We start from the raw sequence: 144179 nt of genomic DNA, 5'->3' as shown, positions 1-144179 counted from the left end.
AGTACTCAAGTGGCCATTATGGAAGGAAGAACACTACAGTTGAGTATACAGATTTTTTTTTTTTTAAATCTGCAGAACAAAGTGTTTTTGATCCTTTCAGGATTCTTTTGTACATTAGTGTCCATGAGTTTTAGGATATACACATAAGAGATAACTTGGAGTTAAAGCAACCATGTTCTTTTGTACCAGTCAAATAAATCGACTGACCCACTTCTTTATGGCCTCAGAGTGCTTCTTTACTTTTGTATACATTTACTGGGTAGAACGTCTGTCTTTCCTATCATCATTTTCTAAGAAGTCCAATAGTGCTAAAGAGTCAAGAGAAAGATTCTTTCACTATCTCTTTTTCTATTATTTTTTTTTTCTTATTAAATGTCTCCCTCCCTGGAAAAGTAGATTAGTGTTGTTATTGACTTTATCCGGGACTGTTTCCTGAAGCATCTAAGGCAGGGAATGGGAAAGTATATTCTAGTTTTGCTGATATTCTAGAGATGGAAAAATGTTCAATTCCCATAGGAGTCAAGTAGCATTTATTAAATGCTATTATGTCCTATGAACTGTTCTAAGTATTGGCAACATTTATTTAAAAAAAATAAATACTGAGTGGTATCTGGTCTTTTTTTGTTATTAACTGCTTCTAGGTACTCATGAACAATTCTACATGTTCTTCCTACATCAAGTAAAGTATGAAATTTACATCCTTCTTGCAACTTCCTAATCATTGCTATTCCTTATTGAAAAAGTGGCATTATCAAAACCTTTGCATTTCTATTTATAGTTTATGAAAATGGCATTGATTGTGATCTTAAACTCCAATTTTTCTCTAAAAGACTCCTGTTCTGCTGCTCCTCTAAAAATCATTTGAAACAGAAGAAAACATTTTTTTCTTTTTACTATATGGCTTGCCTTATATAAAAACTCCTAGGTTTTTTTAATTTTCTTCTCTTTTCTTGTTATTCTGATCAAATGAAAACCTCCTTAAACAAAAGGAACAAATATAGTGCTACCCTCTTTTATTTTTCCCAGTTTGATGACTATCTTGAATAATAAAGAGAAACACAAGTAAATATACAGACACAACTTCCCCAGATCACTTAATAAACATGTTTACATGGTTTCATTTTTGATGCTCCATGTTCATTGGAAAGCAATTTTATTTATACAATAATGTATTTTTAAAAAATGACTAGAATACGAACTTTCAGTTCTTTCTATTCCTATGTGTAGATTTTTGCTTCCTTTGTTTTTGGAACCATTTAAGCATATTTTTTTTTGGGGGGGGGGTGCAGGACAATGAGGATTAAGTGACTTGCCCAGGGTCACACAGCTAGTGTCAAGTGTCTGAAGCCAGATTTGAACTCAGGTACTCCTGAATCCAGGGCTGGTGCTTTATCCACTGTGCCACCTAGCTGCCCCCCCTCCCCATTCAAGCCTATTTTAAACAAAACAGAATAAAATAATTTTTAAGCACAGGCTTTGCTTACAAATTGACTGAAGAATGGTATTTGAAACCTATGAAAGGAAAACATTAACATCTGTCATGGAGATAAACTGTTTCATCACCACTGGCTAGTACTCTGTTGAAATTAGATCTACTATTAGCATAATGAAGAATACAAAGCAGCAGTTGAATGCAGTGGTGAAAGGGCACATGTTGGATTCAACAGAAGGTTTCTGGGTCCATTTCTCCCCTTTTAATGGTATAAGAAGCAGCCAGGTCAGGATGCTTTCTGATAACATAGATATTTCCCCTTCCCAAACCCATCATTACCTAAGACTCTAATAACTAGGAGGAAGGGACTAGGATTAATATTTTCTGAGACAATTAATATAATTCTAAAATTTACAAAAATATTTTGGAATATGCCCATTGAATGAGTGTATTAGGTCAATGAAGCTTACCATGAGTGCCATGGTTGAGAGATTGGAGGTTCCAAGTATATTTTTTTTGCGTATATGGGTATCATTTATGTGTGTATATGTATATATGTACATATATGCATATGTACATATATACAAACACATATACATAACACCCTTTTCCAAAGAGAAAACATATATATGTGTATACACACATATGTGTGTACATGTACATGTATGTATATACATACATATACACATCTGTGTATTCTCTTTGGGAGAAGGTGAAAGGGAAGTGAAAAAATTTGGAAAGAGATTGACAATTGTCATCTAATTTTATATTTAAAATAACCCTAGAATGGAGGTTTCATGCTTCTCTCCTTTTAAATATGAAGAAACTGAGGAAAGCTGATATAATGCAACTTCCCCATGGTCACAGCTTATAAGTGTCTCTCAGTGTAATTGAACTCAAGCCCTTCTCCATTGAACCACCTAGATGTTTTACTGACAAAATCACTACCCTAGTGTAAAATTCTCCTAATTAATGCTACTGTCTAATCACTCTTCCTCACAACCACTAAATAAGAGACCTAACTATATATATATATATATATATATATATATATATATATATATATATATATAGCAACAAACATTTATTTTATTTTCCAGTTACATGTAAGGGTAGTTTTCAACATTCATTTTCATAAGATTTAGAGTTCCAAATTTTTCTCCCTCCCTCCCTCCCTCCCTCCCTTTCCTCCCCCCTCCACAAGATCACAATCAGGTTATATATCCACAAGTGTTCTTTTTATCAGTTCTTTCTATAGGGGTGCATAGTAAGCTTCCTCATTAGTTCCTTGGGATTGTCTTGGATCATTGCACTGCTGAGTGTAGTTAAGTCATTCACAATTGCTCATTGAACAATACTGCTGTCACTATGAACAATGTCCTCTCAGCTCTGCTCACTTCACTATACATCAATGTTCATTAGTCTTTCAAGGTTTTTCAGGGATCATCCTGTTTTTCATTTCCTATAGCACAAGACCATTCCACTACAATCATATAACACAGCTTTTTCCATCATTCCTCAATTGATGGACATTCCCTTGATTCTCAATTCTTAGCCTGCACCAAGAGTTGCTATAAATATTTTTTGTACAATTTTTCCCCCTTTTCTCTTTTTCATGATTACTATTGTTAACTGTTTCCCTTCCATCTTACTCCCTTCCCCATGATATTTATTCTATTATCCATCTTCTTTCATACTATCACTCTTCAAAAGGGATTTGCTTCTCTCTGTCCCCTCCACTACTCTGCCCTTCCTTCTTTTGCCCCTCTCTCTTTATCCCCTTCCCCTCCTATTTTCCTGCAGGGTTAGAGAGATTACTCCACCCAATTGAGTGTGTACATTATTCCCTCCTTGAGCCAATTCTAATGAGATTGAGGTCTTTGAGCCAATTTTGATGAGTGTTAGGCTCATTTACTGCCCAAATTAAATAGAGTACTCCACCCAGTTGGGTGTGTCTGTTAATCCCTCCTTGAGGCAGCACTGAGGAGTTTAAGATGTTTGAGCCTTTTCTGATGAGTATAAAATTAATTTACTGCCCTGCTCCTCTCCCAACTCTTCCCCCACTCTATAAGCCTTTTCCTGTTACTTTCATGTAGGATTTCACTTCTACCTTTCCCCCTCCCCCAGTGAATTCTTTTCACCCCTCAATTTAACCCTAAAGATGTTATCATCTAGCTGGGTGACACAGTGGACAAAGCATCACCCCTGGACCCAGGGGTATCGCAACCAAAACCCGGCCTCAGACACAAGACAGTCGCCCACTGTACGACCCCAGGTATATCCCCCAACTCCAATTTTTTTATGGTTCTCTAGGGTCTTGTATTTGAAAGTCAAATTTGCATTCAGTTCAGGTCTTTTCATTACAAATATCTGAAAGTCTTCTTTTTTCATTAAAGTCCCATTTTTTCTGCTGAAAGATAATGCTGAGTTTTGCTGGCTAGGTGATTCTTGGTTATAATCCCATTTCCTTTGCCCTTTGGAATATCATATTCCATGCCCTCCTGTCCTTTAATATAGAAGCTGCTAGATCTTGTGCTATCCTGACTGGTGCTCCACAGTACTTGAATTCTTTCTTTTTGGCAGCTTGCAATATTTTCTCCTTGACCTGAGAACTCTGGAATTTGGCTATAATATTCCTAGGAGTTTTCTTTTTGGGATTGCTTTCTGGAAGTGATCGGTAGATTCTTTCAATTTCTATTTTAGCTTCTTCTTCTAAAATTTCAGGGCAATTTTCCCTGAGAATATCTTGGAAGATGATGTCTAACTCTTTCCTTGATCATGGTTTTCAGGTAGACCAATAATTTTCAAATTATCTCTCCTGGACGTATTTTCTAGGTTGGCAGTTTATCCCAGAAGATGTTTCACATTGCCCTCTATTTTTTCATTCATTTGGATTTGCTTTATTGTGTCTTGGTTTCTCATAAAGTCACTAGCTTCCATTTGTTCAATCCTAATTCTTAGGCAATTATTTTCATCAGAGAGCTTTTGTACCTCCTTTTCCATTTGGCCAATTTGACTTTTCAAGCTGTTGACTTTTTTCTCATGTCTTTCCTGCATCACCCTCATTTCTCTTTCCATTTTTTCCTCGACCTCTTTAACTTTATCTTCAAAGTCCTTTTTGAGCACCTCTATGGCCTGAGACCAATTCATATTTTTCTTGGAAGCTTTAGATATACGGACCCTGATGTTGATATCTTCCTCTGAGGGTGCCCCTTGGTCTTCCTTGTTACTGAAAAAAACTTTCTATGGTCCTCACCTTTCTCTGTCAGCTCATCCTGCCTTTCTTTTACTAGACTTTTAGCTCCTTAAAGTGGGACACTGTTTCCAGGCTGCAGTATCCCAAGATTAAGAAATCCCAGGTGGTATGATTTAAGGAGAATCAGTTTCTTCACTTGCCCGGCCAGTCCCCTGGTTTTAGATGACCCCAGAACAATTTGCTAATCAACCAGCTTTGTGTGTTTTGGTTGTTAGCTCTGTGGATCCTGTGCCCCAACCCGATCTGGGCCACTGCTACTGGAGCCTACCTCTTGGTTCTCAGCAGGAGTATAAAATCAAAGTTCTCCCTTAGCACCAGCATAGACCACTGTAGTCTCTCCCCTACCCAGGGCTCAGCCCACTCACCAGACTGTGAGCATAGTTCCAGATGACACTGGTGCTTCAGCTGATTCAGAGGCTCTGGGGGTCTGCTTCTCTGGTGAGGCCTTCCTGGGACTGGATCTGTGTCAGGGTGACCGTGGGGTTGAGTTCAATTCCTGTATCAGCACAGCAGCTCCCTCCTTCTGACCTTCCAAGCAGTTCTTGGTTAGAAGATGATTTCAGCATATTCTTCTGTGAGTTTTGCTGCTGAGACCAAACTACATTGCTCTTCTCTTTAAGAAAGCTCCAACATATCTTTATTGCCTTTTACTTAAAATGTGAATTCCCTTTTATTATTCTAACTCCTTCATAATCTGATTTCCATCAATCTTTCCAGACTCATTTCCCACTAATCCCCTTATGCATATAATGCCCCAGGGGATGGCAAAACGGGTAGAGGACTGGACTCAGTGTCATAAAATCCTGAATTCAAATTCAGCCTCAGAAACATTTTTACCTCTTACCATAGAAGTCACTTAATTTTTTTCAACTTTAGTATTCTCATCAATAAAAATGATAATAATAACACCTACTTTACTGGATTGTTGTGAAGATCAAAAAAAGATAATAAACATAAAGTTCTTTGGAAAATTTAAAATTCTTTTTAATTGCTGGCTATTTTTATTATGTATAGGAGAATGTATGAATGAAAACTTGTAAATATCATGAAAACTAACAAGTTGCTATAGGTATATGGTGATTTATTATTTTTAAAATTTAACATTTTATTTTTCCTACACATAAAAATAAATTTTAACATTTGGTTTTCTTTAAAAAATTTGAGTGCCAAATTCCCTCCCACCCTTCTTCCTCTCACCTCCCCCATTGAGGCCAGCAATTTAATATAGGTTATATATGTGCAATCATGCCTATTATATTTCCATGCTAGTCATGTTGCAAAAAAAAATACAGCCAAAAAAATAAAGAAAAAAGTATGCATATATCTGCATTTAGATTCCATCATTTCTTTCTTTGGAGATAGTATTTTTTATCATAAGTCTTTCAAAATTGTTTTGGATCACTGCACTGCTAAGAATAGTTGTTATTCATAGTTGGTCATTATAAAATATTGTTGGTACTATGTATACTGTTCTCCCAGTTCTGCTCATTTCACTCTGCATCAATTCATACAAATCTTTCCAGGTTTTTCTGAGAATATCCTGTTAGTCATTTCTTATAGCACAATAGTATTCTATTTTAATCATATACAATAATTTGTTCAGCCATTGCCCAGTTGATGAACATCTCTTCAATTTTCAATTCTTTGCCACCATTAAAAGAGTTGCTATAAATATTTTTGTACCTATAGGTTCTTTTCTTTCTTTAAAATTCTCCATAGGATATTGACAGTAATGGTATTGCTCATTCAAACTGTATGCATGGTTTTATAGCCCTTGGGTCATAGTTCCAAATTTTCCTACAGATTGGTTGAATCAGTAAACAAGTTAGCCAACAGTGAATTAGTGTATCAATTTGCCCACATCCCTTCCAAGTTTTTCATTTTCCTTTTCTGTCATGATAGCCAATTTGATAGAGTTGTTTTCAATTTGCATTTTTCTAATTAATAGTGATTTGGACTTTTTTATATGACGATAGATAGCTTTTTATTACTTCATCTAAAAACTGCTTGTTCATGTCCTTTGAATATCAATTGAGGAATGGCTCTTTCTTTTATAAATTTGACTCAGTTACCTATATATTTGAGAAATGAATTATTTCTTAGAGAAACTTTCTGTATTTTTTCATAGTTATGATTACTATTAAGAGAAATTATTGTTTCCCTCTTATGTTAATAATGATTATTAAATTAGGACTAAGGTTTTCCATTTGTTTTTCCTCATTTAGAAATCAGCCCCTTTAGGTTATTCATCGAACTTCTGAAAGACATATTTGATAGATGAGATAGCCCAAATAGCTGTTTTGCTGGGTAGGTGATTCTTGGATGTAATGCTAGCTACTTTGCCCTCAAAAATATATTCCAAGCCTTTAATGTAGAAGCTGCGAAATACTGTGTTATTATGACTGTGGATCCATGGTATTTGAATTGTCTCTTTTTGGCTGTGTGCAATGTTTGCTCCTTGACCTAGGAGCTCTGGAATTTGAATTTTTTAAAGGGAGTTTTCCTTTTGGAATCTCAGGAGTTTTTTGGTGGTTTCTTTCCATTTCTATTTTACCCACTGAGTTTCGAATATTAGGCAGTTTTTCTTGAAAATTTCTTGAAAGATGATGTCTAGGTTCCTTTTATTTTGAGCTGGTTTTCAGGTAGATAATTTTTAAATTGTCTCTTCAGAATCGATTTTCCAGGTCAGTTGTTTTGCCGAGAGATATTTCCCATTTCCTTCTATTTTTTCATTCTTTGGATTTTGTTTTATTGTTTTTGAAGGAATCATGTTCTTCAGTGAGCTTTTGTACATCATTTTGCAAATTCTGCTTTTTAAAGTGGTCTTCTCTTCAGTCAGATTTTGTATAGTTTTTTTTTTCTATTTCACAAATTTTGCTTTTCAAGGCATTTTTTTCTTTATTGGAATTTTGTGCCTCTTTTACAATTTGGCTTAGGATATTTTTTAAGGTGCTGTTTTCTTTTGTATTTTTGGTGCCTCCTGTACAGAGATGTTGACTTTCCCCCCCCTTATTTTCTTGAATCATCCTCATTTTTTTTCCACAATTTTTCTTGTACTTTACTTACTTGATTAAAAAAAAAAACCTTTTGGAGCTCTTCCATAATTGGAGACCAATTCATATTATTCTTTGAGGTTTTGGATGTAGGTGTTTTGACATTTTTGTCTTCTTCTGAGTTTGTGTTTTTGTCTTCCCTGTCACCATAGTAACTTTCTATTGTCAGGATCTTTTTTTTTTTTTGCCTCTTCGCTCATATTTCAATTTATTTCTTGATTTTTAACTCTATACAAAAGATGGATTCTGCTTCTGGGCTGTTGGAGGTACCATCCCAACCTTCCATCTTTTTGTGCAGTGTTTTCAGAAATATTTCTGTGAACCTTTAAGTTTTAGCTTGCCCCAAGTTGGTATGACCTAGAAAGAGGTGTGTTTACTATTCTCCTGTATTGTGAACTTGCTCATGAGTGACCAAAAAAATTCTCTTTCACCCTATAACTGTAGAGAGATCCCCTGTTCTACTGAAGTCTCAAGCTCTGGTATATTAGTGTTCCCTCTCACCATAGAACTAAAAATGAAGACTAGAGCCCAGATACAAATAGAGCCAATTCAAAAGAGTCATGTCTATGTTACAAGGAGTGAAACCTTATAATCTCCTTCTGACCAAATATCTGACCCCCTTACCATCTGTGGGCTGAGAGCTTTGGGAATTGTCACTGTCACCACTGATTCAGTGGCCCCCAAGACCTGCTCCTGATTTTCTGCAGCTTAGTCTGCAGTGGTAGAGCTTGCACTGGACTGCACTCCACTCTTATCCTGGCACACAAAAATATTTCCCATCAATCTTCTAGGTTGTTTTGGTCTCATAAATTGTTTTCCCCCATCCTTTTGTGACTTGTGCTCCAGAAATTATTTTGTTATATTATTTAAAGAGGTTCAGATGGATTTGGTGTGACCTCAAGTGGTTCTCTGCCTTTTCTCAACCATCTTGTCTCCACACCCATTAATTCTGTTTCCAGAGCAGTCTTCTTTACAAATATTCCTCACCTTCATGTCATTATATTGTTGTTTATTTTAGAAAATGTTATACTTTATTATTCTATATAGGAATTTGTTATATTTATTTTAATAATTATTATATTACATATATATTACAATTTATGTTAATAAACTGGCACATCTAGCAGTCTCAACTCTGTTTTCTTATGACAGTTTCTATTTATTTTTCTTTAATATATCTCTGGATTGAGAGTGACTCTATGGCACCAAAAAAAAGAAAGAAAGAAAGAAAGAAACTGATTCCCTATATATTACTAAAGCATGGACAGATTTGGTGTGGAGGTTATGAGCTTTCTGGAGCAGGCAAGACACACAAGAATGTCCTTGAGAAAATATTTCACTCATATGGTCAATTTTAAGATTAATTTTTGTTAACAAGCTCTAGATTAAAGGTACAAATATTAGCAATATAATATTGACTTGATATTATGATTCAACTTTTGAAGTTATTATAAACCTCTTAAATATGATATTATAATGGACTTGATAATTTAAATGGTACATTGTTAAATTATTTCAATTGATAGTCATGATAGCCTTGTGAGATAAATCATTAAAGGGTTATATTCTTCATTTTATAATTGAGGTTACTCAGGTCATATGGATTAAGTGACTGGTCAAGATCAAACTAATAAGTGATAGAGCCGAAATTTTAATTCAGCACTTATGATTCCACATCTAAAAAATTTTGACACTATGTTATTCTATCTGCCTTGATCTCTGATGAATATTTTGTCCTAGTCAAATCTTGGGACAACTGTGTGAGATGTGCTTGATATATTAAGCCTTCAGAAAATATCATAGGATTTCAAAGTTGTCACTACCATGATTAAGATAAGAAAGATGAATGGAATAGGTCTGGATTCTCATTCAGAAATGTTGTCCAGAGCCCTGTAATAGTTATTATTCCCCCTTAAAAAATTCCCTCCCATATCTTAGGTTATGGTAGTTATTTCAAAGACAAAGATGTAATAACTTTCTCCTCACCACTTCCCCCACCCCAATAGATCTTAGAGTCCAAATCAGGCAAGTTTTACTAAATGTTTAACAATTATCTCTCTAAGAAAAATAATGTTTAGATTTTTAAGTTTAATTTGAATTATTAACCTTTTTCTCTATCAGTTTCTTAAGTCTTGACAATCAACAACATAATAAATCAAGTCCTGATTTGTAGAAGTTACTGATTTCTGAGTTGGAAATGTTCAAACTGAAAATTTAACGATAGGTTTCACTGGAACTGACTCCAGTACACCAGTGCCCCAATTCATTCATTGAAGAAATATTTATTAAACACCTCTTGTGTACATAGCACTAAGCTCAAGTATACAGAATAAAAAGTTTAGGAAATACATCATCTCTATCATCATGCAAATAATTTTCTAATGAGAAAAACAATAATGATAGCTTATATTTATTTAAGGTTTGGAGAGCACTTTACAAATATTATCTCATTTTATCCTCACAACTATCTTTGGAAGTACTCATTTACTGATGAGGAAACTGAGGCAGATAAGGATTAAGTGGCTTTCACAGGATCACATGACTAATAAGAGTCTGAAGTTGGACTTGAATTCAGGACTTCCTGATACCAAATCCTGGGTTGTATCCACCGCACCACCCAGCTGCCCAGATATTAGAAACTGTGCTAATTACTTGGGATACAAATAGAGACATAACTTAGTAAGTATTTTTCTCAAGGAGGTTTGAGTATAATGGGAGGACAATGTACAAAAAACCCCAAAAAACAGAACTACTATGCTTATGTGAAATATAAACAGAAAAAATAGGTGATAATATCAGAAGTTAGGTACTAAGGATTCTGGCAAAAGTTGGAACTGTAGTAAAGTCTTTCAAAAGCCTGGATAAATAAGTAGAGATGAGAAACAAGAGAGTTTCAAGCACAGGGAATCCTCCAGTAAAAGAAATGTAGCCAATAGATCAAATATCCTCTTCTACAAAGAGCAAGGAGGCTATTGCCACTGGATTCCAGATTATCACAATAGTGTTAGTTGAGAGCAAACCTGGCACTGAAAAGAAAAATGAAGAAATGTATTAAATTGCAGAGGGGAGAAGCAGAGCTAAGATGGTGGAGGAAAAGCAGCAACTCACCTGAACTTTCCCGTAAACTACTCCAAATACCTTTAAATAATGCCATAAAATAACTCCTAGAGCAGCAGAAACCACAAAAGGACAGGGTGAAATAATATTTCAACCAAAGACAACTTATAAGGTCAGCAGAAAAGGTGTGTGGAAGCAGGGTGAGAGTAGAGCGTAGTTCAGTGCAGGACTCACCAGTCAAACATGGCACCAGGAAACTAGGAGCAGGCCTTGGGAGCTACTGAATCAGCTGGGTCAAGGACTACTTTTAGAACTCTTAGTCCACAGATGGTAAGTGGGTCAAACAAGTGGTCAGAAGGAGATTAAAGGGGTCTCTTTGCTGGCACTGGGTGCAGTACTCTGTTGCTTTGCCCATACTACAGGTTGCAGTACTGAGTGGCAGCTCCAGGGCTGGGAGGAGTACTAGCACACTAGAGCTTGAGGCTGTAGTGGGAGCAGGGACTGTCCTCACAGTTCCAGGGTAGAAAAGAATACTTGTACTCATAGATCAGAGCACAGGCCAAAAGAGTAGTGAACATACCTCTCCTTAGATCATACCACCTTGGAAGTAAAGAAAACTTACAGGTCCCTAGAAATCTTTTGCCATAATTTAAATTTGAGGTAATAAAAGTCTTTACCAGTGTGGTAGCAGTGTCAGAGGAAAGCAGGGTCTGTGTTTGACAGATGTTAAAAAGGTAGAAATGATAGGATGTGACCACTTATTGGACATGGTTAGCTGAAAGAATGTGAGATATTGGGATTGACACCTAAGTTATTAGCCTGAGTGACTTGGAGGATGTTAGTACCCTTAACAACAATCAAAAGGTTAAAAAAAGGGAAGGGCTTGGAATTTTAAAAAATAGTTCAGTTTTGGAGTCTTTTGAGTGCCATGATTCTGTTTCTTGCTAGGTGATATGTTACTTCTCCAAGTTATTCAGTTTCTATTAGTCTTCTTTCTTGGTCTCACATTTATGTCTTTTAACAATTTTTTTTTTCATCTGTTATCTGCTGATCTTTATCAATTCAGCCTCTTTAGACCATCTGCTATGTGGCATCTGTTGGGTTGTAGCTGCTGACAAACGTCTCCATTGTATTCTAGTCCAATGAGATGTATGATATACCCAAGAGGATATGGCAGCTATGCCCATCCAGGAAGCTAGATAAACCTCTGAAATTAAAATTATTGATTATTTTGTCTCACTCTTCTGATTCATATTGAATTCTTTGCCCTTATTTAACTGACTTTGGATTAGCAGTTTGTTTTTTTGTTTTGTTTTGTTTTGTTTTTTAATTCCTTTACTTGATTTAAATTCTTGTCAAAGCCCTGATTGTTAGTATCTATTCTTTCAAATGAGTTTGAATACTCAAAAGCAAAAAACACAAAACTATGTAGGACTTGAGTAAGGAGATTCTCCTTTGTCCCCACAGTATTAATGGTGCCCATCATGCAAAGCAAGTTGAGGGCATGAACAACAAAAAATCTAGTTGTGATTGCTACAGTTATGAGTCACTGGTTTATGTCCTTTGTTTCTAACCAACTGACTTTATTATGCATATCTATCATAAAAAATAACTCATTCCTACTAATACTAGATCTCACTGATGTTCCTACAAATATTGTCTTTAAATATCGTAACTTGAGTTTTCAGGCAGTTTGAACATTGTGAAGTCAGAATGTAAAGCTATAAAGCTTTTATACTCTGCCCAATGCCTTGTCCACATAAAGATGATAATTCATTTGTTTTAGAAAATAAATATTAATCAAACACAAAAAATTGCTATGACAACTTAAAATAATTTCCAAATCAAGGGCAGTAGTGATTAAAAATTCCTAAGGAGAAATTATTACATTCTTTTAATAAAAATCAAACATAATACAGAGATCAAAAGGGAGGAAACTGTATCTTCTTATTGATAGATTTATCAAGCTGTGCTTGTCTATGACTTAATTAAAACACTATAAAACTCAATGAAAAACTAGTCAATAAATAACTCATTACCAGGGAAAGAAGACTACAGATAATTTATTAGCATTGACATTGAAGATTATATTGAGAATAATGGATAAAAAGATCTACTAAGAAACAGTTTATGAGAAATACACAGACATCTCTTAAAACAGAGGGAAAAAGGCATGTAACATAGAAATAAAAGCCTTCATGAACAAATAATTAGAATGAAAATGGGGAGGGGGGGTCAAGATTGTTTAAAACAACCCAGTCAAAATAACATGTTCAGAAATTATTTTCAAAATGTATCCAATAGCTACATGTGTTAGTATATTTGCAACCCATTTTTTCAAGATGTTTTGTTTGGTTCCAAACAAATACAGAAATAGAATTTATTAAAGTGGTCTCATGGACATAATTGTTTTCATAAAGAAAAAGTTAGATGTAATTGTTTTATTAGCACAAAGAGTTCAACAATGAGCTTCAATTCAATAACTTTAAAACCATGAGATCTTCTATAAAAAGAAGTCTTTCCTAAAATGAATAGAATGAAATAATTAGAAAGGATATATTGGAAGTATATACTACAGTATAAAGCCCCAAACAAGAATTATTCATGCAATGATATTTTCTTCAGAAATACTAGCATCTATCTCATCCTGCTATTTTTTTTTCAAAACCATTCCCTTTAAGTGAACTTGGGACTCCTTTGTAACAAAAATTCATACCTCTTCCCGATTTTAAATTTTAAAGGATAGAACTGTACTTAGTGAGAAATTCTATTATCTAATGCTGGTTTATATTCCTATGTACTGGTCACATCAGATTACTGATGTTGTTAAGTATATAGAGAGCTAGATTATCAGAAGTCCAAAGTGAGCAAAGCCATGATAAAAGTAGAGCTGGGGCTTTGTCCTTGTTAGAAATATAGCTTACTTTCTCTTTATTGATTTCAGAAAATAGACATCATAAATTTCAAACTGTGCTAGGTGCTACAACAGTTTTGCCCCCCAAAGATTTGGGACAGAATGTGGTATTGGAAAAAAAGATGAATGATTACTAACAGTGAAAGTTTGGGGAAGAGAAAGAATGGAAAGGTCACCTAAATACCTGGTAAGAATGTATCTTCCAGTAACACTTGACCTACTCCCCCATTTTAGAACATCTCCTACCACATATCTATCTAGCACATCCCGTTGTTATGTCATATCTGACTCTTCATGACCCCATGAACCATAGCATGCTAATACAATCCATGGGTTTTTTTTTTTTTAACAAAGATACTAAATTGGTTTGACATTTCTTTCTTCAGTGGCTTAAGGCAAACAAAGGTTAAACAACTTGCCCAGGGTCACACATCTAGTAGATAGCTGAGGCTGGATTTGAACTCAGTGCTCTATCCACTGAGACAGTTAGCTGCCCATATCCCTAGACTTCTCCAATCCACCATAACCTACTCTGAATTTCTCTTATTATATTAATCCCATTATCTCACACTGTTTCCATGCTTTAGCATTCACTGAAATTTTGATTTCTTCTGAAGACAGCACATATCCTGGAACCCATTAAAAGACTGGTTGCTCTTTTTCTGACATTGCCTGATCACAGAGCCCAGAGGAAAAGTTGGCATGATACATGCTTCATTCTTTTACTGTAAATCATTTTGTAATCATTTATTACCCTTCCTTCTTTAAAGTTCATTCCATAATATCCAGCTACTACATTCAGCCATCAAGAGAGTCCCAAGTAACTTTACTTTACCTACATTATACTTAATATCAACTTCACAGTCTTTCCCAACCGAAATTCTTACTAATTCAAACAGTATGGTCTCAAAATTTCTCAGTTTCCTCAAGTTTCCAATTTGTATCAAGCATGCAGATTAGGGATTGATCACACATTAGGCACATCTCCCCCATTCCAGTATACAATGAAGTTGCTTAAATTACAGGTGTTATAATTTCTGGATAAATGCTTGAGATAGAGGAAAACTGTGGAGCTTAAACTTGACATCTACTGTTTTTGTGACCTGAGACAATAATAGTCCAATTCATGGTTGCATTATCAGTCAATCACTACTTTTTTCCTATATTTTCTAGTTCCATTTTTGCTTCCTGTATCCTACATTAAAGTTCCATTTATTATTGATTTTATTGCTTCTTTTTCATTCATCATTTGAATACTTAAATGATGCAAGTTATTAAAATACATACATAAGGAATACTACTTTCTATCATGTAGAGGGTGAAAGCTTGTGCTGAGCTTTTCTTTTTTTTGGATAGTTATCTAATTGTCCTAGATAGTTTTCTGAAGAACAAGAGATAGTCACTATTAATATCAATCCCTGGACTCTGTTGTATTCAGAATTATTTCTATATCTTGGCCTTTGTTGTTGTCAGTCATTTTCACATATATACACATATGTATAGACACACATGTGTATCTATAATGCAAATCTATATGCATACATGAATACACATATTAATTTGTAACATACAACAATTGTCATATATCAATTGTTTAATAATCTTTCATTCATCATTAATGCTATGCCCAGGGCCCAGTTATTAAGAGTTAACTCACTAATGGAACCAACTATATGTCCAAAGAATCAATGAATGAAAAAATGCATTTATCAGGTGCTTACTATGTGGAAAGCATTTTGCTAATCACTGGAATGAAAGAGAAATGCGAGAGTTATAAAGTTTCACCTGCAAGGCAGATGAGAAGGTCTCATTGTTTTTAGAGAAAAGCAGCAAAGCAGATGGTAATGCTTTTTAAATGTCATTTGCACTGATAAAATTATATAAATTTCTCATGTTGAATAATTTGAAAGTGCCAAGCTCTTGGTGACAAGAACTTTTTTCCCCTTAGGTTTTTAGTAACAAACACTAAAGAACTTGCAAAAGCAATTTCTAGGCTGCATGACCACAGAGGTTGCTTTCCAGGATGATACTTACAAACACTGGGATGGAAACATTACTATTCCCAAAGCTTTTGAGTTCAGGGTGTTAGAATATCTCCATTACTTCTGAAGGTATGTGGCTTTCTTTTTTGCCTTGGTTGCTGATTGTTTGACTTGCCTTGCATATGCTGCCTTCTATCTGTTACCAAGGATATTCTTTCTCCCTCTCAAACCATGATGATTTGCTTGTCCAGTGGGTGGAAGGTATTTGGAAGTTGTTGAGAATAGCTGGCCCATTCTCCAGAAGATTTAGGTGATGGTGTTGAGGGTTGACCTAGAGAGAAGAATGGTTTTATGTGTGTGCGTGTGCATGTGTGCGTGTGTGTGTGCGTGTGCGTGTGCGTGTGTGTGTGTGTGTGTGTGTGTGTGTGTGTGTGTGTGTGTGTGTGAGAGAGAGAGAGAGAGAGTATATGTGTATGCCCACTGTCACTTCCAGGTCATCTTACTACTGGTGGAAGGTGGTCAGCAATTGTTGTCTGATGAGGTAAAGAAGATGAGCCCCTTCTCCACTATGATTTCTCCCTTTCAGTGATGGCTTTGGAGACTGGATGGAAAACGCATCTAGTAATTTGGAAGTTGCTGCTATTTCCAAGTTTCTTGGTGTGATGAGTAAAATCTAATGTGTGTCACCTTATTCGTGTCCCAAGTGTAGGGTTTACTTATAAATTAGAACCTTTAGCACCAGTTGGTTGGGTATTAAACATTTCTTAGAAAAAAAGAGAACACCTGGTTCATAAAATTAAGAAAAGGCCTATCTAGCTTAGCTTTCCAGCCTCACCTGGTTCTTCCTCAATTTCTCCACCAGCAGCCTGTTTAAGAGATAAACTGAGCATTGAAACTTCCTCTGCATCCCAAGGAGAAGTGGTGCTTCCACACTGCTTCAAGCTAATTGGCTAGCATCACCCAAATCCATTGGTTCACTGGACTTCAAGGTGGTCCTGTGTTGAAGTCAAAGTCCACAGTCTCTGAGAACACACCCTCCTGAGGGCCAGGCAGGTGTGGCTTCAATTGAATTAACTCTAAGTGAGGTAATCAGCAAAGTCAGTCAATCTCAGTCAATCCAATCAGTCCAAATCAATCCCCTTGAGCTAGGGTCTTTGGATGTTGGCAAGGCCCATTATTTTCTTACATTGGGTTCTAGGAATTATTTTGTGGGAATGCTCTCTTTGACATTCTTGGGTCTTTTGCTCTTTTCAATAATGAGATCCCATACAATTTGAAAACAGGAAGTTGGAGGGAGTCTGATTTTTTGGTGTTAAAGGTTTCTACAATGCCTGCAGTTGGAGGCAGGAAGAAAACTGACAGAAAGCAGGACAGATTGGGAAGAAGTTAGAAGTACATTTTGACAGTAATTAAAATGAAATAAAAGAGTAGGGAAAGTCCCCTCCCAACATACACACACACACACACACACACACACACACACACACATGCACACCACATATACACACACTAATAAATCCATCTGAAGTAATAACTGATAAATTGACTGAACCTGTCACCTTAGTAGCCTATATTATATACCTTCACAAGAGTGACTTAGTCTGATTTCCTTCCTATCATATTATGCAGGTTTCTCAGTCATATCACTAGAAGGGTAGGTATTGCAAACAGAAGAAACCCTAGAATTGTGCTACAAAAAAATTAATTTCTCCTCAGAAAGAAGGTGGGACATGAAGTCAGTTGTAATTCTCCCCTTCCCCCAGTTTCTCTCATCCACAACCCTTCACAAACACACATCACACAAACACAAACACACACACATACACACAAACACACACACACACACAGAGGCATTAAGATTGTCCAGACAGAAGGAAATATTAACAAGTTTTGATGGCTAACACAAACAGTTTAGGAGCCTGATACAATATTAAATAATTAGAAAAAATGGGATAGATGGTTAAAAAACATTTGAAGATAAACCCAGAAACTAAATTACAAACAACAAATCAAAAGAATGTCATTTTGACAAAGAAGTCAAGGAGAAAAAATGAGGAAGCAAAGTAAAAAATAAAGCTAAAACACAATGAAAAAAAAATGTATGACATAATGTGAGAGTACCTGCTAATTCTTTTTTTTTCCCCCTGAGGCAATTGGGGTTAAGTGATTGGCCCAGGGTCACACAGCTAATAAGTGTTAAGTGTCTGAGGCTGGATTTGAACTCAGGTACTCCTGACTCCAGGAATGGTGCTCTATCCACTGTGCCACCTAACTGCCCCACCTGTTAATTCTAATGAAAAACACAGCAAGAAATGAAATTCCACAGAATCAAAAGGGGGAAAAATACAGTATTATTTAGGCATTCTATGATATAATTCCCTTTTTAGAAGGACTGTCGGGGAAAAAAATGGAAAATAGTTTTCAGGAAATTAGTATCAGACCAATAGTTAAATCATACACTTAATAAATTTCAAGTGAATTTCTCTGAATATTAAAGAATATAACATTTTAAACATAGAGAAAAATGGAAAGAAGCATCTTGAATAACTTGTTAAAAGGAAATTCTTAAGAAAACAGGGGACATTGTAAAAGAAAATAAATTAAAATATTTTGTATGAACAAAATTATATTTATAATATAAATAGAAGTTGTGATTTGGAAAAATCTTATCAAATAGTTATTAAAAGTTTACTGTACATTATATATATATAAATAAATACATATAATAATTGATAAAATAGTTTATTTCCTATTCCTTATTTAATTTTATATACTTGAATATATAGTTATTTAAATAAAAAAGTGAATAAACAAAAGTACCTGAAATCCAAATGTTGCTAATTACTTCTAAATTTTAAAGCAATCAAAATTATACCTAAGCAGACACAATACATATACATATATACACATGCACGTATAAACATACTTCACACATGTACAAACACACATAGTATATTTATATATGTGTGTATATGCATATATTTGCATGTACATATGTACGTGCATCTATCTATGTTATTCCATAGAAAAATAGGATGGGAAGGGGATAATAAATATTTTAGGGATGAAAAAAATTATAAAAGGGAGGGTAGAATAAGGGAGGTAGTGTTGAGAAGTAAAACAGACTTTTGAGAAAAGACTGGCTGAGAAGAAAGAGAGAGGGGAGGAAAGAGAGATAGAGAGAGAGGGAGAGAGGGAGAGAGAGAGAGAGAGAGAGAGAGAGAGAGAGAGAGAGAGAGAGAGAGAGCTTAAAAAAATAGGATGGAGGGAAATGCACAGTTAGTAATCATAATTGAATGTGAATGGGATGAGTTCATGCATAAAATGGAAGTGGATAGCAAAAGGGATTAGAAATCAGAATCCAACAATGTGTTGCTTTACAAGAGTTACACCTGAAAAAGAAAGACACAGTGTTAAATTAAAAGGCTGGAGCTGAAGTTTAAAAAAAAAGGCAGGAGTAGCAATTATGATATCAGACAAGGCAAAAGCAAAAATTGATCTAATTAAGATATTTGTATGGAAACTGCATTTTGCTAAAAAGTACCATAGACAATGAAGTAATATTGTTTAAATGTTAAGAGTATATTTCTCTGACAAAGGCCTCATTTCTCAAATATATATGGAGCTGATTCAAATTTATTTTTAAAAAATCATTCCTCAATTGACTAATGGTCAAAAGATATGACTAGGTAGTATACATAAGAAGAAATCAAAGCTATCTATAGTCTTATGAAATTAAAGCAACTTTGAGGTACCAATCAAACCTATCAGAAATGACAAATGCTAGAGGAAATGTGAGAAAATAGGAAGACTAATAAATTATAGGTTGAGTTGTAAACTAGAGCAACCGTTATGGAAAATAACTTAAATCTATGCCCAAATACCTATAAAACTGTCCATTCCCTTTGACCTAGCAATACCACTACTGGGCCTGTACCCTAAAGATATCAAAGAAAAAGGGAAAGAACCTATATGTACAAAATATTCATAGAAGAACTTTTTTGTGCTGGCAAAAATTGGAAATTGAGGGGATGCTCATCAATTAAGGAATGGCTTGTCAAGTTGTACTATATAATTGTGATGGCATACTATTCTGCTCTAAGAAATGAAAAAGGATGTGGTTTGAGAAAACAAAACAAGACAAAATAAAACAAAAACTAAAACCATGGAAACACCTATCTGAAATAATACAAGGTAAAGTGAGCAGAACCAAGAGATCATTGTTCGCAGTAAAAGCAATGTTGTAATTATAATCAATTTTGAAACACTCGGCTGTTCTTGTAAATTTTAGCTAGCTAGCTAGCTAGCTGTCTGTGGGGCCTTTTTAAAAATCCCCCAACTGCTTCTCCCAGACTGATAAGAAAAAAGCTTCTTTCAACTTAACAAGACAGGGTTTATTGATGAGAATAAACTTAGAGATAAGGATAAAGAAAAGTAAGACCTGACTGCATTTAACTTTCTCCCTGCTGCTGTGAAATCTCCTCCCCCTGCAGCCATGCGTCATTCAACCATTCACCTCTCCCTCTCTAGCTAGCCACTTGTGCTTTTTCTTCTCCTCAGTCTCTTGGTCGCACCCCCCTTTCTCTGTGGCATCTCCCTGCGTCTCCTTTCTCCATCATCCTTTTCACTGTCCACCCCTCTCCTTCACCTCAGTACTTGCTCTCCTTTCTCAGTCCTTTTTTTTTTCCTATCAGCCACCCCCCAGGCTATATAACCCTTCTCTCTCATATGAACCTCAGCTAACTGCACCCATGCACACCAAGCTAATTTGTTGGCAGTTCTAGGGCTATGGGGGTGTGGGTGGGGATTGAGGGAGCTGTGCCCCTCTCTGCGTGCCTGGGGCCTCCTTATAGGGCACACTGCACCACACCCGGGTCCAAGGTTTTCATCCCTGCTGTTTTGCATGGCTCCAAGGCCCCTACAAATGAAATGGTGGGGGAGCAGTGGCTCCAGCCCAGCTCACACAGAGAAAAACCATGAGGGCTTAAGGATTTCTAATCTTAGCCAAAGGTGGGGTGTCCCCAAATCACAGTATATTCCCACATTCTGATGAATACAATGATTCAACACAATTCCAAAGAAGTCATGATAAAAAATGCTATCCCCCTCCAGAGAGAGAGAGAGAGAGAGAATCGATTCACTTTGAGTGCAAATTGAAATAGAATTTTCTCAATTTATTATTTTTGCTATTTTGTGATATGACAAATATGGAAATATGTTTTTGCATGATTTCATATATATGATTGGTATTGTTTTGCTTAACTTCTCAGTGGGTAGGAGATGGATACTAAATAGGGAGGGAGACAATTTATAACTCCAAATTTAAAAAGAAAACATAATATAAATATTTTTAAAAACTAGAAAATAAAAATATATTTGGCAGGTGTAATTATATTTTTCATAACTACCTGTAGCTGAATTTGTGTATGTTGCTATGTCTTACTTTGCTTGAGACATGAGGGTAAAACAGGAGACAAAATAGAGAGAGGGATTTTCCCTAGCACAGTGCTGGGCAAACAAACCATTTTTAGAATATATTGGTCTCTATATGGGGATGGAAGCAGTAGTCATATCATAAAGATCCTTCTAATTTCAAAATCACTGTCAATAAGGTCCAGATTTTTAAAATTTGCCTCAAAGTTGTGAGACAGGTTTACATAGAGACACAAAACACAGATATGCACATATATATGCATGCATGTATGTATATGTGTGTATGTGTGTGGATTCACATTCACATACTGAAAAGTATTAAAAATTCAGAGGAACACAACTAGCTAATATGGGAATTTTTCCATGACTACTCATGTAGGACTAATTTTGAATAGTTGAATTCTTGTGGGTGGGAGATGGTAATGGAGGGGCGAAGAGAAATTGGAACACAAAGTTTTAAAAAAAATTGATGTTATAATTTTGTTTTTACATATATTTTGAAAAATAAAATTCTACTCAAATAAAAAAAATAATTAAAAATACATCAAAAAAAAAAAGAAAAAAGATTATCATGATGAAATTGGAATTGTGTTTCATCAGCCCAGTTTGAACTTTGGTTCATAACAAGATTTAATAAAATATAGAAACAACAAGATGTAATAAAAAAAAATTCAGAGGAAGCAAAAGGTTCAGAAGAAGGGGAATAGGAAGATATGAGTGAATATTTAAAGGAATAAAATCAAAGTTCCCTTATACATGAATTAATTTTTATTTTGTTGTAGGATTGGGGCAAGAAAGCAAGAAAGAGATGGTTTGAGATATATCTACCTAGTTTGGTTTTTGCAAGAAAAGAATATCATGGTTTATTTAATCTAATGGGGGAATGAGAGACTGTAGGACAATAGAGGTGGTGGGCACCTGATAATTCTCTCCTTCCTCAAACTACCTTACATGGACACACACACACAGAATCACACACCCTAAATACTATATATATATATAGTATATTTAGGGTGTGTGTGTGTGTGTGTGTGTGTGTATGTATATATGTATATATATGTATATATATATATATATATATGTGTGTGTGTGTGTGTGTGTGTGTGTGTGTGTCACATAAATATGTATACACATACATATACACAACACACATGTTGCTTTCTTATTAGAATATAAGCTTCTTAAAAACAGAAAATTTTTGTTCCTTTGTCTCTCTAACCTTGTAATTTATCCAGTAGCTTTCACATCATAAGTATTTAATAAATACTTTTTGATTTATTGATTTTGTCTTTTAACACTTCGATCATCATCATCCTGCACAGTGGTACAGTTTTTATTTCTTTAATGGGTCTGTGATGTCAATGGTAGAGTGAATTCTCATTAAGGATATTCAATCTACCAGTGCAGATCAATACCTGTTCTACAATTTAGTATCTTAGTATGTCATCTGAGGGCATGCAGAGGATATGTGACTTGCCCATATACAAATAGCAAACAATGTTAGAAGTAAGAGGAGGGCAAGTCTTTCCAACTAAAAGGTCAACTCTATTCACTGTATGACAAAGTACTTAGTAGGTACTTAATAAATATTTGCCAAATCAATTTGAATGTTCTCATTCACTTTTTAATGTTGGACATGTTATATGCCTCAATTTCTTCAGATTTATCTCACTTGGGTATTTCAGTGCTATTTCTATGATAAATATTGTGGTTCTTTCCAAAATCAAATCACAAAAGTCCTATGAGTTTAAAGGTTCTGGTGACTCTTCTCTTTTCTTCACTTCTTTTCTCCCCCACACTAAATTATCCTTAGTTTCTATTTTCTTTTCTTTTCCAAACCCTTTCATTCTTTTCTTTTTTCTTTTCTTTTTTTCTGTTTATTATGTTTTTGTTCTTTTCATTTCTTCATTTTCCTCTTACACTGATTTCAAAAAGGGCTATTAAATTCATTACATTTAAGAGACCAAGAGACAAGGGAATTTTTCTTCTATTATTAGTTTCAGAGTATTTTACACAGTACCACATGCATGTAGTAACTCAGTATCACTATATTTCATTGTAATTAAAATATAATCACACCCTGTTACACTAATTCAAGCTCAAGGGTTTACAGTACAGTTTTGTTTGGTTGTGCTTTTTAATGTCTATACTTCCAATGATCTTAGATAAAAACCAACTAAATTTTAATATCTACATATATGTTTTCACACTTATAGCTAAATTTATATATACATACATGTATTATGTATATAGAGAGATTCAGATTATATACTTATACCTATGTACATATGTACATGCATATATGCATGCATACACATATGCATATATACATATACATATACACACATAGACATACACACAAATATATGTGCATGGGAGGTGGGTATATTATACACCTAAATTCATCTCCCCCCAAATTCAACATAGTTCTTTAGTATAAACACACACTGGAGATAATTGGCCCTTAATACTGGGCAAGGGTGATTTTTATAAATGTCCTCTTAATATATTCTTTTCAACACTGAAAAGCATAGTTTTTCCATGGCTGACAAATTAATGAGCTCAATTCTACCATCTGTGTATCTCAATGTCAACGGGAGCATCATGTGCAGAGAGAGATATGCAGATGGAAAAGTCTGGCCAGCTATGATTATCAAGAGGGTCAAATAAATGTTAATTTTTACAAATCAAAACCCTTTTAGTTACAGAGGCTTACATCAGGATTGGTAAGTTACTGCCTCCTTTTCCCCCTACAATATAGAAAGAATATTTGTCAGCTAAGATGTAAGATTAAAAAGAGAAGAAAAAAGTTAAAAGCATAGAATGAAATCAGACCTCCTCCCCACCTATGCAGATGGTATTCTCTATTCTGTGGAGTTAATCTGACAAAACTTACTGGGCGGTTATTTAACGTCATAAAAATCAGTACATACCTGGTTTACTTGCATTTTCTTTCCCTCTTTAGAAAAATATTCATTATTGGGGTGGGGACAGGTACATGGATTATGTGGGATTCTCTGCAACTAAAGACCTTGTTAAATATGACCATTTTTAGAGGAAAACCCCTGCCAAATTCCTATACCATTATTTCTACATGGTAAGACTATAACCCAGGGTTCTCAAAACTCTATTTAGCAGGGGAAAAACATTTCAAAGTTCTGCCTTGGAATATTTTCAAGAAGAAAAAAAATCAGATGGATAGACTGCTGTGCTAGTACCATCCTATCTCAGTGCAAAACTATTTCATAGAAAGTTCAGTAATTGATTATGGTTTTAGCTCTGCAACCTATAATAAAATATAATAATAGTACTGTATCCATGATTTCATTGTACTGGTGTATTCTCAGATAACCAATACTGCTTAAAAACTTCGTTGCATTTTATTATCTCAGAGATTTGTCTAGATCACTGAACGATTAAATAACATCACATCTCATAAAAAGAAAGCAAATATGTAAAATTCTCCTCATTCTTCTGAAGGCCCCTTTTGGTTACTCAAGAATGATAGAAATGTAGGAGAGACAGTAACAGGTGTACTAAAAATTACTGATTTAGGCTATTAACAAATATTAATTATACCCTTGATACTATAGTTTGGATATCTTTGTCCAAAATCTAATAAGTTTATATACTTCTGGAATAATTATATCATATAAATATTATTACACTTAATGAAACTGTAAGAATTGAAGACATTATTGGTAAATTAAAGGTTGTCTTAGAAGAGGTAAAAAATAGTCTTGATTGCATCAGCATTATGTGTGCCCAAATACAAGAAATATTGTTTTATGGAGCATAGTCTTCTTACTTTTTATAGCTCATGATGTATACAAGCAAAAAGTCTTTCTTGTAAGAAAGATAAAATTGATTTCTAGGGTAGAGACAAGATAGTTAAATAGAGAAAGCATTAGTTCAAAGAGGGAAGAGAGAAGAAAGAGAAAGAAAGAAAGAAAGAAAGAGAGAGAGAGAAAGAAAGAGAGAGAAGGAGGGAGGGAAGAGAGGGAAGAAAGGATGAAGGAAGAGAGGAAAGAAGGATTAAAGGGAAAGAAAGTTAGATACATCCTATATATACATATGTGTATATATGTATATATATTTACATATATATATATACATACACATTCACATACATATACATTAAATTTGGTATAAAAATCTATCTTACACAATGGGTAAGAAAGAGGGCAAGGGGATAAAGGGAGGGTGGATAAGGTAGGCAGTGATGAAAACCAATGATCATAACTGTGAATATAAATGAGATTAATTTATTAGAACAGTATATCAGGAAGAGATAAATTTCACTTGAAATATCTGCAGACAATATAGAATTCTTGGAAACATACCTACTGAGACAAACGCAAGGAATACATGGATACTATTACAAAATAGTTTTCACGCAAATGAAGATACATCTAAACAATTGGAGAAATATTAATTGTTCATGAGTAGACTGAATGAATAAAGTAAAAACGACAATTTAACTTAAATTAATACAATTATCCAGGACCCTACTAATCACACCAAAAACAAATTATTTTTATAGAGTTAGAAAATATAATAAAATGAATCATGTTTTTAAATGTGAAGGATGGTAGCCTAGCAATACCAGATTTAAAGTTATGTTACTAAGTGGTAATCATCCGAAAAATTGGGCAATAGCTATGAAATAGAGTGCTGGATCATTGGAATAGATTAGGTGCACAATACATAAGGGAAAAAAATGACGTTAGGTATTTAGTGTTTCATAAACCCAAATAGCCAAGCCTTTGATGCAAGGTCTCAAAAATAAAATTTCTGGGGAATCTATAAAGCAATATGGCAGCAAATAGTCAGAAACAAACATCTCAAAACATATATCAAGATAAGTTCAAAATGTTTAAATGATTTATACATAAGTGGCGATATAATAAACAAAATTTATAGCATGAAAAGTATTATCCATCAGATGTATGGGTAACAGAAATATCTGTGAACAAACAAGAGATAGAGGTGATGACTAGAGGTGAAATGCATAATTTTTTACATAATATTTTAAAGGTTTCTTTTTCCCTTTTTGCAAGAAACAAAAACAATTAAGGAAAACAGGGAACAGCAAACATTACAACAAGTTTCTCTGATAAAAGTCTTATTCCTCAAGTATTTAGGGAACTGAGTCATATTTATTAAAAAAAAATAAGAGACACTTCCCCATTGAAATAAAAAAAAGTAAAAGAATCCAAATGCACAAATATATTCATCTCTTTTTCAGGTCATGAACAACTGTAAACACAGTTGATACTCATCAATTGGGGAATGGATTTAAAAGTTACATATGTTTGTGATGTAATATGTTTCTGTTATAAGAAATCATGAAAGATATGATTTTTAAAAACCTAGACTTATATGAGTTGATGCAAAGTAAACTAAGCAAAATCATGAGATTATTTGACATAGTATAGCAATATTTTTATCCAATACAAAAGGCTTAGCTACCCTGATCAATATAAAGATCTATGATAATTTCAAAATGAAAAGTGCTATCTACCTGTAGAGAGAAAACTGGTAAATTCTCAGTCTACATCAAAACACTTTTTCACCTCCATCATTTTGTTTTGTTTTGTTTTCCTTGCAACATTGCTGATGTGGAAATATGTTTTATATTATGGCATATGTATAGCAGTTTTCATCTTTCTTGCCTCAATGAGTGGGGAAGGGTGGAGTGAGGAAGGAAGACAATTTGGAACTGAAAATAAAAAAAAATTAAGAAGAACTTTTCATCAATTGTTTCCAAGTCTATTTGAAGAAACAATGAATGGTGTGTGAAAAATGGTAAAGGGATAACCGTAAAGACAATGACTTTTATAATCATCATTTCTTAGAAAAGATTGAATAATAAAAATAGTCATCACAATGGGGGGGAGAATTGTGCATAAATCACTTTTTGAACTTTTGAACTCTTTATCTATCCTTCAAGTATAAACAGGGATGGATCTAAATTTATATTTGAAGAAAAAGAAATAGTATGTAAATGCAATGAAGTCAGAAAAATGGCTGGATATAACCAAATAAGTACAGTAGATTTAAGTGCTAGATACATTACATTTTAAAATCCCTAAGGGATAAACTTTTAAGATGTCAAAGAGATGATGACTACAAAAGAATGAAAAAAAATAAAGCATGATGGCATAACCAACAACAAAATATTTGAGTTGACATCAGTAACCATGAAACCATATGATTTTATTCTCATCTTTATAAAGTCATTGTGAAAATGTTCTTTTTTACACATCCTAGATTATATGTGTATATATTTATATGTATTTATGTATATGTGTATGTATGCATATATGAATATACAGTACACACATACACATAGAGACACAAATATACACATATATGGATAATTGACTGTAAAAAATTTTACAGTCTATATATGTATGTGTATATGTATATATACACACATATATGATATCTACATATTCGTCTATATTATAAAACTATAGTTATATCTGGAACAAAGAGTATCCTATGCCTGAATTAAAAATCATACAAAATGTCTTGATAAAGGCCAATGCAAACATAGAGACTATTCAACAAACTTTAATTGTCTATTTGGTATTTAGAACATTATTTTACCATCATTATAACATTATCATAAAGGACATCTTACTGATAGTTAAAATGAAAGAAGGATTTCTTGTGGATACTGAGACACTATGGATGTTCCTCTTTTTGGATTCCCTATGGCTTGGAGCATAGAGACTTAATAGACATTTATTGGTCTATTGATTGTTTCTTGGTTGTTTCCAATTATTCAATACAAGATGTCCTCTGAGGATTCAGAAGAGATTATTCTAAGTATTCACACAGAGGGAAAAAGAAAAACAAATAATAAAATAGTTAGCTAATGATTGCGAATTATGGAATTTATGACATATGCTTATTTTGGATAGAGATACATTGTTAAAATAAAGTTAGTGGGAGTAAAGTTGTATGGATTTGGAAAAAAAATTATTCAAGACTTTTAATGATTGCAAAGTATTCCTTACCAGAAATTTTCAACTATTCAGCATCAAGGTTTTTCTTGCGATGCTATATAACTATGAATCTTGAAACACCAAAAGGTCATAAGAATCAAAATTTCAATCAACCTTCAAAAGCAGTAAAAAGGTGGATCTATATAGACTATTAACATATAATGTCTGGTGGTTTGTATACTAGAAGTCATGTAAGGCATTTGTGATCAAGTTAAAAAACATTTGCTGAGTATCAAAAAAAAGAGAGCTATGAAATGAATAGACCAAGTACTTCATGTCTACAAAATAAATTCTAATGTGTTACTGTGAAATAGGGATTGGTTCAATTGAACTGGTATTATTGAGAATTATTAAATGCTTGTCAACTGCTTTACTACTAGACAAAATTATTTCATTGTTGTATTTTTTCTCTGACATGGAAGAAGATAGGCTACATAAATTGGAGTTTATTCTTAGATAAATTTGTTTTCCCTTATCTTTGTAGTAAAAAATATTTAAGATGCATCACTCTTTGCTGATCTATAAAAGAAAACCTATAGGCTCTTTTGATTTTAGGTGAAAGTATAGCAGATTAGAAGTGAGAAGAGCTTAGTAGACATTAATGATGCCCTTGGAACTAAAGTATATATCACTTTCATGCTTTCACCTGTATAGCCTGAGAGGAGAATTGTTGGTCTAAGTCTCATTGCATAGATTTGACAACTGCAAAGAGGAGAGGAAGGAATAATGAGGGCTCAGGATTATCTCTACAAGGTCAAATTTCAATAGTTCTGGAATCTACCTTTCTAGTTAGAGAAGTAACCTCTGGACTACACAAACCTGAACATTTAGTCATGTGTAAATGAATGGGATTTTCTCTGCAACATTATCCTTGCTAGAACCCTCCCATGTGAATCCAAGTATGGGAATTGAGGAAGATGGTCTTTGATTGAAGGAAAGCTTATTTCCTGATAACAATACCTCTTAGCAAGCAATACCATGAAATATAGAATGATGGAACTGAGCTTTAGACTCTATCATTATAATGTGCTATTTAAGTGGTTGAGCTTTAAAGAGAAGAAGCATGTTTCACAACCCCAAGTGTTTTTCCCTTTAGCTCTAGTTTGAGTCCCCCAAAGGACTCTATTGTTAGAAAGTGGAATTCACTGAAATGTCAGGTTGCCTATGTCATAGTTGTTAGTAAATTTTCTTGACTAAGGGAGCAAAAAAAAAAAAAGGATGTTGATTCTGGAAGACCATAGTACATTGTGAAAGGTAACACCTATTCAGGACTGTTTCTGTATTCTTGTAAATGCTTAATATGTTGTCTGCATTTCTTCATGTATACCTGAATGGCATTCGAACTTCTGAATTTTCTGGGGGATTCATATTAAACAGGTTCCTTGAATGATAGATAGCTAGCTAGCTAGATAGCTAGATAGCTAGCTAGCTAGCTAGCTAGCTAGCTAGCTAGCTAGCTAGATAGATAGATAGATAGATAGATAGATAGATGGATAGATGATAGATAGTTATGTGGTGTATACACACATATACCTATATACAAATATATCTCTAGCTAGCTAGCTATCTGACTATCTAATATCAGCATGCCCTTATTGACATTTCTAATAATTGCTTGCCATACCCAAACTTTGAAGAAACAATTAGATATAGAAGACATACACAGCTTGTGAAGTCATTACTTGGGCAAGTTCTATCAATCTGTGCCCTTTAGATTAATTTTTATGTCAGTGTATAAAATGGAATTGAAGAGAAAATAATAAATTATTTTTTGCATAAGAGTTATTTAGATCCTACTTTGTTAAATTTACTTTGTCACTTCTAGGGGGCAGGGATAGAAAAAGATAAAAAATGGATTCATGTTTTTGAGTAGTTCAGTCTATCAGAGGGAGATTAAATACTTACATATCCATGTAACACAAATTAGAATATAAGTAAAAAGGAGAAGTATGTATAATGTGTTCTGAAGATTATATAAGAGAAAGAATAACTTCTAGCTATGAGGATCAAAGGGAGGTTGTGGCATTCAACTGAGATTTTAAAGATAAAGCATAATTTTACCAGCAGATATCTGAAAATAAAAGCATTGTGGGTGGGCATGGGAAACAATAAAAGCTAAAGTAGGATAGAAGGAAGAAATGTGAAATGTTTCAGAGTATATTAAAATTCCAGCTTGTCTGAAACATAGATTATGTATAAAGAGATAGAATAAGGAGGAACCATAGTTTCACAATTGGAAATGACCATAGGTCTTTCAAGCTCATAGCTAAAGAAAGAATCTACAGCATCATTGACCTTCAGCTTGAAAATTTCTAGAGAAGGAAGATGAACTATCTTGTAGGTAAATTTGTTAAGTATTTCATAGCCATAATTTTTGAGAATTTTTTTCCCTACTACATTAAGTTGAAATTTTGGTCTTTGTAATTTCCACCTTTTGCTTCCAGCTCTGGAATTTGAGGTTAACTAGGAAAATATTAATCCCTCTTAAAATTGCAGACCTTGCTTCAGAAATTTGAAGATGGAAGCATTTTAAAACCTTTTCAATCTAAATATTCACATACAACACTCCGCAAAATTGTTGGTTCCTTTTTTATGAAATGATTTTGACTTGCTTCAACATCCTGTTGGCTCTTTTGTGTAAGTCAAAGTACTTCCTAAACTGTGGCTCCCATAACTGAACTGATTACCCAAATATGGTGTAACCAGGTCAAAGTGGGTAACCATATCTTTTTTATTGTGTACATCATATATCTATTAAAGTAATTTATAATTCCATTATGCTTCTGAATTCTATATAACATAGTTGAGTTATACTGCACTTGCAGTTCACTAAAACCCCAAGTTATTTTTCATGATGTTTGGATCATAAATCAGAGTATAGCCACATCTCTCCTCTTAGGTTTTCCATGCCTGACTTTGTTTTTATTGAGTGTAAGTTTTTCCATCTAACCCTACTAAATTCAATCCTATTAGAATAGGTCCATCATTTCAGGCTGCTACAATCTCTATATACAGCATGTTAGCCACAACACCAAGTTTTGTATACTTTAAAAAACATTTATTCCATTTATAACTTAAATCAAGATTTTTACTATGTTGAAGAAATCAGTCAATTATAAAACTCAGATGCAGTTCAATGGAGACCTCCACAAGTTTGACATAAATCTATTAATTTTATTTTTTGGGTCTACTTATTCTGTTTTCTCTACCTATCTAATGAATATATATTTGTGTGTGTGTGTGTGTGTGTATGTATATGGATATTGTGACAAACTTTGAGAAATGCCTCACAGATAATGTAATCCAATCTAATCTAATCTGACCTAATTTAAACAAATCTGATAAGCATTTCTTCAAGTACTCACTTGATGCAATATATTGTTCTTGGCAATGGGGAAATCATAAGATGGAGGAAAAAGACTCTGAAAACATTGACATTCTATTGGTGGGGAATCTAATTCATTCCCCACCTAGATTCAATCTGTTGTCATGTCCTGATGTTGAGTATATTTTCACACCTCCATGTCAGCTTTTCACACTCCGTTGTCAACCTCTATGGACACATAAGTCTTGGCACTCAAACATCATTTATACCCTATGCTCCCTGAGATAGGGATACCCTATGCTCCCTCCTCCTCTCTAAATGGAGGGTGGTGAGCTCCTCCCAAAACCTCCATTTAAGGAATGTGCCTGAGCCAGCTTTCTCTTCTCCCAAAGGCTCCACTCATTTGAACTTCTCCATCATGTCTCTAAGCTGAGTAGTTTCCCCATCTTTTCTCAATCCTTTTCTCAATTGTCTTCTCCATTAAACTGTAAGTTCTGAACCAGAATTCATGTTTCTTTCTTTGTTTTTCTTATTTGTGCCCTTACCACTTAGGTGCAGTGCCTGGCTCACAATAAGTGTTTAATCAATGTTTATTATGTGTGGGTGACACATGCTGATCTACCAATATAGTAATCTTGTTCATGAAAAAATATAAATGAATAAATAAGAAATGAGATTAGTTTGGTGTTACTCGTATTTAATGCACCCATACTGGCTTATGGTGATTATTGTATCCTAGTCTAATTTCTCGAATGCCATTCAATAATGCAATTTAGAATATTTATTAGGAATCAGAATAAAGCTTACTACCTATACTATAAAGAATAGATCTACTTTTTGTTGTTGTTGTTGTTATTTGCCTATCTCTAGTATTGTGGAACTTATTTTTTTCTATGATTTTTTTTCAAATATTAATTCACAAAAGTTCAGCAATAATATTTTCAATTTAATTGTTGTTTTTCAATCATGTCTGATTTTTTGTGACTCCACTTAATATTTTCTTGGTAAAGATACTGGAATAGTTTGACATTTTGTTCTCCACCTCATCTTACAGGTGAGGAAACTGAGTGTCTGGGTCCACATAACTAGGAAATATCTGATTCCAGGTTTTACCTTAGATCTTCCTGAATTTGGCTGGACACTTTTATCTACTGTGTAACCTAGTTTCCCAGGCAATAATTAGCCTGGTGGAAATAAGAAAGGTGAAGGGGACACAAAGAAAAGAGAAAGTGTAGAGCTACAATCATCAGGATGTGCAGAATAAACAAGATGAAGTCATCACGTATCTCCATGAAGGTATAAGTGACCAAGGCACTACAAAATTTTCTCCAACTTTCTCTCAGGCATCCTATCAAAGTAACAGATTTCAACATGCACAGGAAAAGGGATAAGAATGAAAAAAGTTCATTCTACATGTTTTTGGTTTTGACAATGTGGAAGGAAAGGGTCAATGGTGGAAAATAGAAGAAATTTGGCAGTGTAACGAAAGAATGAGTATCATTGTTCAATCTGCTTTCTGTGGCTTTAGTGGGGCATTATGGGCAATAAAGCTTATGAAGGTGCATACATAAAGACTGAAATCTCTTCATTACTCTATAAACACCGCTCTATGAGATCTGAAAGAGGGAAACTTTGGCTAGAATATGGGCTCAAGGGTTATATATTCAACTGGAAAAATAGTTGTGCCATTAACTGAAATAATTAATTTAGGGAAAAAGTATAATTTGAATGAAAGTGAAGAGTTTTGTTATAAAAATTCTGAGCTTGAGGGGCTAATGCTATTAAATGATTTTTCTCTGTCTGCAGAAATTCCCTCAAAAATCAATATTTATTTTTTTGCAAACTGTTATTTTTTAATTTTTCTTTAATGTTTATTAGTTTCATCTTTGTTTCTACACTTGAACCAACCTCTTCCATAATTCTTGAATCCATCAAAAAGGTTTTTAATTAGAATTTCATCTAAATTCAAGTCAATTATAAACTGTCATTTGTGGATTGTATGATCCACATATATGCGTATGTGTATATATACATATACATGCATGTGTATCCAGAAACATAAATACACATAAACATCTATGTGTACATAGATGTATATGTGTATCTATATGTATATATAATGAAAAAATATCAAGAATAGAGGTAAAAAAGTTTAAAAGTTTCTGGACAAAATAAGTACTGAGGAATATCACAAAAATAAATCAAATATATGTTAATATAGAGAAAATAATTCTTTATCAATATGGGAACAATTCTCAAATCATTTGTCTCATTGTAACACTATTGATTTCTTAGAATAAAGGTCAAAATCAATAAAAACAGATAAAATAATTTTTAAAAAAGATTATCATCATAAGAACACATTGTGGGTGATAATAGCAGCTTCAATGTGAACTTTTCATATACTACTGAAGTCAAAAATGACAAATTGACAGCATGAAAAAGAAAAGGCCATAGTTGGCAAGGATTACTATTTCCTACAGAAGTTTAACCAAAGGAAAACAATCAACATCTGAAGACAAAAGGGAATCTGAAAACTATCCAGCTCACTTGCGACAGTCAAAATTCAGGAACATTTGCAAAATATTGTGGAGATGATGGTGAAAGGTTTTGATTGGCACCTTACAAAATAACAAGAAGTAAAATCGCAGATAATTTGCAAGAAAATCCATGATACTACCACTTGGAATAAGCACTGGTTTCAAAATATATTCCAAATATTGTTACAAGCCTAGATCCAGCGAAGCAATCATAGAAAAAATAGAGGGTCTTTTCTAGTTCCAAATCTATTACTTACAACACATCTCCCATTGGTATGTGTGGTGTATAAAAAATAGGTTCTCATGATGAATTCACAACTAGCAAATCACTGAGCAACTTGTGAGCAGTTTATTATGTTTCAAAGTAAAGATAGATAGTTTCTAATCTGACCATATCATCTTGAATGCTGGAATTGGAGGTGGGGGTGTGAATGTTAGGAAGATACATAGAATTCATACTCTCCTTGTTCTTTGACCTTGTATTACATTTGGAAGGGTAAATGGAATCAAAACATAAGATTAGGTGGCATTACTCATTTCCATTGAAATGGAGTCTTATTCTAAAAGGGCATTTCCCATGTAAGTAGGGGAAAATAAGATGAACCTCTTTCTCTGTGATAGCTAAACTAGATGACTCCAAGAATATATTCAGATAAAACTGGGAGGGAACATGCATGAAAATGGAAAAATATGCCAGAATTTTTATGATTGGCTTCATTTTATCATTGTTAAAATTAAAAACACCAATTTGGATTCCTTGGAGTATATAAGAAGTAGAAATCACACTTATAAAGATGAAATCTGGAAGAAAATCAAGAGTCCAAATAGACCCAGAAAAGATTTTCCTTAAAAGTCATGAAAGTTTTAAAATTCTGAACAATCAATTTTTAAGTTGCTTGAAAATGAATATAAGCTATTAGGGAAAAAAACCCACAAATATCATTTAAAAGTTGATTTTTAAAAATAACTAGCCACCACTGTACTTCTTAATCTCTATAGAAAAAAAACTTTTTGACAACTACACACAAACACACACACATATACACACACACACACATGCGAACACACAGATTTCAGCACAATTAACCACCCCATTTACAATATTTGACAAATAGATATGATATTCCACTGGCATAATCCCTAACCTCCTTTAAAAGGAAGGGGGTTTTTATGCATGTATGTATGCATGCATTATGTATTTTATATGTACATTAATGTAGGTGTATAATACACATGTGCATGTGCACATGCATATGTATGTGTGCATATGTGAGCTTATGCACACACATATATGCATACACACAGATACACAACTACATGCATTTGTTTGTGTGTATATCTGTGTATGTAAAATCATGTGTACATGCACATGTGTGTGCACATACATGTGTGTATATAATTATGTGTGCATGCATAAACACATGCATATATTTCCCTCCACTCTCTTCTGGAGCAAAGCTCCAACATTGTCATTATGCCATGTTCAATTTTGTTTTATTGATCTTTTCATAGTCATTAATGTATTGAGTGTGTGTGTGTGTTTCTGATTGTTCTTCCTTTCCTGTATCAGTTCATGTTGGTCTCATAGAATCCAACAGTTTCTGAAGACTCAAACATTAAGTGACCCAAAATTAAGATGCATGGTAGATTAAAGTAATTAATTATATTTTACCAGTGATGATTAAATCAACATAAATGTGGTAAAAGTTGCTATCTAGTAAATGTATAATGGAAAAAGGAGATGGATTTGTCACATAGTGGGATCATGATTTAACTTAATTTCAATGGACAATTTATAGGTTCACATAGACAAAAATAATAAAAAGTACACAAGTAAGGATGATCTGTAATCTGTACCATTTAAGGGAGGGAAAACTTGGTTGAGATCGTGTATCATTAAAGGATCTAAGAAAATGGTACTTCTGAATTATCAGAATAGGAGTGGTGAGATTTTGCCCCTTCTTATATAAATGATGAAAATATGGTCATACTTAGGGAAAAGATGATGTCCTTTTATTTTAAGCAAATGATAGAGGCACTTACAGTGCCTGCAGAAGTTACTCAACAATTGATAGCTATTTTTATTCAAATGTTTCTTTGAACAAAATTAAATGTATAAAAATGTTTTTTGTTTGTTTTACAGTGGGAAGGCACATCATAAAGGAAAGTGTTAGGAAATTTTATCACAATTCCAATTCAAATTATCATTTTTCCCTTTATTTGATTAAGTAATGTGCTTTTTTTTACTAGTTTTTAGTTTTTACTAGTTATTATGATTATGATTATCTTTTCCTCTTTATTGTGTTTTCTCCTATAACACAAGAAATAGCAATCAATTCATATTGTTTATTCGTGGCTCTAATAAAATGGTAGTAACTAGGACCTAATCATGGCCAATCTTGATTTTATATATTTATCAATTCACACTTCTTTAAATAGAAAGTTAAGCAAATAACTTCTTGCTTTATTCAATTTTAGCGCTTCATTTTAGCATACTCTTTTTCAATATTAACCAATGCTATTAGTAAATATAATGTATATATTTCACCTTTCAATCAAAACATCAATAGTTCTCACAGACCATGTCACTTGTCTAGAAGTTTGTTTTTCAAACCTAAAGATACTGAAAATTCCTGCTTTTAGCAGACCTTGTCAATAGGATTAAAATGGTTTCCTATACTTGTACTGAAAATAAATAGTCATGGTTTTATTAATTATATTATATTTACACTGAAAACAAACATTTTATTGGATGTCACTAATGAAGGGATTGTAAATAGGGTGTTTATATTTTCACCTATTATGCTCTAACAGCTAATCATGTTAATTAAAATTTAAGCATTATACACAAGTAATTTTGGATGGAAATTCTTAGCACAATGAATAAAAATTTTCATGGAGATAGTTAAATGCATTTCACTATTACCATAACTACCTAATTTTGAAAATCAATTTTAGTTTACTTAACTATATAGGCAAGGAAATTTCATCATTTCAGAAGCCAGGCGTATTCCCGGAAAAAATCTCTGACCTCCATAGAATGTATGAGTCTTACATTTTTGTTCCTAGATCTTTTATTTGATTGGTCAAAAAAGAAACTTATTTAATTTGGAATAGGATTTTATCCTTTAACCACTAGATTGCGGGTTTCATTAAAAATGTATAAGAAGAGTTACATGATTTTGTTCTATTCTCAAGGAAACAGTGGTGAAGAATGCTGTTCCTCTCTGAGAAAATGTTATGTTCCATGATTTTAGGATTTATTTCACTTTTGCCTTTAAAGCCCCAATTTTTAGCACATTGAGTGACAATATCATCATCATCAGTGTACTTATAATAATAATAGTAATAATAATCACCAGTAATTATATAATTAGTATATGTTAGGCACTGTGCTAAGCATTTTATAAATATTTCATTTGATCACCACAATGACCCTGGGAGATAGATGTTATTACTATCCCCATTTGTATGGGATATTTAGGGAGGACTAATACCTCTGCTGTGAGGATTTTCTGAGCCCTCTTCAAGGCTGCCCATCTCCCTTTGGTATCTACCTTTCACCCAATTCTCACCTGTGGCTCCAAGGAGCTGTAGCATGTGCAGTGGTCACACCCTAGTAAAATTGTCTTGGCAGACAGGATAAACCAGGTTGAGAGTAATGGACAGGCCTCAAACTCATTAGTGAATTAGGGGGATTTCTACTCCAAGCATGTGAAGACTCACCTCTCTAAAATCAACAGATGAGAACAATTTCTTCCAGTGGTGATAAAGGCAGTTAAAGCGGGTATTGTGGAGCAGTCAGAACTTAGTCAGACATTGAAGACATCAAGGTCAGTGGCTGCATCCTGGGCCATTGCCAGTTATGTTTAGTTTGGTCTTGCCATTGGACTTTGATGATGCTGGGAGAGAGTGAGAGTGATGACTTTGTGCAACTCTGCCTCATTCAAATAAAATCCATGAGCAAATCAACTCTCCATGATGTCATTGGTCTCCTTAGAAAATGAAAAACACCATTCCCATTTTACAGGTGAAATAACTGAGGTAAACAAAGGTTAAGTGCATTTCTCAGGATCACACTAGTATATATCTGAGAGCAGGGTTTTGTTTGTTTGTTTGTTTTTTGTTTTGTTTTTTTTTGGGTTTTTTTGTGGGGCAATGAGGGTTAAGTGACTTGCCCAGGGTAATGCAGCTAGTAAGTGTCAAGTGTCTGAGGCCGGATTTGAACTGAGGTCCTCCTGAGTTCAGGGCTGATGCTTTATCCACTGTACCACCTAGCTGCCCCTGAGAGCAGTTTTGAACTCAGGTTCTTTTTTTTTTGCTTTTTTCCTGACTCCAGGCCATGGCTCTGATTCAGAAATATGTTACTTGATTGACTGATGTTGGGTAATTATAAATAATAGAGTTTATATGATGCCTTAAGATTTGTGTTTTATAAATGTTATTTCATTTAATCCCCATATTAACCCTATGAGGTAGATGCTTCTGTTTAAAAGAAACTATTTAGTGTCTGAGCTGGATTTGAACTGAAGTTTCCCTTCCTCTAGGTTCAATAGCTCTGTCCACTGTGCCATCTGTCTATAGGAAACATCCCTTTGGAAGAGGAAGACAGAGCACTCACTACATATTAGGGCTCATCTAGTATAAAAGGGCCCTTTATATTTGCAAAGATGTCTTGGAAAACTTTTCCCACAGTAATATTTGTTATTACATATTCTAGTTTTTAGATTCTAGTAGAGAATAATTGGTACTTTTTTCTCTTTGTTTTATACTGTAATTGTATAGTTATATTTTTTTAGTGTGTTTCTCTTTAAAGTAATGTAAGAAGTATGGATTTTTTATCACTAAATCTCTTCTGTCTAATTGAGAAATATTCTTGTTTTTTGTTTTTGATGTCTTGCATTTAAGCAAATCTAGTCTGCTCATTTTACCATAAATTCTTATACATTGCCAATTCATAGGATAAATATTGTTCCCTTGCATTTTAGAATCTGCAAATAATCAATCCTTATCTTTAATCTATGTCTTGGCTGTTTTCAAAGGGTTTGGGACTTATTTGATCTAACATAGCCTACCTATGGGCAGCTATATTGTTCAGTGGGTAGAGCACTGGGCTATAGAGTCAAAAATTCAAACTTCTGTTTGAAGATGTCTTCTCCCTGGTCCCTGACTTCCTCATTTATTGTTTTTCTTTTTTAAACCCCTGCTCGCCTCAAATAGTCACAAATTTGAGCAGTTGAGAACTTTGTTTCACTGCTGCAGCTTTCAAGCTTCTTAGCAGTCAATAAATGCTGCTATAATCTTTGTAAACTGTGATTGGACTCTGGCCCATTCAAGATTCCTCTTTTGGACCTGGGGTTATTTCCATTTTAGCAGCTAAAAAAGGTCTTTGTTTTATCAACACAATCACATAAACTAGAAAATCAGAACTTTCTCTCTCCCTCCCACCCGCCCTCTCTCAGTGGAGATAGAAATAAAAAGACAGAGACAGAGACAGATAGATATATAGATATGTACATATGTACACATACAGAGAGGATATATCTATATCTATAACTATATCTATATCTATAAAGAGTATTCTGCTTTTCTAGTTTATATGTGTGTATTGAAATGACATTTATGATAGAATATATATTAATGTGTTATGTATGTATATATAGAGAGAGAAAGAGAGAGTGTGTTATGCTTTTCTATTTTATTTTTACCCCTTCACTAGCTCTGCATTTGTACTTATGGTTTGGGTCCCCAGAACCTTAACAACATAGCTCACAAGCTGTTGCACAAGTATATTAAAGTGAGGAGGCTATCAGGTATGGGGTGCCACAATCTCTATTGATGTGTCCATAGAAAGCTCAAAATTAACATCAGAAGATGTTAAGCTGATATTAAACTGATTATAGAAAGGATTCTGTGCCCTAATTATTTTATGAAGTGTAAACACCTCTATAAGTCATGAAAGGAATAGAGTTAATGGCAGAGGAAAAGAAGAGCTATGCTTCTGGGAGTTCAAAATAGTTTTGCTGTTCAGTCTTACCTGACTCTTTTTGAGCCCACTTGAAGTTTTCTTGGCAAAATTACTGGAAGAATTCTTTGCCATTTCCTTCTCTAGCTCATTTTACAAATGAGGAAACTGAGAAAAACAAGGGTAAGTGACTTGCATAGGGTCACACAGCTAGTAACTGTCTTAAGTCAGATTTGAACTCAGGAAGATGAATATTCCTGACTCCAGACTAAGCACTCTATCTTCTGAGCCACCTGGATGCCCCTAAACCCTGGACAAATTTCAGTAGCTCAACATTGCAAACTGTGACTTGCATATGGAAAAGACTACCTGTGAAAGGATTGGGGGAGATTCCTCTCTTCCTGGATGGGCCAAATATGGTGAACTACTGGAACATGAATAGATACACATTCCCTACAGTCGCATATACAGAAAGTGTGTCATGCTAGGAAATATACATCTTCAGGAGCATGACTACTGGCAGTGATGAAGAGAGTAGGACTGTGGAGAGAAACCATTGGAATAACTTGCCCTGTGGGATTCTGTATCCAAAAGGAACTTCAAGAACTTGCTATAAAGAGATAAAGGGCTCCCAAGTCCTGCTATGCCAGGATTTATGAGTTGCTTTTTATCACATGTGTATTATTAACATTTTTCTCTGAGTTTTCATTCATTCCATGGACACCTCATCATTTTTTTTACGTGTGTGTGTGTATGTTTGTGGTTTTTTTTTTTTGGGGGGGGGTTAAGTGACTTGCCTAGGGTCACACAGCTAGAAAGTGTCAAGTGTTTTAGGCCAGATTTATAACTCAGGTCCTCCTGAATCCAGGGCCAGGGCTTTATCCACAACACTTCATAATTTTAAGCAAGTATGTCCTGGATTTGTGGGTGGCAAAAATGGAAACCCATCCTTTAAATTTTCTTATAAATCTTGTTTGATACCAAAAATAATTTCTTGGGCCAGATAGAGCACCGGTCCTGGATTCAGGAGGACCTGAGTTCAAATCTGGCTTCAGACACTTGACACTTACTAGCTGTGTGATCCTGGGCAAGTCACTTAACCCCAATTGCGTCACAAAAAAAATTCTTGCTGTTTATTTTTAAAATGATTTCTCCATTGTTCTATTACAATGTAAAGGAGTTGGGAAAGGCTTATAGTTCCAGTTGTCACTAAGTCCATGGGTCACCTTGTGGAAGTCACTTACCCATTTCAATTAACTTTCCTGAGTTGCAATTCAATTCAGTTTAATTCAATAAACATTTGTTAAGTGCCCTTTTATGAACAAGTCATCATGCTAGGTACAAAATTAGGCAGTACTAGATGATTTCCAAGGTTACTTTTATCCTCTAGTTCTGTTTCCATGATCACCTTGAATTCAAAGGAAGGTTACAAAAATAAAGTTTTCATGGTGGGAATAATCTTCTGAGAGAAATTCTCTCACAGCAGGAGAGTAGGGCAATTTTGATTAACTAAAATGGCTTTACCTCAGAAATGTTAGCCATGGAACATTATGCTAATAGGGAAAGTAATTTTAAATTAACCAGTTCACTTTTCTGGGACGATTTGAAATCCAACATTACCTCTCATTTTTTAGCCAAAAAAAGGGATAGAAACAAACAAACAAACAAAAAAGTATCTATTGGGGATGGGAAGAGGAAAGGCGACACTTTACCTGGCTTAAAGCAGGTCATGAATGCTTTAGATATATTATGATATAGTTTATCAGAAGTTGTTTCATTCTTTTCAATCTGTACAAAGTATGACATACTGATTTAATGATCATATATCATATGATATAAATAGATCTATTAAACAGATTAAATTAAATTATTCCACATAAAAATGTAGGCTCACTTTTATACATGAAGTAGAGCTTCCCCTGCCTGATATTTTAGTTGCTGGTAATGAGTGGGGAGAGTCTTACTCCCAAAAAACAGCTAGGCAAATTTTTTTTTAAATACCTAAGAATAGTTTAAATACAATTTGATTCAAGGATTATTTCTTTGAAACTGAAAGTATATACTTCCATGCACACCAAGGTATAAAAAATTTTTTCAAGGTGTCATATGGATGGTGATAGAGCAGAAGATAGTGAAAAAGAGCCCAAAGGCAGATGAGTAGAACATTAAAAAAACAAAAAAGGGAAGAATGTATTCAAAAGGAGAAAGAGTTATCAAACAGTATCAAATGATGCAGAGAGGTCTACTAGGATGGAGATTCAGAGAAGGCCATCATATTTGACAATTAAGAGATTGATGACAAATTTGGAGAACTTTCAGTTGAGTGGGAAGTCTTATTTTAAAGTATTGAAAGGATAGGTTAGGAATTTGAAGCAGTGGAAGAAGTGGAGACAATGAATGTAGACATCTTTTCCTAGAAGCACGGGTGAGGAAAAAAAAAATATGAGAATTGGGACAAAACTTTAAGGAGATTATCTGATCTGATTAAGGTTGTATCACCCTCCCTTTTCCTTGATAGAGTAGGTGTGCAAGTTTGTAGGGCATAGGAGAAGGAACTAGTACACAGGGAATGATATTAGTTTCAACTTGCTTAAAAATATGGCTTGGGATGGCATCAAGGGTTCATGTTGACCTAGGGGAAGAAAACCAATTTCGCCAAACACTGGAGTAAAAGAGGGTTTGTGAATGAGAGGAAGAGAAAAAAGGGAATTCAAATCTATTAGACTTAATTTTTTTTTTTTTTAGTGAGGCAATTGGGGTTAAGTGACTTGCCCAGGGTCACACAGCTAGTAAGTGTTATGTGTCTGAGGTCAGATTTGAACTCAGGTACTCCTGACTCCAGAGCCAGTGCTCTGTCCACTGTGCCACCTACCTGCCCCCTTTTGTTGATTTAGAGTCTTTTTTTTTTTAATGAGGCAGTTGGGGTTAAGTGACTTGCCCAGTGTCACACAGCTAGTAAGTGTCAAGCATCTGAGGCCAGATTTTAACTCAGGTACTCCTGAATCCAGGGACAGTGCTTTATCTACTGTGCCACCTAGCTGCCCCCTAGCCTTAATTTTTTTTCAGTAGAGAGTTGAGGTCCTTAGCTGTGAGGATAAGGAAGGAATATGTCAAAGACTTTCAGGAAATAAGAATTTTTGAATAATCACTGTGGTGAGTGAAAAAGACAAGCAAAACCTGAGAAGTAAAATGATTTGCTGTTGCATTAAGGACTCAGTTGAGATGAAGGAACATAAATTTGCAATGGACCCAATCTTCACTATTGAGTGATTTCCTTTAATTGTCCTCAGTAAGAGAATTGAAGGGAATAGGACAGAATATGGTTAATTGTGCAGATTAAGAGAACCACACTGACTCCTCCTTGTGACTAAATTCTGGAGCTAGACTAGTTATGGGTCTTGTCCAATTTCTGTCTTGTAAAAAAAGTTTATTCAATTGTGGGTATTGGGAGAAAACTTTGTTATATTGTTTTAACCTAGGCCTTTGTGTCTGAGAAACTGGACTACCTCTCCCTGCTACATAATGATCCTTAACAGATGACCTAGGATTTTATGAACAGAAACCCAGTCAGGCCCAAAGACTGATGCAAGGTTTTTTCTCACAATTGTACATTTCAAGAACACACAAATTATTTTTCTGAAAACTAGACCTCTACTGATCAATCAACTATTGTTTCCATGTCCCTTTGATTGTTTACAGAAACTTGGCAGGGGTAGGGAGAGAATGGGATACTTCTTTTTCTGAATTCACAGAATTGCGCTTATTTACTTTCCCTCTCCCAACTTGGAAAGGCCCCAAATTTCATCCAACTGGAAATCAATATTACCTAATGTTCTATTTTATTTTAATTAATTGGCTTTATTTAATTAATTGTTTTTAATGTATAAAATTCTGTCTCTCCCTCTGTTCAGGATCCAAGCCTAAGATGAGGAAGTCTAACCTGGTTTCTTTGGCAATTGGCATTCATTTCCTAATAAATCAATATGCTCAGAAGACTGAACCTTTGCTTCTTCAGTCATTTCAACTTCCACCCACTACATCAGCAATTCATGAGAAGTAGAAGGGCCAGATGATGAAAAGTGCCACATGGTAAGTGTATGGCAAAGTATGAGTGGTAAAAGGCATTCCCACAAAGGATTATGGGTCAGGGAGCGTAGAGTGTTGACCTAATTAACTAAAAGATGTGATTGAAAAAGGAGGAAAATGGAGCCAGATTTGGAAGTATGACCAGGAAAATTTCTAAGAAGTATAGTGACTAGAGGTCATGTTGAGGATGTAGACTCGGATTAGTAGGAGGAAAATATAGGGAGAAATTGAATGACAGGACTTTATGATGAGACAAAGGAATTTCACAGTTCTTAATCCAAAGTAAAAGAGTTGTGACATTTTGGACAATTAAATGCATGTTCACACAATTCATATTACTGAGGAAGACTGGAGAAGTAGGTCATGGAAGTGGATTAGGATAAAGTAATGGGAGGTTAAGGTGTTTTAGTGAACATCACCATGTATATTGAAATATTTTAGTATGAGGTCAGGAGTTATAGAGGGGAAGTCTGTGAACCACATACTGAACTCATAAAAGGAACAAGAATGGCATGGAGGACTAATAGGCAATGGCAACCAAGACCTGGGTGAGGTGATAATTTTAATAAGATAGAACAATTAATTAGGACTATTTGCTAAGGGATAGATATTGAAGGGGAGAATGGCAAAGAAGAGCACAGAGTATTTTTACAAGACCTTCAGGACCAGTATGTAAAGGCTTAAAAGAGTATGTGCAAACTTCTATTCATGGAAGGGAAAGCCATATGTGCAGTATTGTAGAAGGAGACAGGACTCTGTTAGTGCCATAAAATAGTACATACACGAGAATAAACCATGTAATATAAAGGTAAATTTATTAAATGTGCGACAATTTGAATTGTTCAATCAGAAAGAATTTATTAATGCCACTTATGTCAAGGAGTGTTTTAGGCTTAGGGGATTAAGAGAAAAAAATAACAATTGGAAACAATTGCAGCTAGGTGATGCAGTGGTTAAGGTGCTGACCCTGGATTCAGGAGAACCTGAGTTCAAATTCAGCCTCAGACATTTGGTACTTACTATCTATGTGACCCTGGGCAAGTCACTTAACCCCAGTTGCCTCACCAAAAAAAAAAAAAAAGTAGATAGATCTGAAGTAGAAGACTAGAGGGATCAAATTAAAGTAGATGAGGATGATTTAACAGAAAGGAGTTTGGGAAAGAAAGTATTTTTTCTTAGGCAGCAGAAGATTCGTTATTACTAGAATTGGGAGAATTTGAGGAGGGGAGGCATAGAGATTGAAGTTTGTTTACCATATTGTAATACTATAGGCTCATATGAGTAACTCCATTTATGGTTAATAGATAATTGGAACATACTCAATCTTTTAACTTGCTTAGAATCTCAGCCTGATTCCAGTCCCATGATATTTCAGCCACATGAACACACAAAGATCTCTTTTTGGTGTTCCACTCATGGCTGGCTGGTTTGTTCCTATACAAGAGATTCTGTCAGGCATGGGTTGACTGACATCCTCCTCCATGTATTCATGAGGTATTAATTTGTAGGTGGCTTTGAATTAAAAGCCATATGAAAAAGGGCACAGGAACTACTCACCTTTGGGGTTTATAAATTAACATATTCACAAGGCCAGTGGGATAGAGTGGAAAGATTCTTCAGAAAACCAGTTAGTCAGGACACATGTTTCTTGACTCAATCACTACCACCTATCTCTGTGACACTGAGAAAATTATTTAACAACTCTGAGTTTCTTTCTTCTCTTGTAAAATAAAAGTAAATGCTGTATTTGGTTTGAAGAAAGATTCCTTACACTCATCCACTCACTAGCTGGTGATTACTAGCTATAAAAAGTCACTTTGAATTCTCAGAGACCCAGTTTACTCATTTGTAAAGCTGGTGTAATAAGATTGTACTACTTGCACATAGGATTGTTTCACAAAAGGCATTTGAATAACATTCCAGGGCTGTGTTCATATTAGATGCAGCTGTTGTTGTTCCTGCTGCTGCTGCTACTGTAGGTGCTGAGGATAGGATCCCTTCAAGTTCAGAGATTTCAGGAACATCCATTTGCATGCTGCTCCTTGAATAAATATTTTGAAAGATTATTGTATGATTTCTTAACTACTCAATCAATGCCACTCCAAGGAAAAGAGGTTTCCCTCACTTTGGACCTATAAGATTAGCATTGCTTTGTTAATGTTTATATATTTATGCATGTATATTTTTCCACCAAAAGGAAAATATAAATTTTTATCTCTTTCTAGTACTTACATTTTCTTCCACATGGGTTCTACTTTTAAGATTCAGTTACTCTTCCTGGTAAGAGGAAGATATGCAGAATGGGAATTGTGGAAATATTTCTAAACCTGTAAAATTGAATAGTAGATGTTGCAGCAACACCAGAGTTGTTGCCTCAATGCTGAGTCTTTTTTATTAGCACCTTCTAGAATGGCATGACATACATAATTTAAGTGACTTCAGACAGAAGAACATTCAATGAAGAAGAATCATGAACAATACGAATGTTTGTAGTATCACAGACACATAAAAATATACTCTCTCCTGAGTTCCAATTTTCCATCTCCATCTCCATCTGCATATGGTTTATATTCAACTATATGCTCTAGAATCACAGATTATAAGGAATGAATGGGACCTCAGCGTCCATCTATTCCAACCAATATCTTAAGAAAAGAATCTTCTATATATTTTACATGAGAAATAGTTATTAGCAAATTTCCACTGTAATATTAGGCTTAAGTATTTTTTTTTCTAATTCTTCTTTAGAGCCAAACCAAGCAGTTCTAATCCATCATCCATATGGTATCTCTTCAATTACTTCAAAATCGCTATCTTAGTCCCATTAACTCTCTTTTCCTTTAGATTAAATGTTCCCAGTTTTTCAAATGATCATTGGGTGAAAAGAAGCTGACAACACTTAAAATCGTCTTTAAAACAAACTGTCCTGAATGTCTTCCCCCTCTTCCAGACTCCAATATAAAGTGCTCTTATTCCTTTCAATTGTTGTATATGCTCCCAGTAATTCAAGTTGGAAAACTCAACAAAATCAGTGTATCTGTGTTTAATCCTTCCCTCTCTGACTCTTACTTAAAAATCAGCTAGCATGTCTGGTTAATTCTATATACAAATCACAGCTGTCTCTTTTTTTCTTCCTTCACTTTGCTTCCATTAGAGTTTGGTCTGTCATCATATATCACATGAAATATTGTAATAGTCTCCCTGACTCTATTTTTCCCCTTCTCTAATACTTCCTCCATACAGTTGCACAAATAATAATGTAAAATATATCTAATCATGTCACACTTAAGAAAACAACAAGTAGCAACAATAAACAAATAAATAAACAGTCTGCCCTCATACTGGGAATGAGATAATATACAAAATATTTACCCCAATAATTAAGGCTTTCCACCATCTGGCTCCAACCTTTCTTTCCTTATTTAATATTACTACGTTTCCCTGAGGTTATTTATTTTGTCTAAACTTTTAGCAGATCTCACTCTTCATTTTATTATCCTTGCATATTATCAAAAACTATCTACTAACCTTAGATAATTTCATTCTTTTTAGTTTCTTAAAATGATCTTCCTTCAAGACAAAGTTCAGGTATTGCTTTCTTCATCAAGATTTTCCTAATATTCCCACCTATCCTCCCAACTGTCAATGTTCACAAACTGCTTATATTTTCCCAAAATTTTATTAATTTCTTTTGCCTTGATGTTTTAAGCCATTGCTAAACTATAAACTTGTTGATAGTAAATATTTGGTATTTTCCCTTGTATCCCTTTTATCTAGTGATACAGCCATGTACATATTTCAATAAAGATGTAACCTACTCCAGGTATACATTCTGTTCAGTGGCACATATTGCTCTTCATTCACACTTTCTCATTCTATATTACATATGTATACATGTATTATGTATCTACATGTCCTTCTACCATCCATGTGATTGTGCCTTGAATCTCTTAAAATAGAGGAGATAACAAATGAACTGGCCAGTGAAGTATATCCATCCATCCAATTTACAATTTCCAACAATATATTTCTTTGAAAAATAATTTATGGCATTTGTTTCAAATAATTCTTTAGGATAGTGTGTTGCATTCCACTTATGTCAACCATGAACCTTTACCTCTTATTCTGCATCTTGTAGCCACATAGTCAGGCTGAAAGAACAATTTTGCGGAGGAAAAATATTCCTTTGTTTCTAGATAAGCTTGATGTTTTTGAAAGTACTGCATGATTTCCCAAAGGCAATCAATTCAGCACACTATCCTCCTCCTATTCATTTCCAGGAATAGTTCTTTATTCATCCTCTGTGTTCAATATATAAGCATTGTTTTACACTTTTACAAACTTTGTGTTTTAGACTGAAAGACTCTTTCAATCACACCATGCAAAAAAGATGGCAATTTGAAGTCCATTTCCATCTACCCCATTCCATTTAGATCATGTGGCCATAAGAATCAGGTCTGGTCTTAAACTTTTTCATCCATTATTGTCTGTTCTAAGTAAAGGGATTGAAATATCTGTTCTAACCCAGAATCCCTAGCTTGGAAAGTCCATGAATGAAGGTCAATTGGAAACAGTTCAACATTAGTCTATTAAGAGGACTCCAGACACTAACACACATTGTTGGTAGAGCTAACTGATCCAGCCATTCTGGAGAGCAATGTGAAATCATGCCCAAAAGGTTTTAAAATGTGCATACCCATTAACCCAGTAATACCACTACTAGGGCTATATCTCAAAGAGATCATAAAAAAGAAAGGACACACATGTACAAAAATATTCATAGGTGCTCTATTTGTGGTGGCAAAAAAATTGGAAATTCAGGGGATGCCCATCGATTGGCAAATGGCTAAACAAGTTGTAGTATATGAATGTATTGGAATATTATTGTGTTTTAAGAAATGATAAGCAGATGGATTTCATAAAAACCTGGAAAGACTTTCATGAATTGATGCTGAGTGAAATGAGCTGAAACAAGAAAACATTATACACAGTATCAACAACATTGTGGCTTGATCAACTGTGATAGACTTAATTCTTTTTAGCAATACAAGACAATGTCAAAAGACTTATGGAGGAAAATTCACTCCACATCCAGAAAAAGAACTGTGGAATCTGAATGCAGATTGAAGCATACTATTTTCACTTTTGTTGCTGCTTTTTTCTTGTTTTTGTTTATTCTTTCTTGTGTGTTTTTTCTTTTTGTTCTGATCCTTCTCTTACAACATTACTAATGTAAAACTATGTTTAACATGAGTATAATGTATAACTCATATCAAATTGCTTGCTGGCCTCAGGAATGGGGAGGGAAGGGAGGGTAGGAGAAAAATTTGGAACTCAAAAAAAATATTTACATGTAATTGGAAAGAAAATTTAAAATAATTTTTAAAAAATTTAAAAAGGACTCCAGGCTAACAAAAGTCATGAATAAAGCATTTACATTTGAATTTGATGGGACTAATGCTATGTAGGAACTGAGTTAAACTGTGAACCTAACTTTCCTCTCCTCCCCAGAGACTGAGGAAATCTGGCACACTGGTAAATGGGATCCTTCCTATGAAGTATTGGAGAGAAAAATATCTTCCATGTTTTTATGCTGTATCTTTTAAATAAACATATCTTTGTAAATGCAGGGTGAAACAAAGCAAGGGAGTGAAGTAGAGAAAGAGAGATGGAGACTGACAGACAGACAGAGACAGAGGTACAAAGAATATTAATAGACTACCACTGTGGGCTGCTGCACAATATACTCAGTACAAGGTATATTTTAATCCAGTTTATTTTTCCTATGTTGATATTTTGGCTGCAGTCTTTGAATATCTCATTCCAGGAAAATATGATCAGCATGACATGTACAAATAGCAATATCCAGAGGACTCAAACCTATATGAAGAATCTATTTTCAATGTGTACTCTATGCCAGACAATCTCCATGGCAGTGTCAAACTTTTTAATGAAGTACTACTTTCACTGTTTTATACCTTACTTGATATTAATAGGAAGGGTTTATCAATCCAAGTAATCACCATGATGTCATCTTTGAAGGAATTTTGTGTGATTTTTACATATTCATTGTGAAACATTTTGGAAGGAAAACATTTAAAGTGACATGTTGGCTTACTAAACCAAGAATCTCGGTGGTATGTTGTTATTGAAATTTTCGTCTTTTTTTTCATTTTCATGTGTTTCTTTCTTCCTAAAAATTCCGTCTGTGAATTCTCATGGAATAACCAGACTTATTTTTATCTATTGGGAAGCATTCTGTAAATTATTTTCCCTTTATTCTTTCTTGTTATTTTATGAAGTGATAATATTCCACAAATTTATTTGCAAGGTTTTACAAATGCTATTATATTCTAAATCTATGTTATCCTTAGATTTCATATTATTCCTCTTTTCAATGCTAATCTTTTGCTTTCCAAGGAGGCAACTTGGCTGTCATTCTTAACATCTTGTTATTCCTTTGCAACAACTCTGCTGCCATAATTACAGAAGTAGAAATGGGCTGATGTGATAGGATTGACATCCATAGTGGTTCTGTTCTTGTCTACCTCATAATAAGAAAGAAAAAAGAGAAGAAAGCAGGGAATTGATTAATACTAAGGTAGGGCAAGGTTCATTCTGTCTCTACCTTGACAAAACTTTTTGCTGTCTTCTGTTTGCATTGAAATGGTCACATAACCTGGCTCCCAAAGAATATTAAAAATTCTCATCCATGTAGATTTGGAGCCTTTTGGGGGGAATATATGAAATCTGTGAATCACAACACAATGAAGAGAGGAGGTAGTTCTAAAGAAGCTAAGGGACTCTGTATCCTAATACCTCTTTTTTTCCTATACTTTGCTTTAATGCCTCCCAAATGATAAGCTATCTGTGGCAGTGTGTGCATCAACCTCAACATCTATGTGCACATGCCTGGAAAGTATACTGCCAAGGTTAGAGATCTTACTAAGGTATTCAAAAGGTCCCCATTTGCTGTAACCAATGGTTCCACATATGGATGGTGTGTCACTAGCTGGGAGAGAACCTGTATTTTCTTGGTATTGATCTTTAGGACAAAATTAGCACAAGAAGCAGAGGAACAATCCATACTTTGTTGCATCTCAGCTTCAGAGAATTCACAGAGTGTGCAATCATCTGCAAACAAAACATCTTACACCAACTGTCCCTCCAGTTTCTCCTTGGCTTATAAAGCCTTTTCAAGTTAAATAGTTTACCATAATTTTAGTATCTGACCTTAATACCATTTTCATCCTTGTCAAAAACAACACTATTATTTCAATCATGGAGGCTTGCATCCTAGGTGCCTTTCTCTTTTAACTTGGGACCAGTCCCATTACATCTGTTGTGAAGTCCCTATTAACTCTACATTTACGACACATCTTTGGTATCCCAGAGTCATATCTCTGCCAGGGTAAAATAGTAGGACTTTTAGAGGCCCATGTATATAGTCTATATTTAATATAAATTTGTAAATTGAATAGAAATCTATTAAGTTCATTTCAAATGACATAAAAGAGAAAATAGTCAATATATGTCTGAAAATGTCATTACATTTATAAATTAATAGTGCTATAAAGGATTTTTAGAGATCACAGAGCACAGCTATTTCATTTTGCACCTGGGAAATTGAGGTCCAGAGAGGTTGACTGGTTTTTCCAAAGACACGTAAGGCAGTAGAAAATTTAAGGCTCCTGATTTTCAGCAAAATATTCTTTTGAATACATAATTTCTTCATTGCAGAAATATAAAGTGAGTATTAATAGCCACTGAGGAAACTACTTGTTTAAAAGAACGAAAGCCCTCAGGGATAATAGGAACTTTGAGATTTAATAAAGTGAATCTTTAAACCACTTTATGTTATGCTCCTAATTATATATTCTTTGAATTATACCTAATGAAATGAACTTTTATAATCATAACTCCTTTTTTAGATGACTTTTTGTTTGATTGTTACTGAGCTCAATTATTTTAAATCTTTCAATATTAAATAACAAACCTCATTTTACACCTTTCCAACTAACATATTTTGGATTTGATAAATGCTCATGTTTGATGAGGCTACACTGTGACCCTCATCATTTTGTAGATTGTAAAACATTTTTACTACTAAAACCACACATTTAATCATCATGGTGACCTTGACTGTTGACCTTGAAAGTTGGAAAGAATTGTGGGTTTAAGGCTACAACAAAAATACTAAAAGTAATGTCATATTAACTAGATCCAGACAGTAGACATTAATAATTTAAATCTATTTTAAATGAATGTAAAAATACAAAATGTATATTTTGTTCTAACATTCCTTCACAAAATAACTTGTGACTCTTGACCTCTTTAAAAGCATAATTTTTATACCTGGATATATGGTCATTTGAGGTGAAAAAATATAATCCCTAAAAATTAGAGAAAACATAGGGAATTACCATTGCCCTAAAATGAATTTGAACCTTCATCTATACTTGTCTATTTATGTAGAAAATTTTCCCTTTTTTGTTTCTTTGTCCATACAGATTCCATCTGGCCCATGTAGTAAGTCTCAAAATACTACATAGTTTATACTGATATTTACAAAACCAGAAAAGATTTTGCTGGTAGTTAGCACCACTATCCTAAAGATTAGAAGTGTACAATATTGGTTCACAAAAAGAGACCTTATTTTGTACAACTATACAATAGGAAATATAAGTGAGACAACATCAAGACTATCTATATTTCCAAAATATGGGTAACACCTAAAGCATCTTAAATAATTAATAGTGTCCATAACTGCATATTGTCTGGAGTAATACCAATTAGCTTATTTTCTCAAAACTACAAGTTTTTTAATGAGGCTATAATCCCAATTAGACATATTCCCCAAAACATTCAAATAATGGAACACTAAAATTTCAAAAGTAAGAATTCAATATTTTTGTCCTTTATAGCAAAAATAGTGCATAGAATAGAAAATCGGGAATATATAATGCCAAGCTTCTCTAAAGAAAAAAAGAGGAATGACAGATTTGGCTTTACAATTCACAGAAATGAGGAGAAACCTAGAAGAGAAGCCAAAAACAATGGCATCAAAAGACCATATGCTCATTATAGAAGCAAAGCAGACTGATCTCAAGGAAAGGATGCATAAAGACAATACAAGGATCATAGGTGTCCTAGAAGAACATAATAGGACAAAAAACATTTAACAAGAGGGAATGGAATACTGTGGTATGGAGCTCTGGATTCATCCTAGGGTGACAAATTCTGAAAATCTGAGCTTAAACATACAGGTCAAAAATAGACTTCAGAAAGAAAAAAAAAAGAGTTAGAAAAAAATTTAGAAAGATAACCAGAACTGAAAAGCTTATGTATTTATTGAATATAATAAAGAACAGAAATGCAGGAAGAGAGAATAGATACAATAGATGTAGAAGGCAAGGATAGAAACAGCAATAGAGAAGCCAATACAAAAAAAAAAAACTTTAAATATCCACAAGGAAATAGGGGATAGGGGCTAGAAAAGTTAGTGACATGCCACGTTAAAAGCAAGGATTAGCAATGAGGAGAAAGCAATTTCTCTGGTTTTAGAAAGAAAAGGGTCTGCAGAGGAGTGACAGAGGAAGGAGAAAAGCCTTAAAAGAAGGAAAAAGGGGGCAGCTAGGTGGCACAGTGGATAAAGCAACAGCCCTGGATTCAGGAGGACCTGAGTCCAAATCTGACCTCAGACCCATGACACTTACTAGCTGTGTGACCCTGGGCAAGTCACTTAACCCCAATTGCATCACCAAAAAACAAAAAAAAAAAGAAGAAGGAAAAGGAAGGAGGCCTTACTTTGGATACAATATGGAGTTCCACTAATGAATTTCCACAATTAAAGAGAGATGGTTGGTGAAGGCATATGAGGACCATATACTGGATGAGACCTGGGAGATTTGGTGCTGGAAAAATCTACTTTTTATGGGGTCATGAGTCAGAAAATGAAGGCCTAGTGTAAATAGGAAGAGAAGATAATGAAGAGAGGAAGAGAACGTTTTTAAAATAGGACAAAAATGAAGTTTTTAAAAATCTAAGGAACATTGATGAAGGGGTGGAGAATAAGACAAAAGCTACTTGGTTAAGAGGAAAAAGGAGAGGGCAGAAACCATATAAAACAAGGAGAGGTGAAATAAATATATTAAAGGGAAAGGAGTAACAAATGACAAAAAGGGGACCAGGATTAAGGAGAAGAGTGACAGTGAAAAAACAATCACTTAAATTTTGAAAAATTAATTTAAATAATATAAGGAAGCTATAACAGAAGTAGGGAAAAGATCTATGTTTACAACAGAAAAGAGAAAAGATCATAACCTGAAAAAAAAATGTATAGACAGCTGGAGGAAAATACAAACCTAACATACTTTTAAATGTAAAAGGATTAAATAATCCAATAAAATGAAAAAGAGTGGCAGATTGTATAATAAAACTAAGCTGTGCAATGAGTTGATTAAAATAAACACTTTTAAAAACCAAAGACATGGGGCAGCTAGATGGCGCAGTGGATAGAGCACCGGCCCAGGAGTCAGGAGTACCTGAGTTCAAATCCGGCCTCAGACACTTAACACTTGCTGGCTGTGTGACCCTGGGCAAGTCACTTAACCCCAATTGCCTCACTAAAAAAAACAAAAACAAAAACAAAAACAAAAACAAAGACATGGGGGCTGCTAGGTGGTGCAGTGGATAAAGCACTGGCCCTGGATTTAGGAGGACCTGAGTTCAAATCCGAATTCAGATACTTGACATTTAATAGCTGTATGACCCTAGACAAATCACTTAACCCTCATTGTTCTGCAAGAAATTTTTTTAAAAAGACATACAACTTTGAAATGTCACCTATAACTTGTAAATCAAGAAAAAATGAACAAATATTGTCAATACTCAATCTCAAAAGAGTGGTGGACAGATACACTAATATCATTTTTGGTTGAATAACAAAATGGTACAACTATTTTGGAAAGCAATGTGTTATTGTTCAGTTGTGACCAACTCTTTGTGACCCCTTTTGGGGTTTTCTTGGCAAAAATATTGGAGTGGTTTGCCATTTGCTTCTCTAGGTCTTTTTACAAATGAGTGAATGGAGACAAGCAGCGTTAAGTGACTTGCTCACGGCCACATAGCTAGTAAGTGTTTGAGTCTAGATTTGAACCCAGGTCTTCCTGACCAGAGCTCTTCTAAGCCCAGAGCTCTATGTACTGTGCCACATAGCTTTTCCAAATTTCAAAGGAATTGAAATTATGTGAGATTGGGGAATAGTTATACAAACTGTGGTAAACAAATGTAATGGAATATTACTGTACTAAAAGAAATTATTTGTGTGATGAAATCAAAGAAGCATAAAAATATTTATATAAATTGACAGAACAAAATAAGAAGACAAAATACATACACATATATGCTATAACTATGTAAATGGCAAGAACATACCCCAAAAAAAATCAAAAGTAAATATAACAAAATTTTAAATTTCAAACTGTACTTGAAAAAATAGACATGAGAATATTCCCTAAATCTTTCACTTTATGAAAATGGAAGATCCACACGTATTACAAATTGCATATGGCTTCATAATTTTAAAATTTATTAATAATTAATGTAATTTTTTTTCCTTTATAAAACACTATTTTTCATGTGAGATAGCTCTCTGGGAAAACAAGGGATAAGTGGGATACAATGGCAAAGTAAGAAACAAAAAAAAGTCAATAAAAATTTTATTTTGAAAAGGTATTGTCAGTTAACTAAAGGACGTTGAAATAAACAAAGTGGGTGTTGTGTATGGGTAGGGGCTCTAGGGTATAATGCCTTCATTTCCCCAAGATGGAAAGTTGATATCAAAGAAAACCAGGCCTCTCCAGGGTGAAAGAGATAGAATTGATTTAAAGGAGACTTACATGCAGGGAGTCAATGTCTGGGACAGCCAATGGATGTGATATGAATCCCCTTCAAATCTCCCCCTGACTTTCCCTGATATTTATACATATAAGCATCTTTGGAAGAAATCCTTTTTTGTCTGTGCAAGCATGGATCAGAAATATAGGGTCATGTGCACAGAAAATTGATTGATTAAAAGTTTGTATGATTTCCCCACGGTTGGTTAGCTCATATTGGATATACTTTAAGGACAGCACGTAGGGCTCCTCCACATTTTGATATTTTGTTCTGCATGTCTTGGATCCCACACTCCAACTATACTTCCCTGGGAAACTATTGATAAGAAAGTCCGAAGACTGTCAAGGACAGGCTAACAATACAACAGTGTGCCTGAAAGATGCGCACGCACACATACCTCCCCTTATGTAATGGGGTGAATGGGAGGACAGATTTTTTTCCTTGTGAGACCTTGTCATACAGCCAAAGCTATGGTACCCTACAGTGGGAGTAACTTATCTATAGGATTTTATCAATAGTCCCTTTTCATAAGATATAGTGATTAAAGTATCATTAAGTGTGATGAGAGAAAAGCATACAAAAGGGATTACAAGGGTTTATAAAGAGGTAACACATCAGCAACCTGAGTATTGTATTTGTACCCAAGAAATGTGAAAAGATCTTATTAAAGATCTGTAGAGTGTTGAACGGAAGACTATGAATAGATTGCCCACAATAAGAAAAGATTAGGAGGCACATCAGAGGCCATTGGCTACACCACATCCCTCATTTTACAAGTGAAGAAACTGAGGACCAGAAACTTTAGGTGGCTTGCCCACGGTTATATAGATAGTAATTCAGCATCCTAAATTGGATATTGAACCAGATATTCTAATTCTAGAGTCAGCACTTTCTCCACTAAATCATCCTTCTTTCCAGTTTGTGATACATTTGTTAGGGTCTCCATCTGTTGTAACTCATTTTTTCTCTATAGGTCATTATTTTTATGTCACTCCTATATGTGTTCCTTCTGTTTCATATTTTGTCTGTCTCTCACCATTTTTCTGACTTTTTATTTTCTCTATCAAATTTTTTTTCTTCTCCATTTATGCTCTTCCATTATTAGAAGTTTTATGAACCACCTGAGCTTAAGAGTTAAGGGTCAAAATTGGAGGTGTATAATTTTTAAAAATCATTAATTCTCTTTGTTACAATATACTCAAATAAAAATTGTTGTACCTATGTAACACCATTAAAAAGTATTATCTATGCTTAATGTCTCAACATGACTTTAACTCAAGAATTCAACAAATAATTATTAAGTATTTACATTGTAAAATATTGTATTACATTCCAGGGAAAAAAGAAAACCAAGGGTTCTTCCCTCAGAGAAGTTTAACTCGTACTTTTGTACATAAAGTATGAACGATATAGACTGAAATTTATCCTGGCATATCCAAGTAAATTCTTCCCTAATAAGGGAAGAAATTCTAGGGCAGGCATCCTTAAAACTTGCAACAGAAAGAAGATGAGGCAAAGACAAAAGGAAAACATATAAAACAATGATTCCCCCTTTATGTGTATAAGAAGTCAGATCTAGGCAAACAAGGGTGTCCCAAAAGCCGATTACTATAGCTTCCATTAACCTCTTAAGCATAAAACAGAATCAGCATAAGATAAGAAGTCACAGTTTCAAACCCTTCCTCTAATGCATACTGCTGTGTCATCCTGTGCAAGTCTTACATTTTGAGTGTCCCCTAACAACTGTATATGACTACATTTCCAAACCATTACCAATCTTCATTTTTATTAGTTATAAAGTAGTTGCTTATCTACATTGACTTAAGGCCTTCTTACCTGGGAGTTCCTTAAACTAATGAATTCACACATATGTGCCCCCACCAAAATAAATAAATAAATAAAATAATCAAGGACATATTTTGCAAAGGAAATTTCTCTGGTGCAAAGCCAAGATGGCTAAGAAAAGGCAGAAACTCACCTGGACTGTCCCTAAAACCCCTCTGAATACCATTAAGTAAATCCATAAAAAGATGGGGTGAAATAATTTTCCAAAGACAACTTAGGAAGGTTTGCTGCACCTAGGTGAGAGTGGAGCACAATTCAATGCTGGCTGAGCCAGCTTAAACCAGCCCCCAGCAAACCAGGAGCAGGTCTTGAGAACCACTGAATCAGCAGCAGGAACAGGAGCAGATACTTCCAGGGCTCTCAGCCTACAGATGGTAAGGGGCTTGAACAACTGGTTAAAAGAGATTACAGGAGTCTCTTGGCTACTACTGAAGCAGGACTCTGTAGCTTTGCTCATACTCAGGTTTGTGTCATGGTCCCAGGGCAAGGAGGAACACTAGAGCTTGTGTCTCTCTTCCAGGATAAAAGAGTGTTTGTGGTCACTCACAGACCAGAGCATAGTCCAAAAGTGTAGTAAATACACCTCTTCTTAGATCATACCCCCTTAGAAAAACTGAAAAGTTGCAAGTTTCCAGAAGTAGCTCTGAAAACAGGAACACAAAAACTTGAATCAGTGTGTCCTCCACCCTGGAAGCAGAGCCCTACTTAAACAAAGAAATAAAAGTCAAGAAATAGGCTGGGAAAATGAACAAACAACAGAAATAATATTCTAGCCATAGAAAGTTACTATAATGACAAGGAAGATCAAAACACACGGTCAAAAGAAGATAACAAAATAAAAGCTCCTATATCCAAAACCTCTAAGAAAAAATATTAATTGATGTCAGATCAAGGAAGAATTCAAATAGGATTTTGAAAATCAGATAAGAGTAGTAAAGGAAAAAAATAGAGGAGAAATAAGAATGATTTTGAAAATCATGAAAAAAAGTCAATAGCTTGGTAAAGAAGACAAAATACTGAAGAAAATTACACCTTAAAAACAGACTAGGGCAAATGTTAAAAGACTACAAAACACCAATAAAGGGAATAATGCCTTGAATATCAGAATTGTCCAAACAGAAAAAAGAACCACAAACATTCACTGAAGAAAAGAACTTAAAGAGTAGAATTGGTCAAATGGAAAAGGAGGTACAAAATCCCACTGAAGAAAATAATACTTTTAAAAATTAGAATAGAGCAAATGGAAGCTAATGACTTTATGGGAAATCAAGAAATAATAAAACAAAACCAAAATAATAAAAAAATAGAAGACAATGTAAAATATCTCATTGGAAAAAGAACTAAGCTGGAAAATAGATCCAGAAGAGATAATTTTAAAATTATGTGATGAACTGAAACCAATGATCAAAAAGCCATGAGACTAAATATCATTGTTTTAGAAATTATCAAGGAGAACTGCCCTGATATTCTGGATCAGAAGGTAAAATAGAAATTGAGAGAACCCACCAATCACCTCCTAAAAGAGATCCCTAAAGGAAAATTCCCAGGAATAGTATAGCCAAATTTCAGAGCTCCTAGGTCAAGGAGAAAATAATGCAAGCAGCCAGAAAGAAACAATTCAGGTATCATGGAGACATAGTCACAGCAACACAAAATTTAGCAGCTTCTATATTAAGGGATTAGAGGGCTTGGAATATACTTCAGAGGGTAAAGGAGCTAGGACAATAACCAAGTATCACTTACCCAGAAAAACTGTGTATGACCCTTCAGGAGAAAAAATAAATATTCAATAAAATAGAGGACTTTCTGGGGCAGCTAGGTGGCACAGTGGATAGAGCATGGGCCCTGGATTCAGGAGGACCTAAGTTCAAATCCAGCCTCAGACACTTGATACTTACTAGCTGTGTGACCCTGAGCAAGTCACTTAACCCTCATTGCCTGCAAAAAAATAAAATAAAATAGAGAACTTTTAATCATTCTTGATGAAAAGACCAGAGCTGAATAGAAAATTTGACTTTCAAATATAAGACTCAAGAGAAGAGAATTATAAAAAAAGTAAACAGAAAAGGTAAATCATAAAGAACTTAAGAAGGGTAAACTGTTTACATTATTAAATGGGAAGATGATAATTGTAAACCATAAGAACTTTCTCATTATTAGAGCAGTTGGAAGGAGTATATACAGACAGAGAGCACAGGTGTGAGGTGAATATGAAGAGATGATGTCTAAAAAATGAAAATAATAGGAGAGATAGGAATGCAATGACAGAAAAGGAAGGGGAGTGGTAGAATGGGGTAAAGTATCTCACAGAAAAGGGACAAGAAAGAAATTTTGCAGTAGAGGGGAAGATGGTGGAGATGAAGGAGAGTGACTGAATCTTACTTTCATGAGACCCCTCCAAGAGGAATCTAGATTATTGCACAATAAAGTAAGAGGGGGAGGAGATAAGGGAATGGATGGGTGATAGAAGGGATGACAGATTGGGGGAGGTTGTTTTCAGGAGCAAAACACTTAAGGAGGGACAGGGTGAGAGGAGAGAGATAATAGAATACATATATGAAATAGTTGGAGGCAAATAAAGTTAGCAATATTAACTGTCAAAAAACAATTAAAGGGGGCGGCTAGGTGGTGCAGTGGATAAAGCACCAGCCCTGGATTCAGGAGTACCTGAGTTCAAATCCGGCCTCAGACATTTGACACTTACTAGCTGTGTGACCCTGGGCAAGTCACTTAACCCCCATTGCCCTGCAAAAAAAAACAAAAAACAAAAAACAAAACAAAACAAAAAACAATTAAAGCAAGTTTCTCTGATAAAGGCCTTATTTCTCATATGTATAGAGAACTGAGTCAAATTTATAAAAAATTGGAGCCAGTACCCAATTGATAAATGATCAAAAGTTAGGAAGTTTTCAACTGAAGTAATCAAAGCTATCTATAGCCATATAAAGAAATTTTCTAACTCACTATTGATTGGAGAGATGAAAATTAAAACAGTTCTTAGATACTGCCTCTTATCTATTAGATTGGCTATTAGGATAGAAAAGGAAAATGAAAAATGTTGGATGGGATGTAGGAAAAATGAAACATTAGTGGCGGAATTGTGAACTGATTCAACCATCCTGTTGAACAGTTTGGAACTGTGCCCAAAGGGCTATAAAACCATGCATACTTTTTGACATAGCAATACCACTACTAATCCTCTATCCTAAAAAAGAGATGAAAAATGGAAATGTATTTACATATAGAAAAAATGTTGAGGGCATGCCAATTAATTAGGAAATGGCTGAACAAATTGTGATATGTAATTATGATGGAATGTTATTGAACTATAAGAAATCATTAAAAAAAAGAAAGAAATCATGATCAGGATGCTCTGAGGAAAACCTGAACAAACTTACCTGAACTAATACAAAGTGAAATGTACTATGTACAAAATAACAACAATATTGTAAGATATTCAGTTGTAAATGACTTGGCCATTCTTGGCAATAACAATGATCCAAGACAACTCTGAAGGACTTATGATGAAAAATGCAATCCATCCCCAGAGGAAAAAAAAAAACTGATTGTGTCTTAATGCATATTAAAGCATGCATTTTTTTTTACTTTATTTTTTTTGAGGGTTTTTTTGGGGGGTGTCTAAATTTTCTTTCTCATAACTAATATGGAAATGTTTTGCATGCCTACACATGCATGACCTATATTTAATAGCTTGTCTTCCCATGGGGGTGTCGATACAAGAGAGAGGAAGGGAGAGAATTTGGAACTTAAAAATGAATGTTAAAATTTTTTTGCATGTAATTGGAGAAAATAAAATACAAAACAAAAAAAAAAGAGGAAATAAAAAAGAATGAGCTTTTCTCTCTGAGTTCAGTCATTTCCCAAGAGACAAAACTATCCATGAGCTGAAAGGAGAAAAAAGCTTTGAGCTATTCTGTCTTTTATCTGAAAATGAAGGGAAATACATGTCCCTCTGGCTACTCTACATTCTCTCCAATATTATCTCACCATTTCTGGGCCAAGTAGAAAGAGCACTCTTCAATTTCTGATTCATATTAACAGTTTATTGTGTCTTGGAGAAAGGGGAAAGGTGTGACGGCACCCACTTCATCTTACGGCGTTTCTTCCCATGTGTTGGGTTACAGGAAGATAGAAGTTGGAACAAGGTAGTAGAGGGCTTTGAATGTCATGCTAATTGGTTTAAATGAGGAGCTAGTCAAGAATTTTGTACAGGGGGATAACATGATCAAATATGTGTTAGTTTCTCCTGGGATACAATTCCAAACATGATTAATTGCTGTTTCCTAAGTATTTTATTTAACTATGATAATTATGAATTCTTTTTATTTCTGGCATAGCACCCCTATTACAATTTTTTTATCTTTATTGTTTGCTTCACTATGGCTGAGTCCTAAAGTGTTTGACATTTCCTGAGCTATCCTTTTCTTTTGGATCACTTGCTGTCTGGAGTCCAGCAAAGATATCTCTTTGTATCACTATTTCTTATAAATTCCATGCTTCTTATGAGGTAGTTTGTGCTGCTGTTGCACTAAGTTTTTCCAACATAATACTAGTGAACCCTCACTTCAAGCTAATGCATCAAAATTTTATCACTTCCTCACAGCATGCTTGAAAAATAAAAGATCTGTAGAAACATGAGGTAGGAAGTTTTAAAGAATTGTTTTTGTCTAACCTCTTCATTTTTCAAAAGAAGAAACTGAGGCACAAAGAAGTGAACCATCTTGCTTAAGTCCTCACAGAGAATACATTTCAGAGATGTGATTGAAATGCAGATCCTCTGGTTCATTGTTGCTTCTATAGAGGCAGTATGGAATAGATAAAAGATTATTGGATTTGGAGTAAAAAGACATCTGGTTTTGAATCTCGTTTTCATATTTACATTTTGTGTGATCCAGTGCAAATAATTTAATCCTTCTGGTTATATGCAATGTGCTGATTTGTTTTACTGTACTTTGTTATGAGGATGGATTCTATTATGAGGAGGGAAGGAGAGTCACTGGAAAGTGATGTCAGTGATTTAAAAAATTACATTATATAACAAGAAAAAAAAGAACTTTCTGATTTTTATGTATGTGAAAGGAAAATTTCAGATATTTCAGCTACATTTTTTACAAAATAATTCAGCTTATGTCAATAACCAAGACTTTGTTGATCTGTGTGTTTTATAAAATAGATTGCAAGCCTTCTGCAATATCAAATACAATCTTTGTGAGTTACTGAGACCCAAAAATTCATGACACCAATATGGTGATGAGCCTCTTTGGCCTTAAGTAGGGTGACCTTCAAATAATAGACATACCTGCCACCAGGGACACACAAATATTTTTCAGCTTGCAAGAATTGCCAAAGTTTGGATGGGCAGAAAGAGTCTTTAAGAATTCAGGTTTACTTGCATAATATGATGAGGAATCAGAATAGAAATGGAGCAGAGATATGGATAATGTCATTTCTCCTAGTGCCATCTTCATATTCCTTCCTTAAATGAAAAGGTAGTATGGTTAAAAGAATGACCTTGTGTTATCATTGGTATAGACCAAAGTATAATAAACTGTAAATTGCAACCCCATATGGTATTGTGTAATTGAATGTGGGTCACAAAAAATGGGAGTATTTTATTTTTATAACTATTTTATATACCTATATACCTAGGGTCATGTAAAAATTCCTTGGGCAAAAAGTTGCCATGGGTGGAAAAATTTAAGAAGCCCTGGTATAGAACACATGATCAAACAGTTATCTGTGGGCTACATATACTCCCCAGTGCTGCCAGAACCAGACGAAAATGTCATTGAGAAATATTTACCAAACAAAAAAATACAATGGAACACAGATAATATCGATATGTATATTTTTTTTTGTTTTGTTCTGTTTGGTTTTTGTTGGTTGTGGTTTTTTTTGCTTTTTTTTTTTTGGCCAGGCAATGACTTGCCCAAGGTCACACAGCTAGTAAGTGTCAAGTGTCTGAGGCTGGATTTGAACTCAGGAACTCCTGAATCCAGGGCCGGTGCTTTATCCACCGTGCCACCTAGCCGCCCCCAATATGTATTTTGTAAAATCAATATGCAGGTCATAGGAATCCTTATGGATGGTTTAGTGGCCTCCCTATTTTTTTCTTTTTTTAATAATAAACATTTTTATTTATAGTTTTGGGTCCCATTTTTTATCCCTCTTTCTGTCCCTCCTCTCCCCCCCTCCCCAGGGTGGCAAACAATCATATATGGATTATACATGTATGATTATGTAAAACAATAACATATTTGTCATTCTGTACAAGAAAACTTGGTTAAAAGAAAAAAATGAAATAAAGTGAAAAAAATACCATGCTTCAGTCTGTTCCATCAATATCAGTTCTTTCTTTGGAGGTAGATAAATTTCATCAATAGTCCTTTGGGATTTTCTTGCATCATTGAATTGTTGAGAATAGTCAAGTCATTCACAAGTCTTCATCAAAAAGTATTGCTGCTCTTGGTTCTGTTTACTTCACAATACATCATTTCATACATGTCTTTCCAGGTCTTTCTGAAGTGGCCTCTCTATTTCTGAGCTTGAAAGTACTAGTATAGAGAATTCTTGGATAAAGGAACTCTTATTATTTATAAACCCAAATACCCCAGCCTTTGGGATCAGAATTAATCAGTCCTCTCTCTGGCTACAAATCGAATTTTTCTTTGTGAGGCCTTTGAAATTGTCATGGATCATTGTATTGACTAGAGTAGTGAAATTATCTTTTAACTGTTAGTGTTTATAGTGCACCAGGGTTATTAAGGATAAATGCATACATATGAGCCCCTGTACATACCCAGTCCCCTTGAGTTTCTACACACTAACTTTAATTTTAAGGAAATATAAGGCACAAAAAGCGAATGAGGATTCCAGATACTTGACTGCTTTGAAAATCTATGAAAACCTACTTGGTTTATTAAAATAAAGTAAAAGAAAATTCATGTTTGATTTACAAAAAAAAAAAATTCTATACAGATTTTTTTAAATACCCACTTTGCCACATAGTTTAGGAAGAAAAGTGTAATATCATAAAAAACTGCCTCTTCAATAAAGGATTGAAGAATATATGGGGCGAGAGTACAAGCATGCACATGTGGGACTACAAATTTGATATCTGAGTGTCACTCAGGTTTAATTTTTCCCTTTCTTCCTCCCTTCCTTTCTCCCTTTATTCCTTCCTTCTTCCTTCCTCCCTTCTTTCCTTCTTTTCTTCCTTCCTTCCTTCCCTCCTTTCTTCTTTTTTGAAAAGAATTTGATGTTGTAAATTGTGATTTGGGTGATTTTCCAAGTAGCAACAACATCAATCAAGATTAAGGGAGAAAAGAATAAAGGGAACAGAGCATGAAGACATCTTGGGGTCATCTGTGGGTTATTAGTACCATGGTAATTAGAGAAATGATGTAGCACTCTGGCCTGGTGATCTTACAGCAACACAAAACCCCATTAGTATTTCTAAATATCACTATTACATTTGTATTTATGATTTCAATTTGAAATCCTACCAAGAGTTCTATTTTTTTTAATTTTACATTTTTTTCCAGAAAATTATTACATTCAGGTAGTCACACAATTACCCAATATCATTGAACAAATTCCGTTTAATATGGCTACTAAATGATACTCCCAGACCCAAGTCTGCATGCACAATTTGGAAGTGCAGTAGTGTGAGAAGGGTAAACAGCCTGTGTTTCCCAGAGCTTTTTTCCATATCCCATAAAGGTACTTGCATATATAAGAAAACTCTCAGGGACTCTTTTTTGCCCAGTCTTCTCTCATTATCCAAATTGGCATCTAACTAATCACTTTAATCTAGATAATTATGCAACAAAATCTTGAAATCCTTTTTTCCCTTTCATTCATGCTTCTTCTTAGAACATGTATTCACTGTATTTTTTATATTCCCTTATCTTGCCAACCAACACAAAGGTATTTTTAGAAATAAAAAAAAGAGGCATTACACTATTCTTAATATTACTCATTATGTCTCTAGCTCCACAAAGGAAACTTATTTTATCTCTAAAAAGTCTATGTTGTTTGCATGACAATAATGAATGCATTTGTATATTCACTTTTCACAGGGAGTATAAAGTTCAGGAAATAGTTCATACCCTCAATGTTTAAATACAGTTATAGTTCAGCAGCTAAAAACACTAAGAAAAATTGGAATGCTAGTGCCATGTTGGGGCATTTTAAAATATCACATTTATAAGAATAACAGCTGTTATTAATCTCTGATTTCCCATTTGCACTGGGAAGGCATTAGCAGTGTCTCTTCTGGTCATGAAGTAGGGAAGAGCCCCTTCCAGACATTTTGGCTCAGTTTTCTTTTAAGAATGTCCCAAAGGCTTCTCCCATGGGCCTACTTAAATACATTCCAGGTGAAAATCAGATTGCTAAGCATACACTAATTTTCACTGGATGCTTAAAAAGAATTTAAAGATACTTTTCATTCCATCCTTCTCTGGGCCCTATGGTAAAGGCAAGGTTTTCCCATCAAGTAGAACCAGGTAGAACTTTCTGTCCTACACAGACAAGAACCACCTCTGGAGCAAACTTTAACAATGAGATTTGGATACAGTGGAATAAGTGTTAAATTCCATGTCAGAAGATCTGGGTTCAGATTACAAATCTGCCACTTCTAATACATGTGATCTTGTCTAAGAAACTGAATCTTCCTGGGCCTCAGCTTAAATATATGCAATCAATTAATTAATTAATAAACATTTGTTAAGTGACTATTGAATGCCAAGCTGTGTGCTAAATGCTCAGGATTAAAAAAAAAAAAGACAAAAGACAGTCTTTGCCCTCAAGGAGCTTCTGCTCCAATGTGGGAAAACATGCAAATAAACATATACAAAGCAAACTACATATAGGATACATAAGAGATAATTAAAGAGGGGCAGCTAGGTGGCACAGTGGATAGAGCACCAGCCCTGGAGTCAGGAGTACCTGAGTTCGAATCTGGCCTCAGACACTTAACACTTACTAGCTGTGTGTGACCCTGGGCAAGTCACTTAACCCCAATTGCCTCACTAAAAAAGAGAGAGAGAGAGAGAGAGAGAGAGAGAGAGAGAGAGAGAGAGAGAGAGAGAGAGAGAGAGAGAGAAATAATTAAAGGAGGGAAGGCACTGGAATTAGGAGGGGTTGGGGAAGTCTTCCTGTAGAAGGTGAGATTACTGTTGTTTATCCTGCATTCTTGAAGAGAGGACCAGGACAGCAGGATAATGTCATGATTTGCAGTGAAATGGATTTAAGTGAGTTGGGGCTATGCAAGGTCACTAAACTCATTCTTTCTTACGGAGACATCTTGTTCCAGTGACAAAATATATATCAGATTGACTAGAGATGGCCCTGGATGCATAAGGCTTTTGGGGTTAAATGATTTGCTTTGGGTCATGCAGCTAAGACCCATCTGAAGTGAGATTTGAACCCAGTCCTCCCAATTTTAGGGCCAGTGCTCTATCCACTGCACTGCCTAGCTGCCCCAGAAGGGGAGATTATAGTGGGAAATTAAAGGAGCCATGGAAGTAATTAATCAGAGTGGAAGATGGGGGGAAAACCAGATAAAATGTCTGGACCTGAGAGCAGCAGTGTCTTCTGCATGGAACAACCAGGAAGCAAATATTACAATGCATCCATTTTGAACCAGCAATACTACTATTGGGTCTATAAAGAAAAAAGGTAAATGAATAAGGAAGGAAAAAATATTTACAGTAACTTACTTTTTGTGGTAGCAAAGAACTAGAAATTGAGGTGATGCAAGTGAATGGTGATGCAGTGAATGGCTTGATTAAGTTGTCATCCATGATTTTGGTGAAATACTATTTTGCTATAAGAAATTACAAGCAGAATGGTTTCAGAAACAAAATGAAAATTTATATTAACAGATGCAAAGTGAGCAGAATTAGAACATTACACATAGTGACAGGAATATTGTAACATTGATCAATTGTGAAATACTTAGCTATTCTACTTATTATAGCTATCCAACTTTCATATATACCACCAGAGAGAACTGATGTAAATTGAAATGTCATTTTCATTTTCTTTTTCTTACTTTTCTTTTTTGCAACGTGACTATTACATAAATATCTTTTTCATGATTTCACGTGTATAATTGATATATTCCTTGACTTCTCTTCTTCGCCTTGGTGGGGGAAACATGCAAGGTAGAGCATTGAGAATGAAAACAAAATTAATGTTAAAAATAAATAAATTAGAAATTTGTTTTTAAAAACAAGTGTAAAAATGTGCCTAGGAAATTGTAGAGTATCACAAAAGAATTTGAAAACTCATTAACAGTCTAAGTTGGGTTATTTGGGGGGTTTGAATTTCTTTTGAGGTCAAATTGTTTTTAGCCAAAATCATCAAAAGATTTGGTTTCTAGATATTTCCAGACAAATATCTAGATATTTCCAGATAAATATATTGATATCAGATACCTTTCCCTAAGTGATCCTTTAGGACCAGCAGAACAAAACTTATAAATAATTCTCAAGTTCTTATTGTTGTGACAAGAATAGTAAAACTACTAATGATATTCAAAAACATACCTCAGTAATAGTTAAATAACACATCTCTAATGATCATATGGAAATTATATGTATATTCACATGTATTATATAATTGTGTTTGGGCAAGAGGCCATGAACAGATATTTCTGGGATCTTTCCCACTATACTCAAAAGGAGCCTGATTTCTTTCTAAAGGTCAGCAATTGAAAGGTCAAGAAGTTATGGGAAAGAGAAAAAGGGAATAAGTCAATATATAGTGAATGTTGGGGGTTTTTTTGTGTTTTTTTGTTTTTTTTTTTTAGGGAGGCAATTGGGATTAAGTGACTTGCCCAGGGTCACACAGCTTGTAAGTGTCTGAGGCCGGATTTGAACTCAGGTACTCCTGACTCCAGGGCCGGTGCTCTATCCACTGTGCCACCTAGCTGCCCCTATAGTGACTGTTTTGTGGCAGGCACAGTGCTAATTGATTTTACAAATACTAACTCATTTGATTTTTTTTTTTTTTGGTGAGGAAATGAGGGTTAAGTGACTTGCCCAGGGTCACACAACTAGTGCGTGTCAAGTGTCTGAGGTCAGATTGAACTCATGTCCTCCTGAATCCAGGGACAGTGCTTTATCCACTGCGAGACCTAGCTGTGCCCCGCCTCCCCCCATTTGATCTTGACAACAACCTTATGAGGTAGGTACTATTTTTATCCCTATTTTACACTTGAGGAAACTGAAGCAAATAGAAATTAAGTGACTTCCCCAAAGTCACAGTGTAAGTGTCTGAGGCTCTATTTAATGTCAATCTTTCTAACTTCAGGCCTAGTGTTCTATCCATTGTACCACCTAATTGCTGATACCTTGGTACCACTCTTACAATGAGGTATACTTTGATAGAGTTACATCTAACTCCCAAAATTATTAGTGAATGGACATTTTTTTATTTTTTCTAGAATTATGCCATTTTTTGCTTCTTTGTTCTTTAAAGGGCAGTGGTCCTCAAGGTTTACATCAGGAGGCTTGACTTCTAGCCATGAAAGGTTAGTTATACAAAACATCATTACAAATAGTGAGTGGCATAATTTATCCAACTATAGAATTCTTGCATCAACTCTGCCTTTCCCACAGGCTCACAACAGGGAGTCATCATTCTCTTGACCAACAAGTCTTATAGCTGGTGCTCCCGAATTAAAAACTGGCTCACATTTCCCCACCATCTTTAGGAGGAAATATGTTCTTTTACCTTTGAAATTGAACTATTTTCAGTTCCAAACTGTAAATTGAACAATATTTGGGAAAAGCTGCCCTTTCCTATATAGGAATCGTATCCTTGCAAATTAGAGAAGCAATGTTGACAAGGGAAAAAAAAAAAGTATATCGCAGAAAGTTTCTCCATCTCATTCTAGATTCAAGAAAACTCTGTGGAAGATGAAATTTCAAATCCTTATATTGAATTCTCACATTCAACTAAATTACACTGACAAAGACATTTTAAGCTATTTATTATTAGTTTTATCAACATTTTTAAAAGTAGGAAATTCTGTCATGTCAAATAATTTGTCCAAAGTCACATAGTTATTTCTACTTCTTGCTTTCCAGAATTCACCACCATACCGAAGCTCCTTCTCATACTCAAACTTTACTCAGCTTTTCCTAGGTTATCCTCAACCTAGAGAGTCTCACTGCCATGCTGGGTCTCTTCTCTTATTGGTAAAGCCAGCCCTTCTGGAGCATCTAACTGGGGTAAGGAACCACGTCAGAAAAAACATCTGTTTCTTACTTCCCATACTTTGAAAACAATGCCCCTGCCACTGAAAAGGTACAACCCCAATACAAAACTCCCATTTTCAGCTTCTTTTTGTTTATCTTCCCCCAATAGAATGTAAGCTTCTTGAAGATGAGGACTATCTTTTTTTTTCCACTTCTATTTGTACCCCTGATGCTTAGCACAGTACTGCTACATAGTATGTTAAGATAATAGAATTTGGTTTATAAGATTTATCAGATACTCAGGGGCCCACCTGGAGATTGATTAAAACTGATTGAATTGGGTGAGAGCGACTGACTGCTTACTTCCAGTTAACTAGATTGTAAGCACATCTGGCCGGTACTTAAAAGGGTACTTAAGAAGGTATTGTTCTCAGAAGTTAAAAACTTTGAACTTTACCTCGAGACTAACTTCAGGTCCAGTGAACCAATGAATTTGAATGATGCTAGCCAATCAGCTTAAAGAACCTCCCATTTCTGGGAGGGGAACATGAAGGAGGAAGTGGATGCTGGTGAAAGGGTTCTTCCACTTTTGGTGGGAGACATTGGCTTGGTGGCAGAGGACTTCAGAAGTAGGAGGTTTAGGAAGGCTAGGATTGCCAGGTTAAAAGAAATATGTTCTCAATATTTCTCTTTCTTTTACTGTCTTTTAATAAACCCTTAAAAAACCCAAATTCGTTTATCAGTGATTTTAGTCAGTTTCCCCCCCAAACTGGGGGGACAGATTAGAACGCACATTTAGAATTTTAAATTACACAATAGTAAGCATTCAACAAAGGCTCTTGTCTACCTGCTTATTAAGGATGACATTTTTAATTGCAGCTGAGGTCTCAACTCCAATTCCAGCATACTCATTGCTATACTACATAGCAAGTCCCTTTCTCCTTATGGTTGTCCTAGATCAAGGAAAATAACACTGCCAAAAAAGAATAATAACAAAAATCAGGCAATCTTGAAAAAAGTTGCTAAATTACATGATTTACCATATAAAGAATTTTTAGAAACCAATTTATAAAACTGTATATATTCCAAATGACACAAGTATGTATGTGCATATATAGGTATTATATTGCATGTGAGCAAAGGTTGTTGTTTGTCCTTCTGTTGTGAAGAGGACTATGACATCAGAGTGATGTCATGACTTACAGTGAATTGAGTTTAAGTGAGGGAGGGCTGTGCAAGGTCACCAACCTCATTCTCTCCTCCAGAGCCATCTGAGTCCAGTGGCAAGGTACATATCAGGGCAATTGGAGATGCCCCCATGTGTTTAAAGCAATTGGATTTAAGAGATTTATCTAGGATCATATAGCTAGTAAGTGTCTGAGGTGAAATTTGAAGTCAGATCCTCCCAACTCAAGGCCAGTGCTTAATACACTTTACCATCCAGCCAACATCCCATCAACATAGGTATATAGGTAGATAGTAGGGAAAAATAGAAAGAGAAAGAATGAATATACACACAGAGAGATAAAGAGAGGAGAGACTGACAGAGACAGGTAGATTCAGGTAGAGAGACAGAAAAGGAAAGGAAAAGGCAATCAGAAGAAGAAATGGAGACAGAGAGAGATTGAAAGAGAGAGAGAGAGAGAGAGAGAGAGAGAGAGAGAGAGAGAGAGAGAGAGATGCTCTAGTTAATGGAAAATTTGAGATAAACAGATTTACAAGTACATAATTATAAAGAACAAGTTACATTACATAATATTTGTTAGAATTGAGGGTGGATGTATGGAAAATAGGGAAAATTTTCTAAGGTGACCCCGTTTCCCTAAATAAAGGTATAGAGACATGTGCCCTTTTCTTTAATAAATAGCCATGTTCCTGACCACAGTCAAGCTATTAATTAAGCTATTATTTAACTAATGTCGCTTTTTGTGTAACAAAACACCTATATTAATGTTAGTTTAAATCACTGTTCAAAATCCTTTAAACAACCTTATTCAAAATGTTCTGTCATGTTTAACGAAATAGGATTTTACAAAGGAAATCTTTTTTTTTCTTTTAAGAAATGTTTTATTGATATTGCTTTTACATGATCATTACTTCCCCCAATGACTTTCTCCCCTCCTCCATAGAAACCTCTTTTGTAAAAAATAAGTACAGTCAAGAAAACGAATAAACACATTAACAATGTCTGAAAATATATGCCCAATTTAACACCTATGGTCCACTGTAGATGAGAGTTCTGAAGTCTTTCAACATTGTTTTCCTTTACATTATATGGTCACATTGTAAATTGTTAACATGGAGAAAACTCTCAGGTTGTGGAATTTTCTAGTTCCTAAGTGTTGCTTTATTTATTAACTAGTTTTATACCATTTTCATTAGATCGATTGAAATAATTTAATTCCAGTTATAGTCCATAAAAGTGGCAGCTGTCTTGCTATTTTTCAGTGAAAAAAATATTTTACTATTTTCTCTTGTATTTATAACATAAACTCCCAAAATTAAATGGCTCTTTATAATCAAATAGGAATAAAAACAAGGAAAAAATCAATTGAACAATATCTGACAGTACATTCCACATTCTCCCTCCATAATCCCTACCTCCCAACTGAAAAAAGGAACTTATATGTACTAAATAGTATTCTATACTAGAAACCATTCATTACAATTCATCAGACTATTACTACTTTGAAGTGCTTTCATTTATAGTATAATAGTCATTCATTTTGTAATGTTTAAAATCTAGTGTGTGGTTGCCTGACCTGACCCCAGTGTGGGGGAGAAATTATCTAAAATTTACTGATAAATTCAGCAAGAGTTTAGGCTTTTAAGTATTTATTAAAGAGTAAAGAAGGGCAGCTAGGTGGCATAGTGCACCGGCCCTGGAGCCAGGAGTACCTGAGTTCAAACACGGGCCTAACACACTTAACACTTACTAGCTATGTGACCCTGGGAAAATCACTTAACCCCAATTGCCTCACTAAAAAAAAAAAAAGTAAAGACAACACATGGAGTACAGAAACCCAAGAAAAACCTATCTACTTTCCTCTCTTTTCTGCCACCAACCTGAAGTCCTGGCACAAAAAGGCAGATCCAGGGAGCCAGCCTCAACTTCCTACTTCCTATCTCCCTCCCTGAAAGGGGAGGCCCTTCAAGCTGATTGGTTGAAGGTGATCTCCTGTTGATGTTGTAGTCCACAGCCTCTGAGAACAACAGCCCACTCAGGGCCAGCCAGGTGTGGTCTTGATTTAATCAATCTTAAGTAGGTTCTCAGTCAGTCTTTCAGTCTCACCCAATGCAATCAATTCTAAATCAATCTTCAGGTGGGGGTCCTTGGGTATCTGCCAAATCCTATTATTTTATCACAACTGTGTACATTGTTCTTTTTTCTCCACACTTAGTTGGTATAATGGAATGATATTCTAATATAAAAAAAGACATGAGTTCAAGTCTGGATGCAGGCTTTTACTAGCTGTGTGACCTTGGGCAAATTAATCTGTTTGCCTCAGTTTCCTCGTCTGTAAAATGGGAATAATAATACTATCTACTTCCCAGGGTCGTTGCAAGGATGAAATGAGATGACATTTGTAAAGTTTCCAGCCCATAGAAGTCACTATAAAATTCCTTACTCCTTTTCCTCCCATTCACCTACTCCAAATTCAACACTTTCTTCTATACTTTACCCCATATTATGAATATCCTTCTTTTGATTCTATAATTCTCCATTACATTGTTAACTGAATACTACCATGTTATTTTCCTCAAAAAGCTATACCACTAGAACAACTTTGCATAAATCAAGTTCCAGAGCATTGATTTTAAATGTTTTATTTATTATACTTTGCCTTTTTACAAAGCAATTTACAACTGTATCCAAATGGAGAGGCACAAATAAAAATACCAAAGGGTCTAACTACAATATTCACTAATAATGAAGTGAAAAAAAGGTTAATCCAATGAGGAATTAATTTATTTCAATGTCAGAAGTTCAGTGATCATAAGTACTCCAAATACAAAAGCCAATGAGATATTTCAAGATAAAAATGCTGAATGCAGTGGATTATTAATACTTCTTAGCAATCATGTTTGCAAGATTTTTAATATCATTTGGCTATTCCTCTTAAATATAAATTGTTTTAATTTGCTATTTCTTTAAATCCCACAAATCTCTGAGAAACCTTTGGAGTTATTATCTATCAAAGTCCTTCTTCCCAAAAGCCAATTGTCATTTCAGTAAACTTAAAAATTGGCATTAGCAAGTCATAAACAAACTGAGAGAATATAGATGATCTTTAAAATAGTCTTTATACTTTCCTAGAATTAATTCTGACTAATTAGGATATCCACAAATGTCCAATTGATTTCTATATATCAAATTGTCTTTTTGTTTGCTGTGCCTGACACAATATTCCATCTTTCATTTACATACCTTTACACAATCTGTCTCCCTACCCATGCCTTGAATGAATTCTCTCTTGATTTTTGTCTTTTAGAATCTCTAGTTTTCTCAAAGTTCAACTGAAGTTCCATCCCCTAGATGTTAATGTTCTTGATTTTCCATAGAGCCTCCCTATGTAAATTTCCATGTATATCTTTTTTTTTAATTAACTTTGCTCTTCCTGCCACTAGACTGTAACCTTATTGAGGGCAGGAAGTGACTCATTTGTATCCCCAATGTTTTGTATAGTGCTTGATTCATAGAATGTTACTTAATACTTATTTAACTTGTAAAAATGTATAACTATTATTTTATTATTTATTAACAACTTGACATTATTCAACAATCTCATATTTCTCTTAGGCTCCAAGAAGGCTTGTTCCCAAACAGTTTAAATTCACTCCAGTGGCCACAGCGAGCAATCTTCATAAAACTTAGTTATTTCTAATCTTGCTGTTTGTTTATCACAGACTGCAAAGAATGGTATTCTTGAGATGAAGAAAAGAATTACCTAAGCTTCTGATGATCAAATACTTCATCAACATGATTATTTCAGGCACTTGAATCTAAACAATGAATGAGCATGCACATGAGTTCTTTTAATAATCTATTAGATGATAGAAACATGAATGATCCATACACTGATACAGGTCTTAAATTCTCCCTGTCTTAGTAAATGGTTTCACAATTTCTGGTACCAAAATACCACAAGTTGGACAAGCTGTTATACATTAAACCAACCTTTCTTTGCTGGATATATCTTAGAACACCCAAACAGTCCATTGTTAATATTCTGTGATGGAAACCTATCTAGGTTTGTGTGTGTGTGTGTGTGTGTGTGTGTGTGTGTGTGTGCATGCACACATGCCCTCTGAAAGGTGGAGAGCACTAATAGTACATGCACTTCACTGGCTTAACCTCTAGTCAACAACATTTATTAAACTGACTACCAACCTGTCACTATGCTGTGTTTTGGGACACAAAAAGTAACAAAAGAAAGACAATGCTCTCAATCAACATGCAAACATACAAAATAGCATGCAAACAAATATAACAATGCAAGCTATATATATGGTCAATCAGAAATAATTAACAGAAGGAACACATAAGAATTAAGAAGATTTAGGGACGATTTCCTGTAGAAAGTAGGATTTTAGTTGGGACTTAAAGGAATCCAGGGAAGCCAGTAGTCAGAGTGGAGTTCTTCCACTGTCCCAAAATGAGACTTTAATGGAAATCTACTTTAGAGTTTAGATATGAATATTCACAGTTGTATGCAAAACAATTACAATAAAATTAATTTTCCCTCCTAGATACAATAATTGTGTTCATGCTGTGTTCACCTATAGTCTGGGAGACACCTAACACTTACTAGCTGTGTGACCCTGGGTAAGTCACTTAACCCCAATTGCCTCACCAAAAAAAAAAAAAAAACAAGCAAAAACTATATAACATAATGTACCAGATCTCGAGGAAGGCAAGATAAAAAACACATAATAATTAATCCAGTATCTTTCTTTTTTATTCTGAAATATAGAATATGTAAAGGAAAATGTCATGTGATAAGCCTGGAGAGGTAAATTCAAGAATTCAAAACAAACTGTGGAAGGTTTGGAATTCCAGGATAAGACTGTTGTTTTTGATTAAGCAAATAATATAACTAGATAAGACTTTGAGGAATAATATTATTTGAGCAATGGTGCCATCATTTAATTTCAGAGGGAGGAGGCTGAAGTCTACAATACTTGTTAAAAGGCTATTTTAATGTTCAGATAAAAGGTTAAGATATGAAGTCTGAACTAAGACAGTTGTGATAGGATTGTAAATGTCAGAGATATTTCAGAGGTGAAATACAATTTAGCAACTAATTCTTTGCAGGGATAAGAGATGGGAAAGAGTAAAAGATTAGCCTCTGGTTGTAAGGCTGTGGAACTAGAATTATGATCGTCATTGACAGAAAGAGAAATTTTGCAGAAAGAGATAAGATAATGAATATACTTTGGGGGATGTTCAGCTTAAAATGTTGATGAGGCCTCTAGCATGAAGTTAGAAGTTGGGGAGAGAAGTTGTGGGAAGGAGGAGATATGAATTTATTTATATTTTGAATAGAGATTAGATTTGAAGCCATGAGAATAGATGTGCTTTTCAAGTATTACCAAGGATAATCAAAGATTATCAAAGCATAAAGAAAGGGACCTAACAAACGTATGGACAGGCCGTGAGGGCAATTGAAGAAGGATAAATCCATACTTGAGGAGCCAGATGATGATGAGAGTGAAGATGCCTATAACTTATTCAATATCTCTAAAACCTTTCTATATTGATTCCCTTTCAACAAGGAAGTATTTATTTATACTATACAAATCTGATTATTTCCCCACTGTTTAAATAGCAACTGAAGAATAGAGCATATCATGGGGAAAAGATCATACATCATGGCTGGCAAACTGAGGTTTGAATGAATTTAGATGAGATCCTTATAAACTTTCTCTAAAAGAAAACGGAAAAGTCAGAAGCAGTAGAAGCTATTTTTTCCCCTTAGGCAAATATATTAATCCACTAAAAATTATGTGAACCAAACCATTACTGAGGAATAATACACAGCTTTAAAGAGCTCCATCAGAATTTTATGTGACCATTTGTCTCAAAGCCTGGCATCAGGGGGCAGCTAGGTGGCACAGTGGATAAAGCACTGGCCTTGGATTCAGGAGGGCCTGAATTCAAATCCAACCTCAGACACTTGACACTTAACTAGCTGTGTGACCCTGGGCAAGTCACTTAACCCTCATTGCCCTGCAAAAACAAAACAAACAAACAAAAACAACAACAACAACAACAACAACAAACAAAGCCTGGCATCAGAGTGAAGATCAGGGTTCAAGTACTCCTTCTAACACAGAGTGGATATGTGATCACAGATGAAGCAAAAATACTAAATCTTTAACATCATAATTACCGACAGGTTGTCTTTTTGTCAAAATAGTCTACATATATTTAATTCTCAAGAATTCATCACTATAAAATTGAATGTCTCGATCTTCTCCTCAATCCCCCCACCCAAAAAAATTAAAATAAAAACAAAATAAAGGATTGTATAAAGAAGCCCTTCTGGTGACGAACTAATCTAAAATCCAAAGAGAAGAAAGATATATTAGCCTTAAATCCAGAAAGAAATAAAGTCACTAAATGAAGAAAGAAACATTGATTTCAACTCATAGTTCAGTTCTAATAAAAGTACATGCATTTCCATTTGTATTTACTTGGATATTCTGTGTAACTACAAATAAAACAGTTTTAAATCTGAACCCATAATCTTTTTGACCAAAATTATTATTTTTCTTGACCACCCTCTCTTTAGTAAATACCACCATTATTCTAGTGATTCAAAATAAACATGTGAAAGGGTCCTTTGACTCCTTGGATTTTACCTCCTAGTATAAGAAAACATATCAGTCACAGTGTTTTAATTTGTTTTGTTTGGGGTTTTTTTGTTTTGTTTTCTTTCCAATATAGCTTATATCAATCCCTTGTCTTTTTTCTTCCCACTGCTACCACCCTACTTTCTGTTCCTTTATTGCTGATATTCATATAATGTTACAGCTGGAAAAGACACTAAAGTTATCTGTTCCAAATTCAATTTTCAGAAGAGGTAAACTGAGAACCAGAGATTTCTAAGAGTTTTTCAAGTGTCCCACAGTTTTAGAACCAAGATTAAAAGCCCAGTCTCTTGATTTCTAATCCACTGTTTTTCAAAAATACCAGAAATTATAAGCATAATAATTCCTTGGCAAGTAAACTTTGAGGTTTAACAGGAAGTTCCCCTCCATTCTACTAGATTGTGAGAAAATAATGGGTTTTGGGGGGACCCAGGGACCCCCCCTCCAGGGTTTAACTATGGAGCCTTGCCTGATCTCTTTCAGAGCTATCCCAGAGCCAGTAGAAATTACAAAGCAATGTAGATTGACTTTCCTGACTACCTAAAGGAAGTTAACTTCCTTTGGAGATCCCACAAAATGATGTCAATCAATTGACTTGAATGTGACTGGCTAATTAGCTTGGATCAATGTGCAGTGACCTGCCTCTACCTGAGAGAGGATAAAAATCCTTGGGGAAAGGATTTGCTTTGCCTCTCCTGGATACGGATTTACCTTACCCCGGGGCTCGCAGCCCAGACCCCCTTCCTAGGATTCTATGCTTGGTTTAGATGCAGTAAAATTTATAATAAATGCTAAATGTCAAAGATTGGTGCAGTAGCCTCTAATTTATAAATAGCAATATATTAGAAACCCCAGTTAAGTTCCCCAATATCTTAGGTCAGGGATAGGCACACCTAATATATTTCAAACAACACAAGATCCAAGGATTGTTAACCAAGGCTGAGAATAGAACACTCCACAGCTGCAATGATATTTTGATGAGCATGGTACTGTCTCGTACTTATGCCTCAGGATTTGGGAATTCCTCTCCCCTTAGACTTAGGAGATCTTTTTAATTTTTTCCATTTTTTATTTAATATTTTATTTTTCCCCAAATACATGTAAAAACAGAGTAACTTTGAGTTCCAAATTCTCTCCCTCCCTGCCACTTTAAGAAGAAAATCAATTAGATATAGGTTATATGTGCAGTAATACACAGCATTTCCATATTAGTAATGTTGTGAAAGAAAAGACAAAAAAAAAACCCTCAAGAAAAATAGAGTTAAAAAATTATGTTTCAATCTATATTCAGACACCATCAGTTCTTTCTCTGGGGGTGGATATCATAAGAACTTGAGTTGTCTTGTATTGCTGAGAATAGTGAAATCATTCACAGCTGATCATTCCACAATATTGCTGTTACTTTGTACACAGTACATTTCACCTTGCATAAGTTCATGTCAGTCTTTCTAGTGGTTTTTTTTTTTTTTGTTGTTGTTGTTGTTGTTTTTTCTGCTTGGGAGTATCCCACTCAGGATTTCTTATAGCAGAATAGTATTCCATTATAATCACATACCACATTTTTTTCAGCTACTCTCCTCTACTGATAGGCATCCCCTCAATTTCCAATTCTTTCTCACCAAAAAACGAGGCAATATAAATATTTTTGTACTTACAGGTCCATTTCAATTTTGTTTTTTATCTCTTTTTGGGATAGAGATCTAGCAGAGGTATTTCTAAATTTTGTTTTGTTTTGTTTTGTTTTGTTTTGTTTTGTTTTGTTTTGTTTAGTGAGGCAATTAGGGGTTAAGTGACTTGCCCAGGGTCACACAGCTAGTAAGTGTTAAGTGTCTGAGGCCGTATTTGAACTCAGGTACTCCTGACTCCAGGGCTCTATCCACTGCACCACCTAGCTGCCCCCTAGCAGAGGTATTTCTATGTCAAAGAGTATGCACGGTTGTATAGCCCTTTGGGCATAGGTCCAAACTGCTCAACAGAATGGTTGAATCAGTTTACAATGCCACCAACAGTGAATTCTGGTAACCTGTAAATTAAGGAAACAATCAATATAGGAGAAAATAAGGTTTCTAAGGGGGGAGAAGAACTACAGCTCCTGGTATCCCAAAGCAACAAGCTAAGAGAACCCAAGATGGGAACCGAGGACAGGGTTTTTATGGGGTAACAGAACAAAAGGGAACCAAAAGACTGCTCCAGTAAAGAACAAACTAACTACTTAATGTAAATGAAACTTTAACGAAAGGATGTATAAGACTGCTCCTGAGTTAAGTATAGAACTACTTAACTCTAAATAGAAAATACTTAATGTCCGTGGATCCTTTTACATAATAACATAAAGACCAGGAAGTAAAGTGGGGAATCATTGGGAGGGAATAGTTTTCCTAGGGGAGATCCATAAGTCAATCAAGAGTCCAGAATTGACAAAGATCAGTTAGCCTCACGCAATTTACCTGTCTGGGTAGGGAATGAGTCAGTTCTCAGTAAATTTGTAGTTATCAATTCATGACTCATTTTCCCCACATTCCCTCAAATATTTATCATTTTTCTCTTCTGTTCAATTAGCTAATCTAATAGGTATTAGGCAGTACCCTGAAATTGTTTGATTTGCATCTCTCAATCAATAGTGAGGAAGGGCTTTTTTTTTTTTTCCTGGCCAATGGGGTTTAAGTGACTTGCCCAGGATCACATAGCTAGTAAGTGTCAAGTGTCTGAGGCTGGATTTGAATTCAGATAGTCCTGAATCCAGGGCCAGTGCTTTATCTACTTTGCCACCTAGCTGCCCCCGAGGAAGGGCATTTAAAAGTATTAAGTTCGTCTAAGGTCAACAAAATCTAATGAACACAGCCTATAGAGGGCAAGTGCTTCTTCCCTTGAAGTATTAAGAAACTTGATTTAATATGGCACATTCTTTCGGGTTCCATTTTTTTTCCCACATGGCATCATAAATATGGGATCTATACATAGTCCATCTACATTTTTTTTTTTGGTGAGGCAATTGGGGTTAAGTGATTTTCCCAGGGTCACAGAGCTAGTAAGTGTCAAGTGTCTGAGGCCAGATTTGAACTCAGGTCCTCCTGAATCCAGGGTCGGTGCTGTATCCACTGTGCCACCTAGCTATCCCCATCTACATCTTTTAAATGGATGTTTCAATTATTAAACTAAATCTATTCTTTGCCAAACTTTATTGCTCTACATTGAAAAAGCTCTACTCAGAAACTAGGTCGACTCTATCACTATCTGAGTAGTGTATGCTGACACATAATCCAAGTTCATTGTTTATATTTAAATTTTCATTACTTTTAATTTTTCCTTTAAAGTTTTATGGGTAGTTTTGTTTTTATGTCACAGTAATTCATTTATTCCCCCTTCCCCTCAAAAGACACACCCACATAAATATTTGTGTACCCATTAACCCAACATATATGGCATATGCATATATACACATATAAACATACACATACACATACATACACATATATTCATGCATATACATATATAATCTGATACATATGTATATATGTATGTTAGGAAAGGGAGAAAATCTTCAAGAAAGCAACAATAACACATAACCCAGCGAAATGTTCATTTTTTTAGGGCATGTTCCAGATCTTCTTTCTCTTATTCTTCTATTCATATTGTTAATGATTGAATAGGTAACCATTAAATGCTTGCTGAATAGTGTAGTATTCAGTTTTGCATCATAATCATGTGAAATGTTAAAATATTTTGGTTGCTTCTTCACAATGTTAGAGTAATGTTATTATAAAGAATATAAGGCAACCGATATAATGAAGAACCATTTGACTTCTGAACAATTAAAGAATTAATTTTTAAACTTCCCTTTTATCTGTAGGATGACTTGGCACCTATATAAATTCATAAACCGAAATTGTTCTGCTACAATGCACAGTATCCTATTTGTCATTCAGGGTCGTTTTCCATTTTCTAGTGCCCTGTATGACTTTGTTCATGGAATAGGAAGCAGTGTGATGCATCATTTATGTTCGTTTCTACTTTATTGACTGATGGCCACCTTTGCTGTCAATCATTCCATTGCATTCTGTCAAAAGTAATATGTAATATTTAGTTATAGCTATGACTAAAGTGCATTCACCTGTACACATTCAAACTAAAATCAGAAGTAATCATTAGCTTAGGTCATATGGTGGATTTTGAGGGCCAAATATCACCCAATACCATGGGCTGTCTAAGTAACTTAAAGCAGTACATGCAACCCACCTGTATGTCATTCCTTCTGAGTAGTCAGACTATGCTTTCTAATCCTTTTTATTCCCTCTTTCACAACCATGAACATGTTCACTATGAATGTGTGGAAAAGAAAACTGAGTTTACACTCAGAAGATATAGTTTTGAATGAGGACTCTTGTGTCTGTGACTGTTTCTTCAACACTTTTGGCCAAGTTTCCTCATTTGCATAAGGACAAGATTGGACTCAATGACCCCCTAAAGTTCCTTTTTTTCTCAAAATCAACTACCCTGTTTCGCTAGCACTAATAGGAATTTGCAAACACCTTTCTTTTCTTTTATAATTATTAATGTAGTTATAGAAACTTCAAGGATTTCAAGAAAAAACATATCAATAACAAATGACCATGCAAGTCTCCTGGAAATGGATGACTTGCCCTTTAGTGTGAACTACTTTGCTATATGGTAAAGACTACTTAAGCAGGCATTTGCTATTTCTTAGGAGAGTAGGCCTTTTCGTGGGAGATCTTTATGATAGTAGATTGCTTTCTGTTTATGAGATAAAATCAGTGTTAAGTAAACTTGACCTTTTAGGCAGACACCCTTCCAGTAGAGATGACAGGCTATACTGCACTTTCATTATCTTTTTGGTATAAATAAATTCTTATGTGACAAGTCTAAATAATTTACCCACAGTCATTGATTTTGAGGTTATAATAGGGTTTTGTGTCCTGAAGGAGTTACTACATCAACTCACAAATTAAGACTATTGGAATATGGCTAGACCTGCCTTTGAATACTCATAGCCAGTATATTGGAATGAAATAGGAAGGGGGGGTGGTGGTGGTGGTGATGGAACATGATAGTATTTGGAAGACAATATACTAACCTTGAAAGTTGGTGAAATAAACTGATAGAATTTGACAATGCTTGCTCAAATCAGGTGCTATGTATACTAACTCAATATTTCTTTTTTCTTAGGTAAGAAAGCACCATTTAGATGGTAATTAAGAGGACCTAGTGAAGGTTTTCTATAGCAGGTGGGACTCAAAATGGAATTTAAAGGAAAGTCAGTAGTCAGAGCAGAGTAAGAAAAATATTTCAGGCATGAGGTGAACCAAAGGCATGCTGGGAGTCAAGAGATAGTGTCAGAGAGACAAAGAAGATAGAAGGATTGGTCTAAAGGAAAATCCAGGAAAGGAAACAGAGAAAGAGCAGTGTGATAAGTAGGAGAGAAGCCAGAAGAGAATAGTATCTCAAAAACTTATTAAAGAGCAAGCAGCAAGCATGAAAACATGATGAATAGTTTCAAAGACTTCAGTGAGGTCAAGGAGAATGAGAATTGAGAAATGGAAATTTGATTTGGCAACTAAAAAGAAACAAATTTTACTTTTATCTGAAATAACAAGTATTTACAGAAGAAATAGGGAGTTTCAACTTTTATTGCACAAATACTTCTCCACTTCATTTTGTATGGGAAAAGGCTTGTGATTTCATAACACATAACAAAATTTAGTTAGGGTTAAATTTCCCCATTTTGTAGTTGTAATTGTGTAGGCTATTCCTCCTGATTTCTAAAGAAATACACTTAAAATTTTAGAGAACTTTAAGGATTTTGAAAATAAAAGGCAAAAAAAAATGATCCTTGAATATATTTGCACAATGGAAATCATCCAAATGAGAACCTTAAATTTCAGGGAAATAACTGAATTGTTATTGCCTAGTAAAACAGTCCTTTACAAATACTATAGGTTGAATATTTTCTTATTTAATAGGGCTATTTACCAAGGCATTTCTAATACACAGTTCTCTAGAACATATAAAATGATCTTTTTAGAGATGCAAGATGACATAATAGAGGGGGAAAAGAAGCTGATTATTTGAATTCAAGTCCTAACTCAATTATATGAGCTTGATCAAGTAAAATAAATGATAGCAGATTCAGTTTCCCCATCTGAAAGAATTAGAATAATAATGCCTGTCCTATATACATAATGAAAGAGCTGTAAAAATCAAATGATTTATTGCATAAAGAAGTGTTTTCGGGCATCAAACATTATAGTTGCCCCCAATATGAGGCTCCTCCTAGGGGGAGAATAAAAGAGGAGGAGAAGAGTTGGAACGCATGGATGAGGGTTATTCAAAGAAAAGCTCAGGTGATGGGTAACAAACAATGTGACAGCAAACTGAACCATATATATCCAAAAGGGACAAAGGAAGAGACAGAGTTATTTTCTTTTAGAATTCCCACAGTATTTGAGCACCATTAAGAAAATAAAGAAGGGGGCAGCTAGGTGGCATAGTGGAAAAAGCACTGGCCCTGGATTCAGGAGGACCTGAGTTCAAGTCCGGCCTCAGATACTTGACACTAGCTGTGTGACCCTGGGCAAGTCACTTAGCCCTCATTGCCCCACAAAAAAAAAAAATTAATTTAATTTTAAATTTTTTTAAAAAAATCTTCTATGTATAATAACCAACAAATGGTTTAAAAGAATAAAGAATATAAAGAAGGGGCATTTAGGAGTGGAATCCATAAAGGTAGAATGGGAAATATCATAAAAGGGAAAATGAATGGTGACAAGTGAAGAAGTCAATAGCATCAACAAAATCAAAGACTTGGAGAACTTAGATCCCCTTTCTCTGATGGGGAAGATATAGCTGTAAGGAGATGAAGTGGAATATCATTGCCAGGGCATTAAGAATTCTTCCTACTGTCAATGAGTATTGAAAATAGATTTTTTTCCTGTGTCAATAATTCTAAATGTTTTCCAAGTTTATGTATTTCATACTAGGGATCCTTCAATGATCTAAGAAAGGGATAATCTGCATAATTTTACCAATAAACAGGAACAGATATAGAACTGATCTATTGGGATTATCTCTTTAAGTTTTACTGTTTTTGTGTCTTCTCCATGAGAGTAAGAAAGACCTTTAGTGAATATCAAGCTTTCTGCATATTTTATTTCTCAGCATATAGAAATGATCAGAGATTTCTTATAAAGATATTCCTGTTGTTATTTTTCAATGATCTTGTAAAATTTTTAATATTTACAGGAGATATACCTTCTTAAAGTAAAATAAAACATTTAAGAAAGAATTTTGCTCTACCAAAACAAATGCTTAAAAATAATAAACTGGTTTTGTTCTACCTTTCTATATAAATTATAGAATAGATTGCTTTGGAGACCCAAAGTTTAAATATGTTTTGTGCCTAAAAGTAATGAAGCTGCCTTTCTTTAAAAAAAAAAAATCCTGAATTCAGAAATTCCAATAAATTTGTGAAGACACTTTCACCCTTAATCAAAGAAATATTAAGGAATCATTATACTGAGAATTATTAAATAAAAGTTATTCCTTATACACTAAGAAAATGCCATTAATTTTAATACTAATATTAGATAATTTCTTCTAATATTAGTACTAGGATTTTATTTTTCTTAATTAGTATGCTTATTTGCATAAATACTAATTACAAATATAATCATAACTAATTTACTAGGAATGATTTATTCATTTGGATCATCCTAAGACATGCGAAAATCAATAGGAAATCTGAATTATGTTTAGAATCAATTGAAGGACCTGGGGATATATATGAATTTTGTAAATTAAAGATTTGAGGGAGATTGAGACATGATATCTGTCTTCAGGTATATGAAACCTATCACTGAAAAAGGGATTAGACTTGTTCTACTTGGCCCCAGGGGATAGTAATAGGAACAATGGGTGAAATTTTCTAGCAGTCAATTCCAACTTTAAGTAAGAAAAAATTTTCTAATAAAATTATCCAAAAGTTGAATGGGAAGTAACCTCTTGTAATTCCCCACATGATCACTCCAAAACCCTCCACATAATGCCATAAGATAATTCCTAGAGCAGCAGAATCCACAGAGTGCGGGTTGAGCAGCTCTTGGGGGGAAACTACTGGGGTTGCTGCTGGAGCTAGGGTAGAACTTGGTTGTCTTGCCCATGCTGGGAACCAGAACGCAATCTTGAGTAGCAGGCACAGGTGTATGTGTGTGGGGGTGGGGGAAGGCTCTCCTGGAGCTAGCAACCATAGTGAGACAGAATTCTGTTTCCAGGCAAAAGAGCAATCATACCTGGGGTTATTTACAGACAACAGCACAGACCAGGGGTGTGAAGAACCTACCTCTTCCTAAATCAATCTACCTGTGTCCCCAAGAAGCTTGGGATAGGTCATCCTGAAGGCAGTTCCCCACTTTAAGGAGATAAAAGTCAATAAATAGGCTAGAAAAGGAATGAACAGACAGAAAAAGATATGGACCATAGAAAGTTTATTTGGTGAGAAGGAAGATAAAAATACACCCTCACAAGAAGTTTAAAAAGTCAAAGCTGGGGCGGCTAGGTGGAGCAGTGAATAAAGAACCGGCCTTGGATTCAGGAGTACCTGAGTTCAAATCCGGTCTCAGACACTTGACTTACTAGCTGTGTGACCCTGGGCAAGTCACTTAACCCCCATTGCCCATCCAAAAAAAAAAAATTAAAAAAAAGTCAAAGCTCCTACATCCAAAGCTTTCAAGAAAAATATAAATTGATCTCAGGCCATGGAAGCACTCAAAAAGGAATTTGAAAATAAAGTAAGAGAGGTAGAGAAAAAAATGGAAAGAGAAACAAGAGTGATGCAGGAAAGTCATGAAAAAAAGAGCCAATGGCTTGAAAAGCCAAATGGAAAAGCTCTCTGAAGAAAATAATTGCTTAAGAATTAGGGTTGACTTTATGAGAAATCAAGATGCAATAAAGCAAATGCAAATGAATAAATAGAGGGCGATGTGAAATATCTCCTTGGATAAACAGCTAACCTGGGATATAAATGCAGGAGAGATAATTTGAAAATTATTGGACTACCTGAAAACCATGATAAAAAAAGAGCCTAGACATTATCTTCCAAGAGATTTTCAGAGAAATTGCACTAATATTCTAAAATCAGAAGGTAAAATAGAAATTGAAAGAATCCACTGATCACCTCCTTTAAAAGATCCCAAAATGTAAACTTCCAGGAATATTATAGCCAAATTCCAAAGCTCCCAGATCAAGGAGAAAATATTGCAAGCAGCCAGAAAGAAACAATTCAAGTATAGTGGAGCCACAGTCAGGATTACACGATTACACAAGATCTAGCAGCTTCTACATTAAAGGATTGAAGAGCATGGAATATGATATTCCAGAGGGTAAAAGAATTGGTATTACAACCAAAAATCACCTACCCAGCTAAACTGTATATAACCTTTCTGGGGAAAAAAAAAATGGGACTTGAACAAAAAAGAGGACTTTCAGGCATTCTTGATGAAAAGACCTGAACTGAATAGAAAATTTGATTTTCAAATATAAGACCCCAGAGAAGCATAAAAAGGTAAACAGGAAAAAGAAATTATAAGGGATGTTAAAAGGTTTAACTGTTTAAATTCCTACATGGGAAGATGATACTTCTAACTCATAAGAAGTTTCTCAGTATTAGGGCAAATGAAAGGAATAAATTTAGACAGAGGGCACAGGTGGCAATTGATTATGAAGGGATTATATCTTTAAAGCATTTATTGTTTGTTTATTGTTTTGTGTTTTTATGTGGGGCAGTCAGGGCCTTGCAGTTAGGGACTATCTTACGTCCGATGCTGGATTTGGACTCAGGTCCTCCTTAGTCCAGAGCTGGTATTTTGTCCACTGTGCCAGCTAGCTAACCCATGATAACATCTTTAAAATAAAGTTCAGGGATGAGAGCATTGTACTGGAAGAAAGGGAATGGGAGAGGTAGACTGGGGAAAAGTATCTCACATAAAAGAAACAAGAAAAATCTTATGGAGTGGAGGGGAAGATGGGGGAGGAGCAGGGGAATAAATGAGTCTCACTCTCATCAGAATTGACTCAAATTGGGAATAACATACATACTCAAGTAGATATAGTAATATATCTTGCCTTGTTGGGAAGGGGGAGGCTGGATTTGAACTCAGGTACTTCTGAATCCAAGGTTGGTGCTTTATCCAATGCACCACTTAGCTGCACCCTGGAAAATAAAGTTTTAAAAATCAATGTTACAATTTGTTTTTACATGTAAGATGGGAAAAATTATAAAAAAATGATAGATAGATAGATAGATGGATGGATAGATAGACATAAACAAACAAATAAATTAGTGAGTAAATAAATATATGGGTAAATAAATAAATAAGTGGATAGATGTATGGAAAAATAAATATTTGGAAAAACAAAAATAATTTATTGTTTAATTAAAATGCAAAATAGATAAGTTGTTAGGTAAGTAGATAGATAGATGATAGAAAGATAGATAAATGAGTGTGTTTGTCAATTAATTAATTAAATTATAAGAAAAATTTGAATGGGATTCCTGAAATAGCAGTAGAATTATCCTGATAAAATCTGTAGGGAAATCCTGGATGACAATATAGCAGATATGATGTAAAGAGAAACTTTTTAAAAATATGAATAAATGATATCAAATTGTTTTCTTAGGTCCCTTGAAATTCTGAAAATCTGCTGTTCTATACACTTATAGGAGAAATATTAACATACATGAATTAATTGTGTATACATTTGGATGTGTGTACATATATGTATGTATATGTATACTTGTCCACACACCTATATATACACACTTAAAGAATTTTATAAATTAATGGAATAGGGGGCAGGTAGGTGGTCCAGTGGATAAAACACCAGCCCTGGATTCAGGAGGACCTGAGTTCAAATAAGGCCTCAGACACTTGACACTTACTAGCTGTGTGACCCTGGGCAAGTCACTTAACTCTCATTGCCCCACAATAAATAACTAGATAGATAGATAGATAGATAGATAGATAGATAGATAGATAGATAGATAGATAAATCAATAAATTTTTAAAATTTAAAATTTAAAATAAATGAATGGAATAATTTAAATTATCTCTTTTTCTCTCTTGGTGTTTCTAAGTGTAGGCTTTGCCGAAGCAAACATTCATGAAAGATTGCTGTTGTTCAGTTATTTCATTCTTTGTCACCACATTTGAGGTTTTCTTGGCAGAATTACTGGAGCAGTTTGCCATTTCCTTCTCCAGCTCATTTTACAGTTGAGGAACAGAGGCAAACAGGGTTAAGTGACTTTCCCAAGGTCACATAGCTACCAAATGTCTGAGGCCAGATTTGGACTCAGGAAGATGAGTCTTCTGATTCTAAGCCCAGTGCTCTATCCACTGCACCATCTAGATTAGAATAAGAATAATATATTAATTGCGCACTGATTCATGAAAATATTAAATATAGTAAAACAAGGAGTGTTTAGGTTGGAGTAATCTAGGAATATGGTATAAATGTCTGTGTGTGATGATGTTATATTGTAACATATTTATATTATATATTTCTAATTATATAACCTATAATACATAAAATAAATATGTGTATATAGATATAAATATATGTGTGTATGTTGTCATTATAAGATACAGCTCAGTGATCACAGGCAAGATCCTTAAGCTGTCTGTGCCTATTTCCTCATCTTTAAAATAGAGCTAATTTAGGTAATAATGCCTTCATAGGATTGTTATTTTCATCAAATAAGAAGAAAAATGTATGCCAAATATATTGTAAGCCATAAAACGAAATATAAATGTGTTATAATAATTATTGTTAACAATAGCAACAGCAGCAGCCATAATTGCTACATTAGAAGTAGCATTAACAGTAGCAATATCCCATGTATTGTCTCTCCAAATAAACTTCAAGTTAATTTAAAAATTTTATATTTTATTTTATTTTTATTTTTCCCATGGTGTTCTTATTTCCAAAAGAGTTCAAAGAAGGAAATTTCATGCAAATAATGAATCAATAATCATGGCTAATGCTATTGATACATGTTTAAATCAATCTGGGAAAATATACATCTCTTCACATATCTATGCTCTTGTTTCTTTAGGATTTTTTTTCACGACAATGACATATCAAGAAAAACATTTATGACAATATAAGAAAGAAATAGGTGGATTTTCATAGAATATTTCTATGGTAGAGTCAGACAACTGCCCAAGAGAAGTGGAAAATATTATTTCAATATCCATTGATATTTTTATTATAGAAACAAAATAATTAGTAGAAAAAAATGCATCCTTAAAGATCTCCTCAACAGAATGCATTTATTAAGATCATAGAAGTTTCCATGAGAGTTGTGAGTACAATGATCATTTTTGCATGGCTGAGTATTATATTAAACATGAAATCAAACAGAGAGAGATATGTCTAATAAAAGGTGTGTGTGTGTGTGTGTGTGTGTGTGTGTGTGTGTCTGTGTGTGTGTTTTCTAGGAACCAATACAAAGTTCATTTAGAAGAGAAATCCCTAGTTTTGAAGCTATATTTCAGAGCTCTTGATTTTAGATAATATTCAAGTGGCAATTCAATTCCTTAGCACTACAGAGCCTCTCAACAAGATCCAGTCTCTCTAAAGAGATCTGCCTAGCACTTTAAAAAGGCAGAACTAAGTCAATGAATGACTCACTGCCCTACATTATGGTGTTCTATTGAGCAGACAACCTTTTAAATTATTCATCTGTGCCTTCATCTTTCGCAATTACTTTAGATGAACAATTGTCTGTCCTCTAAATAGAACAGGCGGTAAAGATACAGATGGATTTTATTTAGGAAACTGAATAACTCATTTAGGTATTCTAAGTTGTGTGTTGCTGCCACAGCTCGTTGTTTTTTGTTTTTTGTTTTTTTTTATAAACCAATATTGTCTTTTTGATGCTAAATGGCCATGAATATGGGAAATCATGATCTCTAAAGGATTGCATTTACAGGTGCCCAAAAGGGTGATGGAAATACCTATGTAAGAATGCAAGGTGGTGACATCCCTAACAATGTCTTGTATGTTAGAAGTTATATATAAGGAAACATTAAGTACAGGTATAAATAAAAAAAGGGTCATTTACATGGTAAGAATAACAAGTAACATCTAGAGTGTGCGTATTACACTAAAATTCACTAACATTAAAAGATCAGAAAATAGATGCAAATAAAAAAGTGCATGAAGATTTAGATGCAGATACAAAAGAAAAAATATTCAGGAAGATAGACTTGTGATTTGAAGAGAAGTAGGCATGGCAAAGAAACCATGTATTTATCATATGTTATTTTACCCCCATTAGAATATGATCACTTTGAGTATATGAACTGTTTTTATTTTATTTCTTTTATTTTCTCTTTCCTTGCTTTTTATCCTCAGGACTTAATATAAGACTCTATACATAGGAAGCAATTAATAAATATTTGTTGGATTTTATTTAATCAGATTGGATTCAGTCTTGGTTCAAATTTTGCCTTTACTACTTACTAAATGGTCAAATGAATCAGACTTTCTGGACTTGATCTTTTTTTCTATAAAATGCAGATGTGGCATTAGATAATTCTCAAAGTCGTATTTACAATATTAAAAATCATAAGTCTATAGGTGTTTACCATAATTCTAGACATGCTGACATCAAATTCAGCTTAGAATCAATTGAATCATCACAGATTCCAAATTAGTGGAATCTGATTGGCTGAAGAAATTTTAGTGTCTCTCAAAAGCTATAACTTTATTTCCCTGCTCTCTTGTCATTACATTATTTAACCCTAAGCAAAGGCATCACTGATCATCACATTCTTCAAGCTAAACTCAGTAATTCATTAACTGGTATTCTTTTCTTGGAAGTCTTTTATTGAAAAGTATTACAATTTTAATACTGAATATAATTTTATTGGATTAAAAATGTGGTAATGATGACATCTTTAGAATATACCTAATCTTATACTTTCATAGTTGTGCTATATATAGCATGTTCTCCATATGAGAAAATTAATATATTGTGACTGATTCTAATATATTGTGTACAAAGCATCATAAAATAAGTTTGAAATGTAAAGAATGTCAATATTCATCTTATTCAGCCCTCTCATTTCAAAAATAAGGAGAGTGAATATTATTTGAGACTTGTAAGGAAAACATCAGAAACTAATTAGCTGCAAAGGCAGGACTAAAAAGACAGAAGTGGGACAAGCATATGGCTTCATTAAAAACAAGCAGAAGTAAACTGTAGGGTGCATAGATTTAGAGCAAATATTTCAGTCCTGTCCAATTTGGCTTCAACTTTTGTGAATTACTACAAAATCTGGATTCTACAATATTTTGTGATGAACGACATTTTTTTCTTTTAAGGAATAGAGTACCTCTTCCATTATGATTGTGAATGATTTCAAATTAACCTAACTTGCCCATATATTATTTCTGAAGACATAAATCATAGAGGTTTTGACTACATCTAAAATGTTACACTTGTTGTGTTTAACTACTAGCACAATAATACCTAACCTGACATTTTAGAACATCTTAACCCTGACAACATGTGATTTCTTGGCTAGTTGAATTGAATTGTCTGGTCAAAATCAATCATTAGGACAAAAAAAAAAAGTTTGTGTCCTAAGTTAGTTCTCCATCCACAAAAGAACGTGAGGAGATGTAACTAACAGAGAAAATCATGTAGAAAACTCAATTAGAATATTATTTATTTTTCTAGTTAATTTAAGCAAAAGTAGATGTTTACTATTACTGATACACATAATTTCTTGATTTTTCCTCTTTCCTTTGTGTGTATGGTCAGGTAGGTAGCATAGGAAATAGTTGCCAAGCCTAGAGTCAGGAAGACATATTCTTGAGTTCAACTCTGACTGCAGATACTTACTAGCTGTTAGTCCATAAGCAAGTCCCTTAATCCTCTTTGACTCAGCTCCCTCATATGTAAAATGAGCTGGAGAAGGAAATGACAAACTATTCCAGTATTTTTGCCAAGAAAACCCCAAATGGGGTCATGAAAAGTCAGACATAACTAAGGACAACAAAAAAATAGCTCATATTTTTTCAAGGGAAGTACATACATTTTACAGTATGAATTATTATAATAAGCAATCTACATAAATCAAATGATCCAGAAGATTCATTAGCCTTCATTGGTATATAGAGTGCAAGAATGACTATTACTGTTATGCTTAAGCCTTATACATTAAGGTTGGTAACTACCTCCACATCATGGTTTGGAAAAAAAATCCTCTAATTACAGGCTATAGGATAATTTCCAAGAGGTTTGACTGTTAGTGTTCCTTCTTAGATATTAAGTTGTAATTTCATCTTCGTTCTCCTGCTGATAAAGGAAACGACTTATATTCACTCTCAGAGGTGGTGAATGTACTGCCAAGTGGTTTAATATGGTCATTAACATATTTTTTCTTATATTTATTCTCTATTCCATAATTTTTAAGAAAAGTGTGGCCTGGGACATTTTAACGTGAAATTTAACTTTTGATAATCTGTTTAGTGCTGAAAAACATAAACTATACACTTTGTTATATTTATTGATTGGAACATATAGATTTTATCAGGAAATACCATATAACATATTTATGTCTATCATTTTAGAAGATATGCCATTTTTATAGATAAATTATTACTCATTTTGTCCAGGGTAAGAATCCAATTTGCATAAACCATTTTGAAATAAAGAACTTGGTGGATATCTTTGCATTTTCATGATTTTAAGATACTTTACAGGAAACAGAATATAGTAAAGAACATATTCTAATCATATTTTTTTCTTTTTCTTTTTTTTTTTTTTGCAGGTCAATGAGGGTTAAGTGACTTGCCCAGGGTCACACAGCTAGTAAGTGTCAAGTGTCCGAGGCCGGATTTGAAATCAGGTCCTCCTGAATCCAGGGCCAATGATTTATCCACTGTGCCACCTAGCTGCCTGTCCCCCCCCCAATCATATATTTTCTTAAAAACACATAGACATTGTTTATTTCCCCTCTAAATCCTGGGGTAGAAAACTACATAAGTGAATTTCAGTAACTTACAATTCTTTAGATTCCTTATCTTTCAGATCTGTCCCTATAAATGCAAAGCTTAATATGAATTAGGAAAAAAAAATATTACAGGCACATTTTAAACATTATATTTTCAGCTATGTATGGATGATATATCTAATGAACCACCAATTACTTTAACCCATATCTTAACAATCATGAGATACAAAATCATCTGTTTTTTGTTTTGTTTTGTTTTGTGTGAGGCATTTGGGGTTAGGTAAGTGACTTACCTAGGGTCACACAGCTAGTAAGTGTTAAGTGTCTGAGCCCAGATTTGAACTTAGGTCCTCCTGAATCCAGGGCTGGTCCTCTATCCACTGTGCCACCTAGCTGCCCCTAAAATCATCTGTTTTAAATTTGTACATTGTAGTCCAGAGTAAGTCCCAGTTATTATATTTTAAATAACGAATGAATGAATATATGAATGAATGAATGGATACATGAATAACCAAAAAAACCCCAAAAAACCCAGGCAAGTGAACAATTGTATAGCGAAGCAAACAAATATATAAATAAATGAAAACAAAAAAATATCTCAGAACCAAAAGAGTACATTAATTTTTGGAAGATTGCAACATGCTATGATGTATAAAAACCTAAATTCCCCCCAAAATACTTCAGTAAACCACTAAAAATCAAGCAAAAGGAACAAAGATAAAGAAAAACAAAGAGAAATGCATCTATATTTCTTCTATAAGGAATAGGGACTGAGTAATTCCCAGGAAGAAAATTTCCAACCAGAGCCAAAGTAGTCTGGTCTAAATCACCATGATCATCAAAGCTAGGTCAATATATACCCAAGCCAGGAATGAACAACATTTTTTAAAAAGGTATAGAATACCACCCATGAAGGAAAGTTCTAGGGATCTTTCAAGATTGTGCTACCAGCAAAATTTAGCATATTGAATATTTTGGGGGGTCTCTATGCATCCTAGAAGACATGGGGACAACTTCATGTTCTAGACTGTACAAAGATCAATAAAGAACAAGGCTTTAACCTTAATTGAACCTCAAGAAGACTGAGCAATAACATAAGCAGTCCTCCTGCAGAAAGTTGAATGCAATCAGGAAACACATACAAGACCAAGCAGTGCCTTCCCCCACTATCCAAGTGAATAAAAGAAAGTATAATCTGGGGAAAAAACAAATCTAAATGTAGAAACTAAATATTTAGAATTGAATAAGCAGATTTAAACTCTGGACAGAAAGATTACTCTCTTGAACTTGTGAGATTTAAAATTGGATATAAGAGCATTAAACTCTCCTTTAACCTTTCCCTTATATATCTCCCAGACCAGTAAGAGAAAGAAGCCTCTGAGCTTTAATTAGAGAGGGATTAATTAGCTTTTATTGTTTGCGAATTAATTAGCCAACAAACAGGTGATACTGATTAGGGAAATAGGAAAGTAGAAACACAAATGAATAGTCTTAGGGTTAGGGTTGGCCTATATTCTTTTATAAAACTCACCCAATCCCAAAACTACCTCTCAGGCTGAGAACCAGAGTCAAACACGTGCTGCCACTGAGAACCAGAGCCGATCATCCGAACACGCAGTCAAACCTGAGCCAGAGTGTGTGAGCAGAGAGAGCGAGCACTTCCGTTCTCCCCTCATTTTTAAGCTGGCACCCTGGAAGTCTAGCATGCTTGGCCACGCTCTCCCAGGCAGCAGCAGGCGCACGGCTGTTCCTCACGGTCTCCTCCCCAAAAGGGCAGTCCTTCAAAAACTGGTGGTCCTTCAAAAACTGTTTCAGTAGTATGCGTTCAACTCTTAAATTTTAGTTAAAAACTTTCATTTTTTACCACAAACTGAAATAGAAGTGATAATGATAGAAGAGATTATTTGAAACAAGTCCAAAAAGCTGGTATATACACATCAACACAGTCATACACATGTATACACATCTATATTAATATTTATATAGAGAGTGAAATTCTTTCAAGTCTACAAGATATGAAATATTTATGGTTTTGGTTTTGGTTTTGGTTTGTGTTTTTGTTTTTGTTTTTTATTGTTGTTCATCTCTTCCTTGTTTTTGAGCCAAGGTTTCCTTAACTCATCCCAGCTGCAAGTTCAGTGAACATTCATGCTACAATAGAACTACTTTTCATTCACTGTGAGTTTTCAATTGCATCATTTATTACCTAGGGTGTTTTGCCCTTTGGAGGAAGCCTAATGGCCTTTCCTCTGAAGGGCTCTACATATTGCTTCTGGTCTTTGTACATATACCTTATTAGCTTACCGCATTGCTGCTCAGACCTCCAATGCTCAAAGGACTCTTCAATCTCAGCTTCTTCCAGAGCAGGGATAGGAATAAACCACAATGCTCTGCTATTTTCTCTTTTATAATGCTTATTCCATTTATTTCTTGTCATGTGCCTACAGCTAGCATTTCTAGAACTTTGTTAAATAATAGTGTTGGTAAAGAATGATCTTTCTTTACTACCAAACTTGTTAGAAAAACCATTACATGTACTGTTGACTCTTATTTGTTAAATAGTTACTACTTAATATATTAAGGAAAAGCCCATTTATTCTTACAGTTTCTGGAAGTTTTAATAAATATAGGTGTTGGATTGATCCCCCACCCAATCCCCCTTCCCAGGGCAATGCATTGCCTGGGCTAACCTTTGTCAATTCCAGACTCTTGATCTACTTATGGACTTCCCTCAGCTATCCTTTCCCAATGGTTCCCCACCTTACTCCTTGGACTTTATGTTATTATGTAAAAGGGTCCACCTACATTATATAGTTTCTATTTAGAGCTAAGTAGAATACATACTTAACTCAGGAGAAGTTCTATGGTTTCTTTTGTTAAAGCAATATTTACATTAAGTTCCCTTTTTTTGTCACCCCATAAAAACCCTATTCTTGGTTCCCATTTTTGGGAATTCCAAGCTTCTTGCTTTTTGGTACCAGGAGCTATATAATTCCTCTGCCCCAATTAAAGACCTTATTTCTCCTATATTGATTGTTTCCTTAATTTACAAGTTAACAAGGACCAAACATATTATTGGTATAATCTAATCCTGTAATATTATAGACATTTTTTTTAAAAAATGGTTTCTTTGGTAATGTCACTGAATTTTTTTTTTTTGCATCAATGTTCCTCAGAAATAATGATGTCTAGGGAGCAGCTAGGTGGCGCAGTGGAAAGAGCACTGGTCTTGGATTCAGGAGTACCTGAGTTCAAATCCGGCCTCAGATCCTTGACATGTACTAGCCGTGTGACCCTGGGCAACTCACTTAACCCCAACTGCCTTACAAAAATGAACAAACAAACAAACAGAAATAATGGTGTCTACCCAAATTTACTATAGTTTATGAAGGAAGATTCAAATACAGAAAAAAGAACTGACATATGCCTGTATGCATGCATGCATGTGTGTACATGCATATACACATATATGTATATAGACATATGTGTGTGCACACACATATGCACATGCATATATATGTGCAATATGTATATGTGTGTGTGTACCATTAGACATAAATCTGTATGTATGTGTAAACACACACAGAGATTGATTTCTAATCATAGTCGTCTCAAAATTTGGGAGGGGGAAGGGGGAAAAAAGAAAGTTGCATGATAAATGGGTGACATATTTTAAAGAAACAGCAAGTTGTGCATATTGTATTGGTAATCTTAGGGCAATGCTCTGTTTCTATCCTACTTTGTTATGGAAATGTTTGTTTTATTGTTTAAGTTCAAAATAAAATAGAATTATTTTAAAAAACAGTTGTTGTTGTTGTTATTTTTCCCCCTCTACCTTTCCTTGGTTTGAGTATTAAAGTACTATTAATATCTTTAGTCTAGTGTTTTTTTTTCCCCTCTATCTTTCCTTGGTTTGGGTTTTAAAGAAATATCAGTGTCATAAAAATTTACTGAGGAATTACTTCCGTTTCAGTTTTTAAAACATTTGATCAAATCTAATAATTAATTGTTCTCTTAATTCTGATAGAATTCACTCAAAAATTTATTTGATCTTCTTCTCACCCTGATTAGGAGTTCATTTATAACTTACTCTATTTATTGATTTATTTCAGATATTGTGTTTTTTAACAAAATATTCTCTCTGCCTCTCTCTGTCTCCCTGTCTCTCTGTCCCTTTTACTCTTTCTATTCATTCTGTCTCTGTCTGTCTCTGTCTCTCTGTCTGTCTTAGGATTTCTTAGTTATCTTAATTTGTTCAAGAGATCTTTCAGTAAGTGAGAACAATATGCAAATATATGTAAAGAAAAATCAAACCACTCCCTCCCTCCCTCCCTCCCTTTATCCCTCCCTCCCTTCCTTCCTTTTCTTTTGTCTTTCTTTCCTTTTTTTTCTTTAAGAGAGAAAATTTGGACTAAAATAGAATCAAGCTGAAGACAAACATGGATCCTCAAAGACTGAATCTCTGCCTATATTTTATTTTATTTTATTTTATCTTATTTTATTTATTTATTTATTTTTGTGAGGCTATGGGGGTTAAGTGACTTGCCCAGGGTCACACAGCTAGTTAGTGTCAAGTGTTTGAGGTCGGAGGGTCAGTGCTTTATGCACTGCACCACCTAGCTGACCCCTATATTTTATGACTAGAAAACAAACCCAAATTGCTTACTCATTTCACTTGGTTAAAGTCAGTTTTTGACTAGCAATATTGATATTGTTATAAAACTAATCATGTAGACAGGACAATTATTGTAATTATATTAATTTCCAATTTTATACTGTGAGAAAATAATTGGTTTTGGAATGTCCAAATGCCCCAGCTAGAGGGGATTGATTGGAATAAGATTCATTGGATTGACTGACTTTGCTGATTAACTATCTTAAAGTTAATTCACACCTGCCTGGCCCTCAAGAGGGTATGTTCTCAGAGGGTATGAACTCTATTCTCAACAGGGGACCACCCTCAAGTCCAGTGAACCAATGGATTTGGTTCATACTAGACAATTAACTTGAAGCAGTGTGTAAGGACCGCCTCTCCTCTTCAACGCGCAGTTAGGGAGTTAGACTCTGAGGAGCTCATGGTGGCAGAGGACTTAGAGGAAGAAGGAGGACAGGCTATGCTCTATTTTTCCTCTAAGCTAGATAGGCCTTTTCTTAACTTTCAGAAACATGTTCACTCTCTTTCCTAATATTTAATATACTTTAAGAAATGCTTAATACCCCAAAACTGGTAATAAAGCTTCTAATTTATAACAACTATATTAGGAACCCCAGCTAATTTTCCCCAAACTTGGGACAGAAATGATGCGACCACGCATTTAATTTTACACATCACAATATACATGCATATAGAAACACAATTATCAGAATGTATATGTATGTGTGCATGTACATGTGCATGTATGTATGTGTGTAAATATATAGAGGGATATTTGGTACAGATAAAGCACCAGTACTGGAGTCAGGAGGACCTGAGTTAAAATTTGGCCTCATGCACTTACTAGCTGTGGAATTCTGGGCAAGTCACAACCCCAATTGATTAAAAAAATAATATACATATATGTATGTATATATTTATATAAACATATATATGTATCTAACACACATACATATGTGTGTATGTCTATAAAAAGCTATAGAGAGAGAGAGTTTGTCTATCCATATCTCAGAATTCTCAATCAAAATTCCCTCTAAACAAGAACAGGATAGGAGACTATAATACTATAATGCTATTTGTACATGGATTTATCTACCGAAGAATATATGTCTTAAATTAAATACTGCCTTTGTTTCTTTTACCTGGGAAGGTAAGCCCTTGGAAAATAATTTCACTGCAGGAAAGCACTTAATCTTAACATTTGAAATCAGGGGTATGACTTTGCCTTAATGGTGGTACTTAATTTGGCAAACTTGCTGATCTCCCCTGGCAGAAGTGTTTTAAGGCTTAGCTAATATGAAGTAAGAGCCATAATATCTTTTTTGGAAAGCCTCATTCTTCATTATCAGAGATGAGGTCACTAGTGGGTCAGTGAAGGGAAGCTGCAACTTTGCTGTCATCATGGCTCCTGGTCTGTTGATAACATTAGAATTTATGTTCATGGCCCACTTGAAGCTCTATTCATCTTTATAGGCATGAAGTCTATGTACCAAGAATAATGATGCAACCCTGCTTTCTCTTTGGGAGCATGCCATTGCTCATCTTATCCCTGAGCAGGTAAAACCTAAGTGTTAAACTAAGAAGCCTAGTCTAAAAAGACGCTTCAACAACTTCCTGGCTTCTTTGGTGAAATCCTTTGGTATTTCCTTATTCATTTCTTCATTCATGAAGGAGATATTAATAAAACAAATTGACCAATATTACTTACAGTTTGAAATTGGTACCTGCTAGTCTGAATAGATCAATTGTACATGGTAAAAGACCTGAAGGCAGTTAAGATGCTCATTGTTTTCATTTTTTCAAAAAACTGGAAGTCTAGAGAAAGGTGAGCCTGGTAAATTAAAAAAATAATAATAAATAATTATGACCTTAAAATTTTTAAAAATTAACTTATATGATGGTAAATATTGTCTAATTTAAAGGAAGTAATATACCCACTTAACCTGGGTTTAATATATTATTTAACCAGGAATACTCAGACACTTTCAGTGAAAGGCTACAAGGATCATGACCCTACATAGAAAAGTATCTATAGTAAAAGATCATGTTAAGTAGGAACATATGCAAAAAAGTGTTTACTTTATCATCATATGCCTGATGTTTTCATTATAAAGATTTGAAAGATACATCACAAATAATTTTTAGTTTTGGCATCCTACTTAATGAAATAGAAAAATAGTATCTTTGAAATCATAAAGAAGAACAAAAAAAAAAGAAAAAGAAAAATTAAAACAAGGTAAGAATAACCTAAGCAGATTCTCCTAAAAATTACATGGTTGTAACTTTTTTTTTCCTTCTCTGGGCATCCTACTTACAGGTCTTTCATTTGAGATAGTATCAGTGCTTTAACACTACTCTCATCAATGTTATCATTGAATGTGACATTAGACTAACCAGGATTAAAGGCTTCTTATTGTGCTGTTTAAAATCCAAATTGTGTGTCCTAATATGCACCCCCCCCCCGGCCAGGGTTTTTTGGGGGAAGTGGGCTAAAATCACTGATAAATTCAGCAAGAGTTTATGCTTTTAAGGATTTATTAAAATATAAATTAGTGAAGAGAGAGAGATTGAGAATATATTCCTTATAGCATAGAATAATCCTAGTTTGGATCTATTTGGTATAGCCAGAGAGAAAAAAACAAACTTCCTTTCCTAGAAGCCCACGTGAAGTCTCTTGCCACCAAGCCAATTTCTGAACGAACCAAGAGGGCCCCTCCTTTTCTCTGTCTCCCGCCACACCGGTTCCTCAAAAAAAAGGAGGAAGAGGCAGTGTGCTAACCTCCACTTCCTAGTTCCTCTCTCCCTTCCTTAAAGGAGAGGTCCTTCAAGATGATTGGTTGAGAGTGGTCCCTTGCTGATGTCAGTAGTACACCTCCTCTGAAAACATGTCACTCAGGGCCAGTCAGGTGTGGTCTCCATCCAATAACCCTTAAGTAGGTATTCAGTCAGTTTCTTAGTCTCACCCAATTCAAACAATTCTAAATCAATTCTCAGGTGGGGCCCTGGGCATCTGCCAAATCCCATTATTTTATCACATTATATAAAGCTTTATTTTTGTTAATCAAATTTTCAAGCTTGAATTAAAAAAAAATGTTTAAAAGCAAAGGTTTAGTAACATTGAAAATGTTTTTGGTTGTTCATTTAAAAGTAACACCTTTAAATTGAAAGTGCATCTGGTGGGGGCAGCTAGGTGGCTCAGTGGATAAAGCACTGGCACTGGATTCAAGAAGACCTGAGTTCAAATTCAGGCTCAGACACTTGACACTTACAAGCTGTGTGACCCTGGGCAAGTGACTTTTCCCTCATTTACCCCCCTCCCCCCCCAAAAAAGGAAAGAAAAAGAAAAAGAAATTTTATAAGAAAGTACATCTGTCTTATAGAGAAAAACCAACACCAGGTGAAAATAAGGATAAGTTTCTGCACAGGCAAAAGAATGAAAGCCCTCTCTGAGAAGGAAAACATTTAGTGATACAACTCAATGGCTTGACAGGGAATATGAATATAATATAGGACCATCATTGTTCTTGTATCTAATGACTTGTATATTCACTTTTTCAACTTCTCAGGAGATGTTAAGAGAGAGGTAAGACATAGAATAATTATCTACCTCTCTGATACTTGTAATGTACAATTTATAAGTTGTGCAGATACTTTGGAAAATCACATCACATTCCTCAGGTAATTGGATTATCAATAAGATAGAGTATAGTGGAGGGTACCAGTTTTGCAAAAATTCTAATGTCCTAATTGTTTTCTAACCAATCCATTAGAAAATTCCAAAAAGTAACAAGCTAAAAAGTTCTAGCAATGCATGAAATGTCATCACCACTGAATTTACAGTAACTGAACTGGCAATTTTGACATTTTGTCTATTGGTGGCAGTAATACTTCATTTAAGTAGTCATCTGTCTTTAAGATCATGTGTATTATTGGATATTGAGAATAATTTCTTTAATACTTCAACAAATTAATGATATCTTCAATGTGAGTTCTCCCACACATATTGGAAAATTTCATTCATGTAAGTTTCATTGTTATGAGTGAATGGATAGATAGATGAATATATAGATAAATGAAAAGACATTTATTAAATTTAATATTGCCAAATACTGTTAAGTGCTGGAGATTAAAAAAATAAAGGAATGTATCCCTACCATCAAGGAGTTTACATTCCAATAGGAGAAAACAAAATATGCAGAGAAACTATAGTCTGAAAGTAAGGAGAGGGAAAGAATATGGTTTATAGATGTGGATGCATGCGCATGAGCACATACACAATAAAATAGCCATTGATCCATGGTATCTGGGTTCAAATCGCTCCTCTGATTTATTACTACTTATGTAAATAACTTGGACACCTAGGTGGCATAGTGGATAGTGGCCCTGGAGTTAAGAGGACCTGAGTTCAAATCTCACTTCAGACACTTACTAGCTATGTGACTCTGGGCAAGTCACTTAACCCTGATTGCCTTAAACATCCAGGGTCATATCCAGTCATCCTGATAAATATCTTGCAACTGGACCCAGATGTCTCTGGAGGAGAGAGTGAGATTGGTGACCTTACATAGCACTTAAAACTAATTCAGTACAAGTTACGACATTATCCCAATGTCATGGTCCTCTTCAAGAATGAAAGGCAAACAAAAACTTATATAAGAGTAGTAAATTTCCTTCATGTTCCTGGACCTCAGTTTCCTCATTTTTAAAATTAGGGGTAAGACTAGATTTCTGCTGATTTCCATCCTAACTCTAGTCATTTGGTCTTATATGTTGCCAACAAAAGCCTTGAATAAAATGCAAATCTAACAGTTGTATAGCTACAGAAAAATGCACAATATTTATTCTAGAATTACTAAACTGAACTAAAAATTACTACATAGGCCATCTAGTGCTACCTCCTCATTTTACAGAGAATGAAACTCAGGCCCAAAGTGGCTAAAAGATTGTTCTAAGGTCCATATAACAAGCTGAAGTGCTGGGATTTTAGTCTGGGTCCTATGCCTCCAACTGCAACACTGTTTTTGAATAATGAAATCAATTTATAATTTTGTACAATCAGTCATATTTTTGTATGGATAAACTTGCCCACCACTTTGTTTTCATTCCCTCCTTTTTAGTTATTTTTAGATTTTGGTATTCTTTTTTTATAAATGTAGTCATATTCAATATTCTCTTCTGATTCTGTTCATCTTGTTTGACATCATTTCATATAGCTCTTTTTATAGTTCCTTATATTTATTTTCATTTTTATAGCATCATGTGTTTCTATAACATTGCTTTATCATTATTTATTGAGCTCTTCTTCAATTATTGAATACATACACAAACACATATATACACACACATACATGTATGTGTATGTTGATTACAATTTTTTTCCATTACAAGTAAATATAGAAAATGACCCAGTATTTCCTCTAGTAAGGTCTCATGCTATAAATAACATGTGAAGAAAAAAGTCTATGTGATTAAAAAAAAAACCTAGATGTTCAAAACTATTCATTTATTTTGCTTACTTATATGGATATACATATATGCCTATGTAGATTTATATATGTGCATATATACATTCTCTACAAAATATGCATGTTCATGCATATGCATGTCTGCTGTACATGTGTGTTTGTTGTGTACAAATTATATGGCCAATGATAGCAGAGTAGCTGAGAAAATTATGGAATACAAATGTGATAAAATAAAAGGATGCTATAAAATGGGAAATAGGAAATACGGAGAGACTTATTTGAAGTGATACAGAGAAAGATTAATAAAAGTAGAACTGTATATATTGAATACAACTATAAATGGCAAATGGAAAAGGAAATGACAAACCACTCTAATATCTTTGCTAAGAGAACCCCATGGACAAATTCATGAGGTCACAAAGAGTCAGACACTATTGAACAACTGAACCACAAAATACATAAAAGAAGAAAAGAAAGACAAAATAAGTCTTGGTACACATGATACATTTCTTGTTAGGATTTTTTTCTGCTAAGTCATTTGTTTCTATGTATATAAATGATTAAAAAAATGATGTCAATCAATTGACAAACATTCATTTCCAACAGTATAGCAGAAGCTGAGCTAGAATCTGAGGATATGAGGCCAGAAATAAAACAGCCTCTGCCTTCAAGGAACTTATGTTGAATTAACAGAAATACTGCATTTACTTAAGAGAAAAACATCAAACATATACAATGTAATTTTGAAGAGAGAGAAAGAGAGCAAGAGAAGTCTTAGATTATGTCCTTTATCTTAGATGATTCTTTGTTTATATTTACTGATAGTTAGGAAGTTTACAATATATGTCTTGATGTTTTTTGATAGGCTTATACCAGCATAGAAAGCTGTAAATTTACTAATCCAGGGAGTTACTTTATGCTGATAAAACCAAAGGTCTATTCTCTATCCCTTATCCAATATTCATTCCATTATGCCACTCTTTCTTTAATGGAAAGGGTGTTATGAATAGAAATCAAGAGACAGGGGAATATCAGACTTTGAGTCTCTTCATTTCTCATCAAGAAACACTCTTATATGTGAGAAATTCAGTGAAAATGAGCATTGCAGACAACCTTGAAGGGGAAAAGTCATCAAAAGTTAATACAGTTTGAAGAGTATATATGTTAATGGAGAAGAGGCAGCTCAAACATCCTGCCCTTGGACAAGGAAGGTAAAGTGAATTGGAGCTGATTGTATGTTTATTAAACACAGGCCTCTTCTTTTTCTTTGAGGTCATTTCTCAAGCAAGGAACTGGAGGTCTAGAAAGGTAAAGTATTTCTAAATTGAGGGTTTGGACTCAATTTCAAGGTACCTATCAACTCTAAATTCTATAATACTATAAAGATAGCAAAGCTCTTTAAAATATATCAATAATCTTCACTAAGAAAACAACAGCTAATGGTAAATGGGCAGAGGGTTTCAAGCTGGATAAAGGCTGGCACATAGTGGGTATTGAATTTAAATATTTGTTGATTGATTATTGATTGATTTAATCTACTATAAGGTTATTGTCTTTTGACTTTATACATTTATTTGAATTCTTTCTTTACACTTTATCTCCCTCATCAGAGGATTACCTCCTTGAGCAGTAGAAGTGATTTGGCCATTTCTTTGAATGCTAGTGCTTAGTAAAGCACCAATAGTGTTCACTAAATTCTCAATGACTGACAATTGGAAGCGTTGTTGTTCAGTCAGTTTTTCAATCATATTAGACTTTTTGTGACCCCATTTGAGGTTTTCTTGTCAAAGATAGTAGAGTGGTTTGCCATTTCCTTCTCCAGCTCATTTTACAGATAAGGTAACTGAGGCCAAGAGGGTTAAGTTACTTGTTCAGGGTCACATAACTAGTAAAATTCTGAGGCAGATTTTGATCTATGGTCTTCCTAACTCCAGGACCAGAACTCTCTCCACCTTACCTTGCTGTCCCAATGGAAAATTTGGGGATTAAATACAAGGAATAAACTATAACCTATCATTCTGATGATGAATTTACAACTGAAATGAATGTAAAAAAAATGTTTTCAAGAAGATGAATGAATTGCATGGTAGTTGGGTTTTTGTTTTTGTTTTTTTACCCCCATCAAGGTATTATGAAACAGCTGAGCAAATTAGAATATAGTTAAGTACATGGGAGAGTAGAATGATACCTAAAAGGTCATCACATTTTAAAATCCTCATTTTAGAAAAAAATAATAACTTACATTTAAACAATGATTTTCTCACAAAAATCCTGGAAGGTAAATTTTGAATATTTTATTTCCCCCATTTTATGGAAAAGAAAACTGAGACTAAGTGTGGTTACTCAGCTTACCCACACTCATATAGCTAATAAATGTCAGAGCCAGGTTCAGCATCAGTAAACCTGAGTCACTTTCAATGCCACCTTATCAAAGTTTGAGAACCTAGACCCAAAGTCACTAATTGCATGGTGGCAGGATTAAAACTAAAACACATTTCTCATGCTTTTCTTTTCTCTTTCTATTATGTTAGATTCCTGTATTTTAAAGGATTTTGAATCATGACATTGGATGTATTATCACATCACAAGGAATGAAAGTACTTCCATTAAAATTACTGCAAGAATTCTCCAAAAAGTGTGCGGTGTGTGTGTCAGACAAAGAGGAGAGGGACAGAGAAAGAGAGAGACAGAGATGGAAAGACAGAGAAATGGTGGATACAGCTTATCAAATCCTTATATCAAGTAAAGGTTCAAAGAAATTAGAATGTTGTATGGAAAGAAGAATATATTTTTGTTTGAATTTAGGAAAGTCTTCAAGATTGTAAAGACCATTGAGAAGTAGAATAAAGAGACTGTGTTTTAGTTAACCATGCCAATACAGATGATAGGAATAAAAACTTTGTAACCACTACCTGAATTATTCAGTGATGGAAATGGGCCTGGAGAGTCTAACTTGGATGAGTTAGACGGAACCAAAGAAGGGAGTAACAGCAGCAATAATAACACTAAATATTGAGTGCATACTGTAAATGAGGTTACAGTGTTCAAGGTAGGGATATGTGTATTGTGAGGGCTAAAATTTGATACACGGAGTGTTATTTGGATGACTTGAAGTAATATTGGGGTCCCAGAAATATGAGGGACCTTTTAGGTTTAAACCTCCCCTCTGAACTACCCTTTTTATTTTATTTGGTTTTTGTTTTTTGTTTTTTTGCAGGACAAAGGGGTTTAAGTGACTTGCCCAGGGTCACACAGCTAGTAAGTGTCAAGTGTCTGAGGTCGGATTTGAACTCAGGTACTCCTGAATCCAGGGCCGGTGCTTTATCCACTGCACCACCTAACTGCCCCCCCAAACTACCCTTTTTAAATATTTCTCCCAGGCCAATAAGAAAGGAGCCTCTAAGCTTTAGTTCACAAAAGGATCAGATTTTATTACTTCGGAATTAATTAAACAACAAAGGTGAAACTAATAAAAAATCAAAGATAAAGAAATAGGAAAATGGAAATACAGATGAATATTATTAACTCTAAACTTAACCTATGCAACCCCAGACTGATTTCCAATTAACCTAGTTCAAAGGAATTTAGGGTTTTCTGTCATTAACTCACCCAAACCTGAACAGCCCACCAGACAGAGAACCAGCACATGCCACCACAAGGGCCAGGACCAAAAGACTGAGAGTGAGCTCATGTACCAAAAGTAGCCGGCCTCCCTTCCGGGAGAGTTCAATCTCCCCTCCCCCAAAAGAGGAGGTCCTTCAAAAGCTGACTTCATAACCTCAGGATGGGTCTGGTGTGGCCCCTCCCAAATGAGTTAACTAAAAATGGGAATATTAATCTTTACCACAAATAATTTTTACCATAGTATGTATGTATGTATGCATAGGTAAATGTGTGTATATATATATATATATATATATATATATATGTATGTGTGTGTGTGTGTGTGTGTGTGTATGAATATGCGTTTGTGCATATATATATATATATATACACACATACATACTTGAGGGAGATAGAACATATAAAAATATGAAGTGGTTCAATTCAGTTTAACAAATATTTATTTAATCAGTCAATCAGCAAGTGTTTATTATACTCTAATTATGTGCTAAGCAGTTTAATAGGTTTAGGGAAACAAAGACAAAAATAAAATTGTCTCTACCCTCAGGGAGCTTACATTATATGGATGATATAGCATCCAAGGATGTGCTGGAGATAGATTAACCAGAGAGATTTTGAAATTTTCAATGTGAACATTTACGAATCAGAAATATGCCATCTCTGAAAATAAGGACTAGATTTGTTTAGACTTAAAGAAGTGTTAATAATGCAGATTAATTTTTAAAGTACATATGAGCCCTAAACATTTACCAGCTCATCCTTGTACTATTCTACTATTATTGCTTAAGCTCAGGCAGAGTGCAGTAGAAGGCTCAGGGAATGAAATCATCATTGTGCTAGAGATCTGGTAATTGGAGGGATAATAATAACAACAACAACAACAACAATAAAAATAATGATAACAACAAAAAATAGCATGTATAGAATGCTCTAAAATTATCAAGGTGCTTCCTATCATTATCTGAGTCTTTCAATATCTTTGATGTATACTCACACAATAAGTGTGGCAAATAAGTGGTATGCACAATTATTTGCCATATATAAACACTTATACTGCATACAATATCAGAGAAGGGCCATCATTAAGGGCTAGGACATCAGAGACATCATTGAAGATCTATGACTCTATAAGGAAGGATCAGGTCTGGCAACTTTGAAGGAAAAATGAAATTTAGGTAAAAAAGAAAATATTAAGAAAACCATGTTTTTGTTTGTTTTGTTTTTGTTTTTTTCCCCCAGACAAGGGGAATAACCCCAAATGAGAATGTAATTTATAAACAATAAACTGGCATATCTGTAGGATATCCCTATAGACTATGTTGAGAAAATGTATAAGTCTGACAAAGAAAAGAAACAGCAAAGTCTTGAAGCCATAGATAATAGGTTTATTGATCCGGTCTCAGTTATAAAACCCAAAGACCTTGAGCAGAGCCAGGAGATGGCATTTATACTCTACCAGGGCTTAAAGGTATTTATACCATACTATTTATAGACAAATTCTTCCCACAATAGAATAAACCCCAAGTGGTACATGTACATAAGTTTGTCATCAGAACTTGCCAGCCCCTTGGATTCCTTTTCCACTTAAACAAATGCCACCTTAGTTGCTAAATTTGACCAACGTGGGTTGCTGAACACTTAGTTACTGACCGCTGAGGTGGAGCCATATGGCTGCTAGAGGAATAGATGAATGTCAGTTACATACTTTCTGGACTTGATGGTTATATGGCATTGGAATTTGCTCTACCAGTATCTGTCTTACTTCCTTCATTATTATTTACTTAAACTAGTTAATGAATGCATAGATAAGTGAAATCACAGTTTTGTAGTCTTTAAACTGTTTATTGCCATAGTTAATTCACTTGTCTCTAAGGGTTGGCAAAATCTCACTCACAACTAGAAATGCCATCAGAATTCACTTCATCCCTGAGAAGGTGGGGTGGGGATCTGTGAATGTACTAATGAGTATGGGGAAAATATAGAGTATCTTTGCATACTGGAAACCAAGTACCCTAGGATTGAACCCATCCCACAAACCACAATGGCTGGTTGTAGGACAAGGAGGATAGAATTTCCTGTCCCTTGAAGGCTCATCTGAGCAGGTTTTTTTTTTTTAATAATAGACAAGAAAACATTATTACAGCTCAAGTAGAAGAGAGGAATGGTATAAGGAAAGATCAAGTAGAGCAGAAGGAACAGAGAAGAGGTAATTGATAGTGTAGTGATACAGAAATTATAAATCCAGGTCTATCTCGGAGCATGTAGGATTATCTTTGATTTAGGAATGTTAATAAGTGAGCTGTAAAATAACTGTTGTTTTTGTTTGTTTACTTTTTAATAAGAAAGACAATTACTGGACTTGGTTATGCTTTGTTTAAAGACAGCTGCAGTAGATGTTTTATAAAAAATTTTCATCACTAATGAATCTATTAAAAATATAGAGAGAGCATAGTAATCTAGTGACCATTGCTAAGCATTGAATAATGAGAGATTGAAGTAATTTGGGTGGTCTTTTGCAAGCCTCTAATCTCCCTCTAGAGCTCCTCTACACTTAATCCCTGTATAGAGCAAGAGCTGGGGGAAGGGTGACCTGGAAACAAAAAGAAAAAACAAACAAACAAACAAACAAAAATATTTAGTGAATACAATCAGGAAATAGTCATGGGTTCATTCAAACTGTCTTTGCTTTCTTCACTGGCACCTTCAGTAAAGTACTTGCCATTTGAAACAATTATGGAAGGTGCCAAGGTTTAGACCATCAATGATTTCTCAATCCTCAACACAGTTCAATCAGTGGTAAGAGGAACAAAGAATAAAGATAGTGGAAAAAACAATGATCTATGTAGAACAACTTTGGAAAAAAAACTTTTTTTTTCTTTTGTAGGTTTCTTTTTTCTATATTTTAAAAGCAACGAAATTCACTGATGAGATTGACTGCTTGTAATACACCTGATTTCTTGTATTCATTTAATTTACATGGAGAAATATTAGTGTATTTCCTACTGAAATGTCTACCTCCTTAAAAAGTAAGTGGTAATAAGGGCAGCTAGGTGCTGCAGTGGATAAAGTATTGGCCCTGGATTCAGGAGGACCTGAGTTCAAATCCGGCCTCAGACCCTTGACACTTACTAGCTGTGTGACATTGGGCAAGTCATTTAACCGTCATTGCCCCCCACCACCAAAAAAAAGTAAGTGGTAATACAGTGGAATTTTCCAAATACCCATTCCTAGAAATGTAAAATTTTGAGAGGGAAAAAAAAGAATGATTCTAATATGCCATAGTGTTTAAAATAAACAGCTCCTAAATCCATGCTACTTCACTGTTTGCCATAAACCATGTTATCTCTCCAGGCTGACAGTTTTACCTCACCCTAGAAAAATTTATTTGGGTAAACTAATGAGTCAATTATCTTTCAATTAACTTTATTTCTTTTCCTCCACCCCTCTCCAATTCCCTTTACTTTCTCAGCTAAATACTAATGATATCTCAGTCAACTTATATTTCTTCTTATTCTTTACCAATTTCATAGTGAGCTGATTTGTTTACATGTATAGATTCAAGTCTAGCCATGAAAATTAGAATGGTTCCAGTACTAGAAACTGAGAGCCTTAAGGGAGGAAATACACCTGTGATTTCATGGGTACAAGGAACTGCCTGGAAGAATAATCTGCCTCTACCTATGTTGGAAAGTTTTATGCAATTTTACCATTCAAGATTTGCGTCAAGGACTGAAGGGTTAAGTGAATTTACCAGGATCACACAGAAAGTATATGTTAGTGGTGAAACTTGAAGACTTCCTGGTTCCAAGACTGCATGTCTTTCTACTACTCAATTTTATGTCTTTGAGATCAATTAGGCAACATGTAAAGGAAATATTGAGCATTTAGAAAAACATATTGCAAAGTACTTCAGTTCAATTTAACAAGAATTAAGTGCCTGATATACGTAAGGCACTGAAGCTTGATAGTGGGAACACAAAGACAAATTGAAATACTGTCTACCTCTAAGCAGTTTACATTCTACAGTGAGAGAGGAGAGTGTAACATTTGTAGAGATCAGTACAAAATAATCTGAAGAACATTTCCAAATAAGAGGATTAGAAATGATTTCCACTATGCTATCCTATGTTAGCCTTGAAGGAAGATGAGGATTTTTAGAGGCAGAACTGGGATTCTGAGAGGTCATATAGATATGAGGGCCTCTTATCAAAACTGAAGGGTGAAACCAAGCATATGAAACTTCCAGAAACCACTGATTTCAGAGGTGCCAATGTCAATTTGACATGACTGTCACTGGAAATAGCACCTGTTCATTAGCAGAACTGCAGACGGGTCTAAGAATAAAGCAAGATCAAAGCACAAAAACTTATTAACAAAAAATACTGAAGATTGGATATATATCAAGGAATAAAGATATTTAATAGTTTATTTTCCTTCTCTTTGAGTTGGAAGTTGCTATTATTTTCTGATGCTTTGATGTTCATTAATTTTGGTGGTTTGTCATTTTGGCTTCTTCATTGTTGTAAATGATAGAGAAGATAGATGAATGATAATTAATTTGTTCCATTTTCTTGGTACCAATAGAAATGCACACTAAATTATAACAGTAACAAAACATCTCAGTTTTATTATTATCATCTTAATGAATGCAGAATTACACAATTTCTGAGTTAAAAAGACCTTCAACTTCACTATAGAAAAACCCCTACCTGAGAAAAGTAGTATACACCCAAAACTGTTCAACCATCTTTTTTCTTTCTCCAACTTATGGAGCAAGTTAATTATACTGTGGGATAATGGAAAAGTTTAGGATTTGTTTTTCCTTAAAGTTAACCTAAACTTGAATCTTTGTGAATTCTATTCATTCTGCTACAAGATTGCATTATTATATTTATATGCAATAATTTTCTTAGCTACTACATAATTGATGAGCACTCCTTAGATTTTCACTTTTTTAATCTACTGAAAAGTTATCATTATTTTTATACAATATTAGAGCTGTTTTGTTTTTTTCTTTTAAAAATTAATCCATCCCTTAATCTCTTCTCTTCAATTATCCCTTCTCTTTACCTATTTTCATGTTGAGTGAAATATATATTCAGTATGTGTTCTTCCCTCCTTTGAGTAGTTCAATTGAGAATTAGGCTTAAAAAGCATCTACTCTCAGCACCCCTTCCTCATTTGTATAGACTTCTGCTTGCTTACCTTGATTATTTGAGATAATTTTTTCTTAATCTTCCTCTCCCGTTTCCCTCTAATGCATTTCTCTTTTCCCCTCTTTTCATTCTTTTAAGGCCATCAAGACATAATAGAACCACTCCTGGGCCTTGGTCAATTAGATAACTTCTATTATTACCAATGATAATAGGGCTCAAAGGGGACATGTATCAGCTCTATATATTAGAATGAAAGCAGTTTATCTTTATTTATTCTGTGATAGTTCATTAATGTTTACCTTATGTGATTTTCAATTCCTGTATTGTATCTTTGAAGTTTTTCTACATAGCTCTTATCTTTTCATTAGGTTTTTCTGGAAATCCCCTATTTCATTATATATTATTTTTCCCTCTGTATGATTATATTAAGTTTTGTTAAATAAGTTATTGTTGGTTTGACTTCTGGAATATTGTATTTTTTAAGCTCACTTTTGTTGTGGCAGTTGTTGATATGTTTGTAAATATGTACATATCATACACATGTATACACACAAATATATTATTTATATTTATATATCGGTGACTACTAAATCATGTGTGATGCTAACTATGGCTCAATTGTACTTGAATTCTTTCTAGTTTATATTTTTTCTTTGACCTGTAAGTGCTGGATTCATACTATACTATGTATATACATATATACTATACATATATATATATATATACACATATATACTATAACGTCCCCAAGGAATTTTCATTTTGAGATTTCTTTCAGAAGCTAATTTGTAGATTCCATTTCTATTTTGCCTTTTGGTTATAAGAGGTCTAGACAGTTTTATGATTGCTTGAAATATGATATGTAGTTGAAGAATACCATTTTTCACTTTATTTTTGTGAGGTTTTTTATGTTTTCTTTTGTTTTGTTCTTTTACATGACAAATATGGAAATATATATTGTATGGGTTTGCATTATAATCTTTGTCAAATTACTGTCTCAGAGAAATGGGAGGGGAAGTAATGAGAGAGAAAATTTGGAACTCAATTTTAAAAAAAAAATGAATGTGAAAAATTGCTTTTACATGTAATTGGGGAAAATAAATATTATTTTTAAAAAAGATGATACCTAGGCTCTGTTTTTAATCATTCCTTTCTAGTAGTCCAACAATTATTTTTTTCCCTTCTAGATCTATTTCCTAAGTCAGTTAGTTTTTGCTATGAAATACTTTACATTTACTACTTTTTTCAGTCTTTTATTTTAATATCTCTGAGTGTAGCATGGATATTTGGGGAGTTTATTGCTTTGGCAAGGTTTTATATCTCTTATGCTAAGCTGTTAATTCCCTTTCTAATTTTTCCATAATTCTCATTTTATTTCCAATATCTTTTTAATCTAGAAGTCTAATTTCATTGTCTTGATATCTAATTCTGTTGTCCCTTTATCTTTCTCATTTTCTTTATTAAAAAAAATGTTAAAAATCACTTTTTAAATCTTGCTTCATTTCCTTCAGGAATTCTAGTTGAATTTTTGCCCAAGTTATACTTTTCTTTGAAGCTTTAATTGTGCATGTTTGAAGCCTTTCTCTTCTTCTGGGTTTGTATCGTGGACATCATTGTTACCATAGCAGATCCTTACAGTGGTATTTTGTTTTTGTTTTTCTTTGTTAATTCCTCCAACCTACTTCTTAGTTTGCACTTTGTATTCAGTCTAACCTCTGCATCTTCTGGAAAGAATGTTTGGCCTGATTCTAATCTTATTTCTTGGGATATTGAATATTGTATTATTCTAGTATGTCAAAGAGAGTTTAGGCAGGAGCCCTATAAGCATTTTGTTATTTGAAAGCAATATGATCCAAGGCAAAATCTGGAAACTGTCTATTTCTGGTGTGAGTTTTACAAGTTCCTGAGTCTGGCTTTGAGTAACCAGGCTATGGACTTGTCCCTTTTGGAATTTCATGCTACTGGATTCAGCCCCTATGCAGCAGCTACAAAACTCTGTCCATTCAGAGAAAGAATTTTAGTTTTGGTGATCTAGAAATTTTTTTCCATATTGGGATTCACAGATTGAATGTCTTCCTCTAAAAATTACCTGTTCATAATATTTGAACATTTGAAAACTAGAGCCTGTCTCTTAATTTTTTTTATAAATTTGACTCAGCTCTTTATTTATCTTAGAAACTAGGCTTATTTGCATGAGGCTTTTTTCAGGGAGAGTGGGAGATAGGGACATCTCAATGTATTTCCTGATACTTCAGCTTCTTGGCCTTGCACATTTATGACTTTTTATCCAAGTCATGTTTTTAAAATGATAAACAGTACAGGATAAACATAGATATTCTGCCCATGCTATACAGTACAATTGTCATACATTATGTGCATGAATGTGTTGTTACGTGTGTATGAGTGTGTGTTGGGCAGGAGGGATGATGTACCCAATGTTCAAGAACCCGTCCTTATTTTCTCTTGACTTTTCTATGGTACATGAGCAATTCCTTTTTTATCCCCCACTATCCCATTATGACAAATTCAAATTTTCCAATACTAAATTTCTCTGATGACATTACTTACATTAGTTGTTCCTTACCTTTTCTTTGTTGCAAACCTAAGAAGGTGTGCATTCACCTCTCTATTGCCCACTGAAGAAAATAATTTTAATTCTGTTGAAATAGTGGTATTCCATGAGCCCTAGGCATATGCAGACACTAATATAATACTAACATCTAGTAGATTAAAAAAACAATCTAGAAAAGCAATATCAGTTATCAATTAAATGCAGGAAATATTTGGGTTATTTTGCAGATTCTATATAAATTGTGCATGACCAACTATAGCTTCTATAACTACAACATTGTCCAATGATAACTAATGAAATTTGTTTCTTTTTGTTTTTTGTGGGGTTTTTTTGGCAACAAACATTTATTTTTTCTAGTTACATGTAAAGGTAGTTTTCAACATAAATTATCATAAGATTTAGAGTTCCAAATTTTTCTCCCTCCCTCTCTTTCCTCTCCCCTCCACAGGACAGCAGCCAGGTTATATATGTACAATCCACAAGTGCTCTTTTTATCAGTTCTTTCTTTAGGAGTGGATAGTATACTTTGTTATTAGACCCTTGGGATTATCTTGGATCATTGTATTGTTGAAAGTAGTTGAGTAATGCACAATTGCTCATAGAACAATATTGCTGTCACCATGCACAATGTCCTCCCAGTTTTGCTCACTTCACTATACATCAGTTCATATGAGTCTTTCCAGGTTTTTCTGGGATCATCCTAGTTTTCACTTCCTGCAGCACAATACCATTCCACTACAATCATATACCACAGCTTCTTCCATCATTCCTCAATTGATGGAAATTCCCTTGATTCCCAATTCTTAGCCACCACAAAGAGTTGCTATAAATAATTTTTATACAATTTTCCCCCTTTTCTTTTTCATGATTACTATTGTTAACTGTTTCCCTCCATCCTGTTCCCTTCCCAATGATATTTATTTACTCCATATCTATCTTCTTTCACCATATCCCTCTTCAAAAGGGATTTTCTTCTGTCTGCCCCCTCCCCTAATCTGCCCTCCCTTCTTTTGTCCCTCTCTCTTTACCCCCCTTCCCCTCTTATTTTCCTACAGGATTAGATAGATTACTCCACCCAATTGAGTTTGTATGTTATTCCTTCCTTGAGCCAATTCTGATAAGTTTGAGGTCTTTTCAGCCAATTCTGATGACTGTTAGGCTCATTTACTGTCCAGATTGAATAGATTATTCCACCCAATTGGGTGTGTGTTTATCGCTCCTTGAGGCAACTCTGATGAGATTAAGGCTATTCTGATGAGTGTAAAATTCATTAACTGCCCTGCTCCTCCTCTATCTCTTCCCCCACTCCATAAGCAATTTCCTGTTTCTTTCATGTGGGATTTCACCTCATACTACCTCTGCTCCTTCCCCTCCTTCAGTACATTCCCCATACCCCTCAATTTAACCCTAAAGATGTCATAATGGAGCAGCTAGGTAACACAGTGGACAAAGCATCCACCCTAGACCCAGAGGGATCTCAGCCAAAACCTGGCCTCAGCCACAAGACAGTCACCCACTGCACAACCCCAAGTATGTTCTCCAATTCCAATTTTTTTTTTTTTGATTCTCTAGGGTCTTGTATTTGAAAGTCAAATTTGTCATTCGGGTCAGGTCTTTTCATCATGAATACCTGAAAGTCCTCTTTTTCATTGAAGTCCCATTTTTTCCTCAAAAATATTTGCACAGTTTTGCTGGATATGTCATTCTTGAATGTAATCCCAATTCCTTTGCCCTTTGGAATATAATATTCCATGCCCTCAGGTCCTTTAATGTAGAAGCTGCTAGATTTTGTGCTATCCTGACTGGTGTTCCACAGTACTTGAATTCTTTCTTTTTGGCAGCTTGAGATATTCTCTCCTTGACCTGAGAGCTCTGGAATTTGGCTATAATATTTCTAGGAATTTTCCTTTTGGGATCTCTTTCAGCAGGTGATCAGTGGATTCTTTCAATTTCTATTTTACCTTCTGCTTCTAGAATGTCAGGACAATTTCCCCTGACAATTTCTTGGAAGATGATGCTGAGCTCTTTCCTTGATCTTGGTTTTCAGGTAGTCCAATAATTTACAAATTACCTCTCCTGGCTCTATTTTCCAGGTCAGCAGTTTTTTTCCCAGAAGATATTTCACATCGCCCTCTGTTTTTTTATTCATTTGGATTTGTTTTATTGTGTCTTGGTTTCTCAGAAACTTACTAGCTTCCATTTGTTCAATCTTAATTATTAGGCAATTATTTTCATAAGAGAACTTTTGTATGGCCTTTTCCATTTGGCCAATTTGTATTTTCATACTGTTGACTTTTTTCTCATGTCTTTCCTGCATCACCCTCATTTCTCTTTCCATTTTTTCCTCTACCTCTCTAACTTTATCTTCAAAGTCATTTTTAAGCACCTCTATGGTCAGAGACCAATTCATATTTTTCTTGGAAGCTTTAGATATAGGGGCCCTAACATTGACATCTTCCTCTGAGGGTGGATCTCAATCTTCCTTGTAACTAAAGAAACTTTCTTTGGTCCTCAACTTCCTCTGTATGCTCATCTTGCTTTTCTTTTACTTGACTTTTAGCTCCTTAAAGTGGGTAACTGTTTCCAGGCTGCTCTATCCCAAGCTTCAGAAGGTCCCAGGTGGTATGATTTAAAGAAGAGCAGGTTCTTTACTCACCTGTCCTGTTCCCTGGTCCATAGATGACCCCAGACCAACTTACTAATCAACCACCTTTGTGTGTTGTGGTTGTCAGCTCTGATGAGCCTATGCCCTTCCCCAACCTGGGCCACTGCTGCTCAAGCCTTGGTTCCCAGCAGGGGTGAAAAACCTAAGTTCTGCCTCAGCACCAGCATAGATCCCTGTAATCTCCCCCCTGGCAAGGGCTCAGCCCTCTCACCAGACAGTGAGTTTAGTTCCAGATGACACTGGCACTGTAGCTGACTCAGAGGCCCGGAGGTTTGGGGCAGGGGGGTCCCTTTCTTTGGTGAGGCCTTCCTGTGACTGGATCTGTGTCACGGTGACTGTGGTGTTGGGCTCCACTCCTGTCTCAGCAAAGCAGCTCCCTCCTTCTGATTTTCCAAACTGTCCTTGGTTAGAAGATGATTTCAACACATTCCTCTGTGGGTTTTTCTCCTCCAGGAATTGTTCTATGACATTATTTGGATGTTTTTTTGAGCAATCATGTCATGATTTTGAGAGCTCGCTGCCTCTCCTCTGCCATTTTGGCTCCACCCCTAACTGATGAAATTATAATGATGTGTTTGAGGTAATGTACCATCTTAAAATGTTTTTCTTTTCAAATTAATAAAGTAAAAAATTATGTTTTGCATCACTATAGCTTTTTATGTATTTTATTTTATTTACATTCTTTGGAAAGTATTCATATTTTCCAAATTGGACAGGGATTACATATGTGTATTAACTCTCATTTTGCAAATCACTGAAAATAAAAAGAATATTTGATCATCTTGGTTAAACTGGAGTTTATTGTAACTTGTTTCTAAGAAATAGACTGCCTTAAATTCAATACAGGCAATTACTTTAGCTAATTTGATACAATTTGTCTTTAATAAATCAACCATGGATATTACAAAACCATTTAACTCTCCATTTTAATCTTTCTGGAAGAACTCCAGGGATCTGGATGAAGATCCTAATTTTTGTAGGGAGGGGGGGAAAAAACTGATAAATATTTAAAATACTAATTATATGTTTCTCCTATATAACTTTTCTTTTCAAGATCAACATTCTTACTATGTTATAGCTCACAGTGTCTTGAGGAACCCCTATAGATTTATGTACTTGCTGAATTAATAACAAAGCAGCTCATCAGGTTTAATGTATAACTAAAGAATTAATAATGATCTGTTACCTATCATGTTACCATGACAATTATAATTATTTATTTATTAATTCATAATGAGCACTTAGAAATCTAATTAATTTAGCTATAATTATGAAATTCAATAGGTCATTTGATCTGGTGTGTAGAGCCAGCCTTAATATTTTACATTAAAAAAAAAAAAGAATTGGGGCAACTGGGCAACACAGTGGATAAAACACCCACCCTGGATTTAAGAGTTCAAATGTGACCTCAAGACACTTGACACTTACCAGCTGTGTGACCCTGGGTAAGTCACTTAACCCTCATTGCCCCCTCACACACACACACACACACACACACACACACAAATAAATAAAAATAAATTTTCTAAGTCGTTAAGCATCCTCTCATATGATACTGACCATTTGAGGACATATGAATTTTAAAAAATAATTTATTAAATAATTATTATGCAGCAAACATTGTGCCAAGTATTAGGGATACTAAAACAAGAAATAATCTCTAACTTCAAGGAGCTTGCTTTCTAATAGGGAGCGATAACACATATTAACAGGTTCAGGCATAGAGAGGAAGGCAAGACATTAGGACTCCTAGGTGACATTGGAAATTGTCAATTCACATAAGAATATATTTTATGTATTAGTTTAGTAAGCCTTTATTTAGATAATTCTTCTGTAACTCATTTAAAATTCATATGGCAATGAATTTCAGTTATATAAATTGGGCATCTGCTCCCTGTCCTCCTACATGGGTCCCCAGAAAAGAATCTTCAGTTTTGAAACTCTTTTTAGTTCAGTGCTCACTAAAAAAACATATTTCACAAGTTCACAAAAATATGGACAAATCATTACCATCCACAGGATACATTAGTTCAAATCAAAATATTGAATCAAAGAGTAAACCTAATAGAGGAACAAAAATAAAAGCTTTGTAAGTCTAAGAAATTATTCATTTTTGTCTTTGTTGCCTGAGGGACTAGTAAAATTCCTGACACATGGTAGGCACATAATGGATGTTTGTTGATTTGTTTAATTGGAGAAAATGCCTCTTCCCAGTCTATACAGGGAGTGTGGTCCCAGAGTCTCCAAAAACCCACTGAAATTAACAACAACAGCAACAAAAATCAGTGAATGTAAATAACTAGGAAACATGTGCAAAGCACAAAAAGCAACAACCCAGGGGCCAGTCAATACCACTTTAAAAGGAAGCAACAAACACATAGGCTTGTAAATATGAAATCAATTTAAAACTAATTCCAAATGAATTTGAAGGGAGCTGTGTGGATGCAGAAATAGCACTGAGAACTGAGGGACATTAGGAAAAGACTTGGGTAGGAAATTATACATGAGAAATGAGTCTTTAAGGGACCTCTAATTTCTAAGTGGTTTTTAAGATCTAAAATGAAGAGACAATTTATTCTATGGTTGAGGCTTAGCCTGGAAAAATGTATTGGGGTTAGGAAATGGAATTTTATGTATAGGAAAATCAAGAATAGTAGATTGGCTAAAAAAATAGAATGCATAGAGGAAATAAGGTAAAATTAATTTACAAAGAAAGCTTTCCTTGACCAGCCCCCTCACCTCAATTCTCTCATTGAATACTTGTACTTAGCACATTCTGTCTTCCAGAATAGTTCATTAATTGTTCTATTTGTCCCCTTTATTAGATTATAAACTTATTGTGGGAAAGGACCATGACCTACCTAACTCTATATCCCAAGGGCTAGTACACTGTTTGCTCACAGTAAGCAAGTAACAAATGCTTATTGACTTGAATTAGTGTTTGGCTCATAAGCTGTAAAGTTTAGGGTACTGGCATCACATCTCAACTAAGGGAAGACCTGGGTTAAATTTCTTGTGCTGACACCTGAGCCAACTACTCTTCTAAACCTCAGTTTTCTCTTCTATAAAATAGGACTAATGATAATTGTACTTTCTACTTCAAAAGGTTATTGTAAATTAAAGTTTTTGAAACTTGAAAGGCTTTAAAATAAAGGTGAGCTAAAAATATTGTATGAAGATGGTCATAATATTTTCTCCCCCACAGCTGCACAAATATTACTGGATACTGGTATGGCATGATGTTTCTCACAGAATTGATAATATGGAAATAGGGTGTAGCATTTTAAAAGTTTGAGAGATATAATTTCTAGGTAATTTAATCATTTTATTAGTGATGCCAGCATTTGAATAAAAGGATGGTCATTTTGCCCTCTCTCCATTAGACCAAAGACAATTATAGCCTTGGCTAAAGCTTCTATGTCCAGTGGAAGAGGGATATACCCAAAGGTGGCAATCAACTCTTATTGGTTAACAATTGAGAGAATAACTTTTACAAATGAACTTTGATTATGTCAAAGTTGACCCCAGCCTTGAACAATCTATTGAAATAATTTATCCCCACCCAAATCTGAGTGTAGCACAATGGCTTCCCCACCTGGGTGGGGTCTGAACAAAGATGGTTAAGGAAGTAGGTCCAGTCAAATTATCAGTAATGTCTTTCAAAGGACTGATCTTTTGAAATCAGGACTTTAGAAAGAGGGGAGATATGAATCTCCCCAAATCATTGGTTATTAATAATAATTTCTCTCAAAGGTGAGAGAAAAGACCATATTTGGACTTGTCCCAGAGCCCTAGGGATAGAAAGTGAGTTTAGTTTCAAGTCCCACAACTTTGTTGCCAGGACTTCCCAGCAGGGGGCTTGCCCAGCACGCAAAACTCTGAGAAGCCAAGGCCCCTGGGACTTAGTCCCAAGCAGGGCCTGGAACAGGGCCTGTACTTTGTGAGAACCGAGTTAAACTGAGAGTTCACCTTGAAGCACCAAAGGTGATTCCCAGGTAACTCTGATGTTCAAACCCTGACCTAAGTTTTGTTTCTTGACAAGTTATGTATGTTTATATATGTTAACACAGCACTGTTCTAGTGAGGAATGGACATTCTTGCCCAGAATAAGGTTAAGGCCTAGCTTTGCAATCTGACTGGTTGTTAACAAGGCAGTCTGATTGGTTAACTGATACAATCTGATTGGTCATTACAGTCAGCATATATGGGAGGTTAGTACTATAGGCTGTGATTGGTTGTTTCTATATATAAATGAGAATTGTAATGTGATTAATCAAGAGGGACCTTTGGTGGGTATAAATTATGATATGGGACCTCAATTCAGTGTACTCTCTGGCACATTCCTAAGAGTGCCCATCTTCACAAAAATGAATAAAGAATCCTTTGACCACACTCTGCTGACTGCTTGGATTCTTTGAGCTGTGAGCTTCTAGCAACACTTAAGCTGCTAACATTTGAGCTGCGCAATACTGTTTCAGCTGTTAGCTGCATTTCTTTTTTTTTATATATTTTTTCTTTTTTATTGAATATAATTTTATTTTCCAAAATATATGTAAAAACAAATTTTAACATCAATTTTTTTAAAATTTGTGTTCCAACTTTCTCTTCCTCCTCCATTCCCACCCCCCACCCACTAGAACTCAAGCATTTCAAAATAAGTTATACATGAGTAGTCATGGAAAACATTCCCACATTAGCTAGGTTGTGAGAGAAAACAGTCAAAAACCCCCCAAAACTTCAGATTGAGGAATTGTCAAAGAGGAAAAAATTTTTTTTTTTAAATGTGTTTCCAGGGGCAGCTAGGTGGCACAGTGGACAGAACACCAGCCCTGGAACCAGGAGCACCCGAGTTCAAATCCGGCCTCAGACACCCAACACCCACCAGCTGTGTGACCCTGGACAAGCCACTCAACACCAATTGTCTTACTAAAAAAAAAAAAATGTGTTTCCATCTATTTTCAGATACTATCAGTTCTTTCTCTGTATATGGGTTGCCATTTTCAAAAGTCCTTCAGGGTTATATTGGATCATCGCCTTGCTGAAAATAACCACATGCTTCCCAGCAGAACATCTTACACTATTGCTGTTATTTTGTATACAATACATTTCACTCTGCTTCATGAAGTTCATGTAGGTCTTTCCAGGTTTTTCTGATAGTATCCTGTTCATCATAACCTAAATAAAGTACCTTAAACTTGAAAAGGAATTTTCTTCATATTAGCCCAGCAAAGTAGGTACCATATGTTTTGCCATTATATTCAGTCATCATAACTATTTCCCTCCATCCTATTCCCTTCCCATGATATTTACTCTATTTTCTATATTCCTTTAAACTATTCCTCCTCAAAAGTGTTTTACTTCTGACTGTCCTCTCCCCTACCCTGCACTCCTTTTGTTTTTACCCTTCCTTCCTTATCCTCTTCCCCTCATACTTTCCTGTAGGGTTAAATAGATTACTCCTCCCAACTGGGTGTGAATGTTATTCCCTCCATGAGCCAACTCTGATGAGTTTAAGGTCTTTGAGCTAATTCTATGTTCCAAATTTTCTTCCTCCCTCTCTCCTCAACCCTCCCTATGAAATCAAGGAATTCAATATGTCATACTTGTGCAGTTATGCAGAACATCTTTACCTTCCTCAAAAGTATTTTGCTTTTTACTGCTCTCTCCCCCAATCTGCCCTTCTCTCCTTCCCCTCTCCCCTCCCATATCTCCCTCCCCTCCTTCAGGGCAAAAATATATTACTATACCCACTTGAGTATGTATGTTAGTCCTTCTTTGAGTCAATTCTGACGATATTAAGGTTCACTCACTCCCCAATTCCTTCTCCCTCTTCCCCTCCCCTCCATAAGCTTTTTTCTTGTTTCCTTCATGTGAACAACCTCTCCCCAGACCATCTCTCCCCTTTCCCCTCCCCCAGTCTATTTCTCCTACACCCCAACCCTATTTTAAAGATGTCACTATGGGTTAGTTAGGTGGCACAGTGGACAATGCACCAGCCCTGGACCCAGGAGGCCCCAAGCCCAAATCCAGCCCCAGACAAAAGATACCCCACAAAGAACAAAACATAAATGATTTACAGATATCCCTTCGTATTCGGTTCAGACCTGTGTCCTCTGTTAATTCCTTACTGAGATAGTTCTTATGAGTTCGAGTATTATCTTCCCATGTAGAAATATAAACAGTTTGATCTTTTAATATCCCTCATGAAGTCTTTTTCCTGTTTATCTTTTTATGCTTCTCCAGGGTCTTGTATTTGAAAGTCAAATTTTCTATTCAGTTCAGGTCTTTTCATAACAAATGCCTGAATGTCTTCTTTCTCATTGAAATTCCATGTTTTCCTCTGAAAAATGATGCTTAGTTTTGTTGGGTATGTGATTTTTGGCTGTAGCCTTATTTCCTTTGCCCTCTGGAATATCATATTCCATGCCCTCCAGTCATTTAATGTAGAAGCTGCTAGATCTTGCTTTATCCTTATTGGAGCTCCACAGTATTTAAATTCCTTTTTCCTAGCTGCTTGCAATATTTTCTCTTTGACCTGGGAGTTCTGGAATTTGGCCATAATATTCCTGGAGGTTTTCCTTTTGGGATCTCTTTCAGGAAGTGATCGGTGGATTCTTTCAATTTCTATTTTAGTTTCTGCTTCTAGAATATCAGGGCAATTTTCCCTCACAGTCTCTTGGAGGATGGTGTCTAAGCTTTTGTTTTGATCATGGTTTTCAGGTAGTCCAGTGATTTTCAAATTATCTCTCCTAGATTTATTTTCCTGGCCAGCTGTTTTTCCAAGGAGATATTTCACATTGTCCTCTTTTTTTTCATTCAATTGGATTTGCTTTACTGTGTCTTGGTTTCTCATAAGGTCACTAGCTTCCATTTGTTCAATCCTAAATCTTAGGCAAATTTCAGCAGACAGTTTTCTAATCTTCTTTTCCATTTGGCTTTTCAAACTGTTGACTTTTTTCTCATGACTTTCTTGCATTGCTCTCATTTCTCTTTCCATTCCTTCTTCTCTTTCTCTACATCTTCATTCTATCTCTCCTACTTTCTCTTCAAAGTCCCTTTTGAGAGCTTCCATGGCCTGAGACCAGTTCATATTTTTCTTGGAAGCTTTGGATGTTGGAGCTTTGACCCTGTTATTATCTTCTTCTTCTGAGGATGTATTGTGGTCTACCTTTCCCCCAAAGAAGTTTTCGATGGTCTTCTGCTTTCTCTGCCTACTCATCCTGGCTTACTATTTCTTGGCTTTTTACTCCTTCTTAAAGTGTAGCGCTGCTTCCAGGACACACTGTTCATGCTACAGCGTGGCCCAGGGGGTGATTGGGCTTCTTCTCAACCTGCCTGACTTGTGAGTAATCACAATTGCTTTCTCTTTGACCGGGAAACAGAAGTCTGATTGAACTCTGATTCTCTATGGTCGGAACCTTGGCGTGCTTTTGCCCCTCCCCCACTGGGCCACCGCCACTCGATTCAGCCCACTGGTTCAGACCCAGGGCGCTTTGCCCCAACTCCAGTAGATACTGCCTCCACTTCACCCCGGCCTACTGCCAAACCCCCTCACCAGTCTGAAATCCGAGCCTCAGAAGCTGCTGGTGCTGAAGACTCTGACATGCACTGGAAGCAGTGTCCCTGGCTGGGTCCCGACTGCACGCTGAGCTGTTCAGCCTGATCAGTAGGTGATCAGAATTGCCCTCTTTTGTGGAGAAATAGTCTCACTCTGTTCTTATGTGCATTAGGCTGTTCTGGGTTTTGATTTTTTACCGCATTATTTGGGTGTGAATTGACTGGTTTATCTGGAGCTTGTGGGAGTCACAGCCTCTCCTCCACCATCTTGGCTCTGCCCCTCTCTGTTAGCTAAGAAAGGGAATATCCAAAAGTATAGAGACTCCTGTGATAGCAGGGATGTTTAAAAAAGGCTGCTTCACATGTTGTATAAAAAGAACATTCCTAAGGGAAGATGCCTGAGAAGGAAGAGACTAGCTGCTAAATTGTGCTTGCCTGGACATTATTCAAACTCCTATCACCTTTTCATGACTATTCAGCAAATTTTGAAATAAAACTTTGGTTTTCTGACAACCAATCTCTTCATGATCACTCCTCTGACCCAGGAGTAATGTAAAACATGCATTTCAGAACATTCCATTTTCTTCCGTCTCATCATTCTTTGCCAACTGACCTTATGATTTTCATTTCTACAGTCCTTCTGAACAGGTGGGGACAGGTCACTTCAGAATATTTCCAGCATTTTATTTCCTGACACTGTAGCAACCTGGCTTGTATATATTGCCAAAAGGACCACAATCTCAGAGATTTTTTTTTGGCAGATGATGAATTTCTCTTCCCTGTTAGTTCATTGTTATATTCTTAAACAAACTAACAAATAAACAAAAACTTACCAGGCTTCCCCTTTTACCATTATTCTCCATTAAAAAAAAAAATGTCTCTGTAGCTACTCTGCTAGTAAAGGTCATTCTCAACCCAGTCCAGGAAATTGTGTTAAAGCATAAAGCTGTGAATTCGTTTTGGGGAATGTTACCACAATATTTGATATTTGGATCTGATTTCAAGAGCCACTATGACAAAAGTCTTTTCTAAACATATTTAACTTTGTGGAATAGTAATATAATTATCATATTGAAGTACAGTTTTCATTTGCTCTCTTTTTACCTATAACACTGCAGAGAAAATGAAAACAACTGTAGTTTAGCCAAGAAGAAGCTATCAGAAAAAAAAAAAAGAATTAAAAAGCATATTGAAAAACCAATGAAAGAAAATAAACCCATTTTACCCAGACTAATGGAGTTTAGTCATAGCATAATCTTGAGACAGTCCAAATTTGTTTTCTTTGAAGCAAAATTGATGATCCTCTCTCAGCATTTTCTTAAAGTATAAAAAACAATTCAAAAAATAACAATAAAGGACTGCATCCCAAACTCAAGAATATGAAAATAGGCATAGTTCTTTTTTATGCTACCTTCTTTATAGCGATATACATATGTACACAGAAATATGTGTGTAGTCACTCAATATTCTTAATAAGACTTTAAAGGTGAATTGAAGGACACTTTATAAGACATATTAAATTACACTATAAAATTCTGATATAAAATTATGGCCTTCTCTAACTTTTTATGCTTTACTTGTAGGCAAAATCTATAGGTTACAACTTGATCAAAATGTACAATGCTTGGAATTCATTTCCAGATTTTGGTCTTACTGCTCACTGAAATACCCATAATCAATAGGCTCTTCAACTCAGCATTCTGGCTGGAAGGTTTTTAATAGTAGTTTAAATAAAATAAACAAAGCTCTGAAAATATTAAGATCATGAATTATCCTCCTCTTTCTTCCATTTCTCGAGGATATGTGAGAGAATATTTCCCAAGGTTTAGATTCAAAACCCCACCTTTGAAGAGCACAGTTGAAAATCATATTATAAATACTAGCTAATACCTTGCTTTTCTTATTTTAAATCTTGATCTATCTTTTGTTTTAATGTAACCTTCACTTCCAATATTATCTATCCCACTCTTCCCATCCAGGAAGTAAACCCTTGTAACAAAATAGAAGGAGAGAGAGAGTGAGAGAGAGAGAGACAGAGACAGAGACAGAGACAGAGAGATAGCGACAGAGAGACAGATTGTACTATAATGTCATTTTGATTTATATTTCTCTTATTACTAGAGATTTAGGGTAAAATGTAGTTATTATCTCTAGTACTTTTGAAAAAAGTTAATATATTACAGAATTTTATATATAAATATATATACATATGTATGTGTGTTTACATGTACATATACATAAAGGTATAAATTTATACATACACATATATGTACATATATCTGCACGTGTATGTGTATATATATATACATATAAATATATTATACCATGTTCTTTAAGTGTGCAGTCTACGTCATAATGTTCATTCCTAACCACTGTCCTCACTCTGATCAGCGTTGTGCCCTATAATTATAGAATCTTTGATGATCATACAACTTCACTGAGATCCCTTTAGCATGCTGCCCAGTGGATACAATATTTCCTACTAGAAGATTCCATGGTTGATTATAGGGAAGAGCTACAGGGAATCAATCCCCCAAGAAACATACATATAGTAATTCTCTCTCAAGAGCTTGGTTCTTCTTTGATAATGGATTTCACATTTGACTATCCCAGGTTATTTCTTCTTAGGTGGCTTCTCTTTGTTTTAAAGGATCGACAGAGTTATGGCTGATATTTTAGCTAGCCAAGGTTTGACTACTTTCAAAATGTCATCAAATCCACCCCCCACACACATCAAATTCCATCAGATTTGTTAAAAACAAAAAAACAAAACAAAACAAAAACTTGCTCAAACATTTATAGGGGCAACAAATTCTAAATGATTTTCTTCTCTCCATGGGAGTCCCCTAATACTTCATTGTCTCTGTTACTTGTACATTATATTCTTCAATTTCATTACTGATCTGGGGGAAAATGATTGGTCAGAGTTCTCCTGGTCAGTATTTCTTACACAAGAGTATACTGAGTTGCTTCATCAGTGCCAACAGGGAAAACAAGTAAATAATTTTAAATGATATATTAAAAACTGAGTTTGAAGATTTTTTTCAAAAATAATTTAACTCGGATAATCTATATGAAATTCAGTTCACATTTACCCAAAAATTTATTTCTACTAAGGAAAAAAACAAACAACTGAATTCAGAATAAAACAAGCTCTATTAAAAATCTTATGATAATTTGTAAATTAAAAGCATTGCCATAGTAATAACAATATAATAATTCACTATTGCCTTAAATTGACTGATTTAAAAACAAGAATACAAATCTCAAACAGATATGGCAAAAGAGGTATTAGTAAGATAAATCTTTTATTCACTTTCATTATCGTTAATGATTCATCAATATTGTGCTGATTAGCTAAAACAATTGGCTATTTAAAAATATAACTACTGAACACCTAGACATGCAAGATATCCCAACAGAATTTCTACAAGTCTAAATAGAAGAGATATGTCTTTTAATCAACAGATTTTAAAGATTTTGAGGTATCATTTCCTAAGACAGCTTTACAAGGGAGGTTAGAAAATCAATAATCAATTAAGAATATATCCATAACTCCATATACACATGCACACACACATATGCAAATATGTGTGCATACATACATACATGTGTTTATGCCTATACACACATGTAACATACAGACATGTGTTATAAAACTATCTATCCATCCATCTATCTATCTACCTATCTATCTATCTAATACTATCTCCCAAAGTGATGAGTTAACAATTGAATTGTATTTGAAAGGGTTTTAATTTAGTAATAAGAATAAGGGAAGGGAAAAATCATGTCTACTACAAAGAGCATCATGGGTAAAGGCAGACAAAGTATATGGATTGGGGGAAGGTAAGGGAAAGAAAAAACATGTTAAGAAATTTTTTTAATGTAATTTGTTTAAACAGCAACTATTTTCCCTCTAATATCATAGAAAGCAAAGTCTTTTAACAATGTTTTATCTCCTAAAGGAGGAAGGGAAAAAATATGCAAGATCAATCAACATGTTTAAAAAAAGTGAAATATATGATGTTCTTCACCCTCCTCACCTCTGAAAACCTGGGGGTTGGGGTAGAGGGTATGTGAATATTATAAGATAAATCTAAAATCAGAGAATAACAGATTATGGAGGGAGTTTATAGCTAAGAAGAACCTGGGTTTCATTTCACAGGAGATTATTAAAGAGTTCTCAGAAGAAGGGGTCACTTCAAAATCTATCCATAGGGAAAATTGATCTATATTTGCTAAAAATGCTACAAAGGATGGATTGGAAAGATGATTGAATAGAGGGAGGAAAATCTAGTTAGAAGCTAATGTCATATGATGGGTGAGTGGTAATGAGGTGCAAAATGTAGAAATCTTTCCTAATGTGGGTGTACATGGAGCCCCTAATTGATATATTTCAAGGGGGTTATAAACTTAGATTAGAGAGATGTCATCATTTTTTAAAAATTATGCATTGTTGTTCTGAGGAGCCCATAGGCTTTATCATCTTGTCAAAAGGGTCCATGAAACAGACAAACAAATTTAGGAAATTCTGCTTCAGTTAAATCACCTCATCTTTCCTTTGAAGAAACTGTGGGCCAGATAAGTGAAGTGACTTGTCTAGAGTTATATAGGTAACAAGTGGCAGAAGTAGGATTAAAACCCACATCTTTTGACTTCAAATTCAGTATTCTTTATTTAATATACAGCTGATTCTTTTTACACCACACTGCCTTCTTTAATTCTATTTACATATAAGGAGTTCATATTATTAGTTTTTACATAACAAAAATATATTTGAAGAAATGCTGAATAACTAAATCTGTCTAATTTTGGATTTATATTTTTAATTGAGGAAGAGAAAATAGAAACAATAAAACAACATACCAACATTACAGTGCATTTTTTTCTTTTCTTTGCTAAGTAGATTTAAGCAGGCTTTTGTTTACTCAGATGTGTCCAACAATCAGAAAACCCTTAGAGGTAAAAATAAAAACTTGCCAGATGGGTAGGTTTGAATGTGATTTTAAGAAAATAAATTATTTTACTTTGTACATTTGTGATAAAATCTGATGTTTGAAAATTCATTTTCCATGAAGCTATTCAAGGCACATCTATTCTTTAAGGCAAGTTAATTTACGTTTCTTTCTATACAAGCTAATGCTCTTTAGGGTTATTCTTCTTAATTATTTGGTAACAAAGATTACTCTTACATCCTCTCCTCTATGGCAATATAATTACTGAGTAATGACTGAACAATAACAACAAAAATATTCTGGGAACTATTTTAGGATCCTTGACTTTAATAACCTAGGTCTCTTTTCTTTCTCATATAGTCTCACAAATTTATTTTCTCACATAAACTATGTCAGTGACATCTGGAAATTAAAGTCAAAAGATTAGACAATGTGTTTAGTATTGTTGCTAACTAACATTGGACCACATAATTTTGCCTTTCCATATTACCACGCTATGTCTTCATTTATAGGAGGATGAGGGCACTAAGTAGTGATGGGTGATGGATCCTGGTACACCAACTCTACTGAATGCATTTCCCCTTCATTTATTATTTCTAGATGATAGGAAACACAAATTTTGTCAGGAAATAGAGTGGTTCAGATAATATTGTAGTCATGCCTTTGCTTCCAAAACAATTTCCCAGTTATATATTGTGGCTGGTATTGATATAGCTGTTTTAAATTTGTCTGTAACTTTTCATTGAATTCTTATTTCCATTATATTGTAAAAGTTTTATTCCTACCCTACAACGGGGGAAAAAAATCTTCCAATTGGCTTTCTGCCAACTTCATGTAATATCTGCCTGAGTAAGTCATATTTAATTCTGCCAAGTTGGATAGCACAGATATAGGAGGAGAGGGCTTTTTTTAGAAACCAAAAAAAGAAAATAAAGAAAATGTTTACTGCATGTATAGCCAGCTTAAATCTTCTTCCAATATTAAAGCATCATAAAATGTGCACTAGAGCTTTTGATGGAAAGGAGTGGAAAGCTGGGCACAATTTCACATGTCACTTCAAAGGAAGGATAAAGTCAAGGATGAGCCTGACTCGGGACAAAACCCTGTTACTTCAGGTCCAACCTACGAATGAAATTAGGCATTCTTAGGTTATTCAATAGTTAAGGAAAAGAGGTTTACTTAGCCATAGAATAAAAACCGTATATCCAAAAGGGATATTCAAGCACAAAGACAAGAAACTCTTAAGAACAAAAGTCTATAGATAACAAAAAGCAACAATTCAAATGAGGTGAAAAATACTTTTCTCATGACACAGGTGTCAGCAGAGATAACTGAAAAGGGTATGTATAAGCGGCACTGTGACCACAAAATGTTGCATTCAATCTGAGATGATTTTTTTCTACATTCCTCCCTAGAGTTGCTTTGAAGATCAAATTAAGATAATAAATTTCCTTTTCTTTCAAAGAAGGGTTAAGAATGGGATATTTGGACATCAAGAAATGATTTTGTGGATGAAAGTATCAATCAAATATTCTGAAAGAAATAAAATAGTATATACAGAATATGGTAGGTTCCTGAGGACAAATACAAGCATGATGTGAAATTCTAAGAACAGTTTCAGGAGAAAAAAAGACTAGAATGAACTGAGATTCTGCAAAGAAAGCTATCACAAAGAAACTGATTTCTTGGTATGTTTGATTTGCTTGTCTTTGTTTTATTTTGGCCTACATTGGGGGAAAAATGAATAAAATATGTGAGTGGCTCACTTCTTGGAATACATGGGATAGTAATCACTTACAACAGAGTGAAGGCAGAATGGCAATTCTTATTTCACTTTTATTTTTTCTAACAAGGAAAATCAACTTTTGTTTAAAAAGGACACCACAAAAATGGTTAATAAAGTGGAACAGATAAATTATACACACACATGTATATATGTATGTATAGATACATATGCATATATACATATATAGATACACACAAGTATATATATGGTACTGACAAAATCGGTGGATGTGATTGCCAAATTAGTCCATAATATTACAATGCTTTTTGGAGACTAGAAGGGTCATTAGACTAGAGAAAGGTAAATGTTATTCTAGTTTTGCTGCCTTAAGAGTGATCCTGTTGACCATATGCTCTAGTTCTACATAGGTAGGGGTAGGCAGATTTCTCACTAATGATAAATTATTTGCTTTGGATGGTGCCCCATTCCTTCACTGGTAGCCAAGACTTGTATTTGTGACAAAGAGAATTTCTTACTTAGCCAGGAACAATACTAATAAACCACTCTGTTCTCTTTGTTGAGAAACAACCTAGGGGGCAGCTAGGTGGTGCAGTGGATAAAAGCACTGGCGCTGGATTCAGGAGGACCTGAGTTCAAATTCTGCCTCAGACACTTGACACTTACTAGCTCTGTGACCCTGGGCAAATCACTTAACCCTCATTGCCCTGCAAAAAAAAAAAAAGAGAAAGAGAGAGAGAGAGAGAGAGAGAGAGAGAGAGAGAGAGAGAGAGAGAGAGAAACAACCTAAAACAGCTTTTCTTTGGAATTATAGCAAGAAGGAAAGGGAGTAGCAGAAAATATGTTTCTTAGAAGTGTCTTAATCCAATCATCAGTTGTACAATCCTTAATCATGGGAATCAGTAAAGGTGTGATTTATTATTCCAAAGAAAAGTGTCAGCTTTTTTTGTAATAGACCATCTTTCTATATTTATTTCCATGGATCAAGAGCACATGTTCTAATGGATCACTTCTGTTATGTTGAAAAAACAAATGAAGAGTGTAATCTTTTTTTTAAAAAATGGAAGCCAGTAAACTTGACCTCATTTCCTTGGGAAATCTTAGAATCTCTTATAATAGAAATGGCAAGAAAATATCAAAATACAACCACAGTGATTACAGAGAACCATTATATCTTCATAATTAATAAAACACTTTTGACTAAACATTTTTCTTTTACTTACAGTTTCACGTTGGCCTTTCTCTATATCACAGTGTTCTAGGCAATTCTCTAAAACTACAAATTTTGAGAAAGCTATACTCTATATTGGTTGAATGTTCCTTATGTTGATAAAATCAGAGTTCTAGTACTTAAATCTTTTGCCAGAAAGTAGCAGATAAGGAGGTAGGACGATGGAATGAAAGCAATATTTTGCTGAGCATTCCCAACACAACCACTCCAAAACAACCAAAGAAATTTGTCAAATAATCTGGGACAGGAAAGCTGATTAAAAGTCAGTGATTCATTTTTCCAGCTCAGGTTACCTTAAGAAGCTAGAAAAAGAGGTATGCAGTCACTGGGGCAGGGAATGGCTAGGCAGAAGTAATGACAATAGGGTCAAAATTAAGAGTGAGCAGCCCTCCAATGATGGCAAGAGAGTTGAATACCTGATCAGAAAGAAATGGCGCATGACCACTGTACTAACTTCAGGCACAGGATTGAGTACCATTTGGCAGCTCTGTCACCCATTTCACAGTACAAGTCATAGTTCCAGGGTATTTGGTATTATATTACTCAGTTCCAAGTCACAGTTCTAGGATGTAGAGAGGAACAGCCATAGTAAAGATGGTATAAGGGTCCTAACTGGGTAAGGACCAGAATACATTCCAGGAGATCAATGAGGAGATCTCTCCCTTGATGACATCACACTGGAAGCAATCCATACTTATTAGTCCCAAGTGAGATATGAAAGCAGAAAATGAACATAAAAGACAGATGCTCAAGCTGCATATTTTCCCATTCCCAGAGGTGAAGAGAGCCCAGCTGTAATACAAAGTCCAATGAAAAGAAATATGTTGGAAAAATGAGCAAACAACACCAAATAACCAAGAGCATAAAAAGCCTCTATGGTGAAAGGGAAACAATACATAAACTCAGAAGAAGACAATGGCTTGAAAATGCCTAAAAACAAAGAATCAAAGGAAAATGTAGATTGTACATAAACCCAACAAAGAATTTCTAAAGGAGCTTAAGGAAGATAAGAAAACGAACAAAAAAATTTTAAATATTAATTAATAGAAGGGGAAAATGGAAAATAAATAGTAGTGATGCAACAAAATTATGAAAAGAGAATTAACAGCTTGGTAAAAGAAACATAAATATACCAAAGCAAAGAACACCTTAAGAAAATAAGAATTGTCCAAATTATAAAAGAAGCATAAAAATATTTTTAAAAGTAACTCCTTACAATTAGAATTGGACAAGTGGACGCAGACAATTAGAGAAGTAGAATGACTCCATGACATATCAAGAAACAGTAAAATGAAGTTAAAGTACTGAAAACAATAGATTATGTGAACTATCTCATAAAAAAAGGGGAAAAAAACTGACATGGAAGATAGATTGAAGAGAGATATTTAAGAATTATTGAATTACCTGAAAGCCTTGATTTTCAAAATCAAGGAGTCTAGACATCAAATATTAATATACTGTAAGGGAGACTGTCCAGATATTTTAGAACAAGAAGGCAAAAAATAAATTGAAAGAAACCACCAATCACATCCTGAAAGAATTCCAAAAATGAAAGCTCCAGGAATTTTTCAAAAATGAAAATTTCTAGGAGCCACAGTCAGGATTGCACAAGATGTAGCAGGTACCACATTAAAGTAACAGAGGACTTAGAATATGATTTTCAGAAGTCAGAGGAGGTAGAATTATACTCAAGAATAACCAAACTGGCAAAATGAAATATAATACTATTGGGGTAAAAATAAATATTTAATAAATAGAGGATTTTAAAGCACTCATTCCTGATGAAAACAAAATAAAACAGAGCTGAATGGAAAATTTGAAATAAAAACATAGATCTCAAAATAAACATATAAAGTGAATAGGAATGAAAAATCATAAGGAACTTAATAAATTTAAAATATTTACATTCCTATATGGGAAGATGATACATATCACCCCTGAAATGAGTAGGAGTCTACTGTGAGTCTATTATGTTGGCATGATCTCAAAAGAAGAATTAAAGGATGATAAAAAAAAAAGAAATTCTGGAGAAAATAATGGGACCACACTCCAAATATCTAAAGGAAAAGACCCACATATACCAAAAAATCCATAGCAGTTCTCATTGTGGGGCCGGTAACTGCCACATCCCGTGTTATATCTACCCCATGAGGTATAACTGGAGTGTCCTCTCCAGGGCGCTGGCCTGGGCCGATCAATATGGAAAACAAGCTGTTGCCCATGCAGCAGGTTTTCCCTCTCCACGACATTGGTGGATCCAAAGGAGAGGCAGAGCCAATACAGTTTGGCAAAAGTGCCGCTGCAGGAGTTGCCAGAGGGATGTGATGTCCAATATCCAACTGCCTAAGGGACTCTGGCTCCTGATTTTTCCTCAGGGTTAACTCCAGAAGCCTTTCCCATATATTGGTATAGCCGCAAGGCAGAAGAGGTTTAAGATCGGGGTTTTCCTTCCCCTAGGTGAGTTGCCTGCCTAGGCTGATGAGCCCCACCTGCCTGAAGCAACTGGTTTTAAGGCTCCAGTGACTCGCCTTCGCCCCTTCTCCTGTTAGTGGAAATAGTTCCGCCAGGAGAAGGCCAGGAGTTGGGCTTTGGTTGTCAGAGGCTATTTGAGATGCACACCATTGGAGCATTTTATAGAGAGTGGGAGATTATCCCCACTCCCACCCTGGCATGATAACCTTTGTGGGGCCAAAGAATTGGAAACTGAGGGGGTGTCCATAAATTGAGGAATGGCTAAAGCTATAGTATATATATATATATATATATATATATATATATATATATATATATATATATATATATATATATATATATATATATATGTATATATATGTGTATATATATATATGTATATGTATATATATATGTGGGTGTGTGTGCTTGTGTGTGTATGTATATATATGTATCTATAAATATGAATATTTTGCAATACTATTTTTCCATTAAAAATATGATGAAAAAGATGGTTTCAGAAAAAAAAACTGGAAAGAATTATATGAACTGATTGCTGTGATAAATCTTTTATAAAGAGAAACTGAGGCACAAGATTCATAGCAAAATTAATTTATTAGCAAGGATAGCAGTTACTAATAAAAGATGCTAATAGCCCTCAGTAGCCAGAGACAACTCTGCCAATCTGAGTCTTCCTGATCCCAGGCCTAGCACTTTATCCATCATGCCACCTACCTGTCCTTAGATAAAGCAATAGTCATTTTTATCAGATCTATTTATAACATAGGCAGCAAGGGATATATAATAAATTGGATGGCAGAGTCAGAATCCAAAAAAGATCTTGATAGCCCAACACATTGGGATAAGCACAATAAGGTGATACTCAACAGGTAGAAAAGCAACATATTATACTTAGATTGAGGAAACTGACTTTATAAATATAATATTCATCTAAATATTCATCTAAAATGTGAGAGATTTGATGATCTATAAAAAAGATAAATCAACATTATAGGAAACTATTAACTATTTGAATAGCAGGAATGTTGTGATGTGGTAGCCACAATTAGAGTGATCTCAAAGTAGCTCAAGATGTGTAGACATAAAGATTCCCTCCTCACATGAAGTCTTTGAGAAAGGGTTAAATGGCCTCATACATGCATATGTATGTGTGTGTAATATTTATGTCTACTATACACACACACGTGTATGGGTATGCATGTGCTCATATATGGGATACACATATTATATCATATACCTACAACATATGCATATGCACACATATATACATATATAAATACAAACATCCCATGATTATCGGGGGAGGGGAGCATATAGATAGGACTAGATGGCTGCTGAGGTTCCTCCCAGCTCTGAATTTTTTTTACTTCTGTGAAGTATGGAACAGGTACGGACTTTCACTTAAACCAACTCCGAGAACCTGAATGACTTTCTCCAAGGCTTAATAAGTAGCAACATTGCTTATGAAGCTTCTAGTCAGCCTCACAACAATAGCATAGTAGAGGTAAGAGGTAAGGCTAGAAGTGGTCTAGAACCCAGTCTGAGTCCTGGCCCCAAATCATTCTCTTTAAAGTCATTTATTCCCAAGCTTTGGGTTTGGACATCAATGCAGTAATAAAATTTTCATAAAGGTTTCTTGGATCTATGAATATTTAAAATATTGTCTGTTTGGATTTTAATTTAGCTCCAACAAAGCATATCCTATGACTTAGTATAATAAACATGTTTTTTTGAAAGCTGAGAAAATATTGCCATCTATTTTTTTTCAGACCTAGTTGATGATATTGTCAACCTGAAAATTTAATGAAAACAATTGACATAACAAAATTAAGGTCTTTAATGTAGGCAGAGTCATCATAACTCCTTATACCACCGTAGTAAGTGCTAGGAGTACCCAAAGAGTAAGATAGGAAACAGAGTTTATACAGGGTACAAAGACAGAGCTATTGAAGAGACTAGCCTTTAAGGGTTAATTTACCTCATAGTTTCACCAGCTAAATTCTTTTATATAACAAGCTGAGAGTGGCTGATTGCCTCTGAGGGTTAAGTATCTCATAAGTTATTACGGTAAGCTGTTTTACATAACAAGCAAAAGTATAAAAAGAAAGATTGAGAAATCTCTAGTGTGGACATCTACAAAATAATCAGAGTCTAGAATTGACAAAATCTGATCAGCCTCAGGCAATTCATTGTTCTGGGAGTGGAGATCAGGTTAGGATTACTTAGTTCTTAGTAAATTGTGTTTATCAGAATTGTGATTAATAAACTACAAATCTATTTTAAAGTATTGCTGAATTCAATTATGGTACTTTTGGTGGGGCAGTCATCCTCTTTTCTGAATGCACACTAATGGAAATGCTATAATATGGAGTTACAGGTGAAATTATTTTACTTCTTAAAAGGATTTTCATATATGAAAAGGTTTGGAATCATTGTCTTAAAACATACTCTCCCCTCTGCCCCTCACACCAAATACAGTCTTCTTTCTTGTTTATTGCTGTCACAGAACACTTTTGTTCTCTGGAACATTTCTAACAGGAGTTATCAGAAGACAAATGCAAAGTTTATCTCAATCTCTTCCAATAAACACTTTTCACCCCTAAAGCTGTCATAGGTGATATTAGAAGTTGGAATGTGCTAAGTCAACTGAAACAGGGTTGGTATCCCCTGTTACATTAGCTTCCAGTGCTTGAGCTGGCCCTAATGTTATCCTATCCCCTCTAAATTAGTGAGCATTTATACATGAAAAGCAGATTTAGTGCAGGTCTTCCCTGATTCATCAAGAATAATAGCACTCATCCTAGTCACTTTTGTCCTAACTGACTGACCTTGTACTTCACCTCTTTCCGACCAAGACAATTGAAAATTATTTCATGCTAGCATCGCACCTGTGTTCCAGGGCAGTGTATATACCAAACTGTTCTCTAATCAGCTGCTATTCTGTTGCAATATATCTGTACCAAATTATGGTATATTTTTTTTTCTCCTCTAGGGGGTGAAGATTTTAATAGTAGTTCCTGTTTTGTAAAAATGACCTTTAAAAATTATTTTTCTTCAGAATTATCCATTTAAAATTTATGAATGCTAATAAAATTAAATAAAAGAAATTAATATAATCCTGATATATTTTTCCTAGATTTTTACCATTTGTATAGTTTTTTTTTTTAATTAATAGTTTTTTGAAACATGGGGGATACTGGTGCTATATGTCACTAGGAAATAGGTGGTGGGAGTTCTTAGGTATTCCTCTTTAAAGAATTACACCTCTTGCACACAATCCAATTAGAATAAAATAGTCTTGTATTTGGGAGCAGGAGACTAAGAGGGAAGCCAGAAATTTACCTCGAAGGGAAAAGATGGTTTAGAGTTCACTGAGACATCTTCCTCCTCAACCAGAAGGGAGGCCAAAACTTTTATAAATGACTGAGGTGGTGGTGGTGGGGATCTGCGATAGGGTTATCACCTGATTGTTGAAAGTTCCCTTTGGGTGTTAAGAAAGCTTGAATGAGGAGTGGTGGTCCTGACTTCTGGAGTTATCTTTGTCTCCAGGAGCCTATCAGGCATCAGCCACACCTAATAGGCTTAGCTCCCTTACTTCTTCCTTACTTCTTTTTTTTTTTTTTTTGCAAATCAATGAGGGTTAAGTGACTTGCCCAGGGTCACACAGCTAGTAAGTGTCAAGTGTCTGAGGCCAGATTTGAACTCAGGTCCTTCAGAATTCAGGGATGGTGCTCTATCCATTGTGCCACCTAGCTATCCCATCTCCCCTAATTCTTAAGTGTGTCAGTCCTTTAGTTTAGCTTCTCAAGGAGAAAGTTCTCTGAGTTGCCACATAAAAATTCTGAGGTTCTCCAGAACCATATCATACTGAATAAAGAGAGGAACCAAAAGGCACAAGAAGAAAATATTTATTTTTAAATATCTGTGATAAGACGTCTTTATTTAACTATATCCAATTTTCCTTTTTTTTTGGGCCAGAGAAGTATATAAGTAGAGAAGTAAATATTGACAAAGAAAATTTATGAATTATTTGAAGCATTTTATTTCCTTTCTTACATAATTAAATAACTTTATTTAGAAAAATATAGATATGAGTTTAAAACCTCTCTTCAAAAGCAAGTAGGAAAGGAAGAAAAGGTATAAACAAATATTCAAGAAAAGATTATGTCACTAAATTTAAATTTACTGCTTTTTTCATACTGGAGAAAAAAATAATCTAAATGTGATGGGCATTTAAATCAAAACATCACATCATTAAATCCAAGTCTCTCTCTCTCTCTTTCTGTATGTATGTAGTATGTATTCACAATGATCACCTTGAGTTCATATGCATTAAAAAGGGAATGATGCAAACATTTTAAATTACAACATACAATCTATTCATTATAGCTCCATCTTTTAATTGAGTTTTCAATTAATGTATTGAAGTTTCCATCCCACATCATTATTAAATAAATCATTATTCTAATTTACTCTGATAGGAGATCTTCCATAAAAGTGACTTTCCCAAAGTCTGTGTATATTTTCCCCCTGCCTCCTACCTGTTTCCGTTTTAATTACATATTCCAAACTTTTTGCTGTTTTATAGAACTAATTATGTACATAATCATAGTCATGAAATTTTAGAGGCAGAAAGACCTTTTGGTTTTTTCCATTCAAACTTCTACATTTTATAAATGAGGAAATTAAGGCTCTTAGAAGTGCAGTGACTTGAAATCATAGGAATAGTTTACGGGAGAGGTGGAATTAAAACCTAGGTCTCTTATTTCTGAATTTAGTGAAATATTATAATTTGAGCTTGCATTTAATTTCTAAGAGTAGTATTTAAAGAATTGTATTTTTTTTAATTCTCATCAAAGAATATCATTCAAAATGTGGAATGACAGGGACTAAACCTATGATTTCATTGCTATAGGAGTTGTTAGATAAGGGAGCTCCTTGTAGAAATTTAGAGTGTAAATTCTGCAATTTAAAGTGGTTAGAGCATGGAGCAGTGACATGACCTGCATAGGGTCTTGCAGGAAGAATGTGTCCTAAGTTGGCCTTGTATTCAGGTCTCCTTCCTTGCACTGAGGACAGTTCTTCATTCATTGTGTCACGCTATCTTTTATAATTAAAATTTTTACAATGTTTTAAGGTTCAAAAATGTTCTTCTCATAATTATCCATCTGATATATAGAGGAATAGAAACATTTAAAAGACATCATCAGCATTAATAATGATTACAAAAATAAACAAACAAAAGCTAATACTTTACAAGTAGTTTTTCCTAATTTATAGGAAAGGCATAGTTTAAGGCATATGTACAGTGAGGTAAATGCTCTCTTAATGGAATTTAGATCTCTCTTTCCCCAAAGGGGAAGACCAGAAAATGAAAAGGCCATTTCTCATAATTTAAATACCCTTCTTCCTAAAAGGGAAGGAAGCCAGAGAAAGACAATGCCTGTAAAAAGTAAAATAAAGGGTTTATTAAGCAGGGAAGAAAATCTAACATGATCATGAGTAGTGTCCACCCTATTGCTGAATAGCACACCACAAAATAGATTGCAAAGAGTTGAATACACTTTAAACAAAGGCAGGTAAGGAATTTGGAGCAAAGGTGGGCTTAGAAAGGCCTACTCCTAAAGAGGTGTGTGTTTGTTAGGGAATAGCTGAAGATGTCCATATCTATAGTCACATATCCTGCAGTCAAATAAATCTCTTAAGACAGTTTTCACGATATTTAAAAGAAAAATTCTTGAGAACTCTGTGGGGAGTCCTATTTTACCTATACTTAACAAAGGATAGAACATAAAATACCATTTTACCTACATAATATAAGTTCTATTGAGGCAAGTACTATTTTTGTTATCCCCAGCACATGTGAAATGTGATTCATTAGGACCCTTACTCAAATTCCAATCAGTAATAATCAGTTTAGTATGATTCTATGAGGGATAGTGATTATCAGCAATTAACTTCATTATTAAGTGATATATACATCTAGTTACACATATTTAATCAGTTATTTAACAATAACTATAAGAATAAACATGTATTAATGTTATTGGGAACTTTGACGGAGAAACCCAAACAGCACTCAGGAATAAGGAAGAGCAGTTTTATTGAAGCACAGGCCCAAAGCAGAATACCCTCTGATACTACTTTGGGCCCTGAACAAGTGTCCAAGTTGCAATTATATATTCCTTAGGTGTGAATACATGCAGGGTTTCCCAAGTACATTATGGTAAGCTGCTTACATACAGGAAGGCATATTTCAGTAAACAGAGGCATACATGTCTGAGCCACAGGCTTCAGGGGAAAACCAATGGGCCTGGGGAAAACCAGTGTGCCCTACTTTCATTTTGGGGTGCACAGCTTTATCCCTCATACTTTCCCATATTACTAGTATATGACACGAATCATATAGGAATAACTAGATAAAACAGTTTTTTCTACCAAGCTTGCAGAGTAGACCTCAAAACTTTAATGAAATGTTTTTACTATTTATAAGGCTCACTTGAACAACTGAAAGAATGCTGACAAAAATCTCCAACCTGGTTTCCTCAAATCCCACATCCAAACTAAGCATAGGCAATGGGGTATGGAAAGCACCCCAATATGTTTTTGGTATCTCTGTACTGCTTATACCATCTCCTTTAGCTCAATATGAAGAGAAATCCACCCATCTTATGACCAATTAGTGGAGATATCTTATACCTTGGCCAACCTGTTGCGTGCTCCTTCCCCCATGATATACCATTTTTAAGCTGATGCAATGTTTTTGGCCATCAAAAAAAGGCCTGTAAACCAATGGGACTTTGTATTTTGTGGAGCCCTACCAGAGTGCTCAAATTTTGAATTTGATATCAAGCCCTATAAAAACAAGGTGCTGAGGACCATATGTGTCAGAGACCATGAGGAAGGACTGGGTCCACTTAATTGAGGAGGGCAGTTTCCTTTAATAAAATGCTATTTGCTTGGAGGTAGATCTGCCTCAGTTTCTTTTTTGTTTGTTTGTTTTATTCCCTACACTTAAAAGCTTGTTTATTAATTAATTAACATATGCAAAATAAAATAGGCACATACTTTTTTCAAGTTTTGCTCTTGAACTTGAATCACATTGCTCACTTTAATGTCTCTTTTTTTTTCTTTTTTTCTTTTTTTTGGCAAGGTAATGAGGGTTAAGTGACTTCCCCAGGGTCACACAGGTAGGAAGTGTCAAGTGTCTTAGGCTGGATTTGAGCTTAGGTCCTCTTGAATCCAGGGCCTGTGCTTTATCCACTCTGCCACCCAGCTGCCCCCACTTCCTTGTCTCTTAATAACATTTTCTAATGTTATGGGTTCAGTTCTTGGAACTCCTCCTTTTCCCCTGAAGTGGAGAAAAAGAAATTTAAAGTTCACTTATTACACTTTCTTACCAACAATGAGGCTTCTACGAACTTTCTAATCTAGCTTCCAGTATTATTATTCTGTTTAGCCTTTTGCCATTTGGACATTTATTGTTTAAATTTATATCCTATACAGTAGATGTTGGGAACGTGAATATAGATCTAATATTTGGCTTTTTTGTGAAATATTACATAATTCTACATACTTTAAGGAATAGATAATGGGCATTTCCCCCGTTCATAAAGTCATTCTATGCTACTGCACAACACTGACATGAAGAAGTTTGCAACTGAAAATCCAAATAAGCACATAATCTGTAAGAGATGACTTCCTTTGGAGTAGAGAATCCCCTGCTTTTGACTTTTGTTTCCAAAATTTATAGTATAATAACCTTCATGCAGTAGGTGCTTAGTAAATATTTGTTTAATTTAATTTAATTGTCCACAATCTTATCTTTAAGACTGCAAAAACAGCAGACCTTGCTTGATTTTCTAAAGAAAAACTTGGCATTTAGGAAAGTGAAACAGAGCTCAGAACACAAAACAAGGGAAAAGAAATTCATTAAATGCCAAGTTTCTGCTGCCCTGGTACTGAAAATACATATCAGTTCCTACATAGCCTTGGGAAACTAGATAACAAAAGGAAATCAGTGACAATCTTTAGGACAATCAGGTTCAAGGCCTTACCTGGAGTACTTAGAAGTGACATCAGCATCTTTCCACCATTCCATATAGGTCATTGGAATACATGTGAACTACTGAAG

Source organism: Dromiciops gliroides, chromosome 1 (assembly GCF_019393635.1).
Source record: "Dromiciops gliroides isolate mDroGli1 chromosome 1, mDroGli1.pri, whole genome shotgun sequence".
Classification (NCBI taxonomy): domain Eukaryota; kingdom Metazoa; phylum Chordata; class Mammalia; order Microbiotheria; family Microbiotheriidae; genus Dromiciops; species Dromiciops gliroides.
This window is presented reverse-complemented; position numbering follows the sequence as displayed.